At 50.8% G+C, this 115608-nt stretch overlaps 4 protein-coding genes across 10 annotated transcripts; 2 read left to right on the top strand and 2 right to left on the bottom strand.

Moving 5' to 3' along the window:
• Positions 1–1676: 1676 nt before the first annotated feature.
• On the top strand, positions 1677–22179 carry NEK8 (NIMA related kinase 8). Of its 2 annotated transcripts, none has more exons than XM_088658077.1 (15): positions 1677–1753; positions 4789–4994; positions 7818–8050; positions 9459–9590; positions 10636–10844; positions 12291–12370; positions 12709–12890; positions 13454–13604; positions 13891–13967; positions 15355–15472; positions 15561–15711; positions 16867–17030; positions 17302–17460; positions 17579–17737; positions 22001–22179. In XM_088658077.1, exons 1-15 carry the CDS (start codon positions 1692–1694, stop codon positions 22027–22029), a joined length of 2112 nt encoding a protein of 703 aa, XP_088514203.1. In that variant the 5' UTR covers positions 1677–1691; the 3' UTR covers positions 22030–22179. The 2 variants fall into 2 exon arrangements, with proteins under 2 accessions (XP_088514203.1, XP_034995273.3); XM_035139382.3 differs by lacking the exon at positions 1677–1753 and adding an exon at positions 2088–2241.
• A 5275-nt stretch (positions 22180–27454) lies between these two features.
• TRAF4 (TNF receptor associated factor 4) lies at positions 27455–55300 on the top strand. 2 transcript variants are annotated; one of them, XM_088658079.1, is made up of 7 exons: positions 27455–27685; positions 44569–44620; positions 45752–45856; positions 47782–47943; positions 48998–49159; positions 51647–51802; positions 53444–55300. In XM_088658079.1, the coding sequence occupies exons 1-7, from the start codon at positions 27546–27548 to the stop codon at positions 54074–54076; spliced, it is 1410 nt and encodes a 469-aa protein (XP_088514205.1). In that variant the 5' UTR covers positions 27455–27545; the 3' UTR covers positions 54077–55300. The 2 variants fall into 2 exon arrangements, with proteins under 2 accessions (XP_088514205.1, XP_034995276.3); XM_035139385.3 differs by lacking the exon at positions 27455–27685 and adding an exon at positions 30923–31203.
• Positions 55301–75089: 19789 nt separating this feature from the next.
• FAM222B (family with sequence similarity 222 member B) lies at positions 75090–100861 on the bottom strand. Of its 4 annotated transcripts, none has more exons than XM_035139765.3 (3): positions 100706–100861; positions 82550–82674; positions 75090–80409 (listed from the first exon to the last, which is right to left on the bottom strand). In XM_035139765.3, exons 2-3 carry the CDS (start codon positions 82629–82631, stop codon positions 78866–78868), a joined length of 1626 nt encoding a protein of 541 aa, XP_034995656.1. In that variant the 5' UTR covers positions 82632–82674; positions 100706–100861; the 3' UTR covers positions 75090–78865. The 4 variants fall into 4 exon arrangements, with proteins under 4 accessions (XP_034995656.1, XP_034995658.1, XP_034995655.1 ...); XM_035139767.3 differs by having other exon boundaries at positions 75090–80294; positions 100706–100721; XM_035139764.3 differs by lacking the exon at positions 100706–100861 and adding an exon at positions 93510–99432.
• Positions 100862–103615: 2754 nt separating this feature from the next.
• On the bottom strand, positions 103616–113218 carry ERAL1 (Era like 12S mitochondrial rRNA chaperone 1). 2 transcript variants are annotated; one of them, XR_015946969.1, is made up of 11 exons: positions 113022–113218; positions 111943–112104; positions 111495–111622; positions 111312–111389; positions 110933–110979; positions 110776–110837; positions 109607–109719; positions 108190–108570; positions 106474–106623; positions 106267–106377; positions 103616–104547 (listed from the first exon to the last, which is right to left on the bottom strand). XR_015946969.1 is itself a non-coding variant. In XM_035138901.3 (11 exons), the coding sequence occupies exons 1-11, from the start codon at positions 113128–113130 to the stop codon at positions 104425–104427; spliced, it is 1434 nt and encodes a 477-aa protein (XP_034994792.1). In that variant the 5' UTR covers positions 113131–113218; the 3' UTR covers positions 103616–104424. The 2 variants fall into 2 exon arrangements, 1 of the variants encoding a protein (XP_034994792.1); XM_035138901.3 differs by having other exon boundaries at positions 106267–106347.
• Positions 113219–115608: the final 2390 nt, after the last annotated feature.

Here is a 115608-nt window from a genome sequence, read left to right as displayed (position 1 = left end):
ATTAAGTGCTTTGCTCCAGGAGGGCGCTATCGAAATGATAATTATAATGGTCTCAGAACCACAAAAAAAAAGAAAAAAATAGTCAGAAGAACAATTTATTTATTTGTTTATTGAACTTGCCCAGGAAGTATATGATCAGCCAATGCAGACTTTTTTTAAAGTAAAGATATTTCATTTTATAATGTTTATAAAACAGAGAGAACAGTTATAATAACAGATGAGGATTTAAAAATGGCAAACAAAAGTATAAAATGGGCACGTAGAATGAGTCCACCTGGACGTGGGTTCAAATAAAAATGTCCAAGTTCCAGACTTGCCAGGCTTGAAAATGATGTTTCTGTCATAAGCTACATGTAATAAAGGAATGCCAAATCATATTATAATAGGGTTGTCAAAGTGAACATCTTTTGGGGGGGGGGCAAAATTATTGATCTTTCTTGTTGAGCTTTTTTCAAATCTCAAAATAAAAATATGAGTTTTTGAGCTGCCATACGTCGGGATTTTGCCTTGTCAAAATCCCAAATTCTGTGCTGTTTTCTCCATTCTAGCTCTATTCCAGAGCGTGTCCAGAGCGGACTATTTCCCACTGCATTGCAGTTACTGTTCAAGCCGCCAAGATCATATGTCAGGCCAATTCTGTTGACAATGGATCTACACTAGTATCCTTGAAAATACGGCCGCTCAGTTTGAGCGCCTGGATTCTGCGCCGGCAACTGCCTGCCACCTCAACAGTCTGGCTGTGACATTTTGCACCAGCTGGGGTCTCCGGACGAAGCCCGAGCGAGGGAAGCCCCACAGAAAACAATTTAATATATCAGTCTGTGGGAAACCTGGCAGGCTCTCTAGATGCGGCTAGACTCCAGCTCCCACCAGCCTCTGGCCAGCAGGACCAGTAATGGTCAGGGAATGTGGAAGTTGGAGCCCAGCTGCATCTGGAGGACGCCACCCTTGCCTATGCACCCCAGAGAAAGAACTGAATGCAGCCTTTGCTGGCCTGCTATTTTCCCCAGATGTTCTGGGCTGCCAGGAGTCCCAAACATCTGGAGGGCAACAGGATGCTGCTGCTCCAGAGAAGCGGACACAGAGCAATGGATTCAAACTACAAGAAAGAAGAGTCCACCTAAACATTAGAAAGAACTTCCTGACAGTAAGAGCTGTTCGGCAGTGGAATTTGCTACCAAGGAATGTGGTGGAGTCTCCTTCTTTGGAGGTCTTTAAGCAGAGGCTTGACAGGCATATGTCAGGAATGCTTTGATGGTGTTTCCTGCTTGGCAAGGGGGTTGGACTGGGTTGCCCTTGTGGTCTCTTCCAACTCTATGATTCTATGATTCTAGGATGGGGAAGAGGCTTCCAAGGCCCAGGAGCAAGAGGGCAGCAGCTAAGGCTTGCACCCGTCCGTCCGTGGGCTCCAGAGAGACCTTCGGATGGGTCTTCAAATTCACAGAAGCAGGCCTTTGGTCACCACCACTCAGTAGTAGGCTGTGAGCCTACCTTGCAGGCTTGTTGTGAGGAGAATGGTTAGCAGGGAACAGGGAACGAGAACAGGAGGAAGGTAACGTTTTGCTAGTGTTTGCTATTGCCGTTGTGATTCCGATTGTTATAATTGGTATTGATTGATTATTGTAATTTTGCTGTTACTGTTTGGCAGCCGGTTTATTATTTATTTATTTATTTATTTATTTATTCATGCCATGACTTTTGAAGTTAAGGAAGGGAGCCTTAAGCAGAGAAAGAAAAAGAAAACAGCATCCAGGTTTGTCTTCTGTTAATAACAACAACAATAATTTTTTAAAAAATAATTAAATTAATAATTAAATGCAATAATCATTAAATCAATAATTAAATGCAATAATTATCAAATCAATTATTAAATGCAATAATCATTAAATCAATAATTAAATGCAATAATTATTAATTCAATGTTGTTGTTTGTTTGTTTGTTTGTTTGTGTGGTTTTGTGATGGGTTTATTCTCCCAGTTCCCGATGGTGGGGGGCCATTTTAGGAGCGAATTTCCCGTTAACTCTTTCGCTGCCGCCGGCCCTTGCTACCCTCCCATCCCCACTAAGCAACGTGGCACGGCGCTGCCCGGCCAGTCTTGTCCCTCGGCGGCCGCCGTAACCCCCATCCCGGAAGCGTCTCCATGGCGACGCGAGACCCTGTGGCCGCGGCCTGGCGGGGAAAGAAGAAGCGCGATGGAGAAATACGAGCGAATCCGGGTGGTCGGGAGGGGGGCGTTCGGGTGAGAAGGCGGAAAACTTTCTCTCTCTTTCTCTCTCCCACTAGCGGGTGCACGCCGACGCCGTTGCCATGGTGATGGGAGGGGCGCACCCCTCCCTCCAGCCAATCAGGTTTGGGGGGGCGCCCCACCCCCAATTTGAAAGGGGCGCCCCGACGAAGCACCCCTGTCCCCGCTCTTGCTAAGGTCGCAGGCCTGTCCTAGGAGAGCTTTTATAAAAAAGGATATTTTCGAATAACGAGCCTATGCAAATGAAAGAAGCTAAAAAAATATGCATATGCATATTAGTGTGCGTGTATTGCATATACAAATAAAAGGAGCTTATATAGATGCATACTGTATGTATATGTATAATGCAATTTAGATTGAAATAAATCACGTTCCCCCATTGGCCAGGCATTTTCTCAATCTGCCATTCTATATGCACAATTTAACCCACTCGAAATTATAGTGGTGCTTACTCCCGAGAAAGCATACAGAGGATGAGAACCAGTGTGGCATTGTGGCCAAAGGAACGCAGGGTGACCCGGGTTCAAATCCCCCACTGAAGGAGCCATGGAGTTCCTTGGGACACATTGGCACAGCTTAGCTTCCCTGTCTTTGGAGGGAAATGACTGGATAGGAAGGTATAGGAAATATTGAGTAGAATCGTCTCCTCTCTGAGCGTAATTTGAGCCCCACCCTTACTGATGTTTTGGCACCCGTTAAAGGCGCTCTTATATTCCCAGACTTAATTGCACTTAATTTCAGGAGGTTCTTTTATATTCTCTCCATTTAACACTGCATGGCTCATCTGCTGCATTTTACTTTGTATATGGTGATTTTAAGCTGGATACAGGTAGGTAGCCGTGTTGGTCTGACATAGTCGAAACAAAATAAAAAAAATTCCTTCCAGCAGCACCTTAAAGACCAACCAAGTTTTTATTTTGGTATGAGCTTTCGTGTGCATGCCCACCAGCGCATCTGAAGAAGTGTGCATGCACACGAAAGCTCATACCAAAATAAAAACTTAGTTCGTCTTTAAGGTGCTGCTGGAAGGAATTTTTTTTTGTTTGTTTAAGCTGGATGTCATTTAAATCACAGGCTGCCTCAGAGGGATGTGGGTGGCGCTGTGGGTTAAACCACTGAGCCTAGGGCTTGCCGATCAGATGTCAAAGTGCAGGTAGATAAATAGGTACCGCTCCGGCGGGAAGGTAAATGGCGTTTCCCGAGACGAGCACCGCAACCCCAGTTGTCCGCGACTGGACCTAATGGTTAGGGGTCCCTTTACCTTTACCTTTACCTTTAGGCTGCCTCAGGGCTGAAGTCCATTCATTGTTTCAGTAGGTCTACTCTGAACAAAATGCAATTGGAGCCAGCCTATAGCTGAGCTCATGTGGATTCGTGTTACCCTAAGGCCTTAAGTTCACCTTTTCTTTCATTAATGCCTTCCCTCTATATACAATCAGTATAAAGACAGCTGAGAATTAAAAAGAAATAAAAATCATACACAATAATGAAAGCAAAATGCCATAAAGCCAGCAGCAGTTTTAAAGCAGGGGCTCTGCAGTCCTCCAGATGTTGTTGGACTACAACTCCCATCATCCCTTGACCATTGCCCTGTTGGGGGTTGATGGGGGTCATGGGGCCATGACATCTGGAGAGCCACAGATTCCGCATTCCGGCTAAAAAAAGAGTGTTCCATCGCTTCTCTCCTGCGTGAGTCACATGTTACGCTTCCCAGACAAACAGCCGTGACCCAAAATGCCCTAAGGGGGTGTTTTAATCATGTGTGCATTACATTTTCATTTGTACCCTTTTCCAGAGTTGGAAAGTAGGCCACGTTTACTGCTCCCATTTCACAGATGGTGAACTGAGCTAATTGACGATGACTCATCCAGGATATTTCAGCCATGGCACAGCTTTGAGGCTCCCCCCCCCTGCAATGGTGGGGATGTCAGCTTTTTATCCTGAATACGCCAGGTTCAAAAAGGATCTTACTGCTATAGAATCATAGAATTGTAGGAGTGAGAGGACTGGAAAGGACCCCCAAGAGTCATCTAGTCCTCTGCTGTGCAGGAATCACACAACCGACCTGTTTGAAAACTCTCCAATGCAGCTCCAATGATGGCTCATACCGTCAGAAAGTTCTTCCTAATGTTTAAGAAGTTTCCTGTCCCTGATACTCTGGTGATCCTCTGCCAGTCAGAGCTGACAGCCCTGGGCTGGGTGACTCCACGGGCAGACTGCATACCAATATGGCTTCCGCTGTTTAGGGGCTGACTTCCTTCTTGGTCTTTTTGTGGTCCCTTTCCCCCAGCCAGTGTGGTGTAGTGGATAAAAGCGGTAGACTCGTAATCTGGGGAACCGGGTTCGCGTCTCCGCTCCTCCACATGCAGCTGCTGGCTGACCTTGGGCTAGTCACACTTCTCTGAAGTCTCTCAGCCCCACTCACCTCACAGAGTGTTTGTTGTGGGGGAGGAAGGGAAAGGAGAATGTTAGCCGCTTTGAGGCTCCTTCGGGGAGTGATAAAGCAGGATATCAAATCCAAACTCTTCTCCTCCTCCTCAGAATCGTCCACCTCTGCCTTCGGAAAATGGACCAGAAGCTAGTGATCCTGAAGCAGATCCCCGTGGAGCAGATGACCAAGGATGAGCGGCTGGCCGCCCAGAATGAGTGCCAAGTGCTGAAGCTGCTCCACCACCCCCACGTCATCGAATACTACGAGAACTTCCTGGAGGACAAGGCGCTCATGATCTCCATGGAGTATGCGCCGGGTGAGGATCGGTGGGTCCCGAAGGCGGCAAGGCACACTCCTGCCACCAAAAGCCTCATACCTCTAAGGAAAGTGGGGTGCAATATAGGCCCTGCAGGCTGAAGGCTGCCCTTCAGCTATCCTAGCACCCTTCAGATGTTTTGGACTCCAACTCCCATCAGTCCCAGCCAGTACAGCTGTGGTTATGCGGGTTCCCCCACCACCCCCCAAAAAAAATCAGTCTTGAGGGTGCCAGAATGGGGGCAGCTGCTCAACACCACACATTGGCTCCCAGTACGTTTCTGAGCACAATTCAAAGTTCTAAAAAAGCTCTAAACGGTCTCAGCCCAATATACCTGAAGGAGCGTCTTTATCCCCATCGTTCAGCCCGGACACTGAGGTCCAGCTCCGAGGGCCTTCTGGCGGTTCCCTCCCTGCGAGAAGTGAGGTTACAGGGAACCAGGCAGAGGGCCTTCTCGGTGGTGGTGCCTGTCCTGTGGAACGCCCTCCCATCAGATGTCAAGGAAATAAACAACTATCTGACTTTTAGAAGACATCTGAAGGCAGCCCTGTTTAGGGAAGTTTTTAACATGCAATGAATTATTATATTTTAATCTTTTGTTGGGAGCTGCCCAGAGTGGCTGGGGAAACCCAGCCAGATGGGTGGGGTATAAATAATATATTATTATTATTAACCTCAAGAAACTGCTGGACTCCAACCCCCATAATCCCCGGACACTGGGTCTGCTGGGAATTGGGAGTTCCACCTAGAAGGCCACAGGTTTCCCTATCCCTGGTCTGTTTTATTTCCCTAGAATCATATACTGTAATCGTAGAGTTGTAAGGGGACCATGACAGTCATCTAGTCCAACCCCCTGCAATACAGGAATCTTTTACCCAGTGTGGGGCTTAAACCCATCACCCTGAGATTAAGGGTTTCGTGCTCTACTGACTGAGCTGACCTGGTTTGAAAATAGTCACATTTTTCCCACCCTGGGGTTTAATCTCAGCTTGTCCAAACTGGGACAGACTCGTGGAGGGGAGGGCTGTCGATGGCTGCCACCCATGATGGCTGTGCTTCGCCTCCATAGCTGGAAGCAGCAATGCTTCTGAATCCCCGTTGCTGGGAGCCAGAGGAGGAGAGAGTTGCTCTTGTGCTTGGCTCCCGCTTGTAGGTTTCCCTCAGGCCAGCCCCTGTGAGAAGAGGATAGGATAGGATAGGTAAAGGTAAAGGGACCCCTGACCATTAGGTCCAGTCGTGACCGACTCTGGGGTTGCGCGCTCATCTCGCATTATTGTTTCCAGGTCATGTGGCCAGCATGACAAAGCCGCTTCTGGCAAACCACAGCAGCACATGGAAACGGCGTTTACCTTCCCGCTGTAGCGGTTCCTATTTATCTACTTGCATTTTGACGTGCTTTCGAACTGCTAGGTTGGCAGGAGCTGGGACCGAGCAACGGGAGCTCACCCCGTCACAGGGATTCGAACCGCCGACCTTCTGATCAGCAAGCCCTAGGCTCAGTGGTTTAACCACAGCGCCACCTGGGTCCTTACAGCGCCACCTGGGTCCCTGGTATCCTATAAAGATAGGATAAATCTTTATTGTCATTGTCCCCTTGCAGGAACAACGAAATTTCTCGGATGCTGGTCTAGATGGGACATTGGCCTGATCCAGCTGCTGACAGTCAGTGTGGTCACCAATGCCCTGACACAATCAAAAGGAGCTTCCAGCATCTGCCTTCCCTTCTCCTGGGAAAGCAAATCTGGAGGCAAAACCATTGGGGGGGGAGGCAAGGAGCCCTCCCTCTCCAGCCTCCAGGTCAAGGCGGTCTTTGAAGGGAAGGCTTCCTAGGCTTAGGGCAGTGGGAAGAATGCTGGGGAGGAGCACCATTGTTCCCAGCACCTGGCCTATAGCACATCCCCTCCCCCCCCTCTTCTTTGCAGGTCACCTTCAGGCAGGTGAAAAGGAGGTTTCAGGTTTCAAAGCCACCAGTGGCGGCAAGGTAGCTGCAAACCTGAGATTTGGCTTTTGGTTTGTGGTTTGGAAACAAAAGAGCGCAGGGTTTGTTTGGCATGTGTGTTTTTAGCAAGGGCAGGGGGGCAGGGGTGTGCCTCCTGGACTAGGACGATCCACAGACCCCCATATATTTGAGGCAGAAGGAACAGGTTCAGCTCGCTCTGCCCTCGGAGAAAAAATGGCTTTCTTCCTTGTGGTTCCACCCTTGTCAAGGAGCACAGGGTTTAACCCATTTAGGGACAACAGTAGCTCTGCTCCCATCCAAGGGAGAAAGGGCTGTAGTTTTCCTTGGGAGGCGGCTTTCTGTTGTTTTTGTTATTCAATTTATCACTACCCCTTCAAAATATGGTGCATTGCAGGGAGATGCAATAGATGACCCTGTGTGTCCCTTCAAACTCTACAATTCTATGATAAGAATTTAAAATCTAAAATTGCAGCCATATTAAATGCAATATCAAAAGCAGTTTAGACCCGTAGGCCCCAAAGCTTTGGGGGCCATGCCTCCTAGGTTCCACAAACGCATCCTCAGGGCCCCCTACCCTAATAAAAAGACAATAGCAGCTTGCTCGGCCCTGTAAGGAAGTTCAAAACCGTAACAATTAATTGCACATTTATGCAAAATCCAATTAAAACTATTTCAGAATTATTCCGTTTAATTCGACAAAATGGATGAACTTGATTCAAGGATACCAGCTTTTCAAATGAAGTCTGTTAGTCGTTTTCACTTCCAGTGCCCACCTGCCACCCCCTTGCCTCTTAGCAGCCCCCTGGGTCATCCCACCATGCCCCAGGTGTTACGCTGGCCTCTCTCTGCTTCCTCCCTGCCAGGTGGGACGCTGGCTGAGTTCATCCACAAGAGGGGCAACTCCCTCCTGGACGAGGAGACCATCCTCCACTTCTTTGTCCAGATCCTCCTGGCCCTCCACCACGTCCACGCCAAGCAGATCCTCCACCGGGACCTCAAGACTCAGAACATCCTCCTGGACAAGCACCACATGATCGTCAAGATTGGGGACTTTGGCATCTCCAAGATCCTCAGCAGCAAGAGCAAAGCTTACACGGTGAGAACAACGGAGAGCAACTCCTGGTTCCCACGTCCCGCCCCCTGCGGTTGGCCAGTGGCGTGAAGCCTCTGGACTGGCCAGGTTTGGTGTCAGTCACAGGGCAGCCAATGTGCTGCTGCTGCCCCTGACAGGGCTTCTTAGCGGTGGGTCAGAAGGCCCTCGGTATTGGACCTCAGTGTCCGGGCAGAACGATGGGGGTGGAGACGCTCCTTCAGGTATACTGGACCGAGGCCATTTAGGGCTTTAAAGGTCAGCACCAACACTTGGAACTGTGCTCGGAAACGTACTGGGAGCCAATGTAGATCTTTCAAGACCGGTGTTATGTGGTCTCGGCGGCCGCTCCCAGTCACCAGTCTAGCTGCCGCATTCTGGATTAGTCGTAGTTTCCGAGTCACCTTCAAAGGTAGCCCCACGTAGAGCGCATTGCAGTAGTCCAAGCGGGAGATAACCAGAGCATGCACCACTCTGGCGAGACAGTCTGCAGGCAGGGAGGGTCTCAGTCTGCGTACCAGATGGAGCTGATTGACAGCTGCCCTGGACACAGAATTGACCTGCGCCTCCATGGACAGCTGTGAGTCCAAAATGACTCCCAGGCTGCACACCTGGTCCTTCAGGGGCACAGTTACCCCATTCAGAACCAGGGAGTCCTCCACACCTGCCCGCCTCCTGTCCCCCACAAACAGTACTTCTGTCTTGTCAGGATTCAACCTCAATCTGTTAGCCGCCATCCATCCTCCAACCGCCTCCAGGCACTCACACAGGATAAATAAATGCATGAATATAGAATAGCCCAAAGTGAGCTTGAGCCACCAGGATCTCTCTGAGCGGGGAGGCCTCCTTTCATCTTACACTGTGAGGGGCCTGAATGTGGATATGGATCTTGGGGTGGGAGAAACTGATCCTTTCTCTGGATAGAGGGGCTTTTTGCACACACAAACCCCCCCCCCAAAAAAAAGAAAGAGTATTTCACAGAAATGGAAAAATTCAATCCTCCTACCGTAACGTATTGGTTAAGGAAAACCTGATGATAAAGTTTATTTTAAGGATAAAACTCACACATAGGAAAAATAATCAAGAGAACAAATACGTATTGAAAAGTGGGCCCTATTCTTACATTTCTGGAATGACACTGTAAATGATATCTTTTTAATTTATTCTCAGCACTATCAGATTTTTTGTTATAGGATTCCTGTCACACACGTCATTTTCTTTTATTCCTGTTTCTATTTCATTCATTCATTTTCTTCTTGGGGAAACAAGGATATTTGATATATAATAGTTTTGGCAACAACCTGCAATACTAGAACGATAATAACATTATTCAAGAAAAAAAGAGAAAATAATACCCGCCCCTCCACCTTTGCTCTGGGCCTCCTTCTCACATCCGTGTTGTTCTTCTTCCTAGGTGGTGGGCACCCCCTGCTACATCTCCCCGGAGCTCTGCGAGGGCAAGCCTTACAACCAGAAGAGTGACATCTGGGCTCTAGGCTGTGTGCTCTACGAGCTGGCCAGCCTGAAGAGGGCTTTTGAGGCCGCGGTAAGGAGACGTTTGCGGAATCGGGTTGGAGTGGAGGACTGGCCAGCCTCTGTGTCCTGAACGCCCTGTCTCCTCAGTCTTGGTCCTGTAAACGATTGTGTCATGGTCTGTGCTGCAGCCCAGCATCCTGTCTCCAAGAGGGGACAGCTTCATGCCTCTAGGAAGCTGGCCCCCTGACCAGAAGAATGCTTGATGGCCAGGTCAGGTTTAGTCCTGTGGTTCCCAAGCATTTTGGGGCCACTGCCCCTCTTGGTTCCCTAAATTATTCCCCAGTGCACCCCACCCTACCCTATAAAAAAGGATTGTTCAGAATACTGGTTTGCACTGAGGAAGATGCAAGAACATTCAAAACAGTAACAATTCATTGCATGTTTATTCAAAATCCAATTATAATTATTTCATTTCGGAACTGATGGACTTGATCCATTGATACCAGATACTGCATGGAAATAAATTGGGCTCATTCATAGTAATGAAACCATAAGGATGAAGGAGGTTTATAGCATAAAATATTTAATGTATAAGTTACACACAAACCTTCACTTATCACAGATGTGCTATAACTAGTTTATTAAGAAAATCAAGATCTGTTACCAATAATTGGCTATCTTGTGACTTTGTGGCAAACAAATGTGACCCAAAGAAATAGCTTTGAAAGTGATAAAAGCGGTAAACCTTTAAATACAAAGCAAGGAAGGTATTTCGCTCTAGGCTCCAGCCTGGTCAATTGTAAATAAGTGATCAGCCTGCTCGGAGGGCCCCACCTCCAGTGCCCCCCTTTCCCCTTAGGGTCCCCCCAGGGAATCCCCCTCCCCGGGAGCAATACCATCCACTTTGAGAACCACTGGTCTAGTCAATGATTTCACAAAGCTCTCCTCACCATCTCCCTTTCTTTTTCTCAAACTAAAGAGTGTCTCCTTTATGTGCCCTGCCTTACAGGGGTGTCGCTGGCCGCTCCTTGCCTCTCACTTCTCGGGGAAGGCAGTATGGCAAGATGGCATGCCATGCCTTCTCTCCTAACTGTCCCACCATCTTTCGCACACAGAACCTGCCAGCCTTGGTCCTGAAGATCATGAGCGGGACTTTCGCCCCCATCTCGGACCGCTATAGCCCCGAACTGCGCCAGCTGATCCTCAGCCTGCTCAACTTGGACCCCTCCAAGCGGCCCCAGCTGAACGAGATCATGGCGGAGGCCATCTGCGCCCGGCCCCTCCTGAACCTCTACACCGACGTTGGCAGTGTCAGGATGAGGAGGCAAGTCCTGGGCCCCTGTGGTGGCGCTCACGCCCCCTCCTCCAGGAACACTCAGCTCATGGGCCCACTTAGCTCAGTATGGCTTGTAAGATTCTAGTCCTCATGGTTCTAGACGAAGAGCATAAGAGCCTGCTGGATCAGGCCAGTGGCCCATCTAGTCCAGCATCCTGTTCTCAAGCAGATGCCCTAATGAGAAGCCCACAAGCAGGACATGAGCGTAAGAGCTCTCTCCCCTCCTGTGGTTGGTGCCCATTGATAGCCTTCCGCTCTAGGAATTTGTCCTCTTTTTAAGGCATCCAAATTGATAGCCATGTTCAAATATATGAAAGGATGTCATATGGAGGAGGGGAGAAAGGTTGTTTTCTGCTGCTCCAGAGAAGCGGACACAGAGCAATGGATTCAAACTTCAAGAAAGAAGATTCCACCTAAACATTAGGAAGAACTTCCTGACAGTAAGAGCTGTTCGGCAGTGGAATTTGCTGCCAAGGAGTGTGGTGGAGTCTCCTTCTTTGGAGGTCTTTAAGCAGAAGCTTGACAGCCATCTGTCAGGAATGGCTTTGATGGTGTTTCCTGCTTGGCAGGGGGTTGGACTGGATGGCCCTTGTGGTCTCTTCCAACTCTATGATTCTATGATTCTAAATTGGTGGCCACCCCTGCCTCCTGCAGGAGGGAGTTCCGTCATTTAGCCATGCACTGCATGAAGAACCATATAGAATGATAATATCGTAGAGTTGGAAGGGACCCCAAGGGTCCTCTAGTCCACCCCCTGCAATGTAGGAATCTCAGCTAAAGCATCAATCGCAGGTGGCCATCCAACCTCTGCTTAAAAAAACCTTCCAAGGAAGGAGGGCCTTTCAGAGGGAATCCGTTCCACTTTGAACAGCTCTTACTCTTAGAAAGTTCTTCCTGATGTTGAGTTGGAATCTCATTTCTTGTAAGTTGAAGCCATTGGTTCAAGTCCTACCCTCTAGAGCAGGAGAGAAGAAGCTGGTTCCTTCTTCCATTTGACAGCCCTTTAGACATTTGAAAATGGCTCTCTGTGTCTCCTCTTTTCCCGGCTAAACATCCCCAACTCCCTCAGCCGTTCCTCTTAAGACTCTGTGTCCAGACCCTTGATCATCCTGGTCCCCCTCCTCTGCGCACCTTCCAGCTTATCAACATCCTTCAACAGAAGTCCCTTCTGTTTTCCTTTGAGAAATAGGAACTTAGGAGGCTGCCTTAGGCGAAGTCAGTCCATTGCCCTGTCTAACTTGCATTGTCTGCACTCAGTGGCAGTTCTCCAGGGTTCCAAGACAGGAATCTTCCCGGGCCTTACCCGGAGATATTGCCACTGGGCCTTAAGACCTTGGACCTTCTGCATGCCAAGCAGATCCTCTGCCTCTGAGCTGCAGCCCTTCCCTGCCACTGCTGTCTGAGATAAGCCCACCCTCTTCCCCCCCCTTTCAGGCCCGAGAAGCCGCTGGCCGCTGTGCCACCAGTGACCCACGGCAGGGTGGGAGCGGGAGCCGTCGGCCCTAGGGCCAGAGGTAAGGTGGGAGGCCTTTGGAAGAGGGCTTCACACCCTTTACTTTTTTGGGGGGGGGGGACATTGCCTGGGGTCCTTCCCCAGTGGCCCAGAGGGCACGACCGGGGTGGGGACAAGGGCATGTATGGTCATTGCATCCTTCCGATATTATCTGCTGTTCTTTTCTGTCCTGCTGGATCAGGCCAATGGCCCACCCAGTCCAGCATCCTCTTCTCACAATGGCCAACCGGATAACAATTGCCTTCCACACCACCAACCTCCCCTTTCCTGAGTCTGGGGGTCGTCGTCGTCCCCCCCCCCCCGGGCCACTAACTCACAGAGCTTTTCTCTTGGACCCAGGCTCCAGAGCCGGCTCAGCGAGGTCAGGCATCCCCCCCGCCCCCTCTTCCGTCTACACCTGGGGGGGCGGGATCACCCTCCCTCTGCGCCTGCCCATGCTGAACACCGAAGTGGTGCAGGTCTCCACCGGAAGGACCCAGAAGGCGGGCGTCACCAAATCTGGGCGGCTGATCCTGTGGGAGGTGAGAGGGCGAGGAGGGGGTCCCACAGGTTGGTGGGTGGGTGAGGAGCCCATCGCTATGCCCCTCCCAGGAAGGAGGAAGGCAGGCTGATTGAGAATCTCTAAAGATGCCTTACATTAGACCAGCTTGTTCTTTGGCTTGAAACTCCTGTGCCCTGTCTTTCGTTGTACAGTACGATCGCATCTTATATGCCGTTAACCTGAGCAATGTCAACCTTGTGTGGTTGAAATCTAGCCAGTTAAGGTTGCATAAATAAAATTCAGGCTATCCCCCCGGGGTTCACACATGCCTGGTGGCAATGTCTCCTGGCCCGTATTCTCTTGCTGTTAGCCCCAGATGTTTCCCCCACACACACAAAGGGTGGGCTGTGGCAGCCAAGACACCTCAATGCGTTCTGCACATGCTCAAGCACCTCCGCTTGCTTTGGACGCTGCATCGCTGAGCCCTGATCCTGTTGCCATCAGTCCGCATTCAAACCAAGCCCACTTTGCTCCGACTGAGCCGGGCAGGAATGTAACATGCCCTCCTCCCGCTGTTTTTCTCTCTCTCTTTCTCCCCACCAGCCGCCCCCGCTTGGCACGGCGGGGGGGCCCTCGCTCCCTGGGGCCACTGAGCAGCTGCAGCCCCAGTTTGTCTGCCGCTTCCTGGAGGGCCAGTCCGGGGTGACCATCAAGCTGGTGGCCTGTGGGGACCTTTTCACCACCTGCCTGACAGGTACAACAGAGGCAAGCGAAGGGGGCTGTCGGGGCACAAGATCCCCCTGCTTGTCAATGGAGGGCGGCAGTTGGGTAAGGGATGGTTGCACAGGGATCTGGCCCCACCCTGATTTCTCTTTGTCCCCTTGATCATGAGGAGGAGGTGAGGGGGGGAGTTTAGCTTTTCCTTCCTTCCTTCCTTCCTTCCTTCCTTCCTTCCTTCCTTCCTTCCTTCCTTCCTTCCTTCCTTCCTTCGGCAACCTCCCCTCTGGACTGTGCTGACAGCTCTCCTTTGCCACCTGCAGACCGAGGGATCGTCCTGACCTTTGGCAGCGGCAGCAGTGGGTGCCTGGGGCATGAGACCTTCGCAGACGTCACCCAGGTAGGCCAGGGCTGAATTTCTGAGCATCATTAGGCTGGTGGGCTGGTTTGGCCACTTCCCCCAGATTCCCTGGAGGCCAGAATTCCTCCCAGCGGCTGCTGTTGTACCCTGATCACAAGAACAGGAGCTGAGCCTGGCTGCTGGGTCTGGTCCCAGGGCACCGATCTAGTCCAGCCTCCTGTTCTCACGGTGCCCAGCCACATGCCCCCAAAGGGAAGCCCCCAAGCAGGGCATGGCCACAAGAGCCTTCTCCCCTCCTGTGGTTTCCAGCAACTGGCACTCAGAAGCATCTCTTGCCACCAACCTTGGAGACATCCAGGGAAACTGAAGGTTGGAAGGTTGAAGGCAGATACAATAAAGTCCTTTATGTGGCGCGTAGTTAAACTTAACTCCCGCAGGTGGCAGGGGTGCTCACCAACCTAAGGTAAAGGTAAAGGGACCCCTGACCATTAGGTCCAGTTGCGGACGACTCTGGGGTTGCAGCGCTCATCTCGCTTTACTGGCTGAGGGAGCCAGTGTACAGCTTCCAGGTCATGTGGCCAGCAGGACTAAGCCGCTTCTGGCGAAACCAGAGCAGCACATGGAAACGCCGTTTACCTTTCCGCTGTAGCGGTACCTATTTATCTACTTGCACTTTGACGTGCTTTTGAACTGCTAGGTTGGCAGGAGCTGGGACAGAGCAACGGGAGCTCACCCCGTCGCAGGGATTTGAACCGCCGACCTTCTGATCGGCAAGCCCTAGGCTCAGTGGTTTAACCCACAGCGCCACCAACCTAGATGGCTTTAAAAGAGGATGGAGGAGAGGGCTGTCAAGGGCTACTCAACACAATGGCTGCTCTGTGCTTCTGAATGCCAGTTGCTGGAAGCCCCAGAAGGAGAGAGTTGTTCTTGTGCTCGGATCCTGCTTGCTGGTTTCCTGGTTGGCGGCTGTGAGAAGAGAATGCTGGACTGACCCCTGGCCTGATCCAGCAGGCTCTTCTTAGGACAGAGCACAGTCCTCCTGGCAAGTAGGCATAAATATCCATCTCTTCCATGAATTTTCCCCAAACCCATGAATTTTAAACCCATCCCATATTGCGGCTATCCCTGCCTCCCGTGGGAGCAAGTTTCCTAGTGTGCCATTCCATAGTTTTAATGACAGAATGAAGGCAGGATAGAAACACGTTGAACTGAAGATTTTATTGTCTGGCGTGGGAGGGTTTCCTCTCTGAGAGGTGGCAACCCTTCCCGGGCAAATTTGGCTGCAGGTCCACCAACCGGGGATGTGGCTTGCGCAGTTGTGGGACAGGAGGAAAAGGGCTGGGTGTGTGGGTAGAGAGAGGGAGGACCGGGCTGGGGGGGGGGAGAGAGAGACTGCTTGAACAGTTGCTGCCACCCCTCTCTGCAGCCCAAGATCGTGGAGGCCCTGCTGGGCTACGAGATCACACACGTGTCCTGCGGGGCATCACACGTCCTAGCTGTTTCCAACGAAGGGGAGGTCTTCGCGTGGGGCAGAGGGGACAACGGTGAGTGGCGGCGTTACACTGGGTTGGTGGGGCTGCCTGTTCTCTTGGCTCCCTTTCATCGCCTCCCACCCCTTCCCTCTCTTCCCAGGGCGCTTGGGGCTGGGGACCCAGGAGTCCCACAACTCCCCACAGCAGGTCTCCGTCCCCCCTGAGCACGAGGCACAGAAGGTTCTCTGCGGCATCGATGCCTCCATGATTCTGACAGGGAGGAACCAGGTCCTGGCCTGTGGGAGCAACAGGTAGGGCAAGGGGACCGTGTCGTGCTGGGGGCATAGCTGCCAAGTTTTCCCTTTTCTCACGAGGAAGCCTATTCAGCATAAGGGAATTTCCCTTAAAAAAAGGGAGAACTTGGCAGCTATGGCTGGGGGTCACAGGAGGGTAATAATAATAATAATAATAATAATAATAATAATAAAATAATAATAATAATAATAATATATTATTTATACCCCGCCCATCTGGCCGGGTCTCCCCAGCCACTCTGGGCGGCTTCCAACAGAAGAATAAAACACAGTAATTTATTAAACATTAAAAGCCTCCCTGAACAGGGCTGCCTTCAGATGTCTCCTAAAAGTCTGGTAGTTGTTTTCCTTTTTGACATCTGTTGGGAGGGCGTTCCACAGGGCAGGCGCCACCACCGAGAAGGCCCTCTGCCTAGTTCCCTGCAACTTGGCATCTTGCAACGAGGGAACCGCCAGAAGGCCCTCGGTGCTGGACCTCAGTGTCCGGGCAGAATGATGGAGGTGGAGACGCTCCTTCAGGTATACTGGACCAAGGCCATTTAGGGCTTTAAAGGTCAGCACCAACACTTTGAATTGTGCTCGGAAACGTACTGGGAGCCAATGTCGATCTTTCAAGACCGGTGTTATGTGGTCTCGGCAGCCGCTCCCAGTCACCAGTCTAGCTGCCGCATTCTGGATTAGTTGTAGTTTCAGAGTCACCTTCAAGGGTAGCCCCACGTAGAGCGCATTGCAATAGTCCAAGCGGGAGATAACTAGAGCATGCACCACTCTAGCTAGACAGTCTGCAGGCAAGTAGGGTCTTAGCCTGCGTACCAGATGGAGCTGGTACAGAAATGCCACAGTGAAACAGAAATGCCATAAAACAAAAGGTCCGATCCTGCTGACCTGGCCAGAGTGGGAAGCCAGGCCAGCAGGCAGAGCCAAACCAGAGACTTCATATCAACAGCTACTTCCAGGGCCCGACGCAGCTCACTCCTGTTCTTTCCTGGGCAAGAGCTGAATCTGGATTGGGGCAAGGAAAGTCTGGTTGGATCCTGTGTTTTGCTGGGCCAGGGTCTCCCAAATCCAGAGGAGGCAGAGTTTTGCAAACAGAGGATGGTTCTGCAACTTGGCCCTCCCTTGACCTCCCCTCCCCTCCCCACTCTCCTCCAGGTATAACAAACTGGGCCTGGACAGGATCTTGCCCCAGGGGGAGCCCCTCACCACGGACCAGGTAGAGGAAGCCCTTGTCTTCAGCTGCGCCCGCTCAGCCCCCTTGAGTGAAGAGGCCATTGTGTGGGCTGACATTGGAACGGCTCACTCAGCAGTAGTCACGGGTGAGCATCTGGTGAAGGTTCCTCGCTGGGGGGGGGGGACAGCTAGCCAGGACGATGCCGGCATTCTGGTGGCCTGTTGGGATGCGTTGGCTGGAGGTTCTTCCAAGGAAGAGCGCCTCTGAGTACACGCAGAGTCTTCTATTCGCCCTGGAGTAATTACAGCCCACCAGGCAAAGTCGTGGCGAAGGCTTGGAAATCACACTGGGAAGCGACACCCAGGAGCGGGAAGGAGTCGCGCTATTCCCTGCCCTTTTGCCTTTTCTGTTGCCAGCCACGGGTCAGTGCTACACTGTGGGCAGCAATCAACACGGACAGCTGGGCCCCATCCCTTGCCGTGCCAGCTGCACCCCCTACCTGGTGGAGGGGCTCCAGGCTGTCCGAGTCACCATGGTGGGCTGCGGCGATGCCTTCACCACCGTCGTGGGAGCAGGTGAGCTGATGGGGTGGAGCGGGGCTTGGGGCTTGGTTTCCGGTGCAGCGGGCGCCGAGGTGGCCTGGCCTGGCCTCCCTGTCGCCATACCCTGCTGCGGACGTTCTCTCTCCCCCAGATGGCGAGGTGTACACCTGGGGGAAAAGCGCCAGGGGGCGCCTGGGGCGGAAGGATGAAGAGCCCCGGAGTCCTCGTCCCGTGCAGCTGGGAGAGACTCACGCCAGCCTCGTGGCCTCCGTCTCCTGCTGCCACGGAAGCACCCTGCTGGCCATGAAACGTAAGTAGTGTGTCTGCACAGGTGGAAGGAGGTGTCGTTTTCCATCCGCGCGGCATTCACAAGGTTGCGGTGCTGCTTCCGTTCCGCTGCAGTCCGCCTTCCACCCAAAAGCACCATAGTTTGTCCCACTGCGGGAAAGTTCTCTAAGTTCCGTTGCCGTTACTTTGGCCACATCCACAGCACTTTCAGCTGAGAGATTGATTGTTAAACCACACTGGGAACTGTAGCTCTGGGAGGGGAATAAGAGTCCCCAAACAACTCTCGGCCAACTCTTGAAGCTTCTTGAATGTCAGTGAACATCATAGTAGAGTGGGGATTTGAACCTGGATCTCCCCAGTCCTGGTCCGACACCCTTAACCACTAGGGCCACATTCGGGCCATACATTTGAAGCATTTTGATACCACTTTAAGCAGTCATGCCGACCCCCAGAAGAATTCTGGGAGCTGTAGTCAGTTGAGGGTCCTGTGTTGTTAGGATTCCCAGAGTTCCCTGGGAAAGAGGAATTGGTCATGAAGCCACTCTGGGAATGGTAGCTCTGGGAGGGGAATGGGGTGGGTTTCAGGGGAGTCTCCTAATGATTCTCTGCACCGAGAACAGACTACACTTCCCAGCATCCTTTGGGGAAAGCCACGACTGTCTAAAGCCACGTCGCAGCCCTTCCAGTGCATGGTGTGAATGAGACTGTTCATTTCAACACAAAGGAAACACCTTGCAAACAGGAATAAATAATAATAATAATAATAATAATAATAATAATAATAATAATAATAATTATTTTATTATTTATGCCCCGCCCATCTGGCCGGGTCTCCCCAGCCACTCTGGGCGGCTTCCAACAGAAGGATAAAACACAATAACCTATTAAACATTAAAAGCCTCCCTGAACAGGGCTGCCTTCAGATGTCTTCTAAAAGTCTGGTAGTTGTTTTCCTTTTTGACATCTGTTGGGGGGGCGTTCCACAGGGCAGGCGCCACCACCGAGAAGGCCCTCTGCCTAGTTCCCTGCAACTTGGCTTCTCGCAACGAAGGAACCACCAGAAGGCCCTCGGTGCTGGACCTCAGTGTCCGGGCAGAATGATGGAGGTGGAGACGCTCCTTCAGGTATACTGGACCGAGGCCATTTAGGGCTTTAAAGGTCAGCACCAACACTTTGAACTGTGCTCGGAAACGTACTGGGAGCCAATGTAGATCTTTCAAGACTGGTGTTATGCGGTCTCGGCGGCCGCTCCCAGTCACCAGTCTAGCTGACGCATTCTGGATTAGTTGTAGTTTCCGGGTTACCTTCAAAGGTAGCCCCACGTAGAGCGCATTGCAGTAGTCCAAGCGGGAGATAACTAGAGCATGCACCACTCTGGCTAGACAGTCTGCAGGCAAGTAGGGTCTCAGCCTGCGTACCAGATGGAGCTGATTGACAGCTGCCCTGGACACAGACTTGACCTGCGCCTCCATGGACAGCTGTGAGTCCAAAATGACTCCCAAGCTGTGCACCTGGTCTTTCAGGGGCACAGTTACCCCATTCAGGACCAGGGAATCCTCCACACCTGCCCGCCTCCTGTCCCCCACGAACAGTACTTCTGTCTTGTCAGGATTCAACCTCAATCTGTTAGCTGCCATCCATCCTACAACCGCCTCCAGGCACAATCGGTTACAGTTCGTTTGTATTTGCTGGGTATATTTCCCTTCAGGACCAGCGAGGAATAAGCAAGCACAAGCCGTCTCTGCTCCCACCCCTGTTTGCGTCTGACTCTTCCAGTGCCCCTCGTGTGGGGCTTCTGGGCGAGGGTGCATTTAGGCCCGGGAGGCGGGTGCCCGAGAGGCCCCTCACGCTTCCTTGCTGCCGCTTCGCTTGCTGCCAGCTGGAGAGTTGAGTCAGAAGCACGGGCCACATCCCTCCCTCTCCTTCCTCCTCTGGTACCTGCCACAGTCCTGCCCACGCGGAGCTGTGGCGGCGGCGGCGGCGGCAGAAGCAGTGAGCCAGCTGGCAGTGGGGCTGGTGAGCGGAGGAGGAATGAGATTCAGAAGGGGCTCAGCGGAGCGCTCCGGCCCACACTCTCTCTTGCGAGGAAGGCTTTCTAGGAAAATGGGCCCCAGCCGTGACGGGGGCTCTGCTCAGTGGCTGGAAACCGCAGGAGGGAGAAGAAGAAGAAGAAGAGTAGTTTGGATTTGATATCCCCCTTTATCACTACTTGGAGTCTCAAAGCGGCTCACATTCTCTTTTCCCTTCCTCCTCCACAACAAACACTCTGTGAGGTGGGTGGGGCTGAGAGACTTCAGAGAAGTGTGACTAGCCCAAGGTCACCCAGCAGCTGCATGTGGAGGAGCCGAGACTCGAACCCGGTTCACCAGATTAGGAGGCCACCGCTCTTAACCACTACACCACACTGGGAGGAACGCTGTTGTGCTCAGATCCTGCTTGCTGGTTTCCCACAGGATTCCGGTGGGCTTCTGTCGGATGGCCACCTGTCTTGGGTGCTTTCGTTGAGATCCCTGCATTGCAGGGGGTTGGACTACATGAACCTTGGGGGTCCCTTCCAACTCCACGATTCTATGATTCTGTGGTGCTGTGACTCTGTGCTTCCCCTTTGGCCTAATCCAGCAGGTTCTTTCGTGCTTATAATTCATGGAGGATAAGGCTTCCAGTGGCTCCGTCAGAGGCAGCGATGCTTCTGAATCCTTGATGCTGGAAACCACAGGAGGGGGAAGTGTGGCTCTTGTGCTCGAATCCTGCTTGCAGATTTTCCTTTGGGGGCATCTGGCTGGCCACAGTAAGAACAGGAGGATGGACTAAACGAGCTCCCTTTGGCCAGTGGCAGAGCATATGCCCGCGCTGCCCAGGGTGGGCACGCTCTTGAGGGGGGCGTTGCACGGAGGCTGCCCTCCCAGGTGCGGGATAGCTGCTTGGGCGCCCGAAGCGGCGCACGCGGCCTGCAGCTGGGGGTGGAGCGAGCTGTTCATGGGGGCGTAACGAGCTGCCCATGGCGGACATTCGGCATGCTGCCCGCCCGCGACTCCCAAGCCTCCCCCAAGCTGTCAAAATGAAGGGGAAGGGGGAATGCTGCTGGCAAAGCAGCGCAGCTCCCCCCTTACCCTGACGGCTTGGGAGTCGTGGGCGGGTGGCATGCCAAATGTCACCCCCCTCGGTGAGGGCACCCGGGGCGGTCCGTCCCCATCGCTCCCCCTTCCTACGCCCCTGCCTTTGGCCTGATCCTGCAGGCTCTGCCGATGTTCTTACATTCTCTCTCTCTCTCTCCTCTACGTGGCATCCTGGCTGACCGGCATGGTCCGACCTCCACTGGCCCCCTACCGGCTGCGAAAGGCAACAGCACCTCGTATAGCCAAGAAGCCAGCGGGCCATGAATGGAGGGGCAGTGAGAAGGCTGGGAAGCCTGCCCAGTGACTCGGACGTTGCTTGCAAGGGGGGTGAAGATGGCTGGGAGTGAAAAGGAAGGCCAGGCAGGGGGAGGGGGAGAGAGAGAAAGCAAACCCCCCATTCCACAAAGAACCCTTTAGCCCCTGTTGCAGGGACAAAGCCCCTCTGTCTTTGATTCCCCCCCCCCAAGGCTCGTGCCAACCACTGTCCTCGTGCCAGGCTAATTTCCGACGCCCCGGATGCAAGTGATGTGCAGAAAGGATATTGCAGAGTTGGAAAAGGACCAGGAAAAGGCAACCGAAAGGATTGAGGGGAGGGAGGGAGGGAGGGAGGGAGAGACTCCCCGATGAAGAAAGGCTGCAGCATCACAGACTTTTTAGTTTAAAGAAAAGGCGAGCGAGAGGCAACATGATAGGAGTTTATAAAATTACTCCTGGCATGGAGAAAGTGGATGGGCAAATGGTTCTCTCCCTCTCTCATAACATGAGCTCTCACTCGTACGTGTCAGTTGGAAGATTCGGGGCAGACCAAAGAAAGTCCCCCTTCAAGCAGTGCGTGGTTAAACTGTGGAACTCCCTCCCACAGGAGCGGCTTTAAAAGAGGACCAGGCAAATCTGTGGAGGATTATCGATGGCTGGGCTGGGCCTGCACACCTGGAAGGAGCAAGGCTTTCAGATGCCAGCTGCTGGAAAACACAGGCAGGGAGAGGAGAGGAGAGGGCTGTCCTTGTGCTCAATTCCTGCTTGCCGACTTCCCAGAAGTGGCACCTGGGCTAGATGGGCCATGGGCCTGATCCAGCAGGCTCTCTTGACGGGGAGGAGCCTGGCGACCAAATCTATAACCCTCCCACCCTCAAGATTGACTCTGGGCCTCTGTGTCTCTTGTGTTTCAGCTGCGGCAGAGGAACCCAGTCCCCACTGAGGAGAGGCCAGGAGGGCCCCGTCGCCCCTTCCTTTTGCAGACACCCCTCTTGCAAGCCTTTCTCCCCCTCCGGCCCACGGGGCAGCCTGTTTTGGACCTTCGACGGCCAAACTCAGTCCGAGAGAGCTCAGCACCTACCTGCAGGCCCAGGTACCTGGCGGGCACCGCGTCCACCCTCTTCCTCCCCAGGGCCATGCCCCAAACAGAGGGGATCCAGCTCCATCGATGTTATTGGGCAGCCACCCCCCAGGAGGGAGCAGTGCGTGCTGGGAAGCTGTGCCCCTTCTCTCCATGCAGCTGAGCCATCTCTCTCTCTCTCTGTGCCGCTTCTCCGGCGTGACTTGGCTGGGGGGCAAGGAAGTGGGCCCTGGGTTTATTTTTACTGCTCTCCCTCTTGAGCTGACTCACAGGCTGTGCTGTGTGGGATTTTGGACGCCCAGGTGGCTGAGGGGGGGGGGTAGAGCTGAATGCCGCTTGTCACAGCCCCAGGCGCTCTCGGGGAATGAGTCAATGCCAGGCTTCGAAAGCCTCTCTCTCTCTCTCTCTCTCTCTCTCTCTCTCTCTCTTCTCCCCTACCCTCCTTTCCCCCCTCATCTCCTGCTTTCCAAGGCCTGACCCTGATTCATGTTGCTGCCTTTGCTCTGTGCCCAAGGGGGGGGGGCTGCAGCCTCCCGTCCTCTGAAGAAACAGGGAAGGAGCTTGGGAGAACAGGAGATGAAAGCGGGGGGGGGGGGGGAGAGAGCCATCCTCAGATAATGGATGGGCAGAGGTGGCAGGGACCCCCAAGGGTCATCCATTCCAACCCCCTGCAATGCAGGAACAGAGCTACCGAATCCCTGACAGGTGGCTGTTTTTAAAAAAAAACCCATGAAGGAGGGTCTGCCACCTTCCAAGGGAGTCTGTGGAGGGTGGAGGGCATATGTTTTTCTGTTGATCTGCCCGGGGCCCCACACAAAGCTCAGCAGGGGGTGGGTGAGACTATTTCAGATACCAGCAGAGGGGCGGGTGCAAAGGGCGAGGTCCGGGAGAGGGCAGAGGCTAACCTTTGCATCACTCTGCAGCTGTGCGTGTTTCCTGGCCTATTTTCTGTTTCCAATGCCTCGAGCTGACACAGCTGTGTTGCCCGCGCTCAGTCACACACCTGTTTGCTTGAATTTATGAAAGGAAAGGAATGCGTGCCTTCAGCATGCCGACTTAGCATACGTAGAGTCCTGGCGAAACGTCTACAGCCTTGGTTGCTCCGCCGGCAGAACAGAACCTTTGCCAACCTAGAATTGTAAAGTTGGTAGGGGCACCCAAGGGTCCTCTAGTCCAACCCCCTGCAAGGCTGCAATCTCATGGCAGATGGCCATCCAAGCTCTAGGAGAGCCCATCAACTTCCAAGACAGTCCACTCCACAGTTGAACAGCTCTCGCCACCAGAAGGATATTCCTTACGTTTAGTCAGAAGCCTGGCACCCTCCCAATGTTTTGGACTACAAACTCCTGCCACCACATGCCAGCTGATCTCACCTTTCACAGGTGGGGTTGTCAATATTTGACTGCAGCCCATGGCCCCAGGCAGCTCCATCTACGGAAGTTTTTAATGTTTGATGTTTTATTGTACTTTTATATTTTGCTGGAAGCTGCACAGGGTGGCTGGGGAACCCGGCTGGATGAGTGGCGTATAAATATTATTATTATTATTATTATTATTATTATTATTATTATTATTATTATTTGTTAGTTGATGTGCAATAGTACCCCACCCACTCTGTAGCTACAGCCCTGCTTAGGCAATGAGGCCAGGTGGCCATCTCTCAGGGATTCCTTAGCTGTGATACCTGCATTGCAGGGGGTTGGACTAGATCAGACCCAACCTTGGGTCATAGAATCATAGAATTGTAGAGTTGGAAGAGACCACAAGGGCCATCCAGTCCAACCCCCTGCCGAGCAGGAAACACCATCAAAGCATTCCTGTCATATGCCTGTCAAGCCTCTGCTTAAAGACCTCCAAAGAAGGAGACTCCACCACACTCCTTGGTAGCAAATTCCACTCCCGAACAGCTCTTACTGTCAGGAAGTTCTTCCTAACAGTAAGTAAGGGTCTTCAGCTGTTTTCAGACTACAAGTCCCATCATCCCTAGCTAGCAAGACTAATGGTCAGGGATGATGGGAATTGTAGTCCGAAAACAGCTGGAGACCCAAGGCTGGACTAGATGACCCTTGGGATCCCTTCTAACTCTATGATGCTATGATCAAATCCCAGGAGCAGACAAGGAGAAGGATTTCTGTGTTTCTGTTTTCGCGTTTCTCTGGCATTCAGCTCGTCTTGAGGGCTCTCCTTAAAAGCAGCGCTTCCTAACTCGGGGCTCCTGTTTCAATTATAATGGATCTTTATAGACAAGTTCCACATCTGTCGTCTTACCTGGCCAGGTGTTGTGTCTCAATCACAGGCCGTGTTTGACCACGAACTTGCTTGTGAAGTTTTCACCTTTTCACCCCCTGCCGTCCTTGAAACCGCTCAGAACTCATCGAGGCAAAGAAAGAGTCTTTGCAGCAGAGTGAATTGCGGGGGCAGAAAGTGGCCTTTGGGAAATGCCCGGCCTCGAGGAGAACGTTGGGACGATTTGGAATTGCAGGGGGTTGGAATGGATGACCTTTGGGGAGACCCTTCCAATTCTACAGTGCTGTGATTTGCCAGCCTTCCATTCCAGCTCTAGCTAGTTCCCTTGAAAAGCCAGCGACATTTTGATTCCCTTTTTCGTCTCCTTGACATGAAAAGGAAGCGGCTTTCTTCCGCTGGAGCCAGGAAGGGGGTCTCCAAAAGGTTCTCTTTGATGTAGCACAGCCATGCCGAGGGGGAGCTGTGATAGCTGAGCAGCAAACGGGGGAGAGGATGCAAGTTAATTAGCAAGCACAAACTGTCACGGTATTAGCACATTTGGATGGTTTTAGCCATCAGTCTGAGGGAAACTTAAACAACCATGCAAACAAAAGACAAATGTTTGAAATCACGAAGCACCCTGAGAAGAGAGTGTTAAAAGAGTGGGATGTCCCCCCCCCTATTTTAAGAAGAAATGCCCTCATATTAGGACTCAACTTCTCCAAGCTTCTTGCATATGAAGCCTTTACAGTGAGATATATTTTTTAAAAAATTCTTCCAGATTTGTAACACACGTTGCTGATTATTCTTATCTTTGCATAATTTTAATGGTTTTCTATATGAATTCAAAAAAACAAAAAACAAATTGTGGGTACAATCCCTCAAACTTGTGGGTCTCGAAATCTTCTTACTCTATTGGTTTATTACATGTATTTCCTCCAAGGAGCGCAAGGCGGCAGAAGCAGGGAGCCACCGCTGAAAAGGCCCTGTCCTTTTTGCCGCCACCCTCCACACCTCACAGAACCCCAGGGGGCATGCAGGTAGTTCCCGGGTGATCAGAGGATGCTGTCTTATGCAGAGTGAGACCACGGGTCCATCTAGCTCAGTATTGTCTACACTGACTGGCAGCAGTTCTCCAGGGTCTCAGAGAGGGAGTCTTTCCCAGTCCTACAAGGAAAGGCTGTCTGGGACCTTCTGCATGCAAGGCAGGTGCACTACCACAAAGCTGGGGCCGCCCATCCAGGCATTGACTGGACCCCAACCAACTAATAATAATAATAATAATTTATTATTTATACCCTGCTCATCTGGCTCAGTTTCCCCAGCCACTCTGGGCGGCTCCCAACAGAATAATAAATAATAATAATAATAATAATAATAATAATAATAATAATGCAATCAAACATTACAAGTTTCCCTAAACAGGGCTGCCTTCAGATGTATTCTAAAAGTCAGATAGTTGTCTGTTTCCTTGACATCTGATGGGAGGGCGTTCCATAGGGCGGGTGCCACTACCGAGAAGGCCCTCTGCCTGGTTCCCTGTACAGTAACCTCATTTCTCGCAGGGAGGGAGCCCACCAGAAGGCCCTCGGATCTGGACCTCAGTGTCTGGGCTGAACGATGGGGGTGGAGATGCTCCTTCAGGTAAACAGGGCCGTCTGGGCTTTAAAGGTCAGCACCAACACTTTGAATTGTGCTCGGAAATGTCCTGGATGCCAATGTAGGTCTTTCAAGACTGGTGTTATGTGGTCTCGGCGGCCGCTCCCAGTCACCAGTCTAGCTGTCGCGTTCTGCAAGATAGCAATGGCTTCCTCTGCACATGCTCTGGGACTCTCTCCTCCTCTGTGTGCAATTAAACCCTTCAACATCCCCGGCTGTGGCATTCACAGGCTGGCATTCACATTTGCCTGTGATTGGCAGGTGCCGGGTGGGACAAGGGGCCTCTGCTTGCCTCACCTCCGAAAGGATAGCGAAAAGCTGGGAAGTTTCAAGAAAGGACAACCCAAATGACCCGGAGGCGAGGGAACAACCCCCCTATGTTCTGTTCCTACATTCTGTCTCCATTGTGAGCCTCCCTTAGGCATCTGACGGGGCGCTGTCCCGGGCTGACCTTTGACCTGACCCAGCACAGAGGTTCTTCTGTACCCTCAAATGTGGTCAGCAGAGTCTGGGCGGAGGCCATTGACTAAATTAACCGCCTGTTGTCGGCCAACCCAGCAACCTGCAGAGAGAGGGAGGGAGGGAGAAGCTGCAAAGGGAACTGTTTGATCTGCAAGTTGAGGCATATCCTTGGGGGGGGGGGGAGGAACAGCCTCCCCCCCTTCCCACATACAGACATTCTTTGTCTCGGCCACCATGGAAACCCAGGCAGGCATCTTGGTTCAGGTGCTCAGTGGCAGGCAGGGCACAGGCCCTGCTGGAGGGAAGAAGCTCCAGCCTTGTCCACTGGGAAAATAACCAGAGGTTTCATGGACCCAAAGTGACGCAGTGCTAACAGGAGACCACAAGATGATCCTGCTGGAGCAGGCCCTGTTCTCACAGTGGCCTCCCAGGTGCTCCCAAAGCAGGATTTGGCCACAAGAGCCCTCTCCCCTCCAACGACCAGCATTCAGAAGCATCGCCATGGCTAATACCCATCGATACTCCTCCTCTATGAATTTGTCTAACTCTCTTTCAACGCCAGCCAGGTTGGTGCCCATTCCTGCCTCCTGCAGCAGTGAGTTCCACAGTTTAACTCCGCTGTGCGAGGAAGGACTTCCTTTTAACCGTCCTGACTTTTCCAACCTTCATTGGATGGGCACGAGGTGTAGAGAGGGAGAAGCCATTCTGCTACTGCCCCACCGGGCCTCAGGGCCACCCCAGGAAGGGCCCCAGGCCACAGTGTCCTGGCCAGGCCTGTTTTTGGGGAGGCCCCATTCCCTGAGCAGTGGGGCGGCGGCGGCTGCTACTCTTTGGAGCTGCAAGACCCAGACAGCAGTCAAAACTCATGAGGCCTATGCTCAATTTGCATAGCTTTCGAACCGTTAGAAAGAAAGCAGAGAGAGAAAGAGAACAGAAAAGTCACGTCATAGGAAGGATGCGCTTGAGACTGCCCTGACAGGAGGGAGAGAGAGAGAGGCTGAACTGGGTAAACTTGCCCGAGCTGCTCGGAGATGGAGGAGCCTGGCGCTTTGACGGCCGTGTGTCGACACAGATCCCGGATCCCTCTGTGTGACCGACATGTGGAGCCAGCGGGAGAAGGTCAAGGGACTTTGAACAAGCAGACCCCTCCTGCACGGCCAGCTGATAAGAGGTACAAAGCTCAGATGGGAAGAGTTGCTGCTGTTGCGCTCAGGTCCTACTTGGTGGTTTCCCATGTGGGCCTCTGGTTGGCCCCTGTGAGAACAGGATGCTGGGCTAGGTGTGTTACACACCCACACCCACACCCGGGCCTGATCCAGCAGCTTGGGCTTTTATTGTGCTCTTTAGGCCTTTCTTGAACAATCGAGACTGTTCCACTCAGCACACATCTTTTGGCCTCTCCAAGCTGCCACGTTGGTCAATGTGCGCCAGGGCTCAGTAGTGGAGCACCTGTCCTCAGGTTCTCCAGTTAATAGGCTCTTAGCGGCAAAAGACACACAACCCCTTCTCTGCCTGAGACCCTGGAGGGCAGCTGCCAGTCAGAGAGAGCAGAACTAGGTTAGATGGACAAAGGCTCTGAGCTGGAATATGAAACGCCCATTGTTGCATTGACTGTGCCAGCAGGATGTTCTAAACAGCTCAGTTGGTACAGCATCTTAATCTCAGGGTTGTGCGTTCGAGCCCCACGTTGGGCAAAAGATTCCTGCATTGCAGGGGGTTGGACTAGATGACCCTTGGAGTCCCTTCCAACTATGATTCTGTGATCTGCAAGGCCTCGTTTTTTGTTTTCAAAGCTGCTGTTTGAGCTGCCAGAAAAGTGAGGGGACACCCTGCCTCGCCGCCACAGATGTCTTTGTGTTTGTTTGGGCCCAATGAAACCAGACGTTCCAAATAATAATAATAATAATAATAATAATAATAATAATAATATATTATTTATACCCCGCCCATCTGGCCGGGTTCCCCCAGCCACTCTGGGCGGCTTCCAACAAAATATTAAAATACAGAAATCCATCAAACATTAAAAGCTTCCCTAAACAGGGCTAAAGGATAAAAATTAAGGATAAAAAAATAATTTATCCTTAATGAGCCTGTGCAGTGTAGGGTAGGGGTGTTGGACCTGGACCTGGAAAAGACCACAGTTCAAATCCCCTCTCGTGGGCTGTGATGGGGCCAGTCACTGCCTCTCAGCCTGACCCACACCACAGGGGGTTAAATGAGGAAGGATAAGAACCACACAAGCCACCTTGAGCTCCTTGGAGGAAAAGGTGGAGTATAAACACAATAAATAAAACAGAAATAACACACCTGGACGGTGGCGGCGTCAGAAAACAATTTTGCTTTTGGGGGAATTTTGGGCAAGGGGCAGTGACTTAGTCCCCCCCCCCCCCGTGGCATCTGTCCTCTGCTGGGTGTTTTGATAGACTTTCAAGTGAGCCCAGTGGGCCACAGACTGATCCGAATTCCTAGTTTCTAATCTATACGTGTTGTGTGTATGTGATGCTATACGCATCTGGGGACTCCAGCTTCTTCCTGATATGGTGGGGGGTGGGGGAGAGAGAGGAATCTCCTGCTACCATAGCTAATTAAAGAAAGTAGGTGAGAGTTGGAGGAGGAGGAGGAGAGAGGAAGGCAGCAGAAATCTGGTGCATCAAAGGGAAACTGCAGCAGATTTGGATCTTCTCTTCCCTGGGGGGGTTGTGTGTTTATAGATGTAGTTTTGTGTCACAAACGGGGCAGGGCGCCCAAACTGCACAACCCCCCTTCCCCCAAAAAAGAACATTCCCCTGCACCAGCTGAAATTGAGAGCAGCTGTGAACTGTCTCCATGGCCCTTAACTTGGTGGTCTGCTGTGATCTGGGGGTGGGGGCGTGGAGAGGAGTTAGACACCCATCCTGCAGCTGTGCAGTCCTCCCACAGCAACCACTGATGAGGAACACACACACACACACACACACACACACACACACACACACACACACATGGGCTAGAGCCCCCAAGAGACAGAGAGAGAGAGAGAAACTGGGGGCGGCAAGGGAAACTCTCTACTCAAGCTCAGTGAGAAGCAGCTGTCTTCTCTGCATCGCCCAGGCCCTGGCAAACCGTACAATCGGGAATGGACCCTGAGGGGCATCTAGTCCAACCCCCTACAATGCTGTAATCTTTTGTCCAATGTGGGGCTCAAACCCACAGCCCTGAGATTAAGACTCTGCCGCGCCACAGATGGAGTGTGGGGGAGTGGGAGGACGTGAAGGGGGTCTATCCCCCCCCAGTTTGTTTTTAGACAGCAAGTCACCTCCTGATACCACATGGGTCCACCCTGGTTTGCATCAGGAAAGGAGCCCCTGGAGGCATGATGGACATACCTAGGCACTGGCCAGACTGGACCCTGCTAAGGGCACAGTCCTGGGGATGCAAAAATCACAAAAAATGATACCAGGGAGAGGGGTGCTGATACAGCTTTTTGCCATGGGTGCAAGGAAGCCTCTGCCTGGGTGGTGGATTAGCACAGGGGTTCCCAAACTAAGGCCCGGGGGCCGGATGCGGCCCAATCGCCTTCTAAATCCGGCCCACGGACGGTCCAGGAATCGGCATGTTTTTACATGAGTAGAATGTGTCCTTTTATTTAAAACACATTTGTGGGTTATTTGTGGGGCATAGGAATTCGTTCATATTTTTTTCCAAAATGTAGTCCAGCCCCCCACAAGTTCTGAGGGACAGTGGACCGGCCTCCTGCTGAAAAAGTTTGCTGACCCCTGGATTAGCAACTGGTAATATGTGGGCCATTACTGGCCAGTGGAGAGGGAGGCTTCTCTGGTTTGGGGGCTGGTTTTTCTTCTGTTGCTGGCAGACTCTTCCCCATTTGCCCCAAGAGCTCTGCAGCTGGATCGGGCCCGTGGCCCACCTAGTCCTGACTCCTGCTCTCACGGTGACCCGCCACAGAGGGACCGGAGTAAAGAGCAGCAACTCTCTGCACTTGAGATTCCCAGCGACTGCTAGTCAGAGGCCTTTACTTCTCCTTGCCTTCCGTGTAGGAAGCCTGATGCAGCTGTAGAAAAAGAAAGACCCCCGCGCTCTAAACCTGGGGAACAGAATGCTGTCTCTCAAAAGCAGGGGAGCAGGAGAAAGAAGCAAAGTTGGCAGCCCTTCCAAGCCAAAAGAAAGAAAGAAAGAAAAGAAAGAAAGAAAGAAAGAGAAAGAGAGGGGAGGGTCAGCCTGCCATAGAAGAAAAAGAACCACTCAAACCAAAGAAGCGGGGAACCGTCCCTCGATGGCAGAGGAGCGGAGGAAAGGAGCGAAGTTGGCAACCCTCCCGAGGCGGGGAGGGGAGGGGAGGCGGGGAGAGCGCGGGGAGGGGAAGGAGGCGGAGAGGCGTGGCGTTGCCTTGCCTTGGCGAGCCTAAGTCGGCGCTGCACACAATAGGGAGAGGGGTCGCCCGGCAGGACCTGCCAGGCCGGCGCAGGAGGCGACAGGAGCGGCGCGGGGCCTGCGGCGGAGGCGCCTCTCCCCGGCGGCCGGGCGGGCGGGCAGGCAGGCCGGCGGGACCATGCCGGGCTTCGACTACAAGTTCCTGGAGAAGCCGAAGCGGCGGCTGCTGTGCCCGCTGTGCGCCAAGGCCATGCGCGAGCCCGTCCGCGTCTCCACCTGCGGCCACCGCTTCTGCGACACCTGCCTGCAGGAATTCCTCAGGTCAGTCCCCACGGAAGGAGGAGCCGAGGCGGGCCAGACCCGGGCCGGCCGGGGGGCGCGATCCGGACGCAGGAAGACAGAGGCGCACGGCCCCCGCGCGCCTCTCCAAAGCGCGCTTGCTTGGAGAGCCCCGCACGCGCGCCCTGGGCGCACCGCGCCGCCGCCGCCGCCTCCCTGGCTCGCCTTCTCCTTTGTTCCGCGCCCGCTTCATTCCTAGGGAGAACTGGAGGGACCCCCCCGCCTCCTTCGTTGGGGGCTCCCCAATTTCCCAACACTTGGCTCGGCAGCGGCAAATGGGATTAGGCCGCTTCTCTGAGCATGTGCAGAGTGCGGCGGCGCGGAGTCTTGCTGGGCTGCCTTCCTCTCCCACCACATTCTTTTCTATTGTTCTGCCTGCTGTTGAATCACCTTGAAGGGTCCCTCCTGTCCCTCCACTCCACCCCTCGGTTGTCAAGGGCCTCGGAAAAAGAGGGCTGCCTTCTTCGCGGATGGTCGGCGATGGGCTGAAATAAAGCTTCTGTCTCCAGCGGCAGTCTACCGCGAACTGTCTGCTGTTGAGAACCAACGCTGGGGCCTGTTTGTGGATTTATTGCTGACCTCTGTTGGAAGCGGGATGCTGGGCTAGGTTGAGGGGTGGTTTGTTTGTTTTTGCGGAGGGGTCTGTTTGATCCAATAAGTCTCTTCTGCCTGTTGAAGCCAGCAAGGACTGACGTCTCCATTAGTCCGAGGGAGACAAGCCAAAGTGTGTTCTGGGCCTTGGGAGACAGGTTTGGGGGCTGCTCTGAGCCCCCCGGGCGTGGCTGAGGTGTGGGGTTATCTGTCCCTTAACTCCATGATTTGAACCTCTGAATCAGAGTCCCGCAGGGTTGGACCCAAGGGGGCTGGACGCAGCTCCCACCCAGCAGACCCCCGAGAGCCACAGCTGGGTCCTCAGTGGAGAACCCCACCCCCCTTTTGCAGTAGGCTAGCTGGATCTGTCTGCGTATAATTAAGGTGGCTTCCGTCCTTCCTTCCTTCCTGTTTAAATTCAGGACCATGAGGACTAGTGTCTTGCATTCTTTTTTAGGGAAAGGGCTGTAACTCAGCGATGAAGGACCCAGTTTCCGTCCCCGCTGGCATCTCCAGGTAGGGCTGGGAAACCCCTCCCTGCCTGAAATCCAGGAGAGCCAGTGCAGACAATACTGAGCTAGATGGATCAGGTGTCTGGTTTGGGGAAGGTGTGGAGCTCAGTGATGGAGCCCCTGCTTTGCATGCAGAAGGCCCGAGGCACAAAATCCCCAAGTAGGGCTGGGGAGGAAACTTTGCAGGGCCAGCGCTGCCAGTCAGTGTCGGCAGACAAGGCTAAGCTAGCTGGATCAGCGGGCTGACTCAACAGCTTCCTATGTTCCTGTTTAAATAAGCCCTTTTATTTGGACTGGTGAGGACTTATTTCTCAGGAGACTCTGGAGAGCTGTTGCTGCCGGTCAGAGTGGACCAGGAGTGGGGACCCTCCAGATGTTGTTCCCATTGACCGCTAACAATGGCTACATGGGGTAGCTGGAGCCTCGCAGTGTCCAAAGGGCCACATGCTTCTCCCCCCCCCCCCGGTCCTCTGGGAAAGACGAGAATACGTTTGGCTGGCAAATATTTCTTGATGTTTAATTTCGGAAGAAACGCAGGGCGAAGCCCTCCCGAGGCATCTTCCGAAGGCAACTGAGGCAATATGAAAGAATATAAAAAATTCCTTCAGTAGCACCTTAAAGACCAACTAAGTTATTATTTTGGTATGAGCTTTCATGTGCATGCACACTTATCTGATGAAGTGTGCATGCACACGAAAGCTCATACCAAAATAAAAATTTAGTTGGTCTTTAAGGTGCTACTGAAGGATTTTTTTTAATATGAAAGAATGTTTCGGATATATTCCAAACAACCCAGTTGCAAAGCTATTTCTGTAAGGGAGACAACAAAGTAATAATAATAATAATAATAATAATAATAATAATAATAATAATAGATACAAGAGCCCTCTTCAAATATCCGAAGGGAGCTGTTCAACAGTGGAACGGATTCGATAGCCATCTGTCAGGGCGCCCTTTGGCTGCCATTTCCTGTACTGTATTGCAAGAGGGGTTGGCCTAGATGACCTTTGGGGGTCCCTTCCAACTCTACAATCCTGCAAATATAAATAATAACAATCCTGGCCTGCTAACCAGCTAGCTCCCGCCTCCCCTCTAATCCCCCCCCCCGCCCTGTAAAGACCACCTAATCCCATTTAGCTCTTGCCCACCCCTGGTTTCCCATTGCAACCGCAATTCTAAACCTCTGCCTTTCCCCTTCCTTCCCAGTCCAAGGTTCAACCCCCTCCTGCTCAGGTGCCCTGTGGTCAGACTGTTCCCTTGACTCTGCAAAGGTGTGACTCAGTTTGTGTTTCATGGGGAAAGGCAGTAAGTTTTCCGGATCCGCCTGGGCGTTGACATATAAGACTACTCTTTAACCCAGGGGAAATCTTCTCAAAAGTCGGGGGTCGTCTTATACGCCTGGTCATATTTCTTATACGGCGACTATATCCCAAACTCTATATTTTAACTGATAAAAGTTGGGGGTCGTCTTATACGCCGGAATATACGGTAGTTAAGCCTTGGGGATCTGGGAGGAGCTCCAGTGCCTGATCTCCTCTGCCCCCCCCCAAGCTGGGAATTCTCTTTTTCTGCCAACGCCTCTTGTAATAAGATCTCTCTAACTAACAAGCAGGGAGAGCTTGTCTGCTTAAGTGAATTTTTCTGGCCTTTGTAGAAAAGCTGCTATTTGCGGGGGGGGGGGGGTATGTAATGGCAGAGAGGCCTGCGAGGCAGTGGGGGCCCTTGCATGACTGGCAAGGAGTGTGTGGGGGGGGAGAAGGTGCTTAGCATATTGGCACCAAGGTCGCTTCGCAATTAGCCTCCTTGCAGCTTCCCAACAATCCTGCGAGGTAGGCCTTGGCTGTTTGCATTTTAGAGGCAGGGAAGGAAAGAAGAGGCAGTATGTGAGCCTCATCCAGCGCTCCCCCCCCCCAAAAAAAGTTCCTGATCTACTCAGAATCTGAGCTTTGGTGGAGAAGTTTGGGGGAAAGCTGATAAGCCGCCTGCATTCCTGTAATGTTTAACTTTCTTAGATGTCTGGCATTAACCAGAGATTTGGGTGTCTGGGGGGGCGGGGAGAGGGACGTACAGCTTCCTGTGGCTGCAGGTAGGGTACGAATCGAGCATGGCACCTGGGATTCCTAGTTCAGGGTGCCCTGCAGGCTACTGGGCGGGGGCCCTTCCTCCCCACCCGCTTCACCTGCCTTCCAGGTAGCAGAACAATAGCCATAGTTTTTGGGTTTGAGCTGAGATGGAAGCAGGCTGGAAGCTGGAGATACAAAGACCTGCTTGCTCTGTGCTGGGCCCAAAGCTGCGACTAAGCCAAGATATTTCAGGGTGTAAATGCTGTGAGCCCCTTTAAATCCTATGCTTAGCTTGTACAGTGTCAGAATGTCGGGTTAGGCCCTGGGGGAGACCCATATATCTAGGACAGGGGTTCCCAACAAAATTTTCTCGAGGACCCCTCATCGAGCCGCTATTGTGACAAGGACCCCCATTAATTCCTAATCCTAAATCTAATTCCTAATTCCTAATCTAATTTTTCCAGTAAGCTTAACACTGATCTTGGAAGGGTTAGGGTCAAGGGACGCCGACGATTTAGGTTCAATGGACACTGACAAGATCGGTTCGAGAGTCACTGACTTACTTGCTTGAACATCAAATGCATTATCTTCCTCTTCATCTGTAGGCCTTTGTCGTTTTAATGAACCACTTTTTAACCAACAGTCCATTTTTAACTACGCGAACTGTAGCTTCAGCGAAAAACAACGCTTTGTTTACAAACACGACTGTTTTGCAAAGAGGCAGCGCGCGCCAGGGAGGAGGGAGGGGAATGGAGAAGACAGGGTACCTGCGCAGTAGCGCACAAATGAAGCCGACGCGCGCAAAGCATCTTGGGGAGGTGAGCATTAGTAGAATGCGCCGCTGCCTCTTTGCAAAACAGTAGTGTTTGTAAAGCACCACCTAACGGCATACAGCAGAACTACTGCCTCTATCTAATTCTAGTTTTGCGCTAGACTCTGCTCATGCAGGAAGCGGCCAAAACAAAAAATCTGTTATCATACGAAATATATTTAATATATTTTTTATTCTAATAGCATCTTGCGGACCCCTCTGGCATAGCTCGCGGACCCCTGGGGGTCCCCGGACCACCTGTTGGGAACCACTGATCTAGGAGACTCCCCCCCCCCTTGTGATACATTTGCACACAACAGCCAACGAAGGCAAGCCCATAGAATCATAGAATCGTAGAGTTGGAAGAGACCACAAGGGCCATCCAGTCCAACCCCCTGCCAAGCAGGAAACACCATCAAAGCATTCTTGACATATGTGTGCCGTGAGCACAAGACCACTCTCCCTGCCCCCAGGAACTGGTATTTGAGGGGGTGCATTCAAACAGAGACTTTGGGGACACAGACGTGTACAAAGCTTCTTTATTGCTCCAACTTTGCTTGGCATGTATGCAAGCTTTTGGAGTTTCACAGAACTGTTAGTCAGCCGGGGACCGTTCCAGGTGTTCCAGAGCATGAGTGTGTGTGTGTGTGATCAATGGGCCTACTTATTCACAGAGCGGAAAAGACGCCCCTGGGGCAGACTGACAGTGACTTTTCCAGTTCAAGAGCCCCATCCTTGCGTAACCGTTTCCAGAGCGTTGCTGCGAAAACAAAACCTGAGTTCTTGTGCGCACTTTGGAAGGCCGGCAAGCCTTTTAAACCCACGGAAAGCCTTTGCTAGAATAAAGATGTTAGTCTCCCGGGTGGCACAGGCGTTTGGGTTGGCCCGTGCACTCTGCGCGTGTGTTTGGGTCATAGCAGTTTCGTGCCATGTTCACTCCCGCCCTTTAGCTGTCTTTGCAAGCCTCCTCTTACCTTGCGGGGCTCAAGCTTTGCACTCTGCATGTTTCCAACCCTCTCCCCCCGAAGTGTTGAGGCTGAATTGCTGCAATACATTTGTTTGTTTATTTTATTTACTGCATTTATATCCCGGGTTTTTCTCCCAAGGAGCTCAAGGTGGCAAAAATGCCTCCCCCCCCATTTAATCCCCACAACGTCCCTACAAGGTAGGTTAGGCTGAGAGAGGCAGTGATTGGCCCCCAATGTCACACCCAGTGAACTTCGTGGCGATTTGAACCCTCGTCTCCCAGGTCCTACTCCTCATCTAGTCCCTACAACAACCCAGCGATGTAGGTCAGGCTGAGAGTTGGTGACCGGCCCCCAGGATCACCACTTGAGAGCTTCATGGCAGAGTGGGGTAATTTGAACCCTGGTCTCTCCCAGGTCTTCGTCCAATGCTCTGACCACTGCACACTGGCTTTCCGTGAACTGGTGTGTGCGATTTCATAGGGACACTTCTTCTTTCACAGACACATACTTTTAAACTTTTCTGCCCCGGCCTTTGCAGACACCCTGAACCTTTCCTTTTTGGCTCTTGTTTTCCTGGGGTTCTGGGTACAAGCCTTGCGGAGTGAGGGGTGGGGAGACTTGGCTGGGCATGTCTTTGCTTGCCTGCTCCTTGATGCACAACTGTGTGTGTGTGAGAGAGAGAGAGAATGAGGGAGACATAAAAGGGTTTTGTGTTTTCAAGAATGCAGAAGGCATTTTTTTCTCCCTCTCCGCTGACTTCCTTCATTCCACTGTGGCCTCCCCAGAGAGAGCAGATGCATAGGGGGAGAGACACGCAGGTGTGGGGAGGGGCAGAGTCAAGAGCCAAAAGCCAAGGAGCTGGATTCCACCTTAAGGCTATGAGATCATGTGCCTGGGACCCCAAAGGGTCATCCAGTCCAACCCCCTGCACTGCACAAATTGCAGTTGAAATCCAGCCCCATCTTGTGAGTTGTGCTTGAGCTAGGAGTCAGGACACAAGAGGGCTGGAAAGAAGAGGGAGAGAAGAAGCCGCCTTAGTTTAGACCAAGTCAGATCATTGGTCCATCTTGCTCAGCGTCCTCCACCCTGACTGGCAGCAGCTCTCCAGGGTTTCCCCAGCCCTGGCCGGCGATGTCATTGGGAGTTGAACCTGGCACCTTCTGCGTGCAAAGCTGAAAGTGCTTTACTTCCTTTACCTTTTAAAAAGAACGCAGGATTCTAGTCCTCATGGTCGGGAGTAGGAGGCTGATTTGAACAGGAGCAAAGAAAACTGTCTCAATTGTACATTGGTCCAGGTAGCTCCTTACTGCTTACACTGACTGGCAGAGGCTCTCCAGGGTTTCAGGCAAGGGGCATCCCAGCCCTTCCTGGGTTGAAGTTGGGACCTTCTGCATGCCAAGCAGCTGCCCTGCCCTGGCCCTGTGGCCATCCAGGGGGCCAAGAGGCCCTCCCCGTCTCCCCCCCTCTTCAGCAGCAAGAGACTGACACCCTGAAGACAGGAGATTTAGCCACCTTGCTGTTCCTACTTGGAAAATGGGTGCAATAAGGCTTACCTTCCTGGGGTATTTTATCTGGAAGGAATGATTAAGAAGTGATTTTTATGCTCAAAGGAGGGTCGCAGGGTAAGCTCTTGGCTCTCCTCCTTGCAAAGCTCAACTCCAGAGGTGCAAAGGGTTAAATCTAGAGGGTCTGGAAATTCCCAAGGTGGGGGTGCTACAGATTAATCCCCACCACAGCCTGCTGGGCCCATCACACTTGGCTGGGCAGGGAATTCGCTGAGGCAGCAGCCTGGGAAGGGCAGAAAAACCGGTTCTCCCCCTCCCCAACCTTCAGCTATGCAGAGGGAGGTCACTCTGCCCCAGAGCTGGGCTGCCTGGTCCATCCAGCTTGCCTTTGAGCAGTTCTCCCCTCGGCCTCCATGTTTTCATCGGCTCAGGGAGGTGCACTCTGCATACGCACAGAGGCTTCCCAGGGCCGCTTCACCACACCCCCAGGCTGAGCACGGGCAGCGTCCTTTGTTCCTATTTCAATTAGCCCTTCATTCGGAACCATGAGGACTAGAACCTTAGCTCTCTCTTTTATTTAAAAAAGGGGAAAGGGCCGTGGTCCAGTGCTCTGTGTGCATCCCCACATTTTGGGTGCCCCCCTGCCCCGAGACCTAGCTGGACTGGCAGATTGTGGGGGGCATACCCTTGGGTCAATGCTCTGTTCCTTCAAGAGCTGAAATGCTTGGGGAAGGGAGAGAGGAAGCCTCAAGGGTCTAGTGCAGGCTTCCTCAACCTCAGCCCGCCAGATGTTTCGAGACTACAATTCCCATCATCCCTGACCGCTGATCCTGCTAGCTAGGGATGATGGGAGGTGTAGGCCAAAAACATCTGGAGGGGCCGAGGTTGAGGAAGCCTGGTCTCGTGCCTTTAGCTCAGGCATCCCCAAACTTTGGTCCTCCAGATGTTTTGGACTACAATTCCCATCATCCCTGACCACTGGTCCTCTTAGGTAGGGATCATGGGAATTGTAGGCCAAAACATCTGGAGGGCCACAGTTTGGGGGTGCCTGCTTTAGCTAGTCCCATGCCAGTCCTTTTATGCTCAGCTAAGGCTTCCAGCTCTTGTCTATTTGTAGCAATTGCCTCTAGCAACTCTTCCGAAAGCTTGGCCCCGATTCCTGCATTGCAGGGGGTTGGACTAGATGACCCGTGGGTCCCTCCCAACTACGATTCTATTATTCTGCCTGCCTTGCCGCGTGGAGCAAACTCTTGGGGTGACCTGCCGCCCCTCCATGCCGCTGTCTTCATTACACTCGAGCAAACGTGGAATCAAAGAATCGTGGCGTTGGAAGGGACCCCCGGGGGTCATCTAGTCCAACCCCCTGCAGCGCAGGAATCCCAGCCAGATCACATCTCTTGTCTGGAGGAGGAGAGGCCTGCAGTCGGGGCCAGGTGCTGTCCCTCGGCTACATGTGTGTGCTCCTTCCCAGACAGGTCACACACACTGTGCCCGCAGGCGCCGGCCGTTGCTGCTGCAAGTTTTCCTTGCCAAGGATCATAGCTGCTTGGCACAGCATGTCTCGGCTGGGGTGGCCCCAAAGGACCTCTGTGCTTTCCCGCTGGCTGCCAGGCCCTGCTTGGCATGGGAGGGAGAGTAGCATCGGTGGCAGCCGATCTGACGGAGTCGAGTCAGAGCAGCAGCTGGCATGGAAAAGAAAGCTGCCCGTCTCGTAATGCCATCACACAGACCTGTCGTGCAGCTGCGTTTGGACTGTTCTGGTCGCCTCACCTCAAAAAGGAGATTGTCGAGTTGGGAAAGGGGCGACCGAAATGATTGAGGGGAGGGAGCGGCTCCCCTCTGAAGAAAGGGGGCAGCGTTTGGGACCTTTTAGCTTGGAGAAAAGGCGAGGAAGAGGCGACGCGATGGCAGTTTGTCAAATTTTGCAAGGCATCGAGGAAAGCGGCAAGAGAGAGTTTTCCTCCCTCTTTCATCACCTTAGAAGTCGGGGATGAAGAGTCAGGAGAGGTCAAAGAAAGGACCTGGTCATGCAGCACATAGTTAAACTTTGGAACTCTCTGCCACAGGAGGCACTGATGGTCACAAACTGGGGTGGCTTTAAAGGTGCCAATTCCTGGAGGAGAGGGCTATCGATGGCTCCTAGCCAGGATGGCTCTGCTCTGCCTCCACAGTCAGTCTTGCTTTTGAATGACAGTTGCTGGAAACCGCAGGAGGGGAGAGTTGCTCTTGTGTGCGAATCCTGTTTGCGGGTTTCCCATTGGGGCATCTGGTTGGCCCCTGTGAGAACAGGAGGCTGGACAAGGTGGGCCATTGGCCTGATCCAGCAGGCTCTTCTTAGTGATACAAGGATTAAGAGATCCAAGAGGTATATTTTTGATTTTACAGTAATAACATTTCAATGTTTCACTTTCTTTGCATGTAACGTTTTAGAATGCATTAGGCTTGAATTTGTTGCCTGTGCTTTGTCACCCTCATGCCACCCTCCATTGCATAGCGCAGGCATCCCCAAACTGCGGCCCTCCAGATGTTTTGGCCTACAACTCCCATGACCCCTAGCTAACAGGACCAGTGGTCGGGAAAGATGGGAATTGTAGTCCAAAACATCTGGAGGGCCGAAGGTTGGGGATGCCTGGCATAGCGCTTCCCACCTTACCAGACCTTCGAAGGGCAAATGATGTTTTGCCAAAAGAGGGATGTTTGAACTGGCTCTCCTCGAAGCTCTCGGTGAGACCCAGGAAGAGGAGATGGGGGAGAAATTTATGGCGCTCTTCCCTTCTTACTGAAGGAAGTTGATGCCAGTGTGAGTCGTGTATCTCAGTCAGTAGAGCATCAGATTTTTAATCTGGGGGTCATGGGTTCGAGCCCCACATTGGGCAAAAGATTCCTGCATTGCAGGGGCAGGACTAGATGACCCTCGTGGTCCCTTCCTGTGATTCTGTGATCTTTGTATCTCATGACCTGTAACCTTTCCTGACGTATGTTTAAGAATTTATAGATGTTTTATGACCCTTTGCCATGTTTGAACTACTATATAAGCTTTTGTCCTGAAGTGCCCCAGGGCAGACCTTCTCGTTGGCACGCTGAGTTGACCTCTGTCCTATTGCAATACAGTCGTACCTTGCAAGTCGAACGGAATCCGTTTCGGAAGTCCGTTCGACTTCCAAAGGGCGGCTTCTGATTGGCTGCGGGAAGCTCCTGCAGCCAATCGGAAGCTGCGGAAGCCCTGTTGGACGTTCAGCTTCCGAAAGGACATTCAGAAACCGGGACAGTCACTTCCGGGTTTTGATCGTTTGGGAGCCAAAACGTTCGAGAACTAGGCTGTTCGAAAACCAAGGTACGAATGTAGAAAGAAACATTGGGTCCCTCCTGGATGCTGGAATTAGTTTCCGTGGTTTATTTAAGTGGTGGCCCCTCACGTGCAGAACGAACAAAGGGCTGTCGAAGTGAATTCTTACATTCTTAAGTTACAGAGGGATCTCTGCCCCAGGGAGCTTACAATTCATAGCTTGAGAGTCATCCCTGCTGCTGATCCATCGTGGCTTCTCTGGTATGGATACATAGGCCTAGTGGAGACCCAGATCCCACGACGGTGTGCTTGGTGATGCCGTGCGGAGGGGCTGCAGGCGGCAGAGTCCCTGGATGCAAATAAAAGAGAGAAACTTTGGACCAGCTGGTGTTTCGTTGGGCAAGAGCCACAGCGACTCCCCTCTGCCAGTAAATGCCAGTTACTGAGAATCGCAACTGGGGGGAGTCTTCCTCCTTCTCCTCCCATCACTAGAACTTGTGAAGCTGAGCTCTGGAAGGTTCAGGACGGATAAAAGAAAGGCCTTCTTCCTGCAGCGCACAGTTAAACTCTGGAACTCCCTGCCACTGGAGGCAGCGATGGCAACCAAACGGAGTGGTTTTCAAAGAGGATCGAATTCATGGAAGAGGAAAGGACTGTTAATGGCTGCAAGCCAGGAGGATGGCTCCAGGGTGAGAGGCAGCGATGCTTCTGAATCCCCCCTGTCGCTGGAAGCTGCAAGAGAGGAGAGAGTTGCCCTTGCGCTCGGATTCTGCTTGTGGGTTTCCCTTTGGGTGTCTGGGGGGGGGTCCCCTTTGGCCTGATCCAGGCATCAGTCTCCCCTCCATCCTGCTGCAATCTCAGCCCCCCCCCCCCATGTCTTGTTCTGGTGTGAAGCGTCTCCTGGCCAAACCACAGACAAGGGCTTGGCTCTCTCCCTTTTTGGCAGCCTCTTCTCGGGTCCAGCCCCCAGCAGCTGCCTGGTTTTCCCCCACAGCTGCCACCCCTGGTTTCGAGTTTCCTGGAGCCGGCAAAGTTGTTTTTGTTTTGAGCAGCTCTAAAAACACACAGCCATAAGCAGTCCTAGAGTCGGAGCGTTGGAAGGGGACCCCGAAAGCCTTCTAGTCCAACCACCTGCCCTGCAAATAGGAATATTGTGAGAGCCATGCTTTGGGTTTAGAGGAAGGGCGAGGAAAGAGGCGACATGGCGGGAAATTTATGAATGGAGGATGCGGAGAGAGGAAAGCTCTTCTCATAACACTGGAACCATGTGGGCATCGAACAAATCTGAATGCTGGAAGATTCAGGAGAGGGAAAAGGAAGGAATTAGTCACGCAGCGCAGAGTTAAACTGTGGAACTCCTTGCCACAGTCATCTGGTCACCTCAGACTTGCTGCAGTAGCAAAATTTAAAAATGTAGTATTTTGTTTTGTTTTGAATGTGTCTGGTTGACCACTGCTTAGTTCAGATTCCCAATTGGTGCCTATCCAGCAGGCGTAGTGGTTAGCGATGGATTATAGGACTCTGGGAGACCGGGCGCGAATTCCCACTCTGCCCATCTGGAAGCTCGCCAGGGCAACTTTGGGCCTTCTCAGCCTGGTCTGCCTCGCAGGGTTGTTGTGGAATGGGGAGAGGGGGAGAGAGTCATGTGGGGCAGCCCCCTGAGGTCCTTGGTGGGAAGGTGGGATGTAGAGGTGACAACAAATAGGTCAGGGTGACCGTTTTTAAAATATATGGCACCGATTTACTTCTTATACAAATATTGCGGCACAGTATATGCAAATCTCTGGCTTATTTAAAACTATATAGAACCTTTATTCTTAATAATTAATAATAATAATTTAGCTCACAGGTGCAGAATACTTTTTAAAATATTAATCTTCCTTACTTGTAAAGGGAATCGTTGTACGAGTTAATACTTATTTATCCTTTTGGAGCTTTGCTGTTTCCTTGTACTATTGTCCTTCCAGGCTGTGACGCTTTATGGTTTAATTCTTTCTTTTCTTTTCTTCTGTTATGTGTGTACTTTTTGTTGTTGTTAAAAAATATGTTTTTTTAATAAAAAAAACCACACAAATCAGAGAAAATAAATAAAGGAAATCCCTGTTGGAGAGTGCTGGGGGGCATGTATTAGGAAACATCTCACGGGACAGTCAGTTTGAAGCGCGGGTGGCCTAGTGGTTAAGAGTGTCAAACTAGGACCTGGGAGAGACCAGAGTTCGAATCCTCACTCAGAAGCCAGACCTTGGAAGCCAGTCACGGCCTCTCAGCCTACCTTGCTGGGTTGTTGGGGAGATTAAATGAGGAGTGGGGAGAACTTTGCACGCCACCTTGAGCGCCTCGGAGAAAAAAGGTGTACAGTACTATAAACGCCCCACTTTGGCCCCTGAATCTCCATTTCCTCTGCAAAGCCAGGACTGAAGTGTTAACTTTGCAGGGCCCCCATGGCGTGAAGCGGGTGTGTGTGTGTGAGACACACAGTGGGAAATGGGGCAGGGCTTGGCCTGACAGATGTGACACTGGGATTAGCAGGATTTGGCCCTCTTCCCAGCTCGCTCTTGCTTCCGCCCGTTTGCTCCTGACTATTGAGGTTTGTTTGTTTTATTCCCCCCCCCCCCACCGCCACCCTTGCGTGCCACTCCTGGGACTCTGTTGCCGCTGCGGCAGGTGGTTTATGGGGCTGGCTGTGTCCCCCCCACCGAGGGAGGGTTTCAGACAGATGGAGGGGATTAAGAGGAGCCCGGCTGCTCCCCCCCCCCCCCGGCAGAGACCTCCCCAGGTAGAGAGGCAGGGAGGGTTTGCCATGAGAGCGGTTTCGGGAGACTCTCAGAAAGAATTTGCCTTCCATTAGGTCCATCGAGCTCAGTGATGCCTACACTGACTGGCAGCAGCGAATCTCCAGGGTTTCAGGCAGGGGGACGTTTCCCAGTCTCCGTGTATAATTATATTTCATTTCATTTATAAATTATTGTAAAGGGGGCGGGGAGTGCTTTTCTTAAAGGATAAAACTATAAAATTGTCACTTAAGCAAAATTTAACACCCATAGTTGAAGACACTCGAAAAGTAACTATGGACCGAAAAGCAAGGGGAAATGTTTTGAGCAGGTGCCGAAAAGGGTACAGGGAAAGGGCCTGGCTGGTATCAAGAGGCGGGGAGTTCCAAAGTGCAGGCGCTGCTGCAACTAAAAGATTTGAGTTCTTGCAAATGTGGAACGGGAATTGTCTGGCACCCGTTAACAGCTCCAGTTTCGCCAATCGAAGCGGGTGAGGGGGAAGGGCGATCTCTACTGGGAGATGCTGCTAGGGATTGAACCTTCTGCATGCAGAACATGTGTCCTTACACTGGCTCTCTCTCTCCCCCCCCCCCCCCAATAAAATAATATCCCATTCTTCATGTTTCCAAGGAAATTAATAACTCGTGCAAAATGAGGACAAATTGGTGGATGTGTTTATTGGCATGACATAGGTGGGAGATGGCTGGTTTTGTAGTGGGGAATACAGACTATTAAGGGGGGAGTGTAGCTTAATTGGAAGAGCCATTGGCTGAGCTGCTGTGATGTCACAGAAGCTCCCGGGATGGTCAGCTTCTCAACCTCTTCCTTTTCCTCCTGCAGCGAGGGGGTCTTCAAGTGTCCGGAGGACCAGCTGCCCCTTGACTATGCCAAGGTGAGTGCCCACCCACCTACCCAAAGAATCCCTTCCTTCTACTAGCTGAAACCTTGGTTGGCACTGAGGGCTACAGGGGGGGGGCTATTCCTCTCCCCCTCTTGCCTCCCTCTCTCCTCGCCTAAGGACACCTGGATTGTACCATAAAATCCATATTTAAAAAGTTAAAAATTAACCATTGTGGAAAGATAGTGTTCTTAATTGCCTGGCAGAATAGATACGCTTTCGTCAGGCATTTATATGTTAAAACAGAAAGTTCGTCTTGTCAGCCACTATTGATATATACAGTATATATATATATATAGAGAGAGAGAGAGAGAGAGAGAGAGAGAGAGAGAGAGAGAGAGAGTTGTATGAATATTGGTATACAGTATAAGTACTTTGAAACAAATAAATGGGTCAATGAAACAAGGCACTCTTGTTTGGCGGGTTCTGCATTCAAAACTCATCTCCTGATGCCCCTTAAAAGCTGCCCTGCATTTTGTATTGTATTGTCCATTGAAATACAAAAAAAAAAAAAAACCACAGAACCTTTTTTATGTACACAACCACAGTGGCTAAGATTTTAATAGCAAAAAATTGGAAAGCAGACTTAATCTCCACACAAACTGATTGGCAGGCGAAGATGATAGAATATTTAGAACTCGCGGAAATGACTGGGAGAGAATAGGAGGAAACTTAAACCAGAAAGTCAACAAAGATTGGATAATATTTAAAGAATAGCTTAGAAAGTATTATGATAATGCAAATCTCCTGACAGATTTAGATTGAATCTTGAAGTAGAAGGAAACTATAAAAGGAAAATTTCTTTCGATAAGTAACAGAATAATAATAATAATAATAATGAAGTGCGTATAGATTAAAAAGGTGTAAACGGTACAATGCGATGAATCGGAAGTTAATGATATGTTGTTAGTTGGTGTCTATGTTTGTTTATGTGGAGTTTTATTGTCCTGTCTGTGTAAATGGTTTTATAATAAATAATTGTTTTATGTGTAATTTTTTTTGTTTTATGTGTAATAAATAATTGTCTTATGTGTAAATTGTTTTGTAATAAATAATTGTTTTAATAGAAAGAAAGCTGCCCTGCAGGTGGGTTTTTGCGTCTCATTTCCCCCCTTCCTTTCCCAGATTTACCCTGACCCAGAACTGGAGGCTCAGGTCTTGAGCTTGACTATCCGGTGCATACACAGCGAGGAGGGGTGCCGCTGGAGCGGGACCGTCCGCCACCTGCAGGTGAGGAGACGGGCTGGAAAAAACAGGAATGGGGAGCCCACAGCCCTCCTCATATGTGGCCCATTCCTTAAAAAGTAAGGTTAAGGTTGTAGTCCTCATGGTTTTGAATAAAGCATTGCGGGTCAGAGAGCTGGGCTTCAGCCCTTAAAAGTAAGGTTAAGATTGTAGTCCCCACAGTTCTGGACCACAGAGCTGGGGCCCATCCCTTAAAAAGGAAGTTAAGGTGGTTGGGTTTATTATTATTATTATTATTATTATTATTATTATTATTATTAATACAGTGGACCCTCTGGTTACGGATTTAATTCATTCCAGGGTGCTGTGTGCACCCCAAAAAATCCATAAATCGAGGCACTGCTTCTCCGCATGCCATGCGCGATAGAGGGCTTCTGCGCATGTGCGAGCGGAGAAACCTGGAAAAATACACTTCCGGGTTTGCCGCTTTTGCAGCCCAAGGATTACTTATCCAGAGCGGTACGTAACCCGAGGTTCCACTCTACTTTACAAATATATACATTTCATTTACAATCATTTCATTTACAAATTTCATTTACAAATACATTTCATGTACAAATTTATACATTTCATTTACAATCAATTTGACATTCCAAAATTTGGCTTCCTTCCCCCTCTTTCTACGGTTTCTTAAATTTATTTCTTTATATCTTTTGCATATCCAAGTTCATTTAATTATCTACTGTAGATACAGGTGAAACTCGGAAAATTAGAATATCGTCGAAAAGTGCATTTATTTCAGTGACGCAACTTTAAACGTGAAACCAGTATTTGAGATGGATGCATGACGTGCAAAGCAAGATACGTCAAGCCTTTATTGGTTGCAATTGTAATTATTTGTTGTTAGGCGGGTCAATTATAAATGGAATGTAATTAATGAAATGCAACAGCGATGTTTATTTTTGTATTATTGTAACTGTATTTGTTTTATTACTGTGGAATTTCCAAAAGAAAGCATTTGTAAAAATTAAAAGAAAATTAAAAAATAATAAGTTGCATTACTGAAATAAATGCACTTTTCAATGATATTCTAATTTTCCGAGTTTCACCTGTATATACTCTTATAAAACTGCAAGTTATTATACCAAGAGGCTCAGGAGTTTAGACCACAGCGTCACCCGTGTCCCATGGCGCTGCTGTAGTAGTATGCGTAAATAAATTTCTATACAATTTAGGTAGTTCTGTCCCCTTTAAGTCCTAAAACTTTTAGGAAGTTAAGGTGGTAGTCCTCATGGTTCTGAATTAAGGGTTGAAATAGGATCTCTTAGGCAGAGTCAGACCATTGGCCTGTCAAGCTCAATATTGTCTACACTGGCTGGCAGCAGCTCTCCAGGGATCCACGAAGGGGATCTTAGCTTAGACCAGGGGTCCCCAGACTTACCGGCGTTTGGGCCGGTTCCCACTGCGCCGATCGCGCGGCGGGCCGGAGGGCGGGGGAGCGCATGCCTGTGCGGGCCGGCGGGCAGTGGAGTGCGCGCCCGTGCGCATGCGCACGGACGCTTACTGGCGCGGCGGCGCGCTTCCAGGGTGGAAAAAGCGCCGAAAATCCGTTGTGCGCATGCGTATGGGCCTCCCCCGACCCGGAAGTGCACCAGAAATGACCTCTTCCGGGTCCGGAGAGGCCCATACGCATGCACACAAAGGATTTTCGGCGCTTTTTTCCCGACCCGGAAGAGCGCTGCCGCGCCGTGCGCCGCAAGAGCGGGCGGCGTGCGGCGTCGTGGGCCGGATTGGCAGGCCAATTGGGCCGCATCCGGCCCCCGGGCCGTAGTCTGGGGACCCCTGGCTTAGACCTTCCTGGGAATCGAACCTGGTGGCCCTGACATTCCTGACCTGTGTGAAGAGGGCTGGGGAGAGGAATAAGTTTTCTGCCTGACCCCCCCATCCTGCTCCCCCTCCGTCTTGCCCAGGTGCACCTTGGGACGTGCAGCTACAATGTGGTGCCCTGCCCCAACCGCTGTGGGGCCAAACTGAGCCGGCGGGACCTCCCGCCCCACGTGCAGCACGACTGCCCCCAGCGCCACCTCAAGTGCGAGTTCTGCGGGGCCGACTTCACGGGAGAAGCTTACGAGGTGAGGAGGCGCAGGGGGCGGTGCTTGGGAAACGGGGCGGTGTCTCTTGGCCGCGGGGCAGCCGGGGCATCTGCGGAGCTAAACTTTGGGGTCCGTTTCCGTTGTCAGGATAGACCCTCGTCCAAAAGGCACCCGCCTCGGGCCACTCACCGGCTCTGCCGAGCAGCTGCCTCTCAGAAGAGCCATTGGCTGAGCTGCTGTGATGTCACAGAGCTCCTCGTAATGTCTGGGGCATCTGAGAGGCGAGGGAAGGCTCAGCATTAGAATGGGGAGACAAGGAGGTTGGTTGGTTTTGCAGGGGGAAGGAAAGGCCAGTTTGGCTGAGATTTAGCCCAGAGAAAGAGGAGGGGCTCCTGTCACCTCCAGAAGTCCGTTTGACTTCCAAATTTATTAAATCCATTTTTAATATATATATTTTAAATCATTAAAATGTCACAAAGCAGTGCTTAGAGCTTGAGGGTCTGTTTGCATGTTTACTTTCTGATTTTTGAGTTGAGCAAATGGTCAGAAAGACAAAACAGGTCTCTCTGTGTGTGTAACTGCTGTCAATAACTGTCATGCAGTGATTTGCTATTGTGTGCTTTTAATGATTTCTTTAAAAAATGGATTTAATAAATTTTTATTCCTATGTTTTCACTGCCAGTATGCCAGTAATCTAGCATATATTTAAATGTACGGTAAATAAATGGGGTTGGGGCAGGAAAACCAGGGAGAGATCCTGAGCTATCGACCTCTCCTGAAAAATAAGAATTAATTGAGATTCCTGGTCCGCATGGGTCTCAGTTAAGGAACACAAGAAGCTGCCGAATGCTGCCAGACCTTTGGCCCTCCTTGCGAGGTGTTGTTCGCACTGACCGGCAGCAGCTGTCCTGGGTTTCTGGCAAGGACTCTTCCCCCAGCGCTGCCTGGGGATGGTTTGAACCTGGGACCTTCTGCATGCCAAGCAGCTGCTCTGCCCTTGAGCTGTGGCCCTTCCCTTAGAGAGGGGGTCCTTCTGGTGCCCACTCCCTCCGCATTAACCCCATGGCCTCTCCCCCTCTTCCCCGCCCCCCAGAACCACCAGGGCCTCTGTCCCCAGGAGAGCGTCTACTGTGAAAACAAGTGTGGCGCCCGGATGATGCGACGGCTGCTCTCCCAGCACATGCTCTCTGAGTGCCCCAAGCGCACGCAGCCCTGCAGCTACTGCAGCAAGGAGTTCCTGTACGACACTATCCAGGTGGGACCCGGGAGAAGGGGGGGGCTTTGCCAGGAGGGCCGAGGGGCTGCAGGGCGGGGCGGGGGCCAGGCAAGCTCCAGAACACAGCAGAATGGATTCTTTCTCTTCCCCTTTCATTTGCTCTTTTTAATAATAATAATAATAATAATAATAATAATAATAATAATAATAATAATAGTTTTAGTTACAAAATAAAAAATTCCTTCCAGTAGCACCTTAGAGACCAGCTAAGTTTGTCATTGATGTGAGCTTTTGTGTGCATGCACACTTCTTCAGATACACTGAAACAGAAGTCACCAGACCCTTATATATAGTGAGAGGGTGGGGAGGGGTGTCACTCAGAAGGGTGGTGGGAATGGTGTGGTAAACCTGTTGACGACTGTTAACGACTGCAATTGGTCTTCCAGGAAAAAGCAAGGGGTGAGATGGCTAAAGATAGCTTCCTCATGTATACAGTGGTGCCTCGCTAGACGAATGCCCTACTAGACGGAAATTCCGCTTAACGAAAGGATTTTCTGACCGGAGGTTGCCTCGCTAGACGACAAGGTTTTCTATGGCCACCGCTTCGTCGTGATCAGAAAATCAGGGCATTCATCTAGCGAAAGGGGAACCAGCTGTAGCAAGGAAAGAAGGCAAAGGAAGATCAGCTGAGAGGCGCTGACAGCTGATCTTCCTCTCAGCTGATCTTCCTTTGCCTTCTTCCCTTGCTACAGCTGGTTCCCCTTTGTGTTCCGCTGGTCAGCAGAACACAAAGAGGAACTAGCTGAGGGGGGGGGGGGAACAGGAACGAAGGAAGGGAAAGCAGCCCTTTCTCTTCCTTCCTTCCTCTCCCCCCCCCCCGCCGCCGACAGAAAGGACAAATCCCGGGGTTCGGACAAGCTGCAAGTGCTTCCCCCAACCCCGGGATCTGTGCAGGCTCAGCAGCAGGGGGAGAGGAACAAAATAAATAAAAAATTCCTTCCAGTAGCACCTTGTTGTTGTTTAGTCGTTTAGTCGTGTCCGACTCTTCGTGACCCCATGGACCATAGCACGCCAGGCACTCCTGTCTCGCACTGCCTCCCGCAGTTTGGTCAAACTCATGTTCGTAGCTTCGAGAACACTGTCCAACCATCTTGTCCTCTGTCGTCCCCTTCTCCTAGTGCCCTCAATCTTTCCCAACATCAGGGTCTTTTCCAAGGATTCTTCTCTTCTCATGAGGTGGCCAAAGTATTGGAGTCTCAGCTTCACGATCTGTCCTTCCAGGGAGCACTCAGGGCTGATTTCCTTAAGAATGGATAGGTTTGATCTTCTTGCAGTCCATGGGACTCTCAAGAGTCTCCTCCAGCACCATAATTCAAAAGCATCAATTCGAGACCAGCTAAGTTTGTCATTGGTATGAGCTTTCGTGTGCATGCACACTTCTTCAGATACACTGAAACAGAAGTCACCAGACCCTTATATATAGTGAGAGGGTGGGGAGGGGTATTACTCAGAAGGGTGGTGGGAATGGTGTGGTAAACCTGTTGACGACTGTTAACGACTGCAATTGGTCTTGCAGGAAAAAGCAAGGGGTGAGATGGCTAAAGATAGCTTTCTCATGTATAATGAGATAAGAATCCAATGTCTCTCTTCAGGCCAGGTCTCTCCATGGTGTTAAGTTTGGGAATAAGTTGCAGTTCAGCAACTTCTCTTTCCAGTTTATTTCTGAGATTCTTTTGTAATAAGACAGCTATTTTGAGATCTTGTATAGAATGTCCTGGGAGATTGAAGTGTTCTCCTACTGGTTTCTCTGTCTTGTGATTCCTGATGTCAGAAAAATACTTTTATTATTTATTTCCTGGTTTCCCCAGCCACTCCGGGCAGCTTACAACATTTCCAAAACATAATAAAAACATCAAGAATTAAAAACCTCCCGATAAAGGGCTTATTTACATTAGCTATCCATATCTTACTGTATTATGAAATTAGATTCAGGTAGGTAGCCGGGTTGGTCTGACGCAGACGAAATAAATAAATAAAATTAAAAAATTGTCCAGTAGCACCTTAGAGACCAACTAAGTTTGTTCTGGGTATAAGCATGCACACTTCTTCAGATACTGAGGTGTATTTTTTTATTTATTTCATCTGTATTATGAAAAACTTTAATTAAAAAATCTTACCTCAAGCATTAAAAACCTCCCAATACAGGGCTGTTTTCTTTTTCTCTTATGTCCATTCGTTTTCCAAATCTTACTGTATTATGAAAAACCATGGAACAAAAATCTTGCATCAGGATTTAGTAGAACTGTTAATAGAGTTGGGATGGGCCCCCAAGGGTCATCTACTCCAACCCCCTGCAGTGCAGGATTTGCGGCTAAAGAACCCCTGACTTCGAAACTTCCCATGAATCCTAGAATTGCACAGCTGAAGAGGGGAACCCCCCCCCCCGAGGGTCACCTAGTTCTTTAGCCCAACCCCCTTGAAAACTGTCTCGGAGTTTGTCTGAAGCCTCTTCTTCCGCTCCCCCAGAACCACGAGTATCAGTGCCCCCGTTACCCCGTGCCTTGTCCGAACCAGTGTGGGGTGCCCAGCATCGCCAGGGAAGACCTCAGCGGGCACTTGAAAGAGATCTGCACCACGGCGCTGGCGCTCTGCCCCTTCAAGGAAGCTGGCTGCAAGCACCGGGTAAGGCCTTCCTCCTCCCTTCATGCAGCCTTTCCTTTACTGCTGTGCCTGCCTCAGTCTCGCTCTTTGACAAGGCCGGGCATCCAAAAACCCTCTCCGCTGTGGCACTAGCACTTTCAAAGTTACTGTATGGCCGTCTCCGGCGCTAACTCGCCTACCTCGCAGGGTGGTTGTAAGGTTTTCTGAAATGGGGAAACCTGTTTTACCCATTTTTCTGGGTCCCCAGAAGCAATTTCCCTTCTTTTAGCAATGGGTGCCCAGTGCCCGGTTTTTTTGTGGGCATTATAAATTAACTAGAAGGGTTTTTGAGGACTGTGTTAAAGCCGGCAGATCATGGCAGGTTTGGGACAGGTCCTCCTTCACCGCAGGGCTGTCGTTGACTTATCGGACCTTGCTGCTGCCCCAGGATGTGTCTGACAATGGGCGTGGGCTGCGAGGGCTTTTAATAAAGGGGGTGTTAGGCAAATTAGTGGAAGAGGAAGTGGCGATCAAAGGCTGCTTGGTGTGGAGGCTCGGTGGAGCCTCCAGCATGCAAAGCAGTCTACCTATGAATGCCAGATTCTGGGGCAAGTGAGGAGAAGACCTCTGCTTGGCCACTGGAGGAAACAAGAGGATTATGGCTGCTGCATAACAACCCTCGGAGTGGTTTACAAAGAGAATAAAACAATAAAATTATCATTAAAGCAGCTCTTTAAAACATTCCAAAGATAAAATCAACAACAAACTAGAAACACGTTAAAACTTGTCCCCGCTTTCTAAACATCTGGGGAGGCTTGTTTAAACAAAAATGTCTCCAACAGGCGCCGAAAAGAGGACAGCAAAGGCTCCTTCCTGATATCAATAGGCAGGGAGTTCCAAAGTACAGGCTCTGCCACACTAAATGCAGAAGGGGTCTCATGTGGCATAGGGAACAATTTGGGTTCTCCCACTCGAAGCAGTCAAGAGGGCCCAGATGGGGAAAGGGGATCTGGCAGGCAAATTGACCCCAAGTTGTTAAGCACTTAGTATATTAATAGCAACTCCTTGAACTTGGCCCGAAAGGAAGTGCAGTTCTCTGAGCACAGGAATTGAATGCCGACGAGGCCTCCCTCTTGTCAGCAACCAGGCTGCAGCATCCTGCACCCACGGCAGCTTCCGGATCAGGAGCAAGGGAAGCCCCGCATAGAGCTCATTGCAGTAGTCCAGTGTTGAAGTCTCTGTGCAATAAAGGCGGGAGGGGGAAGCGGTGGCCACGATCTTGGATGGCTTTAAAAGAGGGCTAGGCAGATCCAGGGAGGAGGAGGAGGAGGCCACTGTGAGAACAGGAATGTTGCGCTAGCTGGGCAACTGGCCTGAAGCAGCGAGCTGTTCTTACACGCGGGTCGGTCTTGCGTTCGAATCCTGCTTGTGGGCTTCCCTCCAGGGGCATCTGGTTGTGAGAAGAGGAGGCTGGGCTAGGTGGGCCCTTGGCCTGATCCCGCACGGGCTCCTCTTCTTACCTTTGACCCGAACTACAGAATTCAGCGTTCAGAGACGCTTGCTTTCGCCCAGTTTCCTAGTCCTCGTGATTCTGTAAGGATCAGGCGGGCCGCTGCCCTGATCCCAGCAGCCTGGCCTCTCGTTCTGACGATGCCCCCGGTGTCTCTCTCCTCCTCCCCACAGTGCCCCAAGCTCTCCATGAGCCGCCACCTGGACGAGAGCACAAAGACGCACCTGGGCCTGATGTGCGCCCTGGTGACTCGCCAGCGGCAGGAGCTGGGGGACCTCCGCCGCGAGGTGGAGGAGCTGGCAGTGGGCAGCGAGGGGGTCTTGATCTGGAAGATTGCCGACTACGCCCGCAAGCTTCAGGAGGCCAAGGCCCGGAGCAACTTCGAGTCCTTCAGCCCTCCCTTCTACACCCACCGCTACGGCTACCGGCTCCAGGTCTCGGCCTTCCTCAACGGGAACGGCAGCGGCGAGGGCAGCCACCTCTCGGTCTACATCCGCGTCCTCCCCGGCCAGTACGACAACCTCCTGGAGTGGCCCTTCGCCTACCGGGTCACCTTCTCCCTCCTGGACCAGAGCGACCCCTCGCTCTCCAAGCCCCAGCACATCACCGAGACCTTCCTGCCGGACCCCAACTGGAAGAACTTCCAGAAGCCCGGGGCGGGGCGCACCTCCCTGGACGAGAGCCTGCTGGGGTTCGGGTACCCCAAGTTCATCTCCCACGAGGACATCAAGAAGCGCAACTACGTGAGGGACAACGCCGTCTTCATCAAGGCCTCGGTGGAGATCCCCCAGAAGATCATCTCCTGAGCTCCTCCTTCCCCAGAAAGACGGGATTCAATCGGTTCCTGCTTTGCAACGGGTCGGGCTGGATGAAGCCTCGGTGCGCCATCGCGTCTCTACAAGTCTGTGATTATACGGTTCCCTGGAGGTTTTTAAAGCAAAGATTCAGGGGGGGGTGTTTCCTAGCTGTGATTCCTGCATTGCAGGGGGTTGGACTAGATGGACTCTGGGCGCCCCTTCAGACTATGATTCTCTGGAGTGCTGCGTCAGAGTTTTGCGTCTGAAAATATTGTACTCTTGTCTTGCCCAACTTGCCCTTTGTAGTCCTGACCTCTGGATTGATTCTCAACCTCTCCCCCCTCCCCCCCAATGGTGCTAACTTGCTACAGCTCAAGGAGGAAATCCTACCTGCCTTGAGACCATCTCTTCCCCACCCCCCTACCCCCGCCAAAGCAGCTGGGCTGCCTCTGTTTTCCTCCCCCCCCCCCGATCCCCCCCCAATAATTCCTCAGCTCTTCTTCCAGAGCATCCTGCCCTGGTTTTTGTCCTTTGGGTCTTGGGTTCAAGAGGCAGGAAGAATGCTTGCCCCTTGCCCCACGACAAACGCTGGGGTTGGCTTTGGGGTGTGTGCCTGGGGTCCCACAGCGAGAGAGAGCGCACTGGGGCTTTTTGGCTTTGTGATGGGCCAGTCTTCCACCAGATCCCACCTTCTCTCCCCTGACCCCCCCCCCAACAAAAAAAGCCAGCTTTCCTAGCCATAGTCCTGGGAAGAATGTGTCCCTGAAGGGGGACCTGTCTGTCTGTCTCCCTCGGTGAGTCTCTCAGGGATGCCCTGCAATCGCTTTGGACGGACACTTGAGGAGGTCGAGCCCCCTTCTGCCTTCCAGGTACGGCCACCAGTCAGTATCTCAAGGCTACTGACCCCGATAACCTTCCCTCCTTGTGCCTAGAGACCCCTTTGCCTCCCACTCAGTTGCCTGGATCCATCTCCTGTTCAGCGGGAGGAGCAGTAGGGCAGGGAGAGGCCCCCCCTGCCCCCCCACTCCATCACAGAGCCATATTTTGTACAGGGAGCCCCAGAGTCTTCGTTCGCGTGGGTCTGGTTCTCCTTCATCGCCCAGGACTGGTTTTGGGATCAGTTTTCTCCCGCACGAGTGTTCGGGAGGAGCAGCTACGATTTCTGCTCCTGACTTCCTTTCTCTGCCTCTCTCTGTGTGTTTTTTTAAATAAACAATTTCATGTATTTATTAACCAGTCTCTTCTTCCTTACATGAGGGTCTTATTCTGCTTGCTGACTCTGAAAGGTCTGACTCAGACCAGTGGTTCCCAAACTTTTTTTGGCAGCTGGGGGCAGGGGCGTAGGAAGCTTACCTTCCAAGTCCCCGACGGCAGAATCCGGGACCGGCAGCCATGTGACACCGGAAGTTGCGTCGACGCAACTTCCGGTGTCGCTTTGCCCTTCTATGAGCACCAAAAAGGGCCGTCGCTGACACCGGAAGTCGCGTCTATGCACTTCCGGACATGCGTAGATGCGACTTTTGAAGCCGACGGCGGCTATTTTTGGTGCCCATAGAAGGGCAAATCGGAACGAAAAAAAATGGCCACCGGCAGGAGAAAATAACGGAGAAAAACGGGAGATGAAGTGATACGGGGGACCACCGGGAAAAGGTAAGTAAAAACGGGGGTTTCCCGGGGAAAACGGGGTACTTGGCAGCTATGGTAGGAAGAGCGGGGCACTCTGCCCCAGGCAGCGCAATCCCAAGGGTGCCATCACGGCTGCGCCCCGCCCCCAGAATGCCTCCAGCTCCAGCCTACCGGTAGAAAGCCCGCTCGCTGCCGTTACTACTGCGAGGAGCCCCGGATCAGCGCCGTCGCCATGGCAACCGGCCCGCTGCCGCCAGCGACGCTGACGAGAGGGGTGGGGGGGCCTTTCGCCATTCATTGAAAAAAACGTCCTCCCGCTCCCTCCGCCTCAGCCCAGCCCTCAAAACAGGGCGAGAGAGGAGAAGCGGTGACGGTCCCCGACTCCCCCCCCCCCCGACCCGTTATATATTGTTGTACACAAGCGCCTCACACGACCGTTTGGAATGTCCCCCCCCCCGACTTTCCTTCCTGTACTTTCTCCAGCAGCAGGTAGGTAGCCGTGTTGGTCTGACGTAGTTGAACTCCACCCAGAAGCATTCCAGCATGCCAAGAGGTTACAGTACAGTATGTTAAAGGGCATCCTGCTACAGTACTCTATATTAAGGGACCTCAAGTGGGCACTCTGAATATTATAGGAGGAAAAAGTGCCTTACTTGTCAAATACACTAGGATGCACCGGGGGGGGGGGGGCAAATTCATCATCAGTCACTTCACTGTCAACCATGTGCTATTGTATTTATTAAGGGATTCCCCGAAGCCAACATTTTCCAGCAGCAACTACTGATGAGTAAGCACTTTTATTTACATAAGCAAACAAATGAATCAGTTCCCTCCTCCTATGCTCCCTTTCCAAGCAGGTAGATTCATTTACTCCAGGCATCCCCAAACTGCGGCCCTCCAGATGTTTTGGCCTACAACTCCCATGATCCCTAGCTAACAGGACCAGTGGTCAGGGAAGATGGGAATTGTAGTCCAAAACATCTGGAGGGCCAAAGTTTGGGGGTACCTGATTTACACACACACACACTTTTGAGACTACAGGATGCCCATTCAAGAACATTATTTTATAAAGATCTCATAATGTGCTCCATGCGCAAAGCTGTGTGTGCGTGCTACATAGTGAGGAAGCCTATTCAGCATAAGGGAATTTCCCTTTTAAAAAAGGGAGAACTTGACAGCTATGGTAGAACGTCCACAACAGGCATCCCCAAACTGCGGCCCTCCAGATGTTTTGGCCTACAACTCCCATGATCACTAGCTAACAGGACCAGTGGTCGGAGAAGATGGGAATTGTAATCCAAAACATCTGGAGGGCCGAAGTTTGGGGGTGCCTGGTCCACAACATCCAGCATCACTGGGAAAGTGTCCTTTTGATCCCTCAAGAGGAATGCTTTGTTAGTTTAAATGACCTCCTGGCTGTATTCCCTTCACCTGGTTTATATGTTAATGTGGAATTTGCCTTAGCTGTGAAGAGGATGTTTATTTGGGAGGTGGTAGGATTACTGTCTCCAGACTTGGTAAGACGGAGCTTGAGAACTATTTGGGAGTTTCTCTGGTCTCAAGCTTTTAAGTATTAAATGAGGGGCAGCTGGTTTGACTCTTGACAGCTGAAAGAAAGAGGCACATCAATTGGTCATTGGCCAGTTCATATTAAAACTCTCTTTTAACTGGTTCATTCTCGGAACCCCACGAGGGAGATTTTGCTTAAGCACTAGGAGGATGGGAATGTTAGTTTGCTTGATGTCATTGTGCGTGGAGGGAAAAGCCTGCCATGCGTCTACCTGTTGCTTTGACGCTTGCCTCAAAGGGAGAGGGGTCTTGTTCGCCCTCCAAGTTCCGCTATGTGAGTATGGAAAGTCTCAGGAATATTTTACAATGTTATTTTAATTAATTTGCAACCTTTTCTGAGAACTGTGTGACCTTTTTATATGTAATCATTCTTTCTATTAAATAAGCCTGGAAAGGACATTTTGTTGGCGTTTTGGTGCCTTCGGCTGCAAAGCTAAACCCAGTGCTTAACTGCTTAACACTCTACCAGTTGTATTTCCGCCTGCGTTACTGGATAGTGACCAGGAGCACCTAGCCTAGACTGGCAGGGGGGTTGTTCTGCCTTGGAGGAGGGGAAATGGGGAACGAGAGGAAGGGGGGGCTGCTGGCCAGCTCCCTCTTTCACTACAGAGCCTAAAGCAGGCACCCCCAAAATTCGGCCCTCCAGATGTTTTGGACTGCAATTCCCATCATCCCTGCCCACTAGTCCTGTTAGCTAGGGATCATGGGAGTTGTAGTCCCAAAACATCTGGAGGGCCGCAATTTGGGAATGCCTGGCCTAAAGCGATCAGAAATAAATTCCCACCAGCGCTTTAAAGGGGACGCATTTAATCCACGCGCTGGCAAGGCTGAGAATCCGATGCAGCCAATCAGCAAGCGGCTTCCTGCCTGGCCTGACCCCGCCCAAGAGACGAGGAGCCTTTTTAACCCCCGCACTGCCACGGCCCTTTGAAAACAAGGCGAAGGGGGAAGCCGGGGACATTACTAGGGAGGAGCAAAACTTGTGGGCGGGGATTGAGCGTCTACGTCCCCAGCAGACCAATCGGAAACGGCCCCGGGGGAGGGCAGAGGCGGCTTTTTCCCCGAAGAGGTTGGGCAGGCAGGCAGGGAGAGGGCGGGGCCATCCCGGAGGGGGGGCGGGACACCCTCGAGATGCTCGCCCCGCCCCTTGGATGTTAGCCCCGCCCCCGCAGACGGCTAGCCCCGCCTCCAGGTTGACTGATGTGGCTCAATTCATTGATGGCTTGGGCGATTGGTTGTGGCCTCGAGGACAACGCGATGCAATTTTAATCTAATTCATTTACCTTTGAGCAATTTATTCCCCATACTGTGGCTCCCTGCATGGTGACAGTGTTTAGGAAGGTTATCTGTCAGAGGGCTGTTCTTTATCATAGAATCACAGCACCTTAGATTTGGATAGGAGCCCCCTGCAATGCCAGATTCCTTCTTATTCCTTACCACAGGCAATGTTTTAATAAAATGTTGCATTGGCAATGACTGACAGTTCGCCAGTGCCTGTTTCAGAAAATGGCTTCAGCTCCCTTATGCCAACCTGCACATGAGGTGAACTTCATTCCCCCACATTCCTAACAGTCTCCAATGTCATCTAAGTGAAAAATGCCATCAATATTTGCACTACTTTGTTGGCCAATGGGGAATACAGTCTGATGCTGCAGAGATCTTCCTTTATCTGTTTGTGTGTGCTAGCATTTAATTTATTGATAAGAACACATTTTTTGCTTGACTCTTAAAACTTTTGAGTTAAAAGCTGCAGTCTTTTACACTTAGGTAAAGGTAAAGGTAAAGGGACCCCTGACCATTAGGTCCAGTCGTGACCGACTCTGGGGTTGCGCGCTCATCTCGCATTATTGGCCGAGGGAGCCGGCGTATAGCTTCCAGGTCATGTGGCCAGCATGACAAAGCCACTTCTGGCGAACCAGAGCAGCACACGGAAACACCGTTTACCTTCCCGCTGTAGCGGTTCCTATTTATCTACTTGCATTTTGATGTAAATCCCACTGCAATGATTATTTATTTATGAACATGCATGGAATTCAATATCAAGGGTACTTCTGTGACATATTGCAACAATTCAGTTTTATTATACTATATGGGAATAATAATAATAATAATAATAATAATAATAATAATAATAATAATAAATATTTATGTTCTACCCATCTGACCGGGTTGCCCCAGCCACTCTGGGCAGCTCCTTCAACCACCAATATATCTTTATATTTTAACCACTTGGTTTCCATATTCAATTTTTATGTGCCTTAGCTTCTAAAGGTGAAACCCACCTGGGTGTTTTCCTTTCTAACAAATCCTTATATCTTTTCCACACATTATATAATGATTTTCTGATAATATGACATTTGAAACCTTTGTGAACCTTAATCTTATCAGACCACAAATATGCCTGCCAACCAAATGCATTATCATGACCTTCCAAATCTAATACATCAGTGTTAGCGAGTAAAAACCATTCTTTCATCCAGCAAAAGGCTGCTGCTTCAAAATATAACTTTAAATCTGGTAGGGAAAAACCTCTGTCTTTAGTATCTGTTAACAATTTACAGTATATTTAATTCTTGGTTTTCCCCCCCTGCCAGATAAATCTTGATAACACCTTATGCCACTCTTTAAAACATCCTATATTATCAACAATTGGTAATGCTTGAAACAGACAGACTCGGTGCACCCGACCCGGAAAAAGCATTGTTCAGAACAGTGGTCTTATTATCCACTAAGGAGGACAATAAGCACCATAAAATTTAAAACGGTCACAATTAATTGCACATTTGCTCAAAATCCAGTTAAAACTATTTAGTTTAATTAAGTCCAGAGAACGAATGAGGTTGATCCGGTAATACCAGCTTTTCAAAGTCTGAGAGGCATTTATACTTCCAGCCGACCCCTTGCCTCTTAGCTCCCCCCAAGGTCATCCCACTGCCCTCCCCCCCAGGCAAGACGCACCCACTTTGGAAACCACTGCACTAGATGGCCTTTGGCGTCCCTTCCTATGACTTGCCAATGTGGGGGGGGGAGCCCTCGTAGTCAGATGTACCCCCCCTTGTGCTGCATTTTGGGGGGGGGGCAGCCCGTTTAGCTCCTAGCAGTAAAGGGAGCTGCCTCCAGGCCTTGCACATGCACAAAACACACTTGGCGTGCAGAAGGCCCCGGGTTCAATCCGGGGGGGCTGCGGGGGGCTGAGAGAGTCACTGCGGAAAGCTGCTGCCAGTCAGTGTAGACAACACAGGGCTAGATGGACTGGCAGCCTGGGAGAAGGCAGCTTCCTGTGTTCCTAATTCTCCCTCTTTGCAGCTTTCCCCATTGTCAGCCCTTTCTCTAGCTGTGTGTTGAGGAAGAGGGAAGAGGGGGCCAGCCCTGTTCCCAGATCCTCCGCGCTGCCCATTCTTGCTCCTGCCTTGGGGCTGGGAGGTTGACTCTGGCGGCCGCACCCTGCTCCTTAAATTACAGGACCTCCTTGGGCTGTGATTTCCTCCTGGTTTTGTCCCAAGGGGCCGCAGGCAGGCAGTGGTGGTGCCAGGCAATGACTGCCTTTGTGGTCTTTGGTCTTCTAATTCTGGAAATGGCAATTTAATGCCAAATATATCACACTGTGTTTTGAGTTGCAGCTGCAATGTGTGGGTTTCTTTGGGCCTTGGAAATGCACCCAGCCAGCCAGCCAGCCACATAGCTAAGCTGCAAGCCTAGATTTGCCCTATAGACAACCTTCCTGTCCTTCCTGCCTCGAGCTTCCTGTCTGTACTATGGGGATAATAATACTGGCCTGCTTAAGGACTCCCTGGTCCTGAATGGGGTAACTGTGCCCCTGAAGGACCAGGTGCGCAGCCTGGGAGTCATTTTGGACTCACAGCTGTCCATGGAGGTGCAGGTCAATTCTGTGTCCAGGGCAGCTGTCTATCAGATCCCTCTGGTACGCAGGCTGAGACCCTACCTGCCTGCAGACTGTCTAGCCAGAGTGGTGCATGCTCTAGTTATCTCCTGCTTGGACTACTGCAATGCGTTCTACGTGGGGCTACCTTTGAAGGTGACCCGGAAACTGCAATTAATCCAGAATGCGGCAGCTAGACTGGTGACTGGGAGCGGCTGCCGAGACCACATAACACCGGTCCTGAAAGACCTACATTGGCTCCCAGTACATTTCCGAGCACAATTCAAAGTGTTGGTGCTGACCTTTAAAGCCCTAAACGGCCCCAGTCCAGTATACCTGAAGGAGCATCTCCTCCCCCATCGTTCTGCCCAGACACTGAGGTCCAGCACCGAGGGTCTTCTGGCGGTTCCCTCGCTACGAGAAGCCAAGTTACAGGGAACCAGACAGAGGGCCTTTTCGGTAGTGGCGCCTGCCCTGTGGAACGCCCTTTCATCAGATGTCAAAGAGAAAAACAGCTACCAGATTTTTAGAAGACATCTGAAGGCAGCTTTGTTTAGGGAGGCGTTTAATAGATTATTTTATTTCATTTTTCTGTTGGAAGCCGCCCAGAGTGGCTGGGGAAACCCAGCCAGATGGGCGGGGTATAAATAATAGATTACTATTATTATAAAAGGATTACGTGTCTGTGGCATGCTTTGCACAGCTACATATTGGTGCAGGGTGCGTGTCTGGGCCTCCTCCCTCCTCTCCCCAGAGGGGGTGCCACAAAGGCCGAAGCTCAGAGCAGCTCCTGCTCAGCATGCAGAAGGTCCCAGGTTCAATCTCTTGTTAAAAGGGATCTGGTACTGGGTCCCTCTCCACTTGAGACCCTGAAGATCTGTTGCCGAGTAGCATGGAATCCTGGCCCCTGTGGCTTACCCCTCTTGGAGCTACAATTCCCCACACCTGTAAACTACAGTTCCCAGGATTCTCGGGGTTAGGTGACTGGGGAATGCACAGCCTGCGGAGCAAGAGGTGCCTGGGTGCTGTCGTGCAAGGTTATAAATTTATTGCGGAGAGCAAGGAAGGAAAGGAAAGCTTCACTGTGCCAGCAGGTAGTCTATGGCCATCTAGGACAGATTGCCTGTGTGCCCCAGCCTTTGCCCTCTCCTTGTGGGCTTAATCTCCTGTTTATAGGCAGGAACACGGCCGTTCCTTTGGACTCTGGCCTGGCCTGTGGGTTCTGCCCTCCTGGGGCGTATCCAGCCGCCGCCGCCTTCAGGTACATCTCGAGAGGGAGGCCATGCCTTCTCTTCCACATTTGCCAGATGCTTCACCTCTGAGTCACCTGCCAGGCAGACCTGGGTGGAACGGTTTTCGATTTTTGCGTAGTGGAAAGGTGGTTTTCCCCCACCCTGCGGTTGGCGTACTTACTCCTTTGCATTCCGGTTCCTTGCCATCTTGATCCCTCGCCCCACAAAAGGTTAACAATTTTTAAAAAATATGTCTGAGCTCTGGAGGCGTGTTTCACATTCTATTGCATCCCCTGTTGAAATGGATCCGGTCTCTGGCACTAAAGAAGACCCTTCGCTGCCCAAGACCCTGGGGAGCAGCTGCCGGTCAGAGCAGGCAACACCGGGCCAGAAGGACCAAAGGTCTGGATATACCAGCATCCTAGATTCCTAAAATCAGGTGATCTGTAAAACCAATGCAGGAAGGTTGTTTCAGACAAGCCTTGAAATCCTGCCTTGCGATGGGTGAGACTAGATGAGCCTTGGGTGTCCCTTCGAAGCCTACAGTTCTATGATTCCGTTTTCCGGAGCCAAAGGACTGACGTGGGAGCCTGTTAGAGCACCAAAGACAGAAGGTGTGTTTGCCGGTGTGTTTCTGGGGGAAATTCAAATCTCTCTCCAAGAAAATCCTAGGCCACGGCTGATACAAAGTTCCCTGAATGAGGAAATGGAACAATGCAGCCCCACCCCGTCGCTGCTGGACCTCAAAGGCTTTGTGGTGGATCTTCTTCTCCTTGCAGAATTCTGCCACGGCGCAGGTTGCATCTTGTCGCAGGATGCGTCTGGAAGAGCCCGTTCGAAGGATGCACCACCCCATCTGTCTGTCTCCTGGCACAATCGCAAATCCTCAAGGGTGCGAAATCAACTAGCGGTCAGCTGGTTTCTGAGCCCGATCCAAGATGCTCACATGAGTGTTTCAAGCCCTAAACGACTCAGGCCCCCAGTGCCTCCTTGCCTACAGACCCTGTCAGGGGCTAAGATCCGCAGAGGGGGCCCCCTTGATAGCTCTCTTGCCCTCTGTGACAGACACTAAATGATTACAGCTATTTTGAATTTAAATCCCAGCCTTCTTCCCAAGTGGGGATTTGAACCCTGGTCTCGGTCCAGGACTGTGGACCGCATTCAATGCTAGGGGGCTGCAGTGACTTCCTAAACCATCTTCCTGCATCTCTATAATTTGTCGCGTGGTGTTTATAGGAACAGTCAGAGCAGGACCCACCTTCTGCCCAAGCAGGCATTCAAAGACCCACTGTTGCCGGTGTGCAGAGTGGTCCTGTCGCAACCCAGAGTGCTTGCCCCCTGACCCACGCATTGGAGGCCAGTGGGCTTTAAGCGGCAGATGGGGATCCTGTTCTGGAAAAGAAGGGTGTCTCTCCTTCCTGCCATCCCTACTCTTAGGAACTGGGGCAAAAGGCTCTGCCTTAATCGGTGACCCACATACAGCCCCCAGACAACAGGGGCTTAGACAAGGAGATGGCTGGTAAGTCAATCCTGCCCTCAGGACTTCCCCGCCCCCCAGCATGGGAAGGAAGGGGGGGAATAGTTATTTGGAGCCTCTGACAAGCATTCAAATGGGGGAAGGGCGATGGGGGAATAAAAACTCCGCTCTTGAAAGGCAAACTAGAAAAGGCTCCCCCCCCTTTCTGTAGTGCAAAAGTGATAATTTCCCCCAATTGATGCAGTTTGTGTAGAAGTAGTCGATATTGCTATAGTTCCCCCCCCCCCCCGTAATTGTCAAGAAATTGGTGCATTAATGTTCAGATAATGCCGGTTGCTTTCAATTCCACTCTGCACCCACCCCCAATTATATCACACAAAAGTCATTTGCAAACTGTCTGTGCTAGCCAACTCCCCCTTTCTTTCTTTCTTTTTTATCTTAAGGGAGCAAATCCAGATTCACAAGAAGAGTGCTGGAAGGGGTCAGACAATGATTTCCTCTTTATTTCCTCCTTTCTCCACCCTGAAATTATCCAGCGTCACCAGCTGGAACTCGGTGTGGTCTCCCTTCTTTTTTTCCCCAAAATTCACAGCCAGCAGCAGCTGTGCAGGGTTTGAAATCCCAGCACCTAATTAGCCGGATCTGTAATTAAGGTGCACTTTGCTCAGAGCTGGGTGCTAATTCACAGCAGATGGAGGTGAGGACTGGAAGGAAATGACTGCCTGGTGTGAGGAAGGAGGGAGAAAGGGATGAGGCCTCTCTTGCCAGCCTTTAAGTCTGTAACAATTCCAGCATTTTCCGGGGGTGGGGATGGAGAAGGGCAAAGACTGGCATTAGAGATGCCAACCTCTGCTTCATCCCCTGCCCAAAGCCCAAGGAGGCCAGCAAGGCGCAAGGGTTTTGTAGAATAAGAGGGCAAACTTCCCTTGCCAAGAGCCCCTCTCTTGCTTTGCCTCTGCCCCCCCTTCCTGTTTTGCAGAGACCCACTCTTCCCCCAAATCTGTCTGAGCACCCTAGTCCCATGTCTGCCCTGCTAATCTCCCAATTGCATTACAGTAGAGGGGTCCTGCCTTTAGGCTGATTACCAGTAACCTGTTCTGTCTGAGCTGATCCAGGGGGCCCCTCTTTTTCAAAACACCACCTTATATCTGAGCTGATCCAGATTACGTCCAAAGGGCTGGTCCTTAGCCTTTTCAAAATCCTTTTATGGCCTGAATACTTGAGGTACGGAAGCCTCTCGGTGGTCTCATCATCTAATAGGGTAGGCTGAGCGGCAGCTTCTCCTCCCCCCCCTCCCCAATTTTATCCCCACAACAGCCCTGCAAGGTAGGTTAGGCTGAGAGAGGCAGTGATTGGCCCAAGGTCACCCAGCATGGTGTGGATTTTTTTGAACCCTGGTCTCCCAAGCCCTAGTCCAGCACTTTAGCCGCTGCCCCAGAAGGCTTAATTTAAAAAAAAAGCCTACAACTTCTAAAGTACTTTGCAGAGTGGTTGATCCTGCTGTTTCTCACCTCTCCGAATTTCATAATAGTAATAAATATTTTTTTAATTACATTTGTGACAAAAAGAACAGCAAACATCACATATCCACAACAGGAGCTGTAAAAAAGGCCAAGAATTGGAATTTCTGTTGTAGTAACATATGCAGTAACTGAGCTGGTGTGAAGTCAACAGAACATGCCAAGCCATAGAAGAATGTGGCAAATTAATCAAACTGCAGAAAAAATAATAATCATGATGCTATAAAAAAAATGAACCAAAACCAAAAATAGAATGCAAAATCTTGACTAATGCTTTGAGTTGGATTGAAAGACTAGCAATAGATAAACCTTAATTCAGAATACAAATATAACTTTAAAATTGTTGAAACAAAAAATAAAAAAAATCCTTCCAGTAGCACCTTAGAGACCAACTAAGTGTCATAGGTATGAATGAGCTTTCGTGTGCATGCACACTTCTTCAGACACTGAAACAGTAGTCACCAGGCCCTTATATATAGCGGGAGGGTGGGGAGGGGTATTACTCAGAAGGGTGGTGGGAATGGGGGATTGGCTGATAAGTGGGTTAACCTGTTGACGACTGTTAACGACTGCAATTGGTCTTGCAGGAAAAAGCAAGGGGTGAGATGGCTAAATAAAGCTTTATCATGTATAATGAAATAAGAATCTGATGTCTTTATTCAGACCAGGTTTCTCCATGGTTTTAAGCTTGGTAATGAGTTGCAATTCAGCAACTTCTCTTTCCAGTCTGTTTCTGAAAATTTTCAGTAATAAGACAGCTACTTTGAGATCTTGTATAGAATGTCCTGGGAGATTGAAGTGTTCTCCTACTAGTTTCTCTGTCTTGTGATTCCTGATGTCAGATTTATGTCCATTTATTCTTTGGCATAGGGTTTGGCCTGTTTGTCCAATATAGAGAGCTGAAGGGCACTGTTGGCATTTGATGGCATACACAATGTTAGAAGATGAGCAATTAAATTGTCCTGAGATGGTATGTTTGATGTTGTTGGGGCCAGTAATGGTGTTGTCTGAGTGTATGTGGCAGCAAAGTTGGCATCTGGGTTTATTGCAGGCTCTGGTACCAGTGTCCATGTTAAGTCTGGTGGTTGTATTATTGAGGGTGAGGAGTTGTTTAAGATTGGGTGGCTGTCTGTAGGCAATGAAAGGTCTTCCTCCCAGAGCTTGAGAAAGAGAACTGTCATTGTCTAGGAGAGGTTGTAGATCTCTGATGATGTGCTGTACTGTTTTAACTTAGGAGCTGTATGTGATTACTAGTGGTGTTCTGTTATTTTATTTTTTGGGTCTGTCTTGCAGCAAGTTCTCTCTGGGTATCAGTCTGGCTCTGTTGATCTGTTGTTTAACTTCATCAGGTGGATATTTTAGTTCTAAAAAGGTTTGCTGTAGATCTCTTAGGTGAGAGTCTCTGTCTGTAGAGTTGGAACAGATGCGGCTGTAACATAGGGCCTGGCTGTATAAATGGATTGTTTGGTGTGTTTGGGATGGTAGCTAGAAGCATGTAGATATGCTTGTCGGTCGGTTGGTTTTCGGTATAGGGTGGTGCCTATACGCCCATCCTGTATTTTTATAGTGGTGTCCAAAAAATGTATTTCTTGCATAGATTGGTTCATTGTTAGGTTGATGGTGGGTTGAAATTCATTGAATGTCTGGTGGAAGGTGTCCAGGGCTGTTGTCCATGTGTCCAGATAATAAAAATATTGTCAATGTATCGCAGGTACAAGAGAGGTTTGAGTGGGTAGGAGTCTAGGAAACGATGTTCTAAATCTGCCATGAAGATGTTGGCATACTGTGGGGCCATGCGGGTGCCCATGGCTGTGCCGCTGATCTGGAGGAACAGGTCATCACCAAATTTGAAGTGGTTGTGGGTAAGGACAAAGTGGCAGAGTTTGGTAGCAAAGTCCGCTGTGATTTTTATCTGAAATGGTGTTCCTTATGGCTTGTAAACCATCATTGTGTGGGATGTTGGTATACAGAGATTCCACATCCATAGTGGCTAGTATAGTATTGTTAGGAAGATTATTCAAAGATTGTATTTTCCTCAGAAAATCAGTGGTGTCACATACGTAGCTGGGAGCACTGATAGCATATGGTTTCAGAACAGAGTCCATATAGCCAGAAACACCCACTGTAATAGTGCCAATACCTGAGACGATGGGGCGTCCTGGATTTCCTGGTTTGTGTTGTACTGTATTTTAGGTAGAAGATAGAAAGTTCCTGGTCGAGGCTTAAAATTGTTGTTTTAATTGAATGCTCTCTTGCTAAGCCAGCTGGTGGTGCGTCTCCTCCGAGGAGAGAGACTTAGCTGTGCCATGCAGAGGCTGCCTGGGGCGATGTGCCCCTTGGTGCCCTAAAGCCCGATTAGCATCATCCAATCACAAGGCTATTTTTAAAGCTGCTAACTAGGCAGCGTGGGGGGCATCCTTGGGGCAGAGCCTGGGGCTCTTGCTGCTGCAGTCCAGCTTCCAGGGGGGGTTAAAGCCCTTGCTGAATGCGGCCCAAGGTTGTTGCTAGCCTGGCAAGTCCTTTATCAGTTGTTATCCCATAAAAGGAGGTTCCATGAAAACATAAGAGCAGCCTGGTTGCTGGATCAGGCCAAAGGGGGCCCATCTAGTCCAGCATCTCATCCTCACAGGGACTGGCCAGAATCCTCTGGGAAGCCTGCAAGGAGGACCTGAGCAGGAGAGCAGCAAATATCCCTGCTTGCAATTCCCAGCAACCAGTGCTCCCAGCTAGACTGCCTCTGGAGCTGGAGGTAGAATGCGGTAGCCACTGATCGCCTCATCCTGCACAAATGTGCCTAAAATTGTCCATAAGAACGCCAGCCTTCTAGGATCGTAGAGTTGGGAGGGAGATCTGAGGGTCATCTAGTCCAACCCCCTGCAATGAAGGAATCTGAGCCAGGTCATACATGTCAGATGGCCAGCCAACCTCTGCTTAAAGACCTCCCTGCTGGATCAGGCCAATGGCCCATGGGAAGCCGACAAGCAGGATCTCTCTCCTCCTTGGGGCTTCCAGCAACTGGGATTCAGAAGCAGCGCTGGCTCCAACTGCGAAGGCAGAGCAGAGCCCTCCTGGCTAGCAGCCATTGATAGCCCCCCCCCTCCTCCATGAATTTGTCTAACCCTCTTCTAAAGCCATCCAGGTTGGTGGCCATCGCTGTTTCCTGTGGCAGGGAGTTCCAGAGTTCCTTTGTCCTGAACCCTCCACTGTTCAGTTTCCATGAAAGAGGGAGAAAAGCTCTTCTCTGTCTGCTTCCTCCAGGCCTGCCCTGTGAGGTAGGCAAGAGAGGGAGGGAGAGAGATGGGCTTTCGTGTCTGAATAGGGATTTTTGGACCCTGGTCTCTTGGCCCAGTTGGGCACCCCTTCCTCTTCCCTGCGTTTGCCACTGACAAACCGAATCAAGGTAAGGCAGTAGCTTGTGTTTTCTTCTTTTAGGACAGGTGGGGTGGGGTGCAGAAGGTAGATTGGGCTCTCCTGGTAGCTGTCTGGAGGAATTTGAAGTGTTGTTGTTGTTGTTGTTGTTGTTGTTGTTGTTGTTGTTAATAATTGAATTTATATACATGAATATATAGGCATGGATGCCTAACTGCTATTTTTTCAGCAATGGCACCACTGATTCCCCACCCTCCAATTATTTTGCTGAAATTAAGACAGTTGGGGGGGGGGTGTTGGGGGTCAGTGTGGCAGAGTGGTTAGAGCATTGGAGCTGGGAGACCAGAGTTCAGTCCCCACTCAGCTATGAAGCTCCCTGCATGTGATTTTGGGTCACAGCCACTGCCTCTCACCCGCACCTACCTCGTAGGGTTGTTGTGAGGATAAAATGGGGAGGAGAACTATACTCCTCCTTGAGAAACTTGGGAGGAAAGGGGGGTTATAAATGTAATGACAGATAGACAGACAAACAAGTGGTCGTGCAGAAAGACTGAGGAGTCACTTCAGTTCTGGAGCTCAAAACAACTTCCTGAACTCGATAGAAAACAGCCCCAAATCTTAACACTGGACACTTGACAGCCCTCACTCTGGAACAGAGCTATAAGGGAGGAAATAATAATCTGAGATTTTGACAGGGTTGAGAACCCCCAGGCACTTTTCATATGATTTGGCGTTCCTTTATGGCATGGGTGGAACCAACATGTTAAACATAGCTGCCAAGTTATCCCTTTTTTAAAGGGATTTTCCCTTATGCTGAATAGGCTTCCTCGCGAGAAAAAGGAAAACTTGGCAGCTATGATGTTAAAGGCAACCCTTATCCCAAACCTGGATCTTTGTTTGATAAATCAGGTAATGCCGCCAATATTGTTTACTTGGACTTTGTTATTTAAACTCCCGTGTGTGCAACTGGACTCATTCTGTGTGTCTGTTTCAGAGTTTTGCTTTCCACGTTTGAATTTTCAGCTATTCTTTACCAAACAACAGCACCAGCTTCCTGGGCTCGCAATTCTTTAATTGTAATTAACATGGGCTCTGGTTAGCAAACCTTTGGAATTCTGGTAAAAATACAAAAACAAACCACAACCACCCTAAGTAGATCATGCAAATCTAAAGTCTCCCTTCCTGGGGTTAGGAAACGCCAGACCCAGATAATGTTTGTGTGTGTTTGGAGGAGGGGAAGAGACACTGCTGATGATCCCATTTGTCCTCACCCCAAGATTATAGGGTTGCAGAGCCGCAGGGGGTTGAGGTTACAGCCAAATGGAGCAAAGAATCTAATTTAAGCAATAATGAATGATGGCAGCAACCCTCTGGCAGTGGGACGGCAAGGAGGGGTTCCTGGCACCCACTGCTAAACCATCTTTATATGCCTAGCACTGCCCCCCAATCCCCTGCCAAGCTCACCTTAAGCAACCTGCCCTACAGGGCTCTACCTCCCTCCCAGATGTGCAGGAGGGGGGGGTCTGCCTCCATTGATCCCTAGCTTTGAATTTCCCCCCCAGTGCACACTCTTAATGGTGCCTTCCACCAATGTTCCCATAAGGAGACAGGAAGCGCCTGTACGGGATCAGGCCCATGGCCCATCTAACCCAGCATCCTCTTCTCACAGGGGCCAAGCAGGTGCCCCAAAGGGAAACCCACAAGCAGGATCCGAGTGCAAGAGCCCTCTCCTCCCCTCCTGTGGTTTCCAGCCACTGGGATCCAGAAGCATCGCTGCCTCCAACTGTGGAGCCGGAGCGGAGCCATCCTGGCTAGTGGCCATCGATAGCCCTCTCCTCCTCCATGGATTTGCCCAGCCCACTTTTACAGCTACCCAAGTTGGTGGCCGTCACTGCCTCCTGCAGCAGGGGGTTCCATAGTTTAATAACTTTGTAATGAAGTCCTTTATTCACTGCTATTTTTCTAGAAAAGGAGGTGCTGGAACTCGCCACGAACGCCTCCCTCGTTCTCTTATAATGGCAGAGAGCTGCCGGAACTGAGTTCTGGCTGGGAAAAAAGCCCTGCCTTTATTTGATCCACTCTGAATGTTCCAACATTCAGCTTCGAGTTCTAGTGTTACAACAGAGGAAGAAAACTCTTCTCTATTCCCTTTCCCTAGGCTAGGTGTGGTTTTGTGAACTTCTATTGTGTCTCCTCTCCCTCGCTTTTTCTCTGAACGAAAAAGCCCCAAACTCTGGGACCTTTCTTCGCAAGGGAGCCGTTCTCTGAATCTTTTCCAACTCTGCAGTATCCTTTTTGAGGGGAGGTAGCCAGAACCTCCAGGCTCTCCTTGCTGGGTGGGGGCTGCAAGTATTGCTGCTCCTTAATGTTCCTCCAGCCTTCTTCCTTTGGTGAAACCAGAGCCAGCGAAGAAGGTGGGAGCAGCTCTGCTTGCAGGCAAGTGAGAGAAAGAGAATCGAATCCCTGGCAGCCTTCTCTCCAGGTGTGAATCTGGATGCAAATATTTTTCTCCAAAGAGGCCTTTGAAGTGCAGCCTGGTTTTTGCAGACCTGGAGGGGAGGGCACCGGGTGAGCAACTGTGGAGTGCTGTGGTGTCGCCTGCCCTGGTTACCAGAAGGCAAGAACAGCCTGGCTGCTGGATCAGGCCCAGCATCCTGTTTTTACAGTGGCCAGCCAGGGAAACTCGCAAGCAGGCTGCCCCCTCCTGAGGTTTCCAGCTGCTGCTGCTGCTCAGAACTGCTGCAACCTCTCTCTGCGAAGGCCGAGCTGAGCCACAATGGCTAGTACAAGCCGCTGGCCAGGAGATTATCTGTTTTTAGAGGCAGCAGGTGGCTAAGGAGACCAGTAAAATGGGCAGGGGGCAAGCTACAGTTCAGTCCAGAAGATCTCAGGTTCAACGTCTCCCAAATATTACCACCTGTCCATGGGTGGGGGTGGAAGAGAGAGAAGCATCAGCTAATGGCCCAGCATGCAATAGAGCCCGATTCTCAGAGTCTGTATAAAGCAGTTTACTCTGTCCCCCTCTATTCAGAACAACGAGGACTGGAATTTGAAGTGGTGGAGGAGGGAGAATAGCTTTGGTTTCCTGGGAGAGGCTGCAGAAGGCTTCCCTCTAGATGAGAGGGTCCCAAAGTACTGCCCCCTGTGGGGTATTGGAATTTTCTGGGGGGCACTAAGAGGCAAGGGGGCGTTGAAGGGATACGTGGCTATCAGACTTTGAAAAGCTGCTCTCCCGGGATAAAGTTACCGTAATTGGTTTTGTTCAAATAATTAAACGAAATCATTTTAACTGGGGTTTGAACGAATGTGCAATTAATTGCTACTGTTTTGAGTTGCATTGTGTTATTGGGGCAAAGCACTGTTCTGAATAATGCTTTTTACAGGGGTAGGGGGAACTTGGAACCAAGGAGGCAGTGGCTCAAAAAATGTCTGGGAACCACTGCCCTAGGACTCTCCTCAACCAAGCAGGGTTTTAGGCTTGTGCCAAACAAGTCTCCAGCCAGCAGAGATGGGCAGAATGGGACCACCAGACCTCTAACCGCCCACTGACCTCTACAGCTATAAGCAAAGAGCCTGGCCAGCTCAGCACTTGACTAATCCCAGCTTGGAATCATATTGGGTGGCAAGGAGATCCTTAACCATTAAAAAAAAGCCCACATTATCCCTTGCCAGCTTTTGTTGAATGATGCCCGCTTCCAACCCCCCCCCCGGGTGGCACAAACTCACCCTGCCCTGTTCCTTCAGGGGCCTCCAAAAACAGCTGTCTGTCTTGCGTAACCTCCTTGTCCCTGGCCATGTGCCCACTTAGAACCACAGAACTGGAAAGGGAACCCAAAGGGCCATCTAGTCCAACCCCCCCTGGCGATAAGTTCTCAAAAGGGGCCTCTGCGCTCAAAAACTTGTACAAGCGCATTGCACAACCTGCCAGGCCCTTCGGGGAAGCGGAGCAGAGCTGGCAGTTTGCTTACTTCCCAGAAGGCCAAGAGGCTTGGGAGCCGAGTGCGAGGCTTGGCTTGCAGTTGAAAGGAGGCCACGTCACAAGGCATTTGGTAGGTGAGCAAGGAAGGGAGCAGTGCTTGCTTCTCAAGGCTGGAGGCAGCCTCTGGAGAGTGCAGAAGCAGCGCAGTGCAAGGCGAGCCTGCCCTCTAGCGTACAAGCTTGGGAGCTGCCCACATCCCGCTGTGCGCAAAGCTCACACTTTGATAGAAGCCACGGAAGCTGAGGATTCCTGCAGTAAGAACCAGGAAGACTACAGCTCCCAGGCGACAGCTGAGAGGCAGTGTGGTGAGGTGGTTAGGCTGTTTGACTTGGACCCAGGGTTCAAATCCCCACTCTGCCGTGAGACGCACTGGGTGTGACCCTGGGTCAGTCACGGCCTCTCAGCCTAACCTACCTCACAGGGCTGTTGTGGGGATTAGAATGAGGAAGGGGAGCAGCAAGCATGCCGCCTTGAGCTCCTCGGAGGAAAAAGCCAGGATATAAATGCAATGGATGAATAAATAAAATGATTGATGCTGGGGGTAGGGGGAGGTTTTGGATGGAGAGAGTCAAAAGGCTGCCTTTCTCCCAAGAAACATTGTCCAGTCTGTCCTGACACTCATTGTCCTGGTCTAGCACATGCAATGCCTGTTGTCTTTGTCCATGGAGTTTTATATTGGTTGTATTTTATATTGGTTGTATATTGTCTCCCTGCTTATTTAACTTATATGCAGAATTCATCATGCGAAAGGCTGGACTAGATGAATCCCAAACCGGAATTAAGATTGCCGGAAGAAATATCAACAACCTCAGGTATGCAGATGACACAACCTTGATGGCAGAAAGTGAGGAGGAATTAAAGAACCTTTTAATGAGGGTGAAAGAGCAGAGCGCAAAATATGGTCTGAAGCTCAACATCAAAAAAACCAAGATCATGGCCACTGGTCCCATCACCTCCTGGCAAATAGAAGGGGAAGAAATGGAGGCAGTGAGAGATTTTACTTTCTTGGGCTCCTTGATCACTGCAGATGGTGACAGCAGTCACGAAATTAAAAGACGCCTGCTTCTTGGGAGAAAAGCATTGACAAACCTAGACAGCATCTTAAAAAGCAGAGACATCACCTTGCCGACAAAGGTCCGAATAGTTAAAGCTATGGTTTTCCCAGTAGTGATATATGGAAGTGAGAGCTGGACCATAAAGAAGGCTGATCGCCGAAGAATTGATGCTTTTGAATTATGGTGCTGGAGGAGACTCTTGAGAGTCCCATGGACTGCAAGAAGATCAAACCTATCCATTCTGAAGGAAATCAGCCCTGAGGGCTCCCTGGAAGGACAGATCGTGAAGCTGAGGCTCCAATACTTTGGCCACCTCATGAGAAGAGAAGAATCCTTGGAAAAGACCCTGATGTTGGGAAAGATTGAGGGCACAAGGAGAAGGGGACGTCAGAGGACAAGATGGTTGGACAGTGTTCTCGAAGCTACGAACATGAGTTTGACCAAACTGCGGGAGGCAGTGCAAGACAGGAGTGCCTGGCGTGCTCTGGTCCATGGGGTCACGAAGACTCGGACACGACTAAACGACTAAACAACAACAAGCACATGCAATGGCTCAGGAAGACACAGGGGAAATGAATGACCCTCCAAATATGGTTGGGCGTTTTCTTGAAATCAAGTGGTATGCATCCATTTTGAAACGCCCAGCAGCCACCATGGCTTGAAGGTCCCGGATTCAATTCCCAACAACATCCTTTCCAGGCGAGACTGGGAGACATCCTTGCTTGAGACCCCAGAGAATGTAGGCACAGCTGAGCTGCTATTATACCCAGTTAGCTGACCCTTTACCAGCAGGTCGCAGGGTGGGTTACAACAATATAAAATCCAATGGTTCCAAACAAATTGCAATTGTGGGAAGAGGTGCCAAGATGCACAGGACTACCCAGTCCAGCCACCTGTTCTCAAGGAGGCCAGCCAGGTGCCTCTGCTGGGAAGCCAGCAAGTAGAATTCAAGAGTGAATGGTGACCATGTCTCTCTCTCGCCCGGATGGGGAGAGGTGACGGCGTTCGCATGAGTCATGGAAAACTGCTCCAGCTTTGGAGTGATGGGACCCCAAAAGGTAAAGTCACTTCCACAACTTCCCCTGAGGACAGGGTGGGCTCCCTGCTTGCCCTTGTGGGAATAGGGCCTCTCAGGCTGAAAAGGGGTCCCTAACTCCTCCTGGCACGGAGACACTTCCCATCCCCAACTTTCCAAGAACACCCACAACAGTGCAGGCAGGCAGGCAGGCTTTGAGCAAGGTGGACGGACCACACACAGGCACCCTTCAGAAAGGGTTGCGGGAGACAGAGAAAGAATCACCAGAGATTTAAGCGGTTTTTTTTGGCTTCACTTTTTTATTTTTTGTTCCTGCAGACCAAAATAAAAATACAAATAAAATAGAGAGAGAAAGAGAGAAGAAACTCTAGTTTGGATACCCGTAGCACATGAGCAGCAGCTTATATTAATAACAGTAATTATAATCAGTGAAGTGTTTTTTAAGGAAAATACAGCAGCAGTTTAAGACCATCACCCTTCCTCCTCCTCCTCCCCCCCCCCATGCAGAAGATCTTCCCTGCTCCTGGGGGGTGAGGGGCACTGTGGACACCCCCTGGGAACCTGCAAGGGTCACTGCTTTTGCTCTAAGGGCTCCCCAAATGCTTCCCCTCACCCCCCCCCCCCAGCCTGCAGAGAGATAGGGGAATCTCTCCTTCAAGAGGCAGCTGCAGGACCTTTCTGCATTCTGGGCAAAATTGTGGGACTGTAGCTTGATTTTGGGAAGGGGGTGGGGGGAGAGAAGAGGGAGGGGCTGTCGTGGCATTACTGGAACTGTGATGAAATAGGACGGGGGCTCCTACAGTGCTCCAGCAGGCTTCTACATCCTTCTCCCCACCCCACCCATTCCTAGGAGGCCCACACTTTTCTGAGTTGTGGCCCCAAGGAGGATGGAGGGAGGGGGGCTGTAAGGAAAAGCAGGAGGCGCAAAGGGGACAGTAGGGGGTCCTTCCTCTCAAAGGGGAACACGCTGCATGATGCCCACCACACCAAGCTTGTAAAAACATGGCCGCAGGTCAAGAACAGAGTAGTCAACAGCCAATGTGTCTGAGGAAATGCTCCCGTCCCTTTACTAAAGGGAGTCTGTTTAAAACTAGTTTATTTGTAGTGGTGGTGGTGGTGGGGAAAAGAGGAGGGAATTGGGCAGCACCAAAGCAGGTTGCAAGCCCAAATTCTGCAAGGGGGGCAGGGGGAGCATGTGGGTACCTTGCGGGGAAGGGAGCACCTCAAAGCTGAGCTAGTGTAGGCCCCGGCCATCACCGGAGAAAAAGGGGCCAGGGTGGTTAAGTGAGCTGTGCTGGACCCCTGATTTAGGAGCTCAAAAACAACAGAAAAACAAAACTATGAAGGTAGATGGAGGTGCCGCTCCACAAAAAAACGATGGGAGGGGGGGAAGAGGTCTGGGCACTAGCTCTGCCGTGCGGGGGGGGGGGCAGTCTGGGGGCTAGCTCTGGCACTGCTCTGGGATCAGAAGGTGGAGGAGTTAAAAGGAGCTGCAGTTTAACAGTCTAAGCTTGGTACCTGGAGAGGTGACAGAGGACAGGGAAGGTTTTCGTTAAAAACGTGTCCAGATATCAGAAGTTTACAGGAACCTTTAAAAACAGAGAGAGCACCCAGCAGCGGTTGACTGGCTGTGGAGGGAATCAGGGAGAGCACTTTGGCCCTGTTGCTGGGGGCGGGATTTCAGGAGAACCCTTTGCTGGGAATGGGATGGGGGGGGGCAGAAGTGAGATTGGAGACCACCCATTATTTTGCCAAAATGTGCGGACCCCATCATCTTCCTCCCTCTCCCCAGCAAATTAAAAAAAGAAAGCAAAAAGGCCGCAGGGGTGAGATTCTAAGAGCAATAAATTAGGACTTCTGTGGCGCTAGGATTTGGCGTAACAGATCAGGCATCCTGTTAAGGCAACGCAAGCCGGCGCATAATTTAATCTACTTTTTAAAAAGTATTTAAAATCACTTAATCTTGTCCTAAGCACTTTAAAAAAAGGAAGGACCCCACGATTCTTCTAACACCCTGATCGAGGGATTTTTAAAATAGCCAAAGTAGTGCTAAGGATCCTGCACTGGGTTTGGGGGGGGGGAGCGGGGAGAGATGGCAGCTAAGCTTAAGGAGGTTACCGAGGTTTCCTACAGCCCAGAACTAGACACCTAAATCAAAAGAGATACACGGATTTAAAAACTGATCCTAATTTCCCCAACTTCTGAAAAATCCTTAAGAACCTCTAAGCCAACTAGGACGTCACTTTGAAATATTTGAAAATTTTGTCGTGGTTTTCTTCATCTTCTTTTAAAAAAAGAAGTTTTTGTCTGATAGCTTTCAGAGTTTAATCCATGCTCATTAGGGAGAACCGGAGGAGCAACAGCTTAAGGCTTCATTTATTTGTCTTCAATGTTGTGTTTTTAGCCCCCACGGGGCTGTGGGAAGGGAAAGGGGGGGGAAGAGGGGGGGAAGGGGCAGTGGGCTGACCCCCCCAGAGTGCTACTCAGACCCCACCACGCTACCAGGTAACATTCACACAGAAATATTACACGTCCGAGTTTACAGTGTACAGCAATCGCTTTAGCCAGTGTACAGAGAAAGAATTTTTTTTAAAAAAATGCAGCTGTTAATCATTATTGTGGTTATTGTTATTTTCGTTTAAACTGCAATCTTGATGGTGATCACTGTGGACTCCAGTTCTGTCTTTGGAGCCCAAGGCTGTGAGAGGACGCAAGAAAACTGGGAAAATAGTATCCCTCTCCAGCACATTTAGTTTTGGGTAAGATGCACTGCTGTGGCTATTTGGAAGTGTTTGTTAGGTCCAGTGCCGAGGGCCTTCTGACGGTTCCCTCGTTGCGAGAAACCAAGTTGCAGGGAACTAGGCAGAGGGCCTTCTCTGTGGTGGTGCCTGCCCTGTGGAACACCCTCCCACCAGATGTCAAAGAGAAAAACAGCTACCAGATTTTTAGAAGACATCTGAAGGCAGCCCTGTTTAGGGAGGCTGTTAATGTTTTATTTCATTTTTCTGTTGTAAGCCGCCCAGAGTGGTGGGGTATAAATAATACATTATGATTATGATTATTATTGTTTCAATGTGTTTTTGCATGAGACACTGGTTTGTTTGCCCTATTAACATTAGTATGACTCTTTGTAACTATTAAATTTATTATCTTGAAACGCTGTATTTTATTCTGCATGTTCTCGTGAGCCGCTCTGAGTGTGGCTCTGTCATGGAAAAGCAGCATACAAATAAACCCATGATGACGACCATGACAAGCTTGTCTGGGGGATGAACAGGACCCTGGGTATGGGTGTTTCCTTGTAGGGCTGCGCCCCAACAGCACAAACCCCTTCCAAAAATAGCCAGCTCACAGCCTTCCTCACAAAGGGGCACCCCAGGGCCTTATGTATAAGCTACAAAAAGGACCTAGGGGGTTCACAGTAGATGACAAGCTTAACATGTGTCAACCATGTGATGCAGCAGCAAAAAAGGCAAATGCTATTCTAGCCTGCATCAGCAGAAGTTGAGCGTCCCAAGATGATAAAGGGCCTGGAAACCAAGCCTTACAAGAAACAGTTCAGTTGGGAATGTTTAGCCTGGAGAAAAGACGACTGAGAGGTGACATGAGAGCCGTCTTCAAATATCTGCAGGGCTGTCAAATGGAAGATGAGGCAAGCTTGTTTTCTGCTGCTCCGGAGGGGAGGACCCAAACTGATGACAAGGAGATGATTTCTGGCTGAACTTTAGGAATAGTAAGAACCGTTTGACAGTGGAATGGACTACCTGGGAAGAGGGTGAGCTCTCCTTACCTGGAGGTTTCTAAGCAGAGGTTGGGTTGCCACCTGCCAGGGCTTCTCAAGCTACGATTCCTGCACTGCATGGGGCTAGACCTCCGCTTAAAAACCTCCTCCGGCAGTTAGCTAGCGGGATCACCACAGTTTGCAAGTTTAAAAAAAAAAAAGCAATAAACCAAAAGGAATAAAACCAAACCAACAGCCACACACCTTTTGCTTATTAATTCAAATTAAGACTAACCCTAATATTCGCTCTGGTCAGTGAAAAGTGACGGCTGCCTTATCTATACCCTGGGTGCTGAATATGAAGGCTGCGACTCTCCGCGGGATCGTGGGCTCGGTTCATGGCGGGGCGGGGGGCTTTGCTCAGCACCCCCCCGCCCCCCTGCTGCTCCCGGAGGCAGGAGGGCTGGAAGTCCCCGCTCAGGTATTCCATCGTCTGCATCAGGCCGCCCTGGGCAGGTGGGCAGCCGGCCCCGGCCCTGTAGTGAGGTCCGCCTGTGCACTCTAGGCCGGCCCCCAGGGGCTGCCCCCCGCCTCCACCGTGGAAAGGCATTGCCAGGTCCTGGGAGCCCGAGCTGTCGCTGTTGGGCGTGGGCAGAATGTTATTCCACAGGGGCTGGAAGTAGTGCCCGTTGGTGTAGGGGGCGGGGCCCGGCAAGCTGTTGACCGGTGGCGAGGGGGTGGGCTTCTCCAGCGGGGGCTTCACGTTGAACGGCTGGCCCATGCAGAGGTCCAGGGCGTAGCCGGGGGCCTTGCCGGCAAAGCCCTGCCCGGGCAGCTCCCGCCCGGGGGGCTTCCCCATCAGGGCCGAGGGGCCGACGGCCTCGCCACACATCTGCTGCAGGTGAGCCAGCTGGTGCTGGTTCCAGGCTGCCACCTGCTTCATTTCGCTTTGGTAGGCGGGGGGCCCCCGACCGATGACGCCCCCCAGAGGCGGGACAGCCATGGCCCCGGGGCCCGAGGGGGGGACCCCAGGGTCCACCACGCAGGAAGGCAGGGGCGTGGGGACGTTGTGGGCGGACACCCGGGTGCTGGCGCTGATCAGGAGGTTGCGGCTGATAGGGCTGGGGTTGGCGATCTGTCCCTCGCACACTGAGGTAGCGCTGATGCCCGCGCGGGCCTGGCAGAACTGGTTGATCTGGTGGACGATGCTGCTCAGGTCTGGGGGCTGGTTCTGCTGCAGCGTGGCAGCCATGGAGAGGGGGATGGTTGAGGTAGACACAGTCACATTCGGGGGGGCATCGGCGTCGGCCATCTTCCGGCCCCCGTGCAGGCCCGCTGCTGGCGGTGGCTGCTGCTGCTGCTGGAGCAAGTGGTTGGCGTGGTGCGGTGGCGGCTGCAGGGCCGGGTGGGCCATGCTCTGCGGGTGCTGCGGCTGCTGCAGGGCCGTGGGGATCCCCTGAGGGTGCTGCTGCTGCTGCGTCAAGCCTTGGGCGTGCTGCAGAGCCTGCTGACGGGCCAACGCCTGCGGGTGGCTTAAAGTGCTGGGTGCCGCGTAGGGAGGGTTCATCATGGCTTCCGGCAGCAGGCGCGTCCGGGTCCCGTCAAAGTCCTTGACGATCCCTTTGGCCGGCGGGGACCGGACGATGGCCAGGAGGCCTGTCTTCACGGCGGCCTGCGACGGCGGGTAGGGGCTGTAGCGTTGCCCGGAAGTGTCCAGCCCGTTCACGGTGCGGCGGATGTGTTTCCGCTGGGGGACCTTGACGCTGTTGGGGAAAATTTTGATAGTCAGAGGATGGCTGGCCACCTTCTTAGCATACGCGTCCAACTCTGCTGGAGTAGGGTGCTGCTGTGCGGCTCTCATTTTCTGTGGAGTGTCCCCTGGTTGGGGGGAAGGGAGGGGGGGTGGGAAAGAGGAGGAGGCGGAAGGAGGAGAGAAGCAGGAAGAGGGAGAAGAGGAAGGCAGAGAGGCAGACAGAGAGAGAAAGAAAACGAGAGAAAGAACAGAGATGCCATCAACACTGACTCAACCAACAGCCAGTGCTGCCTCTTAAGAACAAAAAGAACTGCCCCTCCCAGAAAGGTCCATCTAGGCCAGGGGTGGGGAACCCTGCACCCTCAGAGGTGTCTGGACTACAACTCCCATCATCCCCTGCTATCAGTCATCCTCAGGCTGCTGGGAGTTGCAGTCCAGAGAGCCTCGCAGGTTCCCTGTCCTTGATCCTAGTCCAGATATAGACAGGGAGACACTTCTGGGAAGCTCACCAGCAGGGCATAGATGGCAATGCTCTCCGTCCCCCAACCCCGGTCCCATTGTTTACCCACAGCACCTGGCAACCACCCCCTAAGGTAGACTGCGTCTGAACATGGAGGCTCTCTTCTTTGCTTGAGGCAACAGAAACGGAGCAAAGCTTACTTCTGCTGGGCCAGGACAGATCAGGAGTCCTAAGGCAGGGGTAGCCAAGGTGGTGCCTTCACCCATACTGTTGCTGGACTCCCAAATCCCATCAGTATCCTGCACCACTGGCCATGTGGGGAGTTGGGAGCCCAGAAATGCCTGGAGGGCACCACGCTGACTCCCCCCCCTGGCCCTTGTGGGTAAGAGGCCTTCCCTAAATGAGGAGTGTAACTCCTAAAGAAGATTCAATCTGAATCAGATTGGTGCATCAAAAACCAAAAGAAAGCAGCCCAGCCTTTCTAGGTGGGACATTCCTCAGCTTCACAGAATCATGGAATTGTAGAGTGGGAAGACAGCTGAAGAATGCCTGACAGGCAGCCATCCAATAATCCTGTCTCAATGTAAGCAACCTCCTCTGAAGCATTCTTCAACCCAGTCAGATAAGCAGGGTACTAATAATAATAATAATAATAATAATAATAATAATAATAATGTTATTTATTTGGGATGAGGACTTAACTCCACCCCCTGCAGCTTCAGTTTAAGTTACTATCCTCTGATTAAAATGAATTTCAAGCGTAGGTATTGCTTGGAATCAGACAACGGGTGTGTGGAAAAGAACAAAAAACACTCCTCCGTTCCCAGATGGAAGGGCAGAGCAAGGACTTGTGCAGAAGGCAAGGGGCAGCCTCCCCCATTGGCAGGCAAGCCTCTCACCCCTCTGGGGGTGACTGAACACCCCAGCCACAGCCACAGCAGACAGGGAGATAGGGCAAAAATTACCAGCAGAGCCCATTGAAAAGGAGAGGACAGGGAGGCACACAGAGCTGCGGTGAGCAGTCTCCTCTGTGTCCACACATACCCAGAAGAGGAAGAGCAGCTGGGGCTCAGAGGAACCTCTAATGCCTTGTTTCCTTCTTGCAGCACAGGGTTTGGGAGTGTGGAGGCTGTCAAGCCGCCACGAAGCACTGCAGCTTCGGGGCGGGTTGTAAACCCAGATAAAGCACATTTCACAGTGTCAGCAAGACAAAGGCAACTGTTATTGCACATCAATGGTGCTGAAAAGCACGGTGGAAATAATAGCTGTGAGAACAGTCAACACTTCCTCCGTGACCCCCTGCTTCTTTTTTAGATTTCACTAAAACAGCTTCTTTTTTTCTTCTTTTAAAAACAACTTTAGACTAGAGGTGGAGGAAAGTATGTCCTGCCTGCCCAAATACTGTGGGGACTCCCAACTCCCATCAACCTCAGGCAGCATGACCAAGGGTCTTGGCTTCTGAAATGATGGGAGAGTCACTCAGGGAGGGAGTTTGCTAAGAAGGGTCCCGAAGGCCACCTCTCTCTGCTTGCGTTGGCCACAAGGAGGGTGGCTGCTGCCAACCTGTCGAGCGGTGGAAGGGTCCTCAGAGAAAGGTCCCGGGTTCAACCCACAATGAATGGAAGACCCTAAGAGAAGCCTGCCGGGTCATGGCGCAGCCTTCTCTCCTCACAGTCACCCCCCTAGATGCCCCCATGGGAACTTCTTGAGCAGGACCCCCGAGTGCAACAGCAGCTCCCCCCTTCTGTGGGTTCTCCCAGCTCCCAACTGCACTGTCCTGATTCGTGGCGGCGGCAGCTACTCACATTTCTGAAGTCCAGCGTTCATCTGCGGGTAAGAAAGCAGCTGGAAGGAGAGGTCGCCTGGTCCCGGCAGGCAGGCCAGCATGGCAGGCGGTCACTAGCACATGGGGCTCTCAGTCCTCTGCACACTGCAAGGAGAGAGGGAAGGCAGGCAGGTGAGAATCCAGTCCAGCCTGGGGAACAAGGGCCGCCCGCCAGACTATAAAGGCTTTCATTCTTTGGAAAGATTCCCTTCAAAAATGTTATCTGCCTTTAAATAAATCCATTGGTGAATTCATATTTGCTTATTATCAAGAACATAGATGCTTTTTTTGATATATGGGACAGTAAATCTAATTTGCTTTTTAAAACAAACAGAAGCTACTGCTGATGGTTGGAAGGAAAAGGACCACATTTACACTTACTTACTTACACACAGAGAGAATTTCTAGATGATTATTGATCTAGTATCAACTTCTGAGTCTTTATAGATGTGAAGATGTATGCAAAAAGCAGAAGATTCTTCACACATTATTTTTTCACGGTCCACTGCAGATTTCTCCCAGAATCTCCCATTACAGAACGAGGGAAGAATCTACTTTCAGCACCCCAACATTGATCAATGCATTTGCTTTGGGAGGGCTGGGAGAGGGAGAGAGAGAAATGCAGCTCCCTGAAGGAAAGAGCATGTAAATGATCCAAGTTCAGACTTGAAAAAATAAAGGTTTGAAATGACAAGATTGAATAGCAGCGGGGTTATTGAAGATGGAAGCCGCAGCAGCCCCCACGCCCCATTCTCACAACCTAAACCCTGACACCTATTTGATGTTTCCACCAAGTGGGGGTGCCTGAAAGCAGTCAGGCTGGACGAGATGCTATCTCCTCCTTCAGTGTCTGCCTGATGCGCCATCATTAGAGCTTCATGATGTTTCCAAGGCACAGTGCTTGCCTGGCTTAGCATTGCAAATCAATTCACCAAATACATCTGAAGGGGAGTTGGGGGGGGGCGGAGTTCATCCATAAAACAAACTATTTTCCTGCATCTGCGTCAATGACATTTTTGGCATTCTGATGGCCAGGAAAGAAGGAGCAAAGGAAGACAGACGCACACCAGTTTGCAAAAGCTCCCCTTCCTACTTGCCTAAAGGCAGTTCTTACTCACCAGAGGCGATCAGGAGGGAAGCTATTTAGAGTTCTGCTCGGTAGCTTCAAGCTACCCAAGTCCCTTCCCTGCAAACTGCCCAAATGCATAAACTGACAAGCAGGGACTCATCGGGCCGAGAAGCCCTTCCTCCTGAGCTGCATGCTTCTAAGGACAGCCTGGCAGCTGAATCAAGCCAAAGGCCCAGCATCCCGGGTGTGAGGGAAGTTTCTGAAATGATGCACAATGTGGATGTCCCCATATCGTGAAAGGGTCTGAGAGGTGCTGGGGATGGGGAGAGAAAGTGGCGGTGGAGGTCAATGCTAAAAACAGTGTGGTCTGTCAAGGAGAAAGCCTCCTCTCACCCACCCTCCGTGGAGAACAGGAAGCTACATTAGCACCTTCTCATGTTGTGTGTGCAGGTGGCTTGGGGCTGTGGGAAGCTTCTGGCCTCCTTCCCTGCCCATACATCGTTTTTTTGCTAACCAACAGACCAGAAAACAGCTGCTCAGCCCCTCCCACCTATAATTTTTTTAATTATTAACACCACTCTGCTCTTCCCAGGTAAATGGTTCAAAGCACTCTGCAGAGGGGAAAGCTTCCCCTGCACCATCATCCCAATACCATGAACAGGTGAAGTCCAGTGGCTGACCCCAGAACCCATGCAGCACTGGTCCGTCCGTCCGTCCCCCCCAGTTGTTGTCCGTTCTGGCAGTACTGCACACCAGCCTCAAGTAAAGCCAGCTGGTACTTCGATAGGACACAGCTGTTCAGAGATGGATCCTGCAAGATGGAGGGTGCTTCTGAAGCTCTTAACTAAGTAATTCTAGTTCTCCTCCTCCTTGAGAAGGCTCCAACACTGAGGCTAAGGAGGAGCAAGCTGAGAGGCAGGGCTACCTCCAGGGCTGGTTGCAAGAAGGCAGGCACAGGAGGGCTCCACTTGGCCAAATGGACCAGCCTTCCCTGCCAAGCACTGATACCTCTCCCCCCACCCCTGCCACTGGGAGCCCTTCTCAGCCCTCCATGTCTTCTCTGCAAAGCTGCAACGACAACTTTGCAAGTTCAGTCCAGCAAAGTCAATAGCTCACCTGTCTACACCAGTGCCAGGTGCCAGGATGCAGCCTGACGTCTCCACCATCTGGAGGTGCATGCCTGGAGATTCCTTGGGTTTTGCCTGTTTTCACACACTAACAACACATTCTGTAAAATTCTATCATTGGTATCTTATCCACACAATCAAGAGTGAATTTCAGGAGCCAAAAAGCTGTATTGAAAAATATGACTTTTGAGCCGTCTGGCCCCCAGATGGCAACTGAATGCCACCACAAGTGCCCGATTCTGCCCTTGAGTGTCTGAAAGTCACAGAAGCACAATCCACGGAAGGTCAAGAGCAAAACTCCTCCTGAGAGAGACCACGCTCTCCTGGAAGGGACAAGAGAGGTAACAGGCCAATGAGATTGTCCAGGGTTTGCACTGGCCTCCATGCAAACCTGCTGGGCCCACAGGCTGGCTTCTCTGGAGGTGTCAGAAGAGGCTTGCCCTCCTCTCCTGGCACCTGCACGATTCGCAAGATGGATATATAACACATACAGCTTCTGCAGGAAAGCAAGCCTCGGTTCCTGGGCCCTCCTTGCCCATTAATGAAACGCAATTTATCAGCTCAGCTCGGAAGACATGGGTCTGTCTCTTAACACACGTTCACACCACCCCCCTTGATGCTTAAAGGGACACTCTCAAGGAGAAAGGCTTGGGAGGCGGGGAATCTAATCCCAATCCCCAAGGTAGAAAGACAGAGAGAGCAGTCAATCATTACCTGGGGTATTTTTAGAAAATGAAGCAGGTGACTGACTGGCTGGCTGGCTACCCATCAGATCCATCAAGGTGCAAACTGTCCTGGCACAGGAAGTCAGGGTTTGACTCCAGTATCTGGCAAGCCATCCCCTGCCAACGGATGAGATCAGCATGCAAGTGACCAAATTATTGCATGCTTGTTTCTGGAATACTTTCCATTTGGAGCCAAGCTTGGGGGACTAAAGGAATGAGAAATGCTTAGACACAGCAGACGGTTGAACTATGGAACTTGCTTCCACTGGAGGCAGAGGATTAGACAAAATCACGGAGGAGAGGGCTAGCAATGCCTTCTAGCCATGATGCCTATGCTCTGCCTCCAGTCGGAGGAAACGATGATGCTTTTCAGTACCAGTAGCTGGACACCACAGGAGGGGAGAGTTGCTCTTGAGCTCAGGTGCTGTTGGCGGTTTTCCCGCAGGCACCTGGCTGGCCACTGTGACAAAAGGATGCTGGACTAGGTGGGCCCCTTTCGGCCTAATCCAGAGGATCTTATGATGTTCATATGTTCTTACTGCAATGCCAACTGCCCCCCAACCCCAACCCCAGGTTGCTTCTTACAGCTGATCCATGCCGAAAGCTATTGAAGTGACAGAGGAGGGCGGGAAGGTATTACAGCAGGGGTCCCCAGACTTACCGCGCAGTGGGCCGGTGCCCGCCGCGCCGACCGCGCGGCGGGCCGGAGGGCAGGGGAGTGCGCGCCCGTGCGCATGCGCACACGCACACGGGCGGGGGGAAAATCGCCGAAAATCGCTTGTGCGCATGCGTATGGGCCTCCCCCGACCCGGAAGTGCATCGGAAAGGACCTCTTCTGGGTCGGGAGAGGCCCATACGCATGCGCAAAATGGATTTTCGGCGATTTTTTGCCAATTTTTCTGATCGTCGCCGCGCGCCGTAAGAGCGGGCGGCGGCAGCGGGCGGCGGGGGTCGTCGCGGGCCGGATTGGGAGGCCGATTGGGCCGCATCCGGCCCGGGGGCCGTAGTTTGGGGACCCCTGTATTACAGCATAAACTCTTGGCATTTGCTCTGCCTATTCGGTAAGTCAGCAAAAAATCACCTCCACGGAATGGAGTCAATTTATGCAGTAATTGGCTGCTGATTTGCAGACACTGTTGAATGGAAAGGGTTTGAAATAACACTGCTGGTCACAGATGGCGTGTTCTAAGAGGGCTAGACAACCGCTGAGTAATTCTGCCTGATAATTTGCCCCCGGCAAACAGCTGCTGCTCCCAGGAAAGCGCCTTGGAGGCAAATTATATACAGGGGTGCACCCTCCCTCCTTCCCAGGACCAGCAGGGCCTGCAAGCTTCAGCATCTCTCTGATTTGCAAATATCATTCATTCATTCATTCTTTCTTTCTTTCTTTCCAAAAGCAAACATGGGCAGCTGAGGAGCCCATCACTTTGGAAGCAAAAGTGGTGGTTCCTACAGACTGGGGAGACATCCTAGGTATGAAGAAGGACGTAAATTCGTGAAGTAAAAGAAGCAAGACTCCCATCAGCCCCAGCAACCCGTAAGGAGCGACATGGGAGCTGGAGTCCAGCAACACCTGGCGGGTCAACAGAGCTCCCACAACCCCTGCCCTAGGAGGTTGTGGTCCCCTGGAGACTGACACCAGGAGTGGGAAAGCACACCTGAGGCCAGATACTCTCCAGCACCCCCACTCTCTATACTGCCCTGACCCCATAGCAGGTGCATGCCACACTACAGGGGAGGGTTAGGGTTAGGGCAGGGTCCCCAAACTACGGCCCCCGGGCCGGATGCGGCCCAATTGGCCTCCCAATCCGGCCCGCGACGACCCCCGCCGCCCGCTGCCGCCGCCCGCTCTTACGGCACGCGGCGCGGCAGCGATCTTCAAAATCGGCAAAAAATCGCCGAAAATCCTTTGTGCGCATGCGTATGGGCCTCTCCCGACCCAGAAGAGGTCATTTCCGATGCACTTCCGGGTCGGGGGAGGCCCATACGCATGCACACAAGCGATTTTCGGCGATTTTTTTCCGCCCGTGTGCGTGTGCGCATGGGCGCGCACTCCCCCGCCCTCCGGCCCGCTGCGCGCGCACTCCCCTACCCTCCGGCCCGCAGCCCGGTAAGTCTGGGGACCCCTGTTAGGGTTTGCCAGCCCCAAACAGCTCCAGGCCAACAGGACGTCTGAAGAGCAGAGCTCTGCTTAGGGGCTGGGGATACACTGCAGGATCTTCTCAGGGGTCCTCTCACCCCCTTGCGCTGCCTGTGAACTGGAGTCCAGGCAGGAAGGATGTTGAGCCATGTTTCCTTCAGGCAAGGGAGTTCAATTGCCCCCACTCTGCTGGCTGGGGCGGGGGGACGGAGAGGTGCAATTTCCTGAATTAATTACCCGATATCTCACTTAGGAAATGGGGATGACGTCAGGGGTTTTGGAAGTGGGGCGCCCACCAGGCTCACCCCCTCCCCCACAATCCCCAGAAACAAGCCTGTTAACTTAAGCTGCTTTGGCAACAAAACAAACAAGCCAAACTGGCAACAGGGAGCCAGGCTGCAAGTGGACATCTTGAGGATTAAACTGATTTCAGAAGCTGGGATCCTCCTTATTGGGAGGGATGTAAACAGACACACAGTCTCTGCTGCCTCCCTTTGCATAAACAGACCTTTGCATAAACAGACCTTTCACAAGTTCTGAATCTCAAAAAGATGTTTATCTAGATTCAAAAAGCACCTGTGTCAGTCACCATCGCCTCCAACCCAACAGCCACACAGGCCCAGCTTTTCAGATGGCTGTTAAAAAATCTAAACAAAATACAGGCAGTAGCCCTACTTCCCGCTCGCCCACTGTCCAGCAACTCATCTCCCTCTTGGGGGGTTTCCAATCACTGCCCTTCCTCTCAGGAGGGTGCTCTGCCTTTCTTCTAAGATGAAGAAGCTATGTCAGGAGGTGAAAATTAAGTCCTCCTCAGTAAAAAGCCTTTATTCTTATGTACATTTATTTATTGCATTTCTACCCCACCTTTTTTTTCCTGCAAAGGAGCTCATTGTGGCAGATACGTCTCCATCCACCACCCTCATTTAATCCTCACAACAAACAACCCTGCGAGGTAGGTTAGGCTGAGAGACAGGGACTGGCCCCCAAGGTTACGCAGGGAGCTTCATGGTCGAGTGTAGATTTGAACCCTGGTCCTAGTCCAACACTCTATCCACTATGCCACACTGGCTCTCAGTGCCAAGATTTCAAAAACAAGTCCCTTTTTATTATTATTATTACCGGTATCTGCTCGAACAAATTTTTTGAGGGGTGGGGCAGGGGGGAGAAGAGGAAATAGGTTGTGCTTGCTCCAATGGCTTGGGAGAGGTGGGCCCTTCTAGCATTCTTCTCCTTGGTGCCGTGGTGATAAAGCTACCTTCCTCCACCTCTGTTGGCAAGGACATTGAACACGTAGCCCTCCAGGTGTTGCCTGACCCCCAACGCCCTCTCGTCCCAGGGATTATGGGAGCTGGGAGTCCAGAAATATCTGCAGAGCTGCATAAGAGGCTACAGCCACTCCCCGCAAGGAGGCAGCAAAATTACCTATCCTCAGAGGAAGCCACACGCTAGGCTTCCCTCTCATCAGAAGGCACACCCAGAACAGTGACTCACACAGAGAACATAGCAGGCAGGGGGGGCTCTTCAGAGGGCAGGCACTTTGTATGCTTACATGCCCTAAAAGTAAACCTGGGGGGGGGGGGGCGAGAATGTTAAAGAGTGAAGGAAAAGGCCACCCCACTAGAAGGCCTCTTCGGTTCTGCTGCATTAACAAGGGCTGCTGCAAGCGGCCCCTCCGCTTCAGGGATCCTTAGAACCTCTGGGCTGTGCTATCTGGACTATGAATCAACTTAATTAATATTTACCAAAGTGCCTGAAAAACTCCCTTTGCCTTCTCTGTTTTTCGCCCTTGACATTACTCAGCCAAGCTGCTGCTGGATGATCAATGCTTTTGAGGCCGTTGCTCCTTCCCAGCAAGGCAAGGCAAGGAGGGGGTGGGGGTGGGGAGAGAGCCTGACGGCAGCAACTCCAAGGCCTAATTGCGCATACATTATGCCGTTAATTATGCAGTTGGGTCCGGCTGGGTATAAAGCGCCACATTCTGGAGGTTGAAGTTTTCCAGGCTTGACGTGATTTTGAAGGTGGGGAATCACTCCCCAATTTACAGCACGTGCCCCCACCGCCACCTTGCACAGAGCCCCACCCTGCTTGGCACAGCAACCGGGGCCAATGCAATCCAGGCAGGGCAAGTGGCGCAACCTTTATAAATTATGAAAATGAGGTGCAATCCTGATTACTCGAAGCCCTATCCTGGTTACTTTAAATTCTGTCCTGATTACTGGCAACCCTGTTTGGGCTGCCACCTCAGGCACCTATGATTTCGCCAAGCATATCTTTCATTGGGTCTGTATCTTTGCAACCTTCAGCAGCAGAGAAGGGCCGCAGTTCAGTGGCGGAGCATCTGTTGCAGAAGCAGAAGGTCCCAGGTTCAATCCCCAGTGGCATCAACAGGTAGGGCTGGGAGAGACTCCTGCCTGAAATCCTGGGGAGTCATTGCTGCCAGTCAGTGCAGACAATTCTGAGCTAGATGGGACTAATGATCTGACTCGGTGTAAGGCAGCTTCCTGTGCTCCTAGATCCTTGGGAAAGTGATCTCCACAACCACAAATATGTTCCGCTTTCCTGTGAATGGGGATACACACAGAGCCCCGATTGCAAACCACAAGACCAAGAGCCCTCCGTTGTGTGACCCTAAAACCGCCTCTGACATGGGAGAGAAAGAACTGGAGGATCTTTACATCGTCCCTTTAACACAGAACAGCAAGCTTTGTGCATTCCTCTCCCCTACGTCTTCCCTACAGATGTTACAAGATAAATAAAACCAGGCCTTGATCGCTTCTTAAACAAATGCAACAGGCACTTTCATTTACTGTCAGAAGCAGCAGCAGCTACAAGTAATTCAAAAACTGCAGAACAGAGATGTAATCCCCCACCCCCCTAGAACGACAACTTTAAAAGGGACGGGAACAAAACACAGTAAGAAACAACCTCAAAGCTGTAGCAGGCCTTTTTCTTTCCTTTACAAACATTACAAACCACTAAGGTTTAAAGCCAAAGGGAAGGCTTAAACTACCTGGCAAGTCGTGTTCCCCCTAAATGGCCACTGAAGACAGGCTGCAATGATGAGCATGACTTTTTAACCAGACACAGTTTCTCTCTTGGACACTGGGTGGGAGCATGAATCATTATTTTGTCCCCAACTTCTCTGCAACCTAAGATTGTTCAGCAGGGGTGTCCGACCTGTGCCCTGCCCTATACGGGGCTAAACTTCTGCTCCCATTATAGTTGATCAACAGTCATGCTGTCTACTGGGAGCTGGAATCCAACAACATCCTGGATGGCCACAGCTTAGCCATCCTGCCTCAGTTTCATATAGAACAATATTTGCAAATCATTGCTTGCCTGATTGCCTACGGAGGATGGAGTCATGGCCAGGAGACTAAAGAAGGGAAACTTAACACAAGCTGGCTCTCTATTTAGGACATCACTAAACTCATTCTCTCTCTCTTTTCTTTGTTAAAGTGGGTTAGTAACTTTTGTAGGCTTACTTACAAGGGTGCACAATACTGCTGAGATTCTTTTGAGGTCAGTCTTGCTGTTAAGTCCACAAAAGTTACTAGGCCATACAAATTCTTACAAGCCTCTCTGCTTTTGTGACGCATCAGTGGTTGCATCTTTTGCCAATCTGGTGACCTCCAGATGTTTGGGGACTAAACGCCCATAAAGGTGTCTTAATGCTGCACACCGTTCCAAGATCTTTTAATAAATGGCAGTATATAAACTGAATAAAAATAAAAATAAATAAGCCCAGCCAGGACTTGTGGTCCTAAATACCTGGAGAGGACCAGATTGGTACCCAGCTCTTCCTCTCTTTTAATTTAGAACCAGTGAAGGCAGTACAGTAACTCCTGTAACTCCTGTAACGCAGGGGGGGGGGGAGAGATGATCCTTGAGGTCCCTTTCCAACTTGACAATTCTGATTTTATAACTCCCACTGCCAGTTGCAGAAACCCCACATTCACTCTGGCAGATTCTATTTCAAGGGAGCTGAATGTATCATCTTAGTTGTGAATTGAAGAGAGGAAAGGCAGTGGGGGAGAGAGAGAGAGAGAAAAGCAAAAGGAGATCACCAATATATTTGAAGCTGTTCTTCCAGCCAGATAAGGAAAGGATGTGATTTCATGAGTTGGAGAGGAGGGGGGTTATTATACATAGCTGCTTGATCACACATACCTGCCCCATCTCACCTGCTCCCACCTTTGCTCCTATGGCTCCAAAGTCAGCTGCATACAGCACTCAACACCTCAACCAGGACGTCTGCTACAAACACATCAGCAAGCTCTTCCTGACGCCTGGCAATTTCTTTTTCTTTTGAAGAAGAAACCTGAGTTGGTTGCCCTTCCACTAGTTGCGGCTTCCAGATTTCAACGGCCCAATATTGCAAGCTGATTCAATGCGCCAGTAAGTTGACAACCTCACAATTTACAACAGCCTGGAGGGGTAGCTGATCACACTTACATTGTCATCCTCTCCCACTGCCTCCAAGGCGACTTGTGGGGAATGATTCCACTCCACCCTAGGAAGCAGAGCAGCCCAAGAGATGCTGGCTTGCCAAGGGCACCAAACAGGTGAGCTTCAGTGCCTGGTCGGCAGCCGAGATCTGCTCTCCTGGCTGGCAGTCGCAAATAGTCCTTTCCTTGCCCCACCACACAGGAACAGAGTCTGACTGCTGCTCAGGAGCAAAGTCTACAACAGAGGAAGAGCTGCTACCTCTGCACACCCTATCATTAAAACAATTTTTTTTTACTTTGTTATGGGGGTGGGTTGGGGAAACACTCCCACCTGAACCCCTGGAAAGCCAACTGCTGTCAGTCAGTGTGGACTGTACTGTACTGAGCCAGAAGAGTCTTACATTCCTATGAAAAATCAGGTTTGGGGGTGGGGGTCCTGGCTGCTCTTCAGAGGGCTTCACTCCCCTTGCTGTAATGAGCAAATCTGTAGAAGGCTGAGTAACTCAGCTCCTTTCTATCAGACTTTTAAAAGACCAGAGCCCTCCTGCTCTCTGTCAACATCTCAAAACCATGATGTACAAAGCAAATTTTGCCCAAACCGCAGCCATCCTTTCCCCCCTCTGGCCCTTTCTTCCCTTCCCTTCCCTTCCCTTCCTTAGCTCTGATGCTTCTATGATCTAAAGTCACAATGTCCCTCTAACTTCTGATTCACAGGCCAGACAGAAATCAACCAAGATTAAATCAGGGAAGATTCAGAAGGCTCAATTTGCCACAGCTCTCCCTTTAGATTTTGGCATACCCCAAGCAATCCCTTCAGCTTGTGACACTCTGCACCTCTCCTGCTGCAACAAACACCCTCTAGACCCTTGATCCCAAGCTGGCTCCTGGAAAAGGAACACCCAAACAACACCAAAAACTGGGTGTGTGTGTGTGTGTGCGCAAGTCATTCAGAGACCAAATGAGCAAGCAAGAAATTCCCCATCTGCCATCTCCCGTGCCTACTTGCCCAAGCAGCTTCTGCTTCAGCTTCCAGAAAGAGTGTACAAAATCTGAGCTGCCACAACAGGAATGCACAAACAGAATGATCTGGTGTATGGACCATCAACACCATCATCATTTTATTATTTGTACCCCGCCCATCAAACTGGGTTGCTCCAGCCACTCTGGGTAGCTCCCAACAAAATATTTAAAACACAGTAAAACATCAAACCTTAAACGGCTTCCATATACAGGGCTGCCTTCAGACATCTTCTAAAAGTTGTATAGTTATTTATCTCCTTGACGTCTGATGGGAGGGCGTTCCACAGTGTGGGTGCCACTACCGAGAAGACCCTCTGCATCTTAGCGATGTTGGCTTTCATTTCAAAACAAAAAGACAAGCCTCTGACCCTTAAGGTTTGGAAGACAAGCTTGAAGTTGGGAGCATGTTACCTGGTAAACGCTCAGAAGTCAAGAGGACCTGCAGACCTTGAGGGGCAGAGCTCCAGCACTCTGCAAATCCCAGGAGGACATGGGAAGGGCCCTGCAACTGGGTCAGTCCAAAGGCCAATTGAGTCCAATGTTCTGCTTGGTAGCTAACCGGATGCCGCAATGGGGTGCCTGGAAGCAGTTCCTGAGTACAACCACGCTCTCTCCAACAGCCCTTCTGTGTGCCTTGCAGAAGAAGAATGCAAGCATTTTTGTTTGTTTTAAAAAAGCAAGCAAAAATGAAGGTTGTGAACAATTCTCATGGCCTGCTTCCGTAATTACAGATAAGAGCATGGGCAGTGTTGTGTCTTGAGCCTTGGCCCAAGAGTCATTTAGCTCAGCATCACACTGCTAGTCCAATTCTCCTGTCAGGGAGACACAGAAATATTTGGTAAGCAGAAAACCAAAGAGAAGGGTCCTAGACAAGTACCCATTCCCAAGATTATTTAGAAAGAAGGGTCTCTCTGCCCACACCTACAAAGCTTGTGGAAGTGGAGCTGGGTAGGGGCAAGAGGGAGTGGGGAGCACCCACTTAGGGAGGGAGGGGAAAAATATTTGCATTACTAGTCATTTTTGTGAATCGCATAGAGGGGAGGGGAGGCAAGGAAACACAGAAAGGCTTCCTATGTGGCTGAGGTCACGAGCTCCTTTAGATCCAAGATTGCCCTTCAATTAATACACACTGAACACAGCATTAACAAACGCTTCCCTTTCCTCTTCCAAGTAAAAGAAAATTGATTATGCTGCTGCTGATTGGCTTCAGGAGATCCATTCTGAGAGCCGACATAGTTCCTCCCTTGTCATGAGTGCAATTTGGTCTGCATGGTTGACTTTTGAGAATAAAAAGCCAAAAATCAAAAGGACGGCGCCATGTTGATGCCAATGAGGTAGAAGCCAGGGTAGGTGACACTTTTGCAGCCTTTCCCCAACCTGCCTCACAATGACCTTTGTGTCCCATTCAACTCTACAATTCTAAAATGCTGCCGTTCAAACCCCACCATGCTTGACCATTGGCCATGCTGAGTGGAGCTGATGGCAACTGAAGTCCAAAGACGCTGCCAGTGACTCTAGTCTAGAACAACCTTCACCAACAGGTGCCCGACTTGTGTTTTGAATTACATCTCCCATCAGCCCCAGGCAGCACCAAGGCTGCTCTAGACCAGTGTTTCCCAACCTTGTGCCTCCAGCTGTTTTTGGACTACAACTCCCATCATCCCTAGCTAGCAAGACCAGTGGTCAGGAATGATGGGAATTGTAGTCCGAAAACAGCTTGGAGGCACAAGGTTGGGAAACACTGCTCTAGACTGTACCCCAGAATACTCTGCAGCACACCTAAAGGGGCCAGCATGGGAAAGAAGCGTTCAGCAGAGAGCCTCAGTGGGACCAACTCGTATTGCTGTGCAATCAGGCATACATAAGAACTCTCTCTTCCATCCAGGGGATGGAAAACCTAAATGTTTCCAATGCTTACTTGGCAAGGCAGCTCAAAACGGAAAGAACTCTGGGTTAACAACATATGCAGTGGATTGTCTCTAGGTCACCTCAACCAAACTAGGGCTCAAATCAAAGTTCAAAGAAAAATTGCACAATTAAAACCAAAAAGCAGCCGCAGGCTTATTCAGATGCCTCGCTAAAAAAGACCTACATATTTTTAAGGAAACTCCACATGCTTGGAGGGAGAGAATACATTCATTTTATTTCATGATGTTTGTAAGCAGTCCTATTTCTCAGATGAAATAATAGGTTTAATAAAATAAAGTCAGCTCACACTCTGGATCCAGACTGTTGCTTCTGCTGCACACATACAAATTGAACTTAAATGAAGGTTACATCTCAATAACTCTGGGTTTACCAAACCACTACGTGCAAGGATCAAATTTTACTTCTCAGCCATGAATCCCACAGCATTTCAGCTGTGATCTGTTCAACTTCAGACTTAAGATACCTTGGGCAAGACACAATCCAATCTCATTTTTACAACCTGATCTTTATCATGTTTAATCAGAAGTAAATTCCAACGAGTTCAATAGTTAACCCCTTGAGGCTGCTGTCTCTTGCATGCTTCCCTTGTTTGGAAGGTAGCCATACTGAACTCAGAAGAACTTACTCCCAGGTAAACATGAGAGAAGCAGATGACCCACAGGATTACAACAACTGCCTTGTTGTGTGCTCTGCAGTGTTTTTACTTGGGACACAACCTGCACTGAATTCAATGGCACTTACTCCTAGGCAGATGGAAGTAAAATGGGGTTGCCATACGTCTGGAATGTCCTGGACATAGCCGGAATATGGCAGCTGGAAACAATGTCCAGGCAGAAATTGCAAAAATGTCTGGGAAAATCTGGACGCCGTAAATCTTTGAGATTTTGCAAAAAAACTCAACAACTTTGGCCAAAAGATAAAAAATATTAGGGGAGGCAGCACTTCGACTTCGCATGGTTTATTGGTTATAATGGAGGCAAAAGTGGGGGAGGCAGGGATTAAACAGGGTGGAAAAAACCTGTGACACACTTCATGGAAAGTCTCAAGGGAACCAGAGGCAATTTTTTCTTGGGGGGGGGGTGTTAATGGAAGCATAACAAGCATGGCCCACAGCTGCTCAAGGTCAGCTGTGTTTTTAGAGATACTGTACATATGAAGTGAAAAGAAAAATCAGATCAAAACAGTACTTACTTCTGACTAAATATGCGTTGGATGAGGCTGTATAAGAAGGGAAGCAGCAGAATAAATTCTCTTATTCTGAGGAGGTTATTTGATCAGGCTTGTTAGAACAGACCACCATCAAAACCTTACTTTGCTTACAGCGATTTCCTTGACTTCAGACACAGAAAAATTAATTTTTTTTGGAGGTGGAGGGGAGAATAAGGGAACCAGATCATTTCACCTGCCACTCCCCCCCCCCATGGTATTTGTCAAAAGCTGTTCTTCCATTTATCACTTGTGGAAAACCAAAGGTCATCACAAAACATTTACCAAAGCTGTGCCACTCTTCCTTTTAATAGCCATTTTAGAAAGTCAGCCTCAGACTCAACCCTGGTGAGCTTTCTTGCTCCTCAGAGACTTCTGCACCCCGACCCCCACTGCAGCAGGAGGGGACTTAGGCGCGGGGGAAGCCAAGCCAATCAACTCTCTGCATGTAACCTCTATCTGCATCACTAGCTCACCTGTAAAATGGCAAGTGAACAAGAATAGCAAATGTGCACATAGGGCTTGAGGAAGTTCTCCTAACACACCCCAAAAAGGCACAGGCAGGCCACAGTCAATGCCACAACCTACCTCACTGCCAGCCTTTGCCAACTGGGTGCCCTCAAGGTGCTGGCTGGGGCTTATGGGAGTTGTAGTCCACAACATCTTGAGGTCACCTAGCTGGGAAAGGTCGTGATATGCACCATAGGAGCCAAGGAGCTTTCTGACTGTAAAAACCAGAGTCCAGAGAACCAGAGCTCGGCGCTTTGTCACTGAGATTTGATTTCCCACCCCCCACAAAATTCCTGGAGATTTGAACAGAAGACTTGAGGGGCTCATTCTTTCTCAAGAAAATTACACTTACATGATCAGGACCGGGGAGGGAAACATCTAGAAATCTAGCATCAGTTCCTAAATTGGCCACAATTGTCCTCCAGCCTTGACCACAGTTGGGGCTTAAAGCACTAGGAACTGGAGGTGTTAGGACTCCAGTTCTCATCAGCTCCAGCCAGCATGGGCAACAGATCGTGGATGATGGGAGCTGGAGTCCCTCCTGGGTATGATCGTTTAAACACCCAAAGAGGCCAACTATTTAGGCTTCTCAATTTGGTAACTATACAGCAACACTGACATGTGAGATGCATACTTCGGGTTTGTGATGAGCATGTATTTATAAGCAGCTATCCTCAGTTTTCGATATCTTTCTGGTACAGATAGCCACCCAAGCTATAAACCGCCCTGATTACCAAGGAATCAGTCCTCCATTGATCCCAGTATCTCATGCTGAGGAAAGGTGATGTCTTGTGACGGACTAACTTGCCCCAACGAAATTTTCCAAGTATGTGGTAGTAAATATCCCCACTCCCCACAAAGATAGGGAGACCATAAACTCAGTATGGAGATAGGGTAATTGAGAGCAGGAGCAGAACTCTTACCACTTACAAGAGCAGCAGGAGAGAGTCTGCCTGCTGGATCAGGCCAAAGAGGGCCCATCTAGTCCAGCCTCCTTTTCTCACAGGGGTTAGCCACATGTCTCTTCTGGGAAGACCACGAGCAGGACCTGAGCACAACAAAAGCACTCTCCCCATTCAGGATTCCCAGTAAATCAGTATCATCAATGGGGCTAGGAAAATTCTGGTTTGTGGCATCACAAAATTCTGGTTTTCAGCATCACAGCTCAGGGACAGAGGTCTGTGCAGGAGGTTGCCGATTCAGTCTCCGGATAAAAAGGGATTGAGTGCTGGGAACGATGCCCCTCTGCCTGAAAACCTGGAGGCCTGCTGCTGCCAGTCAGAACAAACCATTCTGGTTTAGATGGGCATAAATCCTGTCCCAATACAAGGCAACTTCCTATTTGTTTTTGTAAGCACCAGAATCCTTACACGTTCAGGAGCCCAAGTGACCCAGCACCAGACATTCGCCCCCACTTCCATCCCCAGTTCTGGCAGCAGATATGTAGCCTGAGGAAGGGAGAGGCTGAGTCCATGACAGAGAGGAAATAATCCGAACTGGCTTTTCAAGCCAGATGCAAAAAAGGCCTCTGAGCGAGGCCGAGAATGGAAGTGGCAGCTTGATTAAAGCTACCTCAGCTCCCCGTGACAGAACCGCCCCTCAGGCAAGCAGCCATGGAATTTCACATGTTTGCAAACTCTGTATCAAAGGGGGTGGTGGTTTTTTTGGAAGGGGGGGCGTTGCATAATGAGAGTGGGACAACGTGGATTTTCCCCTAGATGGCACCCCCACCCCTCCTCTCTCAACGCATTCACATCATCTAAACTTGCCTCATCAGACACTTCAACCGAGGCAGAGAGAACTGAGAACACCTAAAGAAATTTAGGGAAAGACCCTTAAGTGTAATTAAATCAGCCAAGCCTCTCAATTCCAGGAGAAGCCAAAGGTGGTCTCCAAAAGGCACCTGTTCTTTCCGTTTCTTCCCCTAAGAACAGCCCCACCAAGACCAAAAAACAGCATCTTTTTTTGTTCCCTGCCTCCAAAATCCACAGAGGACATTGAATGTCTCTGTGACAGAGGACAGAAGCAGGATGTGGTGCCTTGCAGGCCAGCCTGATGCAATGTCACTACCACGGGTGCCCTTGCTGGGAGGTGAGGGAGCCTTCAGATCTGAATTCCTGCCACAAGGGAGCTGGGCAAAGGGACCTGAACAAGGAGAGCGTGGGGACTATAGGGCAAGTCGGTTTTGTAAAAGGACACCTGTCCTAAACTGAATTCGAATTAAGTTTGAATTTCAGGACAGCCTTGGACACATTGGGGAGACGTGGGGGGTTAGGCTGGCTAAGACTTAGGGGGCTGATATGTAGGAGCGGGGGAAGGTAGCTAACTTACGGAACAAACCAGGTTCACTCAAGGCAGTTGCTCTATAGCATTAAACAGATTTTCTGGGGCACCTGCCTCCTTGACCAAACAGGGGTATAGGGCTAAGCAAGGCCCTAGACCTTCCCTTATTAAAAAGAAATAAAAATTACTGTGTCTCCCCACCTTTGGAATGAGACCAAACCTTATTCCTACTGCTACTAAAGGTGGACACACACACACATACAATTCAGTATGGTAGAAAACTCAAGAGGTGGTGCAGGAGAGGGGCATATCCAGGGTAAAGGCAGCAGGCAAGGCAAGAAGATGAAAAAGGGAGAAGAGAGGAATTAATGATGGTGTCAGAGGTACAAGGAGCCAGGCTGAATTCTTTTTGGGGGTGGGGGGGGGAGAAGGGTGATGCCTTAAAAAGAGGAAGTGAGGCTGCAAGCTGAAAGGGGTGGATATTGGTGATGGAACAGGATATGGCACTGGGGAAAGATTTATGGGAGTGGGGGGGGAGACCTCAAAAGAAAGTGGGGGCTGCAGTTTGCAATGGGGGAGAGAAGCAGAATAAGTGTTTGGGCTGCAATGCAAGCTGAAGTTCATTGTGGGAGGGGCAAGAGGCCCACCTCACAGGGGGGGGGGGAACCTATCAGAAGCAGCAAGTTCAAGGACCCAGGTGTGGGGAGGGGAGAGAGAAATGATGCAAGAGCAAACATGAGCAGCCCCAGCTGGATTTGTGCAGGAAGGAAAAGGAAAAGAAAGCAAGAGCCCCCCCCCTGATGGAAAGAGGAAGCTGGAGGGAGGGGAGAGGCTGCAAGTTCAAGGGGTGGGGTGGGGGTGGCTGCAATGGAAAGAGGAGACTCTGATGGTGCAGGAGGAGGAGCAACCCAGGCCGGAAGGGGTTTTTGGGGGGGAGGGGGGCTTCCCTAAGAAGCGAGGAAGCAGGTGACTTTGCAAGTTCAAAATCGGTAGGCAGATAAGCAGGGCAAAGAAGAAGGTGCAGCGAGAGGATTGGGGGGGGGGGCGCGGGAAGAGGCCCTACCGGCCCCTGGAGGTTTTTTTTTTCTTTTTCTGCAACATTCGTCTTGATACTGGGATTGGGGAAGAATGACAAAAAGGGATGCGGGGGGAACAGGACGACAAGCAGCAGATGAGGCTACAATCTTTTTCGAAACAAATTTCAAAATGGGGTGTTTGAATTTGGAGCAGGCTGAAAAATAACGTGTATATATAGATATACATATATGTGAATGTGTAGGGGTAATCCTCAACATATATGGGGTGCAAAATGAATGGGAGGGAGGATGGACTTGGTCCCCCTAATTTCCCCAATACACAGCCCCCCTCCATCGTCCTAAGCCCCCCTTAACACCCCCATTAATTACTCCACAAATACACAACCCCCCAATTATCACTCCCATTAGTTACCCCACAGTCGCCCCCCATTAATTCCCCCCCACGCAGAGGCCTTGGGTGCTCCCCCCCCTTTTCGGGTGGGGTGTTTTTGCCCTCCCCTCCCCCCAGGTAGGCCCTCCGCCCCTCCCCCCACCGGCAGCGGGAGGGGCGCCTGGCCGGGCCTGAGGAGAGCTGGGGGGAGGGTGTCTTTCTAACCGCCCTCCCCCCCCCGGACAAGCGCAGCTTCCCTCCACCTCACCCACCGTGGGAGCCCCCGCCCGGCCCTCATGGCGCCGCCGCCGCCGCCCGCCTGGCCTCGCCTCTCCTCTGGCCGCCTTCAGCCGCCGCCGCCGCCTTCTTTCCCCTCAGAGCCGGCTCGGCCGCTCCCCCCCTTCTGCGCACGCGCCGCCCGGCCCAGAAGAGGCTCCTCCTCCTCTTCCACCAGCACCGCCTCCAAGAGGGAAGGGTCACCGCAGCAAGGAGGGCACATGGACACTTCCGGCTCTCTGTTAGGGGTTGGTGGGGGTGGGGTGGCGAAAGAGAAGAGAGGCTTGGCATTGAGATTTGTTCGTTTCTGCGGATTCGGAGCAATGGAAGATAACAGCTTGAACATACACGTGCGCGTTAGCTTCCATCATACCCACCGTATCTCCGGAGGTCAAACGGAAACCGGAAGTGAAAGTTACGTTGGGTTTTTTTTCGTTTGCGACGCGGACCTTTCCTTATCTCTATAGCTTTTTTGTGCCAGTCTCTGCATCTCTCGCTACTGTGCTAAGGAGGAAATGCCGGTTTTGACATTTTGGTGCGCACGCGCAGCGCACGCGCTCTCTTTTCCTCCACATCCGAGTACATGCTGGCTGGAGGCTGATGGGAGTTGTAGTCCAGAACATCTAGAGGACATCAAGGCTGCGCTACATTATGACCTATTGAATTAGGGTGGAGCGACTGTAGCAGCCCTGTATATTTTATCATTAGTAATTGTTTTTTATTAGTATAATTATTATAATGCCCCAGCTTCAAGGAGCTGGTGTACATGACCCTCACCCCCTTTAAAACAACCCTGCGAGGTAGGTAGGTTAAGCAAAGAGGCAGCGACTGGGCCCCAAGGTCACCCAGGAGAGCTTAATGGCCAAGTGAGGATTTGAACCCTGGTCCCTTCCAGGTCCTAGTGCGAAACTCCAACTACTATACCACACTGGCCCCTTCTCCTCCTTTTTAAATAATTGCATAAGACGTTTAACTTGCTTTTAAATGGCATGAGGTGCTTTACTGCGACCCACCCTGGGCCCTTGTGTCAAAGGTCAGGCAATAAATCTTATTATTTAATAACTATTGTGACCTCTGCTTTGAGAAAGAAGGTGGAGCTTCAGAGAGGACAAGTTGTTCCAGGTCTCCACAGGATAAAGCCACGCCTGTTAGCCAGATGCAGCCAACAATGAAGAGGAATTACGCAAAGGAGAGGGCCCAGGCAGCCGTTGCAAAATGGAGAAGAACAAAAAGTACCCATTGCTCTGACCAGACCCAATGATCCAATCCTACGTGGGTGTACATCAAGGCTTCTGTGGGGTGTTGCTCCCAAGAAAGTGTGCCTGGCGTTACAGCCTCAAGCACCTGCCATCATGCTGAAAAATCTGTCTAGTCCATAGTAAAATGGTTACATCTTCACAAAGTGCCACCGGAAAGGCACAGACACCTCACACCAGGCATGCCTGTGGGTCAGGATGGGTGGGGAATCTGTGGTCCTCCAGGGGTTCCTAGACATCGTCCTTGACCATTGGGAGATCATAGAATCGTAGAGTTGGAAGAGACCACAAGGGCCATCCAGTCCGACCCCTTGCCGAGCAGGAAACACCATCAAAGCATTCTTGACATATGCCTGTCAAGCCTCTGCTTAAAGACCTCCAAAGAAGGAGACTCCACCACACTCCTTGGCAGCAAATTCCACTGTCGAACAGCTCATACTGTCAGGAAGTTCTTCCTAATGTTGAGGTGGAATCTTCTTTCTTGTAGTTTGAATCCATTGCTCCGTGTCGGCTTCTCTGGAGCAGCAGAAAACAAAATTTCTCCCTCCTCCATATGACATCCTTTCATATATTTGAACATGGCTATCATATTACCCCTTAACCTTCTCTTCTCCAGGCTAAACATACCCAGCTCCCTAAGCCGTTCCTCATAAGGCATCGTTTCCAGTTCAGCATCTGGAGGGCCACAGAGTTCCTCATCCTTGATCCAGGTAAATCACCAGTTGCATTTCCAGCCTCTCCAAAGCCAGAAGTCATGCTTTAAGATCAGCTTAACAATGTAAAATGGACGTTCCCAAAGCAAGCCAGAGGCTGAGAGGGCAGGGGTTGCTCTAAGCTTTTCATTATACGCCTTTAGGTGCCAGGTGAAAACATTCCTCTTCAACCAGGCCCTTTTAAATGTATTGGGGGCGGGGTTATTGGTATGTTTTGTTCTTGTAGATCAGAGAGTTGGAAGGGACCACGAGGGCCATCGAGTCCAACCCCCTGCAATGCAGGAATCTTCCACTCAATGTGGGACTCAAATCCATGAACCCGAGATGTATTTTCTGTTATTTTTATCTTGTATTTTTATGTTGTGAACCACCCTGAGAACTATGGTAGAGGGGTGGTACACTACTACTACTACTACTTGTTGTTTAGTCGTTTAGTCGTGTCCGACTCTTCGTGACCCCATGGACCATAGCACGCCAGGCACTCCTGTCTTGCACTGCCTCCCGCAGTTTGGTCAAACTCATGTTCGTAGCTTCGAGAACACTGTCCAACCATCTCGTCCTCTGTCGTCCCCTTCTCCTAGTGCCCTCCATCTTTCCCAATGTCAGGGTCTTTTCCAAGGATTCTTCTCTTCTCATGAGGTGGCCAAAGTCTTGGAGCCTCAGCTTCACGATCTGTCCTTGAATAACTCAGAGAAGCTATGAGCTATGCCATGCAGGGCCACCCAAGATGGATAGTGGAGAGTTTTGACTAAATGTGATCCACATGGAGAAGGAACTGGCAAGCCACTCCAGTATCCCTGTCAAGAAAACTCCATGGACAAAGACTACTACTACTGATAATATAATCTGTTTTCCTCAGCCATTAAAAAGGATGGGCCCTCCTAGAACAATGGCCTTTATACACTTTGCTCTGTAAATGCCCACAAAAGATCGACAGTAACCCTAAATAATAAATTTTTATTGTTATTTATTAGATTTACATACCGCCCTTCATCAGAAGATCTCAGGGTAATTCACAAGATAACTACAGCACTGCTTTATGAAAAGGCAACCCATTAAGGCTCCCATTTTACAGATGAAGGGCACTGAGGCTGAGATCATTAGACCCAAGTAGTAAGGGACAACAAAACTGTTGCCTGAGCGACCACCTCAATTTATTGAGAGCACGGCAGCCGCATCAGAGCCCAGAAGGGTCTCTGGCTGAAAGAGACAAGCCATTGCCCCGACTCAAGGCGATGCAGACAAACTGAGATGGGAGTGCCAGCTTCTGAAATGTTTGCGTCTCTTCTCCTACTAGCACAGAGTGAAATGGCACCAGCCTACACCCACCCCAGGCAGCAGTCACTGTGTGAGCCAGAGAGAGTGTGAGATTCAGCCACATGGCCTGGGGGTCCCCATCGCATGAAACCAGGGAGCTGTGTGCACGTGCACAATTTCAGTGAAAGATACGCATTGGCAACCAGGCACTACCGTTTCCTTCTTGTGTATCACCAGGTGCTGGCCATTGGTCTGTCTGTAGTCCCTCCCTTGACACGACCCGCCTGAAACGGGACCTGAGGCAGGAGAGCCAGGCTGCCCCCGTCAAGCAATTACTGCAGGCTTTGGGACAGGAGAGAAGAAGTTGGGAAGAAGTCCTTGGGGGCAGTTGCTGGCGAGACCCATGAGTAGGAAAGCAGGGCCTTGTTGTTGGCTCGGAGTGGCCCCTTCCCTGGCAAGGCCTGGCTGCTGCAGGGGGAGTGACGGTCCTCATTTCTTCAGCCGCACAGAAAGCTTCAGGTGCACGTCACAGAGGAAAGCGTTCATCAGGTCACCGCCGGCCTCCTGGGCGATCTTGCTGATCAGGTGGCCACGGGAGCCAATGAGCATCTTCTGCTCCGGGGGAAGGGGAAGGCCAAGGAGAAAGGAGTGTCAGTGGGATTCTCATCATTTGGGGCTTCACAGCCTAGGCATCATTTTTTGCTCACCCTACCCCATTCCCCAGCTGAGAAGCTTAGCTGCAACTACAGGAGGTTTATTGGGAAGAAGGCTTACATTAGAATGTAAGAACAGCCTGCTGGATCAAGCCAATGGCCCATCTTGTCCATCCTTTTGTCATAGGGGCCAACGAAACGGCCCAATGAGAACAGGATTTGAGCACAAGAGCCCTCTCCTCCGCATGGGGTTTCCAGAAATCAGCATTCAGAGAGCATTGCTGCTTCCAACAGCCATCCTGGCTAGTAACCATCAATAGCCCTCTCTCCCTCCTCTATGAATTTGTCTAACCCTCTTTCAAACCACCCAGGTTGGTGGCCATCACTGCCTCCTGTGGGAGAGAGTTCCACAGTTTAAGTATGGGCTGCATAAAGAAGGTCTTCCCCTTTTATGTGTCCTGAATTTTCCAACACTCATTGGTTGTTAAACTGCTGTGAGAATTCCTTCCGGTAGCACCTTATCGAGACCTTAAAAAGGTAAAGGTAAAGGGACCCCTGACCATTAGGTCCAGTCGTGTCCGACTCTGGGGTTGCGCGCTCATCTCGCATTATTGGCCGAGGGAGCTGGCGTATAGCTTCCAGATCATGTGGCCAGCATGACAAAGCCGCTTCTGGCGAACCAGAACAGCACATGGAAACGCCGTTTACCTTCCCGCTGTAGCGGTTCCTATTTATCTACTTGCATTTTGACGTGCTTTCGAACTGCTAGGTTGGCAGGAGCTGGGACCGAGCAACGGGAGCTCACCCCGTCACAGGGATTCGAACCGCTGACTTTCTGATCAGCAAGCCCTAGGCTCAGTGGTTTAACCCACAGCGCCACCTGGGTCCTTAGAGACCAACTAAGTTTGTCATTGGTATGAGCTTTCGTGTGCATGCACTGAAACTGCTCTGAGAATTGTAGTTCTGTGAGGTGGGAGGGAATAGGGGAGCAGCCTAAAGATTCTCAGCAGGCTTAGCAAACTACAGTTCCTTGAAACAGCCTCGGCCCTGTAGACCTGAAGGAGCGTCTCCACCCCCATCGTTTAGCCCGGACACTGAGGTCCAGCTCCGAGGGCCTTCTGGTGGTTCCCTCCCTGCGAGAAATGAGGTTACAGGGAAGCAGGCAGAGGGCCTTCTTGGTAGTGGCACCCGCCCTATGGAACGCCCTCCCATCAGATGTCAAGGAAATAAACAACTACTGTATCTGACTTTTATAAGGCATCTGAAGGCAGCCCTGTTTAGGGAAGTTTTTAATGTCTGGTGTTTTATCACTTTAATAATAATAATAATAATATTCTGTTGGGAGCCGCCCAGAGTGGCTGGGGAAACCCAGCCAGATGGGTGGGGTTTTAAATAATAAATGCTTATTATTATTATAGTTCCCATGATTCTTTGGAGGAAGCCACGGCTGTTTGAAGTGGCATGGAGCTGCTTTAAATGCCTATGGAGGAGATGGCACCTTCATGCTTGCTACCATTACTGCTTTGGGATGGATTGGGGGGGGGAAATAGCCACCCTCAATGCCAAATTGACAGCTTGGCAGAAATGTTAGTGTTTGAGAATGCCCTCCACCCCATCCACATTTCTTTTGGCTGGTGGCGGGAGGAGAGAGAGAGACACCTTCTGGCCAGGTACTCACCACATGCGTCTCCTTCTGGACTATCAAATTCTGCAGGATGACCAGCTCCCCGCCAGGCCCCTCTTCCCAGATCTCTGTGCTCTGCAGGGAAAAGAGGAGGAGCCCTCAGGTCTGCAGTGGAGGGGAGCACACATGCTAGGATGTGAAGGGAAGGGAAGAAGGGGGGGGGGGGTCCCCAACCATATCACCTCCTGAGCCCCGCCTCACCTGGGTCACTGTGTAGGGCACTTCCTCAGGCAGGTACTCGAGAAGCTTCTCTCGGATGATGTTATCACAGACCTCCTGCGGGGACTGGGTGGTCAGGACCTCGTTGTGGAACTCCCAGGGGCCTGGCCTGGCCTGCTTCAAAAGGTACCTCTGTTGGGAAACAGAGCCAGGGTCAGGTCAGGAGGGTTGGACTAGATGTCCCCTGCAGGTCCCTTCCAACTCTACAGTCCCATGATTCTTGCCATACTGCCTCCGGGGGGGCAGGGGGTGTTTGGCATTTTCATTTATTTTCTATACCACCTTTACACCCCACTTTCTTTTGTGCAAGGAGCTGAAAGTGGCGCATATGGTTCTCCCCCCATGATCTTAGCCTCACAACAACCCTGTGAGGTAGGCTTGGTGGGGAGAGAGAGAGAGAGAGAGACAGACAGAGAGAGAGACAGAGAGAGACACAGAGAGAGAGAGAGAGAGAGAGACAGAGACTGGCCCCAGGTCAGGCAGAGAGCTTTGTGGCTGAGCAGGGGATTCGAACTCTGGCCTCCCAGCTTCAGGCCAATGGCACACCTAGCCCAGCCTCCTGTTCTCACAGGGGCCAACCAGATGCCCTTAATGGGAAGTCTGCAAGCAGGATTCGAGCACAGGAACACACTTCCTTCCTGTGGTTTCCAGCACCTCGTATTCAGAAGCATCGTTGCCTCCAACCGCAGAGGCAGAGCCGAGCCATAGTGGCTAGTACCCATTGACAGCCTTACACTCTTGTTCCGTAACAGACCTGAACAACTTGGGCCCAGGGTTGCCTCAGGCCCTGCCTGAAGCCTTCTATCGCTGCTCAGTCAATGAGATCACCTGCAGGAGCATCACTGGCCCTTCCTTTTGTGGGAAGGCTCGTCTTACAAGAAGAAACCGAGGCTTCATTGTGATCGGCCCAGTCTTGTGGAACTCTCTGCCACTAGAGATTCAGCATGTGCCCTTTCTGTGCTGACTTTTAAACGCCTGCTGAAAACGTTTCTATTCTGCCAGGTCTAGGAAGGCAAATAAGAAGACATCCTTCCACAATGGTTAACTGACGTCTGTTTTTAACCTTCTTATGCTGTAAAGGGCTTTGATGTATTTTTTATGACACAGCAGCATACAAATATTAAAGGTAAAGGGACCCCTGACCATTATTAGGTCCAGTCGTGACCGACTCTGGGGTTGCGCGCTCATCTCGCATTATTGGCCGAGGGAGCCAGCGTATAGCTTCCAGGTCATGTGGCCAGCATGACAAAGCCACTTCTGGCGAACCAGAGTAGCACACGGAAACGCCGTTTACCTTCCCGCTGTAGCGGTTCCTATTTATCTACTTGCACTTTGACGTGCTTTCGAACTGCTAGGTGGGCAGGAGCTGGGACCGAGCAACGGGAGCTCACCCCATCACAGGGATTCGAACTGCTGACCTTCTGATCAGCAAGCCCTAGGCTCAGTGGTTTAACCCACAGTGCCACCTGGGTCCCATACAAATATTATTTATGGATAAAACAAATAAAAACATTAATTAGTTAAAATGCAAGGCGGGGCCAGCCTTCCCTCTGTCCTGCCCCCCAAAGGAAATTGTTGCCAGACAGAAGTCTTCCCTCCAGCCCAGTCCTACCTGGAGATGCTACTGGGGAATGAACCTAGGACCCACCACATGGCAAAGCAGATACTCCGACCCCAAACAACAGCCCTGCGATTTACCTTCAGAGTCTCCACTTCCTCTCTATCCGTAGCAGCCAGCATAAAGATCTCCTGGAAGCCGGGCCAGCCCTTCTTGGCTTTCTCCTTCATGTGTTTCCTGTTCCCCTTTGCAGGAACTGAGTACGCATCATCTGCAGTCTCACTGGCTTTGACATCCAAAACGGAGCCAGGGTGAGGCCCTTGATCTGCCTCCAGATCCCTCGTCTCTGGGGATGGGGGTTCAGAGGCCGCTGAAGCCTGGGTGACCTCAGGGGCCTTGGTGTCGGTAAGGGAGTCTGGCTTGACTCTGGACTTGACTTTCAGCTTCTTTCCATTGACGACCCCCTCAGTCAGCTCCGTCACCAGGCCCAGCAGGAGATATTTCTTCTTCAGCAGGTCCACCTGAAACAGAAAAAATGGGAGGGAATCAGGAGCGGCAAGAATTTTTTTACTTATTTATTTCCTGAAATTTATGCACCACTTGATTGCGGGGGAAACCCTCAAACCAGTTTGTGAAAAGATAAAGCTAAAACAACAGTAGACTAAAAACAGATTAAAACACCTTTTGACTTCCTAAACATCTGGACAGGCTTGCCTAAATAACCTTTTTAGCAGGTGCTGAAAAATGTGTAGCGAAAGTGCCTGCCTGGTATCAATAGGCAGGGAGTTCCAAAGTATAGGTGCTGCCACACTAAATCACAATTGTGGAATGAGTAGTATGTGCCGGCTGTAAGGGCCAATTCCATCAACTGAGGTGGTTGAGGGGCCTGGTCCCTAGTCCCTTGACTCAACTGAACTTTATCCCTTCGCCAGAATTTCTGGCTTGCATTGTTGCCTGAAAAACACCGAAAGAAATCTCAACATTAGTGGCATCTAGGGAAGACAGCATCAGCAGAACTGGAGAGGAGTGGCATCGAGGCCTCAGGATGCCAAAGGCACGGTAAAAAAATAGCAGTGAAAATAAAGATGCAAGTCTATTTAGTCAAGGGTGCAAATTTTAACAAACCGCAAGCACCCTTGATTGTTTTCTGCAGCTGTTTTTGGTTCTGCTGTAGTTTTTGCCCCATGGAACACACAAAAAAGAACCTTTTGGCAATAAATGGAAGTTGTTGCTTTATTACAGGGGTAGGCAACCTAAGTCCCGTGGGCCGGATGTGGCCCAATCGCCTTCTCAATCCGGCCCACGGACGGTCCGGGAATCAGCATGGTCTTACATGAGTAGAATGTGTGCTTTTATTTAAAATGCATCTCTGGGTTATTTGTGGGGCATAGGAATTTGTTCATTCCCCCCCCCAAAAAAATTTATAGTCCGGCCCACCACATGGTCTAAGGGACGGTGGAACGGCCCATGGCTGAAAAAGGTTGCTGACCCCTGCTTTATTACATTCTCTAGCCCTGCAGCCCATCCTTTTGGGATAAGGAAATCGGGCACACTCACCTTGTTCAAGACAAGGATGCTGGGAAGCTCAGGGAACCGAGCCAGACACTTGAGCACCTCTGGATGGAGGCGGTTCCGGGTATAATGGTCCGAAACATCCACGAGAACTAGCACTTCAAAAGAGGAAGTGGGGGGGGGGTTACAAGGTCAGCTTGGGTCAACCTTTCACTCCCAAGCAGCACACAGCCACCAGCCCATCTTAAAATGATCCTTAATGGGAACATCAACTGGTCCAAGGAGGAAAAAAGCCTCTAGCGCTGGCAGCCCAGAGTGTGGTTAGACTGAGTGTTGGACTATGACCTGCAAGAACAGGGTTCGAATCCCCACCTGACCACGAAGCTTACTGGGTGACCTTGGGTCAGCCGCTCACTCTCAGCATAATCTACCCCACAAGGTTGTTGTGAAGATTAAATGAGGAGGGGGAGGATTATGTACAGCACCTTGAGCTCTATGGAGAGCAAGAAAAGGATAAAAATGTTAGTAACGAATCATAACAAAATGATTTGATCAAATGAGGATTTGATAAACGTTACTGAGAGTCACACTGCGAAGACTACTAAGTAATGGGAAAGACAAGGTAACATGGATGTAATAGTTGAGGGAGAGGATGGTGGACGGGTGGGGATGAGGGAGGGGTGGGGGAAAAGATTAATTTTCATTTCATGTATCAAAACGTTGTGGATATAATCGGGATTTTGATTGGGAGTGTCTCTATTTTCCTTCTTTTTCTTCTTCTTTTTCTCTTCTATTTTCCCCATTTTTTTATTTTTTTTATTCTTTGTAAATATTGTATTGTATTAATGCTGTACCCTTATTGAAAACATATATGTATATACTGAAACGTTTTGCAATAAAAATAAAATAAAATAAAATAAATGGGATATAAAGCAATGTTTTCCCTCCATTTATATCCCCACAGCCTTCTGAGGTAGGTCAGTGACTGGCCCAGAGTCACCCAGTGAGTCATGGCCGAGAGGAGATTTGGACCCCGGTCTCCCAGGTCCTAGTCCAACACTCTAACCCCTGCACCACACTGGGACACTGGTTCATCCTTCCCACGATCACCACATAAATCACTGCAGCAGCAAAGGATGGCGACCAATAAGTGGTCCAGGGGTGGCATGATGGGAGGGAGAGGTCGAGGGAAGAAAAAGAAACCAAGCCCCTACCTAGGTCTGCATTCTTCAAGCTCTTACAGGGGTCGTAAAGCAGAGTTTTTTCCAACTGATGCCTGAAAGAAAAGTTGAAAGAAACACAGAGCGTGAATCCAGTACTTCTCAGCCCCAAGAGAACTGCTTCTCTCCCAGGCTCCAGTTACTTCTATACCTTTTGGCTTTGAGGTGTGTGGTGAGGCCTGGAGTGTCCAAGACAACCTAGGCAAAGAAACAGAGAATCAAACCACTTAAAAGATTTAAGAAAAGACACGCTTGAAGAAATGCATTTGCTCATTGAGAACTTCACTGAAGAAAAAAAGAGAGAGGAATTCTTGCTATAAGAGAGTCAAACAGAATACTTCTCAATTAATGAATGGTAGCTCTGTTGTCAACCATGTTAGCTGGAAATGGAGTGTCCATGTTTTGGGGTATCACACCACCAAATGCCAGTTGCTGTGGGCAAACAGCACCAAACCATGGCATGTGAGTTTCACAAGGCGTGCCTGGGTGTTGGGGCAGGGAGAGTGCTTGGGCCAATTCTCAATACCAACCAGCTGAGTATCCTCCTTTGTGATGATGCTCTGGGCATTGCGTCTGGTCGTGTGCACCTTCTTGGAGACAGGCAGGACCTGCCAAGGAGAGAAACCAGGGGTTGTATAATGAATGCAAGGGAGTGCTGGAGGGCTGCCCCAATCCTCTCACACCCATGGAGGCTGTGCGCTCCAGCTCATTACCTTCCGTCCCAAGAGCTGGTTTGACAGGGTCGATTTTCCAGCGTTTGGAGCCCCAATGATGGCAATTCTCAAGATCTTGGGATTCTCAGGCTGATCTGGCTGGTGCCCCAACAAAATGTCTTGCTCAGCTGCAGAAAGAACACCCAGACATTTCTTGCTATTTCCAGTGGTTTCTCATGAACAATCTATGGAACCTCAGTGATTTGCGAGTCCCAGTAGATTAAACTAAAGGCTTCCACATCCAGAACTAGGCTAATTTTGTGACTGCAAGTTGTTTAAAACCATTTTTAATATTGTGTTTTAATGTTGTAGCCCTCCCTGGGACCTGAGGGTGAAGGGTTGGCAACTGATGATGATGATGACGATAATAAAATTCCAATCTGCTTCTACCAAGGGAAATCAATTTTGGCCTGCTACCCAAACATAACTGACAGAAGTCAAGGTTCACCTTTAAAGATGCTCAAAGGCGGTGGGTGCTGACCAACCAAAGATGGGGTATCTTCTTTAGAAATCCCAAGGATGTGATCCAGGGCAGAGTCATTTCCATACAAGCGAGCAGGGACAATCCTACCTTGCTGGGATGGGTCCTTCAAGAAATGGAGGCTGATACCTAAACCAAATAACAAGAGAGAAAACCAGCATTTTAGAAATACTCCTATGGCAGATCAAGGATGTTGTGGGGAAACCTCAGGACGTTTCCTGTTATGTATGACCAAGAATCCATAATGTCAAGCATTTGTGAGGGTTGAACTTGCTCTGATACGAGCTGAACTGTGAGTGTGACGGCACAGAATGCCGGCAAACATTACAACTACTCATAAGAAGATAAGAAGAGTGTGCTGGACTGGGCCTAACATTCAGCTTCATTGAATGCCCAAATGTTCTAGTGTTAATGAGAGAGGGAGGAAAATTCTCAGGAACCAAAGCGTGTTTGCAGCCTATCTGCTGAGAGAGAAGGGGAAGGAAGAGTACACTTTCCTCTGGTGAAAACAGGTTCTAGAAACGGAAACACTTTTGCAGGTAGAAGGCTAAGGAATACAAAGAAATTCCAGGAAGCAGGGCTATTAAAGGCCAGGAAGCCCAGAGGCACTATTGGCAGGAAGAAGGGTGCTAAGGCAGAACATGCAGAACAACAGGAGAAAGCGGGCAGCTGCCTTATATTGAGTAAGGTCAACAAGCTCAGTATTGTTTACTTTGGCTGGCAGCAGCTCTCCAGTGTTTTAGCTGCTAGGAATTGAACCTGGAGCCTTCTGCATGCAAAGCGGGTGTCGTGCCAGCACTTAAGATATAATTAGCAAACGAATTAATTGCCCACCCTTCAGCCTAAGCTCCCAGGCCGGTTTACAGCATTAAAAACAATATTAAAGACCAGTGGCCCTTTCCCTAAAACTAAAAAGGCTCCAGCTTTGGACCTTCTACTCGGCTGATCAATCTACAAATTAATCCAGCTTCTCGCCAGTGACGCCGGCGAGACAACCTCACACCACGCGGCGGCGAGTTCCAAAGATTAACCGAGCCCAACGCCACCTGAGCAGGCGCAGCGCCACGACGGCCTCCCTCTCTCCGACAAGGCCCCAAGTCCGGCCAGGCCCAAGGCCCGCCAGCCACGCCGGGCCAGGCCCGCCGCCGCCGCCATGGCAACCACTCGCGCCTCCGTCGTAGTTCAAGAAACACCTCGGCGGACAGGCGGCGCCATCTTGGCGGCACGAAATGCATTCTGGGATGCAGCCGTGCCCTCTGATTGGCTGGAGGCGGCGGAAGAGGAGAACTATAGAGAGGAAGGGTGGCGGTGGCCAGAGCGGCTTCGCTTGCGGAATTAGGAGGAAGAGGCCGGGGCATTTGCTATATTATTATTATTATTATTATTATTATTATTATTATTATTATTATTATTATTATTATTATTATTATTATTATTATTATTATTATTATTATTATTACACAACTTAGTACACCCCGAGGGGTGAGCTGAACTCTTTGCCCCCACTCGTTCCAGTTCGCCCGGCGGAAACAGGAAGGGTCATCACCGGACATAGGAAGTGACATCACTTCCGAAAGAGTTTCAGTTGCGTATCCGTTTTGCCGCAGTCACAGAGCGGCCGTTTTGAGTCACGTGATCCGAGTTGAATCCGTGCAATCCATTTTCCACGATGAACAGCGCAGGGAGTCACTTTATGCCAGTGAATAAATGGAAGGCGTAAGAGACGGGATAGGTTTGATCTTCTAGCAGTCCATGGGACTCTCAAGAGTCTCCTCCAGCACCATAATTCAAAAGCATCCATTCTTCGGCGATCAGCCTTCTTTATGGTCCAGCTCTCACTTCCATACATCACTACTGGGAAAACCATAGCTTTAACTATACGGACCTTTGTCGGCAAGGTGATGTCTCTGCTTTTTAATATGCTGTCTGCTTTTCTCCCAAGAAGCAGGCGTCTTTTAATTTCGTGACTGCTGTCACCATCTGCAGTGATCAAGGAGCCCAAGAAAGTAAAATCTCTCACTGCCTCCATTTCTTCCCCTTCTATTTGCCAGGAGGTGACGGGACCAGTGGCCATGATCTTAGTTTTTTTGATGTTGACTGCAAGAAGATGTGGGCTGCAAGAAGATCAAACCTATCCATTCTGAAGGAAATCAGCCCTGAGTGCTCACTGGAAGGACAGATCCTGAAGCTGAGGCTCCAAGACAGGCATCCCCAAACTTCGGCCCTCGAGATGTTTTGGACTACAATTCCCATCTTCCCTGACCACTGGTCCTGTTAGCTAGGGATCATGGGAGTTGTAGGCCAAAACATCTGGAGGGCCGCAGTTTGGGGATGCCTGCTCCAAGACTTTGGCCACCTCATGAGAAGAGAAGACTCCCTAGAAAAGACCCTGATGTTGGGAAAGATGGAGGGCACAAGGAAAAGGGGACGACAGAGGATGAGATGGCTGGACAGTGTTCTCAAAGCTACGAACATGAGTCTGACCAAACTGCGGGAGGCAGTGGAAGACAGGAGTGCCTGGCATGCTCTGGTCCATGGGGTCACAAAGAGTCGGACATGACTAAACAACAACAACGAGACAAGAAACCACTTACAAAGTTGCGAGACAAAACCAAGCCATTGATGAGGAATTAATTTTCTTGGATCTCAATGGCCCCGACCTGGGAGACCTGCCTTGAAATAGCAAACCATATTGCAGGGGAAATGAGGAAAAACATTGATAAGCATCGTAGTGAGCTCTTAAGAGCAAAATGTCCTTAATGAATTGACAGCTGTGAGTAACAGAACAACTTGATTGTTTTTCTTGGCATCCTCCTTCCCAATCTTTCGGCTCCAGCAAGTTTTCCTAGATTTTAAGAGACAATGGCAAGAGGAATTTTTAGCTCCTTCGTCGGTCACCTCGAGTGCATAGGAAGATCAGAAGATTATTTAAAGGAGTATTTATCATCTGTCAATTGTGATGGTGCTGCAGTTATTTGGTGTGTGGGTGTTATTTTCCAGCATTGTGCTAACCATCGTCTGAACTGATTTTATGTGTGAAACCAAGAGCATACACACACACACACATGTATGCATAAAATGCTGCTCCCTGTGTTGGGAGTGGACAGTTCTCAATCAGTTCCCAGTTAACCTGTCCATGCACTCACAATCACCCTTGCTCCCTTTCTTCAGCTGCGCCCACATGACTTTCCAACGTTGAGCCTTCTTGATGGAGAAGATTATACACTCATAGGGTTGTAGGGTTGGAAGGGACCCCCAAGATCCTGGGCCACCCGCGGGTCGGATTTAGAAGGCGATTGGGTCGCATTTGGCCCCCGGGCCTTAGTTTGGGGACCCCTGATCTATCTCATATATTGGTTTCACCTTTTAAGTTGCATTACTGAAATAAATGCACTTTTCGACGATATTCTAATTTTCCGAGTTCCACCTGTATATCCCAAGTTGCTCAGGGTAGAGTTTGTGCCTCTTCTAGCCAACTCAGCCTTTACAACAACCCTGCAAGGGGAAGGGCCCCAGGCTGGCCTAGGGAGCTTCATGAGAGAGTGAAGAGGTCAAGCCCAGCCTCCCTTTCCAAGGTCTCTGCTTTCCATTATTCCTTTTCCTGCTAACCAGGTGATGCCGTAAGCATTAATG

The sequence above is a fragment of the Zootoca vivipara genome, chromosome 14, assembly GCF_965207765.1.
Source record: "Zootoca vivipara chromosome 14, rZooViv2.hap1.1, whole genome shotgun sequence".
In the NCBI taxonomy this organism is placed as follows: domain Eukaryota; kingdom Metazoa; phylum Chordata; class Lepidosauria; order Squamata; family Lacertidae; genus Zootoca; species Zootoca vivipara.
This window is presented reverse-complemented; position numbering and strand designations above follow the sequence as displayed.

What these genes read in the sequence shown, in the direction of transcription:
- TRAF4 (XM_035139385.3), top strand. Translation starts at nt 31,061, where the DNA reads ATGCCGGGCTTCGACTACAAGTTCCTGGAGAAGCCGAAGCGGCGGCTG. An exon ending in TGCCCCTTGACTATGCCAAG is followed by an intron (nt 44,621 to 45,751) that starts GTGAGTGCCCAC and finishes TTCCTTTCCCAG; the next exon opens with ATTTACCCTGACCCAGAACT. An exon ending in TCCTGTACGACACTATCCAG is followed by an intron (nt 49,160 to 51,646) that starts GTGGGACCCGGG and finishes CCGCTCCCCCAG; the next exon opens with AACCACGAGTATCAGTGCCC.
- ERAL1 (XM_035138901.3), bottom strand. Translation starts at nt 113,130, where the DNA reads ATGGCGGCGGCGGCGGGCCTGGCCCGGCGTGGCTGGCGGGCCTTGGGC. An exon ending in ACCAGCTCTTGGGACGGAAG is followed by an intron (nt 111,390 to 111,494) that starts GTAATGAGCTGG and finishes TCTCCTTGGCAG; the next exon opens with GTCCTGCCTGTCTCCAAGAA. An exon ending in CAAAGGAGGATACTCAGCTG is followed by an intron (nt 110,980 to 111,311) that starts GTTGGTATTGAG and finishes TTCTTTGCCTAG; the next exon opens with GTTGTCTTGGACACTCCAGG.
- FAM222B (XM_035139765.3), bottom strand. Translation starts at nt 82,631, where the DNA reads ATGCTGGCCTGCCTGCCGGGACCAGGCGACCTCTCCTTCCAGCTGCTT. An exon ending in GAACGCTGGACTTCAGAAAT is followed by an intron (nt 80,410 to 82,549) that starts GTGAGTAGCTGC and finishes CCCCCCAACCAG; the next exon opens with GGGACACTCCACAGAAAATG.
- NEK8 (XM_088658077.1), top strand. Translation starts at nt 1,692, where the DNA reads ATGACTTTTGAAGTTAAGGAAGGGAGCCTTAAGCAGAGAAAGAAAAAG. An exon ending in CTCCATGGAGTATGCGCCGG is followed by an intron (nt 4,995 to 7,817) that starts GTGAGGATCGGT and finishes CCTCCCTGCCAG; the next exon opens with GTGGGACGCTGGCTGAGTTC. An exon ending in GCAAGAGCAAAGCTTACACG is followed by an intron (nt 8,051 to 9,458) that starts GTGAGAACAACG and finishes TCTTCTTCCTAG; the next exon opens with GTGGTGGGCACCCCCTGCTA.